Source organism: Halichoerus grypus, chromosome 6 (assembly GCF_964656455.1).
Source record: "Halichoerus grypus chromosome 6, mHalGry1.hap1.1, whole genome shotgun sequence".
NCBI classification, from domain to species: domain Eukaryota; kingdom Metazoa; phylum Chordata; class Mammalia; order Carnivora; family Phocidae; genus Halichoerus; species Halichoerus grypus.
This window is the reverse complement of record NC_135717.1, coordinates 84,527,117-84,671,295: the sequence shown is the minus strand read 5'-3', so window position 1 is coordinate 84,671,295 and position 144,179 is coordinate 84,527,117. Positions and strand designations below refer to the sequence as shown.

At 38.5% G+C, this 144,179-nt stretch overlaps 2 protein-coding genes and 2 long non-coding RNA genes across 4 annotated transcripts in view; 2 read left to right on the top strand and 2 right to left on the bottom strand.

The window, feature by feature from the left end:
* Nucleotides 1-45,606, top strand: part of LOC118548818 (pregnancy zone protein-like) — a 49,192-nt gene extending 3,586 nt beyond the window's left edge. Inside the window, 36 exon segments of the mRNA XM_078074089.1 lie at nucleotides 648-831; nucleotides 1,621-1,780; nucleotides 1,958-2,010; nucleotides 3,250-3,270; nucleotides 3,539-3,707; nucleotides 4,141-4,225; nucleotides 11,129-11,240; nucleotides 11,572-11,686; nucleotides 11,834-11,943; nucleotides 13,206-13,367; nucleotides 14,744-14,971; nucleotides 15,224-15,287; nucleotides 19,454-19,641; nucleotides 20,221-20,370; nucleotides 24,866-25,030; nucleotides 25,435-25,537; nucleotides 29,526-29,670; nucleotides 30,285-30,446; nucleotides 30,448-30,511; nucleotides 31,900-32,026; nucleotides 32,415-32,536; nucleotides 33,028-33,079; nucleotides 34,163-34,246; nucleotides 34,718-34,894; nucleotides 35,173-35,260; nucleotides 36,252-36,408; nucleotides 36,749-36,823; nucleotides 37,241-37,421; nucleotides 38,119-38,342; nucleotides 40,060-40,278; nucleotides 40,435-40,562; nucleotides 42,478-42,568; nucleotides 43,249-43,317; nucleotides 44,263-44,365; nucleotides 44,846-44,883; nucleotides 45,450-45,606. Coding sequence (XP_077930215.1) covers nucleotides 648-831; nucleotides 1,621-1,780; nucleotides 1,958-2,010; nucleotides 3,250-3,270; nucleotides 3,539-3,707; nucleotides 4,141-4,225; nucleotides 11,129-11,240; nucleotides 11,572-11,686; nucleotides 11,834-11,943; nucleotides 13,206-13,367; nucleotides 14,744-14,971; nucleotides 15,224-15,287; nucleotides 19,454-19,641; nucleotides 20,221-20,370; nucleotides 24,866-25,030; nucleotides 25,435-25,537; nucleotides 29,526-29,670; nucleotides 30,285-30,446; nucleotides 30,448-30,511; nucleotides 31,900-32,026; nucleotides 32,415-32,536; nucleotides 33,028-33,079; nucleotides 34,163-34,246; nucleotides 34,718-34,894; nucleotides 35,173-35,260; nucleotides 36,252-36,408; nucleotides 36,749-36,823; nucleotides 37,241-37,421; nucleotides 38,119-38,342; nucleotides 40,060-40,278; nucleotides 40,435-40,562; nucleotides 42,478-42,568; nucleotides 43,249-43,317; nucleotides 44,263-44,365; nucleotides 44,846-44,883; nucleotides 45,450-45,485 — 4,411 coding nt within the window. The 3' untranslated portion in view covers nucleotides 45,486-45,606.
* On the bottom strand, nucleotides 32,252-39,180 carry LOC118548819 (uncharacterized). Its single transcript, XR_013448527.1, has 3 exons — nucleotides 39,105-39,180; nucleotides 38,235-38,400; nucleotides 32,252-32,489 (listed from the first exon to the last, which is right to left on the bottom strand). It is a non-coding gene; the product is annotated as an uncharacterized LOC118548819 (long non-coding RNA).
* Nucleotides 45,607-76,010: 30,404 nt separating the features above from the next.
* On the top strand, nucleotides 76,011-116,233 carry LOC118548820 (alpha-2-macroglobulin-like). The gene is made up of 36 exons (XM_036112937.2): nucleotides 76,011-76,175; nucleotides 78,365-78,548; nucleotides 79,379-79,538; nucleotides 79,693-79,745; nucleotides 81,800-81,820; nucleotides 82,094-82,262; nucleotides 82,887-82,971; nucleotides 84,300-84,420; nucleotides 85,170-85,284; nucleotides 85,437-85,546; nucleotides 87,516-87,677; nucleotides 89,117-89,344; nucleotides 89,594-89,657; nucleotides 90,816-90,958; nucleotides 91,571-91,720; nucleotides 93,920-94,087; nucleotides 94,758-94,866; nucleotides 96,229-96,349; nucleotides 97,465-97,693; nucleotides 98,438-98,558; nucleotides 98,966-99,087; nucleotides 99,475-99,526; nucleotides 103,620-103,703; nucleotides 103,982-104,158; nucleotides 104,474-104,561; nucleotides 105,734-105,890; nucleotides 106,415-106,489; nucleotides 106,921-107,101; nucleotides 108,944-109,167; nucleotides 110,919-111,137; nucleotides 111,294-111,421; nucleotides 112,339-112,429; nucleotides 113,886-113,954; nucleotides 114,939-115,041; nucleotides 115,718-115,759; nucleotides 116,100-116,233. Exons 1-36 carry the CDS (start codon nucleotides 76,090-76,092, stop codon nucleotides 116,114-116,116), a joined length of 4,428 nt encoding a protein of 1,475 aa, XP_035968830.1. The 5' UTR covers nucleotides 76,011-76,089; the 3' UTR covers nucleotides 116,117-116,233.
* A 9,215-nt stretch (nucleotides 116,234-125,448) lies between these two features.
* LOC144382113 (uncharacterized) lies at nucleotides 125,449-137,237 on the bottom strand. The gene is made up of 4 exons (XR_013448526.1): nucleotides 137,066-137,237; nucleotides 129,588-129,743; nucleotides 127,691-127,808; nucleotides 125,449-125,650 (listed from the first exon to the last, which is right to left on the bottom strand). It is a non-coding gene; the product is annotated as an uncharacterized LOC144382113 (long non-coding RNA).
* Between the last annotated feature and the right edge of the window lie 6,942 nt (nucleotides 137,238-144,179).

Here is a 144,179-nt window from a genome sequence, read left to right as displayed (position 1 = left end):
AAATGCACTGTGTACTTGTGTGTGCTTGCAAATTATTGACAGAAATAAAAACTTGTTGTTAAAAAAAATTATTGATTTTGGCTAAGGCATATCTGAGAAACCTTAGAGAAAGAGCAAATATATTGTTTTCAGTGTTGCTGTTATAAGGAAAATTATTTTACAATATAGATATGAGTTATTTTATGTAATGGATATATGTTCACTGAAGTTTTTTCAGTTGGATTTATATAAATTCAGTTGTGGTGTCCATGTACCAGTGATGTTTATTTAGACAGATTTTAATGTAAATCTTTTTATAAAGTGAATAGTCACCAGCAATTTATTATATATGTGCACTTTTATGGATATATATTCAGGAAGTCAGATATTAATGCTCTATAACACAAAGAATGCCTATAAAATTGTTAACAGCCTTGAAGCCAACTTCCGGCAGACTGACTGTGTGGGTGAGGCACTACTCAGAAGTAAAAAATATAATTCTTAGGCCGGGCAGTGATAGAACTTCCATCTTAATGTTCTTAGTCCATTGACATTTGCTGTAGAGCCAAATGTAGCAAGAAATACATATTGTTATGAAAAGCACATTTATGGTTGAAAATGCTTGCCATCCTCCATTTTTCTCTGATTTAGCCTCCTTCTCTTCCCAGGCAGTATGTGGTGCTTGTCCCCTCCCTGTTGTACACTGGGACCCCTGAGAAGGGCTGCCTCCTTCTGAGCTACCTGAATGAGACAGTGACTGTAAGTGCTTCCTTGGAGTCCCTTGGGGGAAACCAGAGCCTCTTCACTGACCTGGTGGTGCAGAAGGACTTATTTCACTGTGTCTCCTTCACTGTGAGTACTATCTGCCTGTCCTTGTTTGATACATTGTATTGAGTCATGGTGATGGGGAACTGGTGTTGAATCCCAAAGAATGACTTTAATGTTAGTGAGGACTTCATAAAGTACTAAAGAGAGTGGGTTTTCAGCTATGAAGGAACAAAGCATGGATTTTCCACCAACATAGGAGAGAAATATTTTACTATGTGCTAAAATCCAATTTAAGTTCTTTAAAAAAAATCCTATTAGCCATAGAAAACATATGAGCTAGATTTTCTAGCTTTGATATGTAACCATCTCTTTCAGGCCAGAGTAGGACAGGGCCTAGAAAGAGATTATACAAAAATCTCATGGAAGGACAGCATGTAGCAGAATTTTTCTCCTGTGGTGAGACGTTAGGCATCTTTGTCCTCTGAATGTGTAAATGGTGCAAGATACTCAAAGCAAACATCCAGTACCTCTTTGAGGTTGCCCAGCTTGGGATACTCAGCTATCATATTCTCCCACGTTTTTACAGATAGACTTCTTTCCATTCCTTCACAATATATATACTCTGTTAAAAGGAGAATGATTTAAGAACTAGAGTTCCAGGTAAGCTATATGGAGATTTGGGTCCCACTGATGGTTGCTCTCACTGATATATTTCTCCTATGTCTTACATTATTATCTTCACTCATATCTGGAGAAATATTTATACTTACATAGCTCTTTGTGAAGCTGAAAGAGAGATAGAAAACAGTAATGGATGAAAGATTGGGAGGGAGAAGATTGTGTGGCTCCTCAGCAGTGTTCTTTGTTCCTTAGCTCCCAAGGATCTCGTCCTCTTCAGAGGCGGCATTCCTTACTGTCCAGATAAAGGGACCAACACAAGACTTTAGGAAGAAGAACACAGTGCTGGTAAAGAATGCTCAAAGTCTGGTCTTTGTCCAGACAGACAAACCCATCTATAAACCAGAACAGACAGGTATGTCGGGAAATTCCTCTATTTCCCTCAGTGGGGGCAGCACTGAGAAGGAGAGGACACCCTTCAGCAGGTTTTGCAGAGTAAACTTGCAAAAGCCCCATCTCTTAGCTTCCTGACTTAGCACACACATTCCCTGCTTTATCATGTCTGAGTCTTACCAGGGAATCTCTTTTTCAGTAAAATTCCGTATTGTCTCTGTGGATGAGAATTTTCACCCCTTGAATGAACTGGTAGGTATCTCGAGAGTTATGATTTTGGTGGGGGGTGGGAGTACTCACCCTAGTGGGAGCAGGAAAGTCCAGGAAACGCAAGAAGATGAAAAACATTCCTTTTGGAACCTGGGCTCCAGCAGCACCACAGATCTAGAGTCTTATGTAAGGCATAATTGAAGGGTGAGAGATGAGGAAGCTATTTCTCTTATAATAGTAATTAATCATTCGACAATAGCTAGATTTATTGCTGTGAACACAATACATTAAACATGAAGAGACACAATAAAAAAGTTAGGAGCTATCCATAGCCATACTTCCAAGGAGTTTATGATTAATTAAACCACGAAGAGTTTCGTTGATTCTGAATATATCTATCCATCTATCTATATAGTAGAAAAATTGCAATATGGTAATAAATACATATATGTATATTTTATATACATATAATCTATAATATATATTAATATATAACATAGATGTAATATAGAATATATATTATATACAAAGATTTTGTTTTTGCTGATTGAGTGTCCCTTCCTCTAACTAGCGTTTAACAAGGCAAAGAAATAAAGCTACTTTAAAAATGCAATTTTTAAATTAGAAAAAATATTCTTGGTTAACTATTAACCAAATCATTCTGACAACTCTGTTGCTATTTGGTCTAAATTATAATAACATATCACTCTATTAATATCCATTTTCTGGGGCGCCAGGGTGGCTCAGTCGGTTAAGCGGCTGCCTTCGGCTCAGGTCATGATCCCCGAGTCCTGGGCTCAAGCCCTCCATCGGGCTCCCTGCTCAGTGGGGGGCCTGCTTCTCCCTCTCCCTCTGCTGTTCCCTCTGCTTGTGCTCTCTCTCTCTGTCAAATAAATAAATAAATAAATCTTTTTTAAAAATATCCATTTCCTAATATATGCAAGTAAAGAGTATAGTCATATTCTTTATTAAGAAGACTTCAGTACCTACATATTAGTGGTAAATAATATTAATAAATTAGTAAATATTAATAAAACTTATTCACCAATAATATTTCTCAGGGAAATGGCAACACAATGATTGTTGTGGAAATATTTATGCTTTTCTTAGAACTATTACCGGTTTCCCTAAGTAATTCTAGTTCTTTAATGTTTCAGGTTAAATTTTGTTATATCTTACTACAGATACTATTTTTCCTGAGTAAACTATTGGATTATAAGTCTGAAATCACAGCCTTTGGTGAAATTCTAATCACATCTCTTCTTTCCTTTTTTCATATAGATTCCACTGGTATACCTTGAGGTAAGCAACAGAAAGAGCCTTACAGAAGGAAATCAGCACATTTAAGGTTAGAAGTTCTGATAGTCCTTACAGATGAATTACTATTAAAAAAAAAAAACTCTCAGATCTAAAATTTCCTACTCCCAGATATCAGGTTTATTCTGTTTTGTCTCTCTTCTGCATTTATCTCTTCTGAAGGCAAGAACCAGTTACCAACCCCAAAGTCATTTGTTTGGTTCAAGGACTATCATGGCTACATGATTCCCCCATGCTGCTTGTTTACCTCTAGGACCCAAAAAGAAATGGAGTTGGACAATGGCAGAGTCTCAGGTTGGAGAGTGGCCTCCAACAGCTGGCCTTTCCCCTCTCGTCTGAGCCCATTCAGGGTTCTTACAAGGTGGCGGTACAGAAGGAATTGGGCGAAAGGATAGAACACCCCTTCACCGTAGAAGAATTTGGTATGGCTTCTGAAAAATGAAAAGGACATAACTTTTTGTTTCACTCCGTGCACTCACTTAGGCTTTCTGAATCTCCCATTGGTATGTTGAACTTGGATTAGAATCAGTTTGAGCTGTTTGTAAAGTCATCACAATTCTGTGCTCCAGAAGCTCACAAGAGCTTGATTTTCAGTAGCAAGTTACACTTTGCCGAGTATCAAAATTCTTATTTCAGTGGAGCCATCATCCTTTGTTAGTGTCATTGAGATCTGCTGTGATCACAAAGGCAATTAAATTTTGCGTGAATTGTTAAAACTTATCATCTTAAAGCTGGCACTTGAAAAATGGATCTAGCTTTTCAGGGTATTATTTTGGGAAAAGTTATAAACATGAAATATTTGTATTTCCATTAAATGTTCACCAGCCTCCCTATTTCCATTATCTCTATCAACAGTGCTTCCCAAGTTTGAGGTCAAAGTTCAGGTGCCAAAGATAATCAGTATCCTGGATGAAAAAGTGAACGTATCAGTATGTGGGATGTGAGTTAAATTGTTTTTGTCTGAAATTTCATATTTTGCCTCAATTTTGAGTCATTATTTGGCTAGGTACATAATCATAAATTAATTTTCCACAGAATTAAAAAATTACTTCAATGACTTATTTCAATCACTTATTATTAAAATTTTCAAATACAAAAAAGAATAGAGGACACCCATAATCATGATTTTAACAATTGACATCTTTCTATATTTGCTACATCATTTTTTTTTTTTTTGCTTTAACATTTCAGGATAAATTACAAAGATCATGACATTTTACCCTAGATGCAGTACTATGTACCTCTAAAAATTACTGACATTTTCCTACATAGTCATGATGCCATTATGACACTTTACAAAATTAAAAGTAATTTTCCAATACTAATTCTTATTTTACGCTCAAATTCCCTCGATTTTTCTAAAAATGCTGTTTACTCATTGCTTTTGATTATTATGACTCACATGTACCCTTTTTTTCCAACTCTCTACAATGGAAATTTTCAATTGAATGCAAAAGTTAACAAAATAGTAAAGTGAAAATCCATGTACCCATCAACCATGACAAAAATTTTGAAATTTTGCCCATTTTGTTCCATTTATTCTCCCCCCTTCCAATTTTTTTCTCCAATATTTTTTAACAAGCCATGGGAATCCATAAATATCTTAAAGTTTTAAAAGTCTTTAGCCTCCTTTTCTCCCCCTGATGTTAACTTATTAAAGAGCATAGGTCAGTTGGCCTGCAAATGTCCCATTTGCTGGATTTGCCTGATTACTTCCTAATGGTACATTGAATTGATTAATTTTAATTTCTCCTCTGGCCAATTTTAAGAGGATACCTGGAGTATTTTGCATAGATAGATCATAGATCCTCTTGGTGCAGTGTAAGAACAGATTTTTAAAACCTGAAATAATCTCTATTTTTAATTTTTTGAGAAACCTCCATGCTGTTTTTCATAGTGTCTGCACCATTTTACATTTCCATCAACAACATGCATAATGACCAGTATCATAAAGCTTTCCCCCTACATTTTTGATAGAAATTTTATAATTTCAGGTCTTACATTTAAGTCTTTAATCTATTTTGAGTCAATTTTTGTGTATGGTGTAATATAAAGGTTCAATTTCATTCTTTTGCATATAGATATCCAGTTTTCCCAACACTTTTGTTGAAGATACTATCTTTTCCTCACAGTGTATTCTTGGCACCCTTGTCAAAGACAATATATATAAATGAATTTATTTCTGGGCTTTGTTCCATTGATCTACATATCCATCTTCATGCCAAGGCCATATTGTATAAACCAGGGAGTGTGATGGCTCCAGCTTTTCCTTTTTTCTCAAGATTGTTTTGAGTATTTAGTGTCCTTTGTTGTTCCATATGAATTTTAAGATTATTTTTTCTATTCCTGTAAAGAATGCCATTAGGATTTTGATAAGGATTGCACTGAATCTGGAGATTGCTTTGGGTAGTATGGATATCTTAATATTGTCTTCCAATCCATGAACATAGGGTGTCTTTCCATTTATTTGTGACTACTTTCTTTCATTGATGTTTTGTAGTTTTCAGCGTACAAGTCTTTCACCTCCTTGGCTAAGTGTATTACTAAGTCTTTTATTCTTTTTGTTGTTATTGTACATAGGATTGTTTTCTTCATTTATTTTTCATATAGTTCATTGTTAGTGTACAGAAACACAGCTGGGTTTGTATGTTGATTTTTTATCCTGCAACTTTATGGGATTGGTTTATTAGTTCTAATAGATTTGTGTGTGTGTGTGAAGTCATTAGAGGGGTTTCTATATATAATATTATGTCCTATGCAAATAGTGATAGTTTTACTTCTTTTCTGACTTGGGTGACTTATTTTTTGGTATGCGTTCCTTTTTTTATTTAAGTATAGGTGACACATAATGTGACATTAGTTTCAGGTGTACAACATAGGGATTCAACAAGTTTATATGTTATGCTGTGCTCAGTCCAAGTGTAGCTACCATCTGTCGCCATATAACACAATTACAATGTCTTTGACTATATTCCTTATGCTGTACCTTTTATTCCCATGACTTATTCATTCCATAACTGGAAGCCTGTGTCTCCCATTTCCTTTCACCCATTTTATCCATCCCCTCTGAAAATCATCACTTTGTTCTCTGCATTTATAAGTCTGATTCTGCCTTTTGTTTGTTTATTCATTTTTTGTTTTTCAGATTCCATATATAAGTGAAATTATACAGTATCTGTCTTTCTCTGTCTGATTTATTTCATTTAGCATAATACCCTCTAGGTTCAACCATGTTGTTGCAAATGGCAAGACCTCATCTTTTTTATGGTTCAGTCATATTCCACTGTATATATATATGCCACATCTTCTTTATTCATCTATCGATGGACACTTGGGTTGCTTCCATACCTTGGTTATTGTAAAAAATGCTGCAATAAACATGGTGGTGCATATATCTTTTCAAATTAGTATTATCATTTTCTTTGGATAAATATTCAGTAGTGGAATTATTGGGTCATATGGTAATTCCATTTTTAATTTTTTGAAAAACCTCCATAGTTTTCCACAGTGGCTGTACCAATTTACATTCCCACCAACAGTGCACAAGGATTCCTTTTCCTCCACATCTTTGCTGACACTGGGGTATAATATTCTATATATGCCTCTTAAGTCCATGCAGTCTCTAAGGTTGTTCAGTCTGTTTCCTTATTGAATTTCTCTCTGGATATTCTATCTATTATTGACAGTGGGGTACTGAAATCTCCTGCTATTATTGTGTTGTTGTCTGTTTCTCCTTTCTGTTCCATCAGTGTTTGTTTCATATATTTAGGTGCTTTGATGCTAGGTGCATATGTATTTATAATTGCTATATCTTCTTGGTGAATTGACCCTTTTATCATTATATAATTTCTTCTTTGCCTCTTGTGACAGTTCTTGACTTAAAGTCAATTTTGTGTGATGTTAGTATAACCACCCCTGATCTTTTTTGGTAACCATTTTTATTTTTTCTATCTCTTCACTTTCGGCCTACATGTGTCTTTATTTTTTTTAATTTTGTTTTATTATATTGTGTTTGTCACCATAAAATGCATCATTAATTTTTGATGTGGTGATCCATGATTCATTGTTTTCATATAACACCCAGTGGTCCATGCAGGACGTGCCCTCCTTAATACCCATCACCAGGTTAAGCCATCCCCCAACCACCTTCCCCTCTAAAACTCTTAGTTTGTTTCTTTATTTTTTTAATTATGTTATGTTAATCACCATACATTACATCATTAGTTTTTGATGTGATGATCCATGATTCATTGTTTGTGTATAACACCCAGTGCTCCATGCAGTACGTGCCCTCTTTAATACCCATCACCAGGCTAACCCATCCCCCCACCCCCCTCCCCTCTGGAACCCTCAGTTTGTTTCTCAGAGTCCATAGTCTCTCATGGTTCGTCTCCCCCTCTGATTTCCCCCCCTTCATTTTTCCCTTCCTGCTATCTTCTTCTTTTTTTTTTTTTAACATGTAATGTATTATTTGTTTCAGAGGTACAGGTCTGTGATTCAACAGTCTTACACAATTCACAGCACTCACCATAACACATACCCTCCCCAATGTCTATCACCCAGCCACCCCACCCCTCCCAACCCATCTTAGTTTGTTTCTCAGAGTCCATAGTCTCTCATGGTTCATCTCTCCCTCCGATTCCCGCCCCCTTCATTTTGCCCTTCCTTCCCCTAATCTATTCCTTATGTTCCACAAATAAGTGAAACCATAATTGACTTTCTCTGCTTGACTTATTTCACTTAGCATAATCTCCTCCAGTCCCATCCATGTTGATGTAAAAGTTGGGTATTCATCCTTTCTGATGGCTGAGTAATACTCCATTGCATATATGGACCACATCGTCTTTATCCATTCATCTGTTGTAGGGCATCTCGGCTCTTTCCACAGTTTGGTTATTGCGGACATTGCTGCTATGAACATTGGGGTGCATATGGCCCTTCTTTTCACTTAATCTGTGTCTTTGGAGTAAATACCCAGTAGTGCAATTGCTGGGTCATAGGGTAGCTCTATTTTTAATTTTTTGAGGCACCTCCACACTGTTTTCCAAAGTGGCTGTACCAACTTGCATTCCCACCAACAGTGTAAGAGGGTTCCCCTTTCTCCACCACCTCTCCAAAATTTGTTGTTTCTTGCCCTGTCCATTTTTGCCATTCTAACTGGTGTAAGGTGGTATCTCAATGTGTTTTTGATTTGAATTTCCCTGATGGCTAATGATGATGAACATTTTTTCATGTGTCTGTTAGCCATTTCTGTCTTCTTCAGAGAAGTGTCTGTTCATGTCTTCTGCCCATTCTTTGACTTGATTATTTGTTTTTGGGGTGTTGAATTTGAGAAATTCTTTATAGATCTTGGATACCAGCCCTTTATCTGTAGTGTCATTTGCAAATATCTTCTCCCATTCTGTGGGTTGCCTCTTTGTTTTGTTGACTGTTTCCTTTGCTGTGCAGAAACTTTTTATGTTAATAAGAGGAGAGAGAAGAAACGTATGGTCCTCTCAATTGATGCAGAAAAAGCATCTGACAAAATACAACATCCTTTCCCGATTAAAACTCTTCAGCGTATAGGGATAGAAGGAACATTCCTCAAGTTCATAAAATCCATCTATGAAAAACCCACAGCGAATACCATCCTCAATGGGGAAAAGCTGAGAGTCTTTCCCTTAAGATCAGGAACACGTCAGGGATGCCCACTCTCACCACTATTGTTCAACATAGTACTAGAAGTCCTAGCAACAGCAATCAGACAACAAAAAGAAATAAAAGGTATTGAAATTGGGAAAGAAGAAGTCAAACTCTTTTTGCAGATGACATGATACTTTATGTGGAAAACCCAAAAGACTCCACCCCCAAATTACTAGAATTCATACAGCAATTCAGTAATGTGGCAGGATACAAAATCAATGCCCAGAAATCAGTTGCTTTCTTATACACTAACAATGCAACAGTAGAAAGAGAAATTAGAGAAATGATTCCATTTACAATAGCACCCAAAACCATAAGATACCTCAGAATAAACCTAACCAAAGAGGTAAAGATCTATACTCTAGGAACTACAGAACACTCATGAAAGAAATTGAAGAAGACACAAAAAGATGGAAAAATATTCCATGCTCATGGATCAGAAGAATAAACATTGTTAAATTGTCTATCCTATCCAGAGCAATCTATACCTTCAATGCCATCCTGATCAAAATTCCAATGACATTTTTCAAAGTGCTGGACAAACAATCCTAAAATTTGTATGGAATCAGAAAAGACCCTGAATCACCAAGGGAGTGTTGAAAAAGAAAAACAAAGCTGGGGCATCATGTTGCCCGATTTCAAGCTATATTACAAAGCAGTGATCACCAAGACAGCATGGTACTGGCACAAAAACAGACATATAGACCAATGGAACTGAATAGAGAGCCCAGATATGGACCCTCAACTCTATGGTCAAATAATCTTCGACAAAGCAGGAAAGAATAGCCAATGGAAAAAAGACAGTCTCTTCAATAAATGGTGCTGGGAAAATTGGACAGCCACATGCAGAAGAATGAAACTCAAACATTCTCTAACACCATACACAAAGATAAACTCAAAATGGATGAAAGACCTCAGTGTGAGACAGGAATCCATCAAAATCCTAGAGGAGAACATAGGCAATAACCTCTTTGACATCAGCCACAGCAACTTCTTTCAAGATACATCTCCAAAAGCTAGTGAAACAAAAGCAAAAATGAACTTTTGGGACTTCGTCAAGATAAAAACTATATGTGTCTTTAAATATAAAGTGTGTCTCTTGTATATAGCATATAGTTGGATCTTGTATTTTTATCCATTTGTCCCCTTTGTTTTTATTGGATAATTTAATCTGTTTACATTTAAAGTAATTATTGATAGTGAAGGACTTAATAATGTTATTTTTGAAATTTTTTTCTGTCTTGTAGGGTTCCTTTCTTCTTTAATCTTTTGCAATTACAAACAACTCTTACAGTTCATTTCAACCTTGAGAATTAAAACTCATTTCCTACAAATCTTCAGTAGCAGAGGGAACATGCATGGTAAAAGAAAAAAAACAAACAAACATATGCCTATCTGAATATTGTATACTGGAAGCATCAAAGCATCTGGACCTCTGCCTCAATTCTGTCTTGGAGTCATGACCAAGGAATTTTCGTTTAATTTAACGGCATCTTGGACTGATATCTGTATCTTGAAAAGGGGTTTCAGAATAAGTTGCTCTGATTACATTTTTTATTTGAAGTGATATTTGAGACATTTACAAATAGGAAAGAAAACTAATGCCCAAAGCAAACCGATTACTAATTATTCCATTTTTATTAAGGGAAAACTAATAGAAATATAGAGTGCACACACAATTTTTTTTTATAAGCCTCATGTTTGTTAGGTTTTATCAGGGCTCTTTCTCCCTCTCCAACTGTGTGTGTGTGTGTGTGTGTGTGTGTGTGTATGCATGTTATGTTGGGTTTATTATTTCTATTATTTATTTATTTATTTGTGTTCTATTAATTACCTAAGTTTTCTCATTTGGTATAAACAACAAGTTTTGATTTTACAACGACAGAATAAAAAGAATGATAAAAAAAATAAATAGGCTAAAAGGAAGAAATTTTTTAAATCCTGAAGGAAACTTGATTGTACATTGCAGCAAAATTTCAAATGTTTTAATGAGTAGTACCTCTTGATAAAGATGTTTTCCAGGCATATTTCAATTGCTATGAGCCCAAAATGATAAAGAAGTGCAAGGAACTACAGAGAGTAATTGTTTGACCTGTGATGGGTTGGTGGTGGAAAATGTAGAAACCTTTCTTCAGTTCCTGATGTATTTCTTATGTGACAGATACACCTACGGGAAACCTGTCCCAGGACTTGCAACTGTAAGCATGTGCAGAAAATTATTTCATCCCACTTATTGTCAGAAGCCAGAGTTCTGTGAGAAATTCACTCAACAGGTTAGTTTACAGTTTTCTCTCTAGAGGCTATCATTTTTGACAACCATTGAGCTACCCCATTTTACTCACTGGAAAGAGGACATTGGAGTAAGCTTATCCCAAAATATTTACCACCAAAAAGGAAAAATAATTTCTATTCCTGGTCAATAAAATTCTCATTTTGATGTCTAACCCTTAGAGAATATAAAACACATGTGAATATTAAATTCCTGAAGGTCAGTTAACATGTTTAACCCAAAGAAGTTGTGTTGGCATCGGAAGGAAAATAATAGATTTAGTGACTATTGTCTTAATCAGTATGGCATTTATCAATTTTTTTTATTTCTCTCAGCTCAACAGCAATGGCTGCATCACCCAAGAAGTAAAATCAAATGTACTCCAGATTAAAAATATGGGTTATAAAATGCAACTTAAAGTGGAAGCCAAGATCAGAGAAGAGGGAACAGGTTTGCACTCTAAGTTAATACAGGGGGTGAAACAATAAAAATTGGTTTGTTTTCCATAACAAAGTAAGGGTCATAGGAAAGTGGAAGGAAATGAATTTTGGTACTAGTAACTTCCAAGAGTACTTACTCTTCTCTACATATTTTTAGACCTAGTATTTACTGGAAATGGGACCAGTGAAATCACAAACATTGTAACCAGACTCAAGTTTGTGAAAGTGGATTCACACTTTAGACGAGGAATCCCCTTCTTTGGATAGGTAGAGTATATTGCAATTCACAAGTAATGAAGTATCCAGTTGTACTTATCTTCAGGGCACAATGATGTAGCCTATAACTAGTTAATGATATCAGTTAATTAATATGACCCAAACCATGAAGCCAAGCAAAACTACTTTCCTTTGTAAATATCACTGTTAAAATGTGCAATCACATACTATAGTATTTTGAGAATCAGAGGTATTTTTTTTTAGAACATACAGCTAATGAAGATGCTTAATGTGATATGAGTTAATTATTATGTCAAATCTTTCTACCACCCATTTGACAATAAATATATTTCTACCAATATCCAGCCAGCTTCAGAATTTTAAGAGCATTTCTCACAAATGATTCTCAATTTATGGCTACCAGTATCCTCCTTTATACCTGCTGTTCTATTTAGAAATAAATAAGTGGTTTTGTTTTTATTTTTTTCTTTTTCAAATTTTTGTTTAAATTTTAGTTAATTAACATATAGTGTAATATTGGTTTCAGGAATAGAATTTTGTTCATATAACTCTCAGTGCTCATCACAAGTGCCCTCCATAACCCATCACCCATCTAGCCCATCCCCCACCCACTACCCTCCATCAACCCTCAGTTTGTTCTCTATCGTTAAGACTTGTCTTATGGTTTGTTTCCCTCTCTCTCTTTTTTCTTTTTCTTCCCATATATTTAGACTGGATATGTGTAATTTTATTTCTAGACATAGGAACTATAATTGTGTACATTTTATGGCCATTATTATTAAATTATTTTCATACTTGGGCTCGTATTGCATGGAGCACTGGATGTTATACGCAAACAATGAATCATGGAACACTACATCCAAAACTAATGATGTACTGTATGGTAACTAACATAACATAATAAAATTTTTTTAAAAGGTATACATTTTAATTTTAACTAATAATTTTACCCCTTTTATAAGTATTTATAATTATTTATCCATTGCATAATTATTTCTTTAAAATTACTTATAATTTTTCTCAAAAAGAAACACTTTTTGTGGGAGAGGTTATGTGGTTTGTTTCAGGAGATGCAAAAGACCTGAGGATCCAAAAAAAAAAAAGGAGAAAAGGTGAAAGACATGAGGATACAAATAGGAAAAAAAATAAATTTTGTAGTAAATATAGAAGGGTTGTTTTCTGGATTTGCTTTTGCTTTTCTTTCAGTTATGGTAGCAAAGGAATTTGTTTCCATGAGTTCTGTCTTCTCTGAATATTATCCACATAACTTATCAAATTATTTTCTTCTTTAGGTGTACCAGCCACCTGGGAAAGATGTGCCCATCCCCAATAAACTTGTCTTTATCTCTGCAAATGAAGCAAATTATCTTTACAATGCAACTACCAATGACCAGGGTCTTGTTCAGTTTTCAATCAATACTACTAATATTTTGGCTAACAAAATTTCTGTCATGGTAAGTATGAAAGGAAAAAAAAAAACTGAGGACAAAGAGAAACCTTAGTATAACAATCATTTATTCAGAAGTGAAGAAGCACACATATTGTATTTGAGAGAGAGAAATAAGAAGCTGTCTAACTTAGGGATAAACTTAGGAATTAAAAATTTAATTAAAAACAACAAAAATGGTAGAAGAGATACTGTCAGAGTGTCTGATCAATTCATTAGCATTATCTTTAAAATTTTATGTATTATGCAAAAAAAAAATCTTATAGGATTTGGTTCTGAACCATATCAGTTCTTCAACGGGTAAGTAATTCATGTAATTTGTTTAATGTTGTTTTTTTCTATGTCCACTCAGATAATTTGAAGAGTGATCAGAACCCCCACACACACTTAATATATATTGCCTAATGATGATGATCAAAAGATTTCTACAACCAAAAAGATTTTATGCTTGTAATTTCAAACAAAGAATTGGTGAAAGACAATGATTTATTGATTCCACCTTAGATAAACAACATTTAAATTATTTCCATTTCCCAAAGTTCAAATGTTAATTCAATTTAAAATATGGAATGATGCTTAATGTTTTCTATGTAATAGATACCTGCTCTTCCCTAAGATTAAAAAGATAAGTGGAGTGTCCTTATATTTGAAACTCTATAATGATAGAGTTAACAGAGCTGTAAATTATTAGTATTATATACTTAAAAGCAATAATAAAAAAAAAAAACAGGAACTTTATCATGAGAGCAAATAGAAAGGTCCCCAAAATAAACCTAGTAAATCCAGAAAAAGAAAATAAGTGTATCCATAAAATAGCTAAAGAGCAACCACTGCAGGGGAAATAAATGGAATTATCTGCTAAACAACATCGGTAAGGCTTAAAGGTCCAGAAACTACAAGGCCTTGAAAATCAAGTCATAATAATGATAAGAAGCATAGATGATAATTTGCTGGGATTATTTATAAACAATTTTGAAGCCCTTATAGTTCAAAATATTACATTAATATATATAACATAATTTTAATTAAACCAACTTACATGGGACTTCTATTATCTAAAGATTTCCTTTTCTGCTTACTATGATTATTTCCCACTCTCACTGGGACATCATTGTTCCTCTGGCCTTGAGCCACAGAAGAAAAGATAAATCAGTGATGATTTAGCAGAATCAGGGCAAAGGAGATTAATGGGTAGATTATTTCCCTTTAATCACTGCAATTTGGGAAGGTGATCATTTGTTTCTTTGGTGGTCAACAAGGGTGAGGACGATGCATAGTATATGTTAGAAGGGAAGACACAAAATTTTAACTCTTCATTTTGATGGGAAGCTAAAGTGAAGAATTTCAAGATGATATTGATTCTTTGTTTTTCTGTTTTACCAGGCCTACCACACACAACCTGACTTGTGTTTTAACTCTGTATGGCTACGAGAGGAACACCAGGCAGCTCAGCACATTGCAAAGCATGCTTTCTGCTTACATGGGAATTATGTTCACCTGGAACGTGTGGCTGGTACACTGCCCTGTGGCCAAACTCAGATTATCAAGGCATACTATGTACTCAATGGGAAGGCCACTGGGGAGCCAAAGGAGCTCATTTTTTATTACCTGGTAAGAATAAGGACACGAAATATATTTGGATTTTATCAGTAGACAAAAGTGGTTAACGGACCAGGAAAAGTGGTTCGCCAGTGCCCCACCATCTTCCTTTCTCATCCATGTTCCCCTTGATTCTTTCATTTTTAGGCAGTTCATTCTCTCTAGCAGAGATTCAAGAACCCAAAGCAGGTCATGTGGGGAGTAAGAGGTTGAGAAGTGTGTTAGGCTCAAAAAGGTTGCTTTTTTGTTGATTTTTCATTTCAGATCATGGCTAAGGGGAACATCGTCAGATCAGGGACACGTGCTGTGCCTATACAGCTAAGAGACAGTGAGTATCCTTAAGTGTGCTCCCCCATATCCTTCCCAACACAACTAGCTTCACATGTCGGTGACAGCTCACAAATGGGATATTATTCCCATTATCCCTTTATAATAAGGACACAAAAGATGCTCTCCTTATGAACTCTAACTTTTTTTTATTCAACACAGTCAACAGATAAATTGGATTGCCTCCTAAGGCACACTTTTTTTTCACTTCAGTGTGTTTCTTCTATCTGACATTTAAATTAGAAACTTCTGAAAATCTAAGCTTCGTTCTGTTTTTTAACCCTAACAATAAATGTGAAGTGGTCGTCTTTAATCTTAGTATTGCAGAGAAGAGAGTTAAGTATCATGGAGAACAGCGAGGAAAAAGATGATGGACTGGTTTTTTTTCCTATGCCGGACTCTGCGCTAGGCTTTCTTCCCTCAGGAAAGGCTCTCTCCCTTCAACACTTAATGAGGATGCTTACTGTGTGTGCTGCAGGCATGAAACTGTGAACTCACACATGATTTTGAGTGCACTTCATGAATAAGTTGGGGGAAGGGAAACAGGATTATTTTCTATCTTAATTAAATCATGTCAGGATTTAAATCACTGGAAAAAGAACCCATGAGCATTCTTGTAATTAACTGAAATTAAGGCAAATACTTCACCAAACTCCACCTCGACCCAGAGCTAAACTTAACAATGGTTGGGATTTGCTCCATAACTGTGATTTTTTTAAAAGATTTTATATATTTACTTGAGAGAGAGAGAAATTGACAGAATGAGTTGGAGGAGGGGCAGAGGAAGAAGCAGACTCCCTGCAGAGCAAGGAGCCCTAAGCAGAACTTGATCGCAGGACCATGGGATCATGACCTGAGCCAAAGGCAGACGCTTAACTGAGCCACCCAGGCACCCCATGATTTTTTTTTAATAGTTACTTTCTCTATCAGGCTGGAAAAGTAAAACATCAATTATATTTTTGTTTTTCCATATTGAAACTATACTGGAAGAGGTTTAATTAATTTATTTTTTATTAACATATAATGTATTATTTGTTTCAGGGATACAGGTCTGTAATTCATCAGTCTTACACAATTCACAGGGCTCACCATAGCACATACCCTCCCCAATGTCTATCACCCAGCTACCCCATCCCTCCCACCCCCCTCCACTCCAGCAACCCTCAGTTTGTTTCCCGAGATTAAGAGTCTCTCATAGTTTGTCTCCCTCTCTGGCTTTGTCTTGTTTCATTTTTCCCTCCCTTCCCCTATGATCCTCTGTCTTGTTTCTCAAATTCCTCATATCAGTGAGATCATATGATATTTGTCTTTCTCTGATTGACTTATTTCGCTTAGCATAATACTCCCTGGTTCCATCCACGTCATTGCAAATGGCAATATTTCAATTTTTGATGGCTGCATAATATTCCATTGTATATATATACCACATCTTCTTTATCCATTCATCTGTTGATGGACATCTGGGCTCTTTCCATAGTTTGGCTATTGTGGACATTGCTGCTATAAACATTGGGGTGCATGTGCCCCTTCAGATCACTACATTTGTATCTTTGGGGTAAATACCCAGTAGTGCAATTGCTGGGTCAAAGGGTAGCTCTATTTTCAACTTTTTGAGGAAGCTCCATACTGATTTATTCATTTGAGAGAGAGAGAGAGCACGAGTAGGGGGGAGAGGCAGAGGGAGAAGCAGACTCCCCGCTGAGCTGGAAGCCAGAAGTGGGGCTTGATCCCAGGACCTGGAGATCATGACCTGAGCCGAAGGCAGACACTTACCTGCCTGCACCAGCTTGCATTCCCACCAACAGTGTAGGAGGGTTCCCCTTTCTGGAGGAGGTTTAATTTGAAAGAAGGTACTAATTAGTACTCTCAACAATTAACTATTGTGGGGGCTCCGGGGTGGCTCATTTGGTTAAGCGTCTGCCTTCAGCTCAGGTCATGATCTCCAGGTCCTGGGATTGAGCCCCACTTCTGGCTTCCAGTTCAACAGAGAATCTGCTTCTCCCTCTGCCTCTCCCCCCTGCTTGTGCTCTCTCTTTCTCTCTCTCAAATGAATACACAGAATCTTTATAAAAAATTAACAATTGTTTGAATTAAATGTTAAAGAGTGCTGCCAACTTCGAATATCATTTATCCCAATATTTATATAGGGATAGTTTGATATAGAGAATGGACCCACGTGTGCATTATTTCCCTTCAATGCATCATATAGCATGTTTTTCTATTTTCTCACAATAATGGAACATATAACACCTTTATAGAAATGGATGAGTGTCTTAAAACATTATATGTTTATCTGATTTTTCTTTCCTGATATTTTAATTTGTGCATCATTCGGAAAAGGATCTCTATATAATAATATAAGGAAGAGTTTACTCATTATTTACTTCATGAAGACATCACAAAAAAGGTAATGCAAGTAACTCAGCCAATAATTGAAAAGAATTTCTTTATATACTCAATGAATTCACAAGTATTTAAAATAAAACTATTTTAACCACACATTGTAGTTATGTTATTAATTACCAGTTTGTTCTTCATAAAGATGTATGGAAAATCCTTAACTCTATTAGTTAAAAGAACCAACTCTGTTCACAGTTTGTCTAAATTCAACCTTTTTCATAGCTTGCTCATCTTGTTCTTTTCTTATACCATCCTGCAGTTTTAACCTCATGGTGCAAATTACTAATTTCAGAAGTATTTCTGAGTCTGTTTTAAATTCAGAATTCAGATTTTAAATGACAAAGCCTTCACAAATTTCATTACTAAAAGGTTAGTTTCCTTCCAATATTCTCTGGGAAAAAAAAATCTGCCATGACTTCTCTATTTTTATGATGCTTCAATCTATTCTGAACTACTATTGCTCACTCCCAGACATGGCAATACAAGGATTTAAACTACCCTCCTATTAGAGAGAAACTTATTTCCTTTTAGGGGTCTAAGTTGAACTTGATCCCTCCAATGGGACAAAAATATGAATGCCCTGACACTGCCTTAGTCATTCCCAAGGGCGGGGGAGGAAGGAGAGTTGTTTTTAAATGAGCATAGTTTCAGATTTGCAACATGAGAAAGTTCTGGAGATCTGTTTCACAACAATGTGAATATACTTAACACTACTGAACTATACACTTTAAAATGGTTAAGATGGTGAATTTTATGTGTTTTTTCACCACAATAAAAAAGACATATATTTGAAAAAAAAAGTGTACTCTATGATTATATCTTATAAATTATAGTTCTGAATTTAAATTGAGGATCACCTCTGGCCTGCAGTCTAAGTGAAATGGTTTTCATTCATCATGTAGATATATGAGATATATACTCATTATATATATGACATATATAAGAAGTTCCTTATTCTATAATTTTTTTTTAATTTTATTATGTTATGTTAGTCACCATATAATACATCATTGGTTTTTGATGTGGTGATCCACGATCCATTGTTTTCATATAACACCCAGTGCTCCATGCAGTACGTGCCCTCCTTAATACCCATCACCAGGCTAACCAATCCCCCCTCCCCCCTCCCCTCTAAAACCCTGTTTGTTTCTCAGAGTCCATAGTCTCTCATGGTTCATCTCTCCCTCCAATTCCCTCCCCCCTCATTTTTCCCTTCCTTCTCCTAATGTCCTCCATGCTATTCCTAATGTTCCACAAATAAGTGAAACCATATGATAATTGACTTTCTCTGCTTGACTTATTTCACTTAGCATAATCTCCACCAGTCCCATCTATGTTGATGTAAAAGTTGGGTATTCATCTTTTCTGATGGCTGAGTAATATTCCATTGTATATATGGACCACATCTTCTTTATCCATTCAACTGTTGAAGGGCATCTCGGCTCTTTCCACAGTTTGGCTATTGTGGACATTGTGGCCTTATTCTATAATTTTTAACTGAGTCTGGCAGACTTTATAAAATATTTTGTATATACATACATATGTAGAATAATTTTGAGCTATTCTGATGTAAGTTGGTTACCATCTTAGTTAAGTGGAAAATCAGACACAGACTTGCGTGTAAGGAATTTTTACTTATTCTGCAATTGAAGTTGTAAAGGGACACATTAGCTGATTAATTTCACCAAATAATTAGAATGACATTAAAGAGCCTATGCCATTGAATGAGTAGGCACAGTTCTAAACTGGGTTAAGATCTAACAACAGTGTTCTGACCCATGACCGTCTTGTCTCATTTTCTCCATGTCCCCGGAAAAGGCAGTTTTTCCTTATCCTTCCCTGTGGAGTCGGACATTGCTCCCATTGCTTGACTGTTCATCTTTACCGTTTTACCAGATGGAGAAGTTATTGGAGATTCAGAGAGCTTTGAGATTGAAAAGTGCCTAGCCAACAAGGTGAGGGTCTTCAACATAAAATCACAAAAACACAAATAAATGGTACTATACTCACCCATTTACCTCAGAGAAAACGGGTCCAGAAAATTAAATGAGTTGCCCAAGGGTTCCCAGCAAGTTAATGGCAGAGCCAAATCTCCAGGCACCTAGCAGAGTACTTTTTCAACTATGTCATATTGCTACCACATAAAACATAATTCAATCTTGTGTCCATGATGCCCAACTCCACTGATTCAATGGCATGACGTATGTATGATGCTAGGACTCAGAAGTTCCAAAAACCTTAAGGACAAATACAAATACCTAGAATTACCTTATAATGGATCAGAGGTAAAGACAGGCTTCTAAAAATCAAACAAGCTATTTGTCCCTTATGAGGTATCAGTTGTTCCTGGAGGATAAGACTGAGCTATTGAATAAACCTTTTCAACAGTAAAGGCAAGATGGGAAAAGACGTTCTTGACCTGACACGTCGGCAGTCCTATAAGGTTAAGGTAAAGATGATTCGGGACATGTGGGTGACTGCAGGATCGCAAAGATAGAGGATGTGCTGGCTGACTTTTCCTTCTATTCTCACAGGTGGACTTGAGCTTCCGCCCAGCACGAAGTCTCCAGGCCTCACACGCCCACCTGAGCGTTTCAGCTTCTCCTCAGTCCCTGTGCGCCCTCCGTGCGGTGGACCAAAGTGTGCTGCTTGCGAGGCCCGAGGCTGAGTTGTCCACGGATTCGGTGAGTTCCCGGCAGCCTCGGGGTCAGGAGGGGCCACTGGAGGGCGGGAGGTGACAGGAGGCAGGAGAAGCCCCTCTTGAGAGTAAAATATAAAAATAGTCACCATTGTCTAATTTTTTACAATTTCTGGAGTTTTCTCACATACATTTTCTCATGTGATCCTCCCAGGGAGTAACAGACACATTTTAAGATGTGGAAACTAAGAGAATGTTTGAGAGATTTGTGCAAGATTACCAGAAGTAAATGACATAGCTGAGCTTCTGAAACTGCCCACAAGCTTTGATCTCTTCCCTGACATAACTTCTTTTTCTCTAGAGAATCAAATCTAAATCTCAGTTACTCATGCTTTACGATGATATTAATGAAAGCTACATGTTTTAAGATTCACCACTTATGTGATGCTCTTATTTAAAAAAGAATTAAAAATGGGGCACCTGGGGGCTCAGTCAGTTAAGCGTCTGCCTTCGGCTCAGATCATGATCCCAGGTCCTGGGATTGAGCCCAGAATCCGGCTCCTTGCTCAGCAGGGAGCCTGCTTCTCCCTCTCCCTTTGGCCTACCCCCTGTTTGGGCTCTCTTTCGCTCTCTCTCTCTCTCAACTAGATAAAGAAAATCTTTTAAAAATAAATAAAAAAGAAAAAAGAATAAGTTCCCAAAGTATTAGATAATATGGATCATACCTAAAAAAATCATTTTTGGTCAATTCAGTAAGTTAGCTTTTTATAAAATTGATATTTACAAGCATAAGTCATGTACCTCCCAGCAGATCTAACTATTTTTATTTCTAGAGTTCTTGTGGTCTATGAAATTGAAAGTGATTCACAAATTATTTTCAACTTAAAAAAAAAATGACCTACTACATCTCTGTCAGCTTTGATGAATCACAGACTAACTAAAATTTTAAGTCTCTTCTTTTTTTTTTCTAGAATTGTATTAATTCATAGTGGTAATATTTGGTGTATCATGTTGATCTTTATTTTCTTCATCATCATCATCATCTTGCAGGCACACCATGTGCTGGGTCTGTTTTAGGAGCTGGGGAAATAGTGGTAAACAATCATAGTCCTTGTCCTTAGAGAGCTGTCATTTTAGAGGGACTATAATAAGAGATTACATGTGGCTCAGAAAAATAAAAGGTGAAAAATTGGTTAACAATTAGCATTAGGAGAAAGTACTTTCAAACATGGGGTTTTTGAAGAGAAAACTGTAGGAAGGAAGGGAAACTTCAGAAACAACTTTTCTAACCTATTTAAAACTAGATTACTAATATTTTGAAAATGTTCAGTATGATGCAAGAAAAAATTAAAATTTGATCATTGTCAAAAAGTTATCACTGGCAAATTTTATAGCTTTCATTGCCTTATGCATCAATGTTCAAGCAGATCAACTAATTAACTTGCCTATTTGGGAGTTATCATTACTTATCAATATTGGAGGATAAATCAGTAATATTGAAGTTCCTTCTGGTTTTGTTCTAGTATCTACTTCTCAAAATTCATTTATATGTATTATATTTTTTTTAAAGATTTGTTTATTCATCTTGAGAGAAAGAGAGAGAGAGAGAGAACATGCTCACACACAACTGGGAGGGGCAGAGGGAGAAGGAGAGAGAGAATCTCAAGCAGACTCCCTGCTGAGCATTGAGCCCAACACGGGGCTCTATCTCACAATCCTGAGATCATGACCTGAGCCAAAACCAAGAGAAGGATGTTTAACCAACCGCACCACCCAGGAGCCCGATATGTATTAAATTTTAAAACTGTAAGATAAATATATCAAGAATCACTATCCTGTTTCCAATCATCAAAATTAACAGTCTTCAGAATGGAGGGTATAATCAAAATTTTTCTCAAACTTGTCTTTTATGACAGGTCAAAATATCTCCTCTTGGCATAATAATTATTACATAAAAGACATATTTCTCTGACTAGAGTTCTCTATTTGAATTAGAAGATGGCATGAGGAAGTTAACCTGAAAAGTAGGGAATTTTCTCCTGGGTGCTTTCTTTGGATTATTTATTTGAGAGAGGGAACAGGGGGAGGAGCAGAGGGAGAGAATTTCAAGTAGACTTAGCACTGAGCACAGAGCCCCACACAGGGCTTGATCTCAGGACTCTGAAATCATGACCTGAGATGAAATCAGGAGTTGGACACTTAAATCAACTGAGCCACCCAGGCACCCGGAAGAATGGCTTATTTTTTTCCTATACTCTGTATTTATGGTAGTCTATTCTAAGCTGTTTTTCAGCTTGTGTTGAAGGAATTCAGTCTACTTTTCAATATTTTTATGTCTATCCTATTTTGTGTCATTATATAAATTTAATAGTTGCTTCAGTTGCATTACACAGCTTTGAATATTATAGAGGTAAGAAAGGATTATGAACATAACGAGATTTGGGTTCTTAAAATTTTTTAAATCTTTAAATCACTTGCTTTGACAATAACCTGAAAACTAGTCATTCACCCAATATAGAGGATGCATGCTCATTTATGTGACCATTTGGTTCTTCTACTCAAGAACAAAGTAAATAGATAAAGTTTGAAGGGTGTTTGTGGTTAGTTACCTACTGCTGTGTAACAATCTTCCCCAAACTTAGTGGTTTAAAACAATAAACAATTATCATCATATGCACTTTCTGTGGATTAGGAATCCTGAAGTGACTTATCTGGGTGGTACTGGCTTGTGATCTCTCATGTCAGTCCACATGTCAACATGTTAGCTAGGGCTTCCGTCATCTGAAGACTTGACTGAGGTTGGAAGTCTACTTCTGAGATGTGTTACTCATATAGTTATTGTCAGGAGGCCTTAATTCCTCACCACACTGACTCTTCCATAGGGCTGCCTGGGTGTCCCCACAGGGAGCAGGTGATTTCCTCCAGAGCAAGTGATCTGAGAGAGAAGCTAAAGCTGCAGTACATTTTATGACCTGGGCTTGGACTTTATACACTATCACTTCCACAAAATCTTATTAGTTATAGATGTCAACCCTATTCATTATAGGAGAAACTACACAAGAGCATGAATACCAGGAAGTAGAGATTATTGGGGGCAATTTTGGAGGTTGTCTTCACAGTCTGTCCTCTAACTCCCAATGATTTATGACCCTCCCACAGGTAAAATACACTCACTTTCCTTCCAAACTCCTAAATGTCTCATTCCCCAATAGCAATAGCTCAAAGGCTGAACTTCATCATTTAAATTAGGTCCAGGGGCAGATGATGTTTCTTGGGTGTAGTTCCTCAAGTACAATTCCTCTAGATATGAAGACCTTGAACTAAAGTGTACTTAAGTTATTTACCTCCACACATCCAGCATACAATGGTGGAACTAGCATACTAACACTCCTGTTCAAAAGGGGAAACAAAGTCACATGGGAGTTATTGGTCCATGGCAATTCTGAAATCCAGCCAAAGGTTCAAAGTCCTTTGATTAGGACTTGTCTTACTCCAGCTTAGGAAATAAATACCCAGGCCTCTTGGCTCCACTCTATGGATTCTTGGTTCTTTCATTTAAGTCATCCTTGTTCAAAAAAAAGTGACCTGTGTTTGCAATCGTGTAGACATTGTTCTATTGAATATAGATGATATATATTCATTTACGTACCTATGTGGTTCTTCTATACAAGAACAAAGCCGGGGCGCCTGAGTGGCTCAGTCGGTTAAACGTCTGCCTTCAGCTCAGGTCATGATCCCAGGGCCCTGGGATGGAGCCCTGCATCGGGCTCCCTGCTCAGTGGAGGCCTGCTTCTCCCTCTGCCTGCCACTCTGCCTATCTGTGCTATCTCTCTATCTCTCTGTCAAAGAAAGAAAGAAAGAAAGAAAGAAAGAAAGAAAGAAAGAAAGAAAGAAAGAAAGAAAAAGAAAGAAAGAACGAACAAAGCCATATAGAAATAGAAGGTTAATAGATTGCAATAATCCTACCTAAATTTGTCGGAGTATTAAGTATTCATCAAACACAGAGATAATTTAGATCTCCTTCCTATATTTGGTCTAGTTTTACCTCTAGAGTGAAATTTTCATTAATCCTTGGTAATTTCAGTTTTATTATTCCTTGGAAACATTTTCCCAGATAGGTTTTATATCATTAGAACAAAAAAAAACACTGTTAAAAATAAACAAACAACAATTTTAACTTTTCTCTAAGGTACCAACTACTTGAAGGTACTCAAGAAAGGATTGGTGATGGGGGCGCCCGGGTGGCACAGTCAGTTAAGGATCCAACTCTTGGTTTTGGCTCAGGTCATGCTCTCAGGGTCGTAAGATCCAGCCCCACATTGGGCTCTGCACTTAACATGGAGTCTGCTTGGGATTCTCTCTCCCTCTCCCTCTGCCTTTCCCGCTCCTGTGTGCACTCTCTCTCTCTCAAATAAATAAATCTTAAAAAAAAAAAAAGAAAAGAAAGGATTGATGATGATTATCATATTTCTCTCAGTTCCCTGGATATTTCAAAAGAAAAACAGGTTAAAGTTCTGTCTTTAATCTCTCCACTGTTACAGGTATATAATCTGCTAACTATGAAGGATCTTACTGATTTCCCTGAAAATATGGACCAGCAGGAAGAAGAACAAGCAAGTTGTAGCCCTCCTTATGTCATTCATAAAGGAGCCATCTATATACCCTTACCAACTTATGATGAAGACGATATGTATCACTTCCTAAAGGTAAAGTCCTTATTACTTATTAATGTACCAGCTTATGAATGTTTTAATGTTAGTAAAACTGTATATAGTTTTATATTATATTTTATATATATATATATATATAGTTTAGAATTGTTTAGCCTAACAGTTGATAAGTCAGAGCCAGGGCTAGACCTAACCTCTGCCATTTCATTGAAATAATTTTGTTATATTTGGTTTATTTGCAAAAGGCCATAAGTAATAAAATCTTAATAAGCCATAAAGTTATAATTTTACCACTCTATTTATATTTATTGAGTTTGGGTATCTCCGTGAAACTAATATAACATTAAGGCTATTGGGGTTACTTAGGGACATTACTAAGGAAAATATATTTCATATAGTCTATTCAAGTTTACAAACCTATTGAGTCACCATTTTTACAGGGTATGGGATTAAAGGTGCTCACCAACTCTAAAATCCGAAAACCACAGTCATGTTCAATGATCCACCCACCTGTAGGAAGAGAAGGGCAACCATTGATGGCAGGTAAAATAACAAGTTATTTTCAATTTTCTATTACATCCAACAATATCACTTTGCAAAAAAAAAGGTAAAATGAGATAGATAGTGTAACCATTTTATACATAGAAAAACCAAGATTCAGATAAGATGTTTCTTGCTGAGATCATTTAGCTGGTAAATGGCATAGCCAGAACTGACCAGAGTGTTTTAAATTTGAGTCGGATACTTTAAGTTACAAAGGAAGAAGTTCAAGTTTAAACTATGAAAATTTGGGGGAGAAGGAAATTTTCTGGAATTTAATAAGGATAGAATTGTAGGCATATGATATAACTCAAAAAAAACTTATAAAAATGTATAGATATAAATAGCTGAAAATTGAAATAAATAGATATAATGAATAATAAATGGGTAGATATAACTGAATCAAGTATATGATACAATGAAAGAGCTACAAAAACTAGAATGTTTTGTGAAAGTTCTTGAAAGTAATTTAAATAACATAAAACCCATTCCCATGTCTGTTTGGGAAGCCATCATACAACCTCAAAGGGTTTGATGACATAGAACAATATACATGGAGAATAAAACTTTAATAATGTCCCTAGCATGAGAGAGAGAGAGAATGGTTCATCTAAAAAAGGGATTAAAATCATGTTAGACAATGATAGAAATGATTAGGGCCTGAAACTGCAAAAATCAAGAAGTCATAAAAATTGGAGTTATTATTCATGCATGTGTTCCATGAATATTCACTGAACACTTACTTACCTATGTTCTGGACATAACGAATATTGAAAACAAAAATCTTCACCTTAGGTTATGTCCTAATATGGACACAGAAAGAATGTAAACAAAATAAGCAAGTATATTAAATAGTCTATTAAAAGATGACAAAAGCTATGGGAAAAATTAAAAGAGAGAATGGAATATCGAGACTAAAGGAGTTACAAGTTTCAATAAGGTGTTCAGTGAATATCCTACCAAGAGAGTGAAATTTGAGCAAAGACTTGAAGGAAGAGAACAAAATAAGAGACTATCTGGAAGAAGAGTATTTCATTCATAGAAAGCAACACCAATAATAGAAAATACCTGTAGAGTGCTTACTCTGTTTTAGAAGACCGATGAGAGGGAGATAGAATATAGATGGCTTTATTGAGATGTAACTGACGTATAATATTATATATAAGTTTAAGGTGTACAGTGTGCTTATCTGATGCTCTTATTTTTTAGAGGGGTGGGGCAGAGAGAGAGGGAGAGAGAGAATCTCAAGCAGACTCCCTCCTGAGCACTGAGCCCCAAGCAGGGCTCAATCTCATGACCCTGAGGTCATGGCCTGAGCCAAAACCAAGAGTCAGACACTTAACCACTGAGCCACTTAGGCACCCCTTGATGCACTTATATATTGTAAAATGATTATCACCACAGCATTAACTAAAATTTCCATGACCTCATAATTTCCATTTCTTTCTTTTAAGTTTTTATTTTAATTTGTTACTTAACATACAGTGTTATATTAGTTTCAGGTGTAGAATTTAGTGATTTCCTCACTTCCATACATCATCTGGTGCTCATCATAACAAGTGCCTTCCTTACTCCCCATCACTTATTTCACCCATCTCCCAACCACCTCCCCTCTGGTAACCATCAGTTTGTTCTCTATAGTTAAGAGTCTGTTTCTTGGTTTGTCTGTCTCTCTCTTTATTTTTTTCCCTTTGCTTGTTTGTTTTGTTTCTTAAATTCCACATATGAGTGAAATCATATAGTATTTGTCTTTCTCTGACTGCCTTAGGAATATTATTCATCCATTTTAAAAAATGAAACCTTGGGATGCCTGGGTGGCTCAGTCGGTTAAGCATCTGCCTTCGGCTCAGGTCATGATGCCAGGGTCCTGGGATCAAGTCCCACATTGGGCTCCCTGCTCAGCAGGAGGCCTGCTTCTCCCTCTGCCTGCCGCTTCCCCCTGCTGGTACTCTCACACTCTCTCACTTTCTCTCTCTCTCTCTCTCTGGCAAATAAATAAATAAAATATTTTTTTAAAATGAAATCTTGCCATTTGCAACAACATGGATGGAGCTAGAGAGTATAGTGCTAAGTGAAATAAGTCGGTCCATTTCTTTCTTATGGTTTTCACCAATTTTTAAATGGAAAAGCTGAACCTAGAAAGACTAAGTAACTCAACCCATTAAGATGCCACAGCCAGTTTAGATATGGAATGGGGATGGATTCAAATCTGGCTGTTTGACTCCAGATCCATGTTTTTTAACCTCTACACTATTCTGTCTATCAAAGGCTCTAAGGTGAGAGCTTGTCTGGAACATTCTAAAAGTAAGGAAACCATTGTGGTCAGAACAGAGTGAATCAAGGGAGAGTGAGATCAGTGGAATAATTGAGGCCAAATTGTATAGGGCCTTGTAGGTCCTTGTAAGAATTTGACATTTTACTCTGCATAAGATGGAAAGATTTTCAGAAGGGGTGGGTGAAATGATCTAATATGTTTCTTATATAGATCACCTAAATACTACATTTAGGAGAAAATTAAGTTTTGAGTTTTTATACCTTTTTGCTTGAAAGTAGCAAAGGTGAAAAATGAATACAAGTATTACTAAGCTAGATTGAGTGGCCCTTTAACAGCTATGAACAGAATGTCCAGGAGAAAGTATTTTGTGATCAGCAGTGAAATAAAATATAAGTGGGTGTGTCCAGGGATCAACACATTTTGATGAAATCAGATGGGAAAAAGAAGCAAAATAATAATAATAATATTTTGTCTTGGGAAATTAATCTAAAGGCATTTCAGTAGAGTTTATGAGTTGTGACATAAGGAAGAATAGAATTTTAATGTAAACACTGTGAAAGAATCAGTAGAGAGTCAAGTTGACCTTGAGAATGAGACCATAAGGAAAATATCGTCATCATCCAGTAAATAGAGTTAAAATAACACATTAAGCCATTGTTCGTTAACTGCAACAGCTGGAGAAGTTGAAGGGTCTTTGACATCTGGAGCAGGAAAGAGAAGATAGTTTATTTAGATTCATCATCCATTTAGATAAACTTGAATACTAATAATCCATTTACATATTCAATGTAAGAGTAAAGATAAAGACAACAGAGCAACATCAGTGAGAAACCAAAGGCAGAGATAGAGATGGCTACCACTTGGAAGGACATGAGGGAAAGAAGATGTATGATATTTATTTAAAGAAATTACTATTGATGCTTTTTACAGTTGAGAGAGATATTGAGGGGAAATGTCTGGGCAGTGTTTTTCCTCATAAATATTCTTTCACAAAGGCAATTCTGAAATATCAGATGGAGTACTTGAATGGAGAGCCTCACTCAAATTCAATTAAGCATGATTTCAGGTACAACATAGAACCAGAAAGGCTTCATGTTTAGTTCTCTACCCCCACTCACTTTTGTAAATAATTTCTGTCTCCATTATAGCGCTATACCAAATGGAACTGTCTCTCTTTGGCATCTTGAATTTTTCATTTCTCCTTCCCAAGAGATAAAGAGAATAAAATCTAATGCTCTAGCCTTGTTATCAAGAGAACAATGAGTTTACAAGCTTCAATATAGTATAAAGAGTTGATATTATTAAATTCTGTTCACCCCATTGGTAATTCAAACAATTGAACACATTTTGTCTAAAGAGAGTTTGGCATATTCTGCTCAACCCTTCTTATGGAGGAAACAATACTCTGTGACCCTGAGAACTCACTATTTCTCCCACAAACCATAAATGCATCTCCAAGTTATCTTGTCCTACAAGCCTCCACTCAATATAGAATTATGCTATCTCTAAGATACATGGAATTTCTACCTTTAATGAAGACTCCTGCATGCTCAAAGAATAAGGGCTCAACAAGTTATTTCCAAAGTTCTACAACTCTTAGGAGACAATCTGAGCAGGAATATTAAGACTTTGCTCTTCTAAGTCTCACACTTGTACCATGAAATGAATGGATGCTTTTTCTTTAACTAGATTGTAATTTTCCCTTATTTTTGATAGCAGGTATAAGAGCAAGTCCATATAGTCCTCAATTTCACTCATATAATATCATGTCTGCAAATAATATGCAAAGTCCAGAGCCAATCTCTGAAACAGTACGGACTTATTTCCCTGAGACCTGGATCTGGGATTTGGTAGTGGTGGAGTAAGTACCTTCATTCTCCTCCATTTGCTGTGGGTGAGGGAACATGGGTCCTCCAGCATTTTCAACTCTATGATAATCTTTCTGAGAAGTTCTAAATAATCATCTTAACCTCTCATCCATTCAGGATGGGCCTAAGAAAATGCTTTTATTATTTGGATTCATTAGTAAAATTGTCTCAGAGATGAGCAATTCTAAAAGAATTATTCCTGAGACTGCCAGAAAACAGACATGGGTACTAAAAGTATCCAAATGCTAGATTGCCTAATGCCATTGGGGGAGCCTTCCATAAACAAGATTTGAACATGCACATAAACACATCAAGCTATGTAAATGTAATGGTTTGCTTTTTGGATCATGATTCTTAAGTATGCTGGTTTATGAGATCACACAACAGTGAGGGGAGTTTAAGGACCAAACTGAATTACATTCAAATATTTTTCTTTAAGGTACAGACATGTTGATAAGGGAAAGAGGCAGCATTTAGTACCTTTTGTTTTCCCAACTCAGTTTCCCAATACATAACCTAGTGTACACATGTGCACATATTGATTCTCACTTAAGAAGAGATGTTTCACCTGCTCACTTTCTGTCCTTCACATCTCTATCTTCCCCAGCTCCTCAGGGGTGGCCAAAGTGGGAGTAACAGTTCCTGATACCATCACGGAGTGGAAGGCAGGGGCCCTCTGCCTGTCCAATGACACTGGACTTGGTCTCTCTCTTCCCGCCTCCCTCCAAGCCTTCCAGCCCTTCTTTGTGGAATTCACAATGCCCTACTCTGATCCGAGGAGAGGCCTTCACACTCAAGGCCACCGTCCTCAACTACCTTCCCAAATGTATCCGGGTAAGGAAAATGAAGGTGGATTGAAAGCGTGGATAGAATCAAAGACTTCTTCGGTCCCTCAGCTCCTGATTCTGTTCCCAAGACTGTGGATAATTCTGGGAATTATGCACTAGCATTGTTTGTGCTAAGCAAGCAGGACATGATCGGAAAGGTAACACAATGACATTTGAGCTACAGGTACTGAAATCATGGATCTCCAAATCACATGCATTTTTTTTAATTTTTATTGGTATGTTAATCACCATACATTACATCATTAGTTTTTGATGTAGTGTTCCATGATTCATTGTTTGCGTATAACACCCAGTGCTCCATGCAGAACGTGCCCTCTTTAATACCCATCACCAGGCTAACCCATCCTCCCATCCCCCTCCCCTCTAGAACCCTCAGTTTGTTTTTCAGAGTCCATCATCTCTCATGGTTCATCTCCCCCTCCGATTCCCCCCCCTTCATTCTTCCCCTCCTGCTATCTTCTTCTTCTTCTTTTTTTTTTTTTAACATATATTGTATTATTTGGGTGGCTCAGTGGGTTAAGTGTCTGCCTTCAGCTCAGGTCATGATCCCAGGGCCCTGGGATTGAGCCCCATGTGGGGCTCTCTGCTCAGGGGAGAACCTGCTTCTCCCTCTCTCTCTGCCGCTCCCCCTGCTTGTGCTCTCTCTCTCTCTGTCAAATGAATAAATAAAATCACATGCATTTTTTAAAAATTTCCTGACTCTTACAGCATCCTCTACCATGGGATAGGCTTTTTGCCAAGAAAATTCTTGATGCTGACACAAAACTCAGTTTTATTAATCCCATGAGTGTCATTCTTCAAGGACTCCCATCTCTAAACTCCCACAATATGCTTGTAACTTCTCTTACAGCACATACTTCTTTGTAAACTTTGTCACAGTTGTGCATATAGATTATCCCCTTCATAACACAATATCTTCGAGGTCAGGAACTTCTTACATACTCTTCATAATTTGCTATGCCTTGTACATAGTAGACATGTGATGAATGTTGCAGGAAGTGGGAAAAGGTAAGAAAGAAGGGAGTCAGGGAAAAAATCTACATGAGAGGTAGGAACCAACAAGCAGAAACCAGTAGGTAGTGCTCCCATGGGCAATATACCACTGCTGCTTTTCCCTCCTACCCACTGCTTCCACATCTGTAGATTTCTCCAATTTACCCTAATGCAAAGGCCAGATCCTCCTAGTAAGTAATCATCCTTGAGTTATATAATTGCCATTCCCATACTTCTCAAAGCATGAATGAGCTTACATGACATCATTTTTTCCAAGTCACAATTTAGAGCAACATCTCATATGTGGCCCCAATTCTGTGCATTCATTGTCTCTCCATATTCTGATAATTTCTCTCCCTCTGCCTCCCTTGCAAATGATAGGTCAGTGTGGAACTGAAAGCTTCTCCAGCCTTCCTACAATCCCAAAATGAGAAGGGAAAAGAATCCTATTGCATCTGTGCAAATGAGCGGCAAACCCTGTCTTGGACAATAACTCCTAAAACTCTGGGTGAGTGACATTCCCCCAAAAGGTTCTCCAATCAACAGGGGTGGTGGGTATCTGAACACTACTTACATCACATTCGCTTTTTTGTTTCACACAAATATAATTCCATAAGGTTAGTTTTTTTTCTTCTTTTGATTTCTAGCCACAATGGTCTCCTCCCAGTACTCCCACAGCACTTGGGCCCCACAGTCACTGTACTTGGGCACTGATTGCTCAGTGTCTGCTAGCTTTGAGTTTTTTCCAGCTTTATTTCCTATTCCAGCCAGTAGTAAGGTTAAAGTGCAGCCCTTCAAGGTGATCACAGAGCACAAAGTCATTTTCAGCTATTAGGGATGGCTTGGACTGCTATCAAGATGGATGCACATTTTTTTTTCTACATTCTTTGTTTCAGGGAACGTGAACTTCTCAGTGAGTGCAGAGGCGGTGCAGTCCCCAGAGCTGTGTGGAAATGAGGTTGCTGAGGTCCCTGAGATTGGGAGAAAAGAAACAGTCGTCAAAATCCTGTTGGTGGAGGCAAGTCGGTCTGGACCACTTCAGTATTTTTCTGAGACCCTAACAATAGTAACAGTGAGAAACAGTATGGCCATATTCTTGAGCTAACAAAGAATAATTAATACCGTACCCACACAATCCACCTGATAAGACTAATGGAATTTCCTGTCCTAAAAGTATTATAGTAAAATTTTTAGCTAACCTTGTTAGCTTATCATAAATACTTCTCATGAATGATTTCAGAGCTAGTCCCTTTTCCTGACTTCTTCATCTCTTCTAAGATTCATTTATTTCTCACACTTTGTACCTTTGATTCTCTTTCCTTATTATCCCTCATTTTCTCCTCTGCTGGTCTCCATGGTTCTTCAGAGTTTTATGGATTTATAGTAATTTGATAATAAGTAGGATGTTAAGATTGTTTAGTGTAAACCCCACCCTTCAAAGCAATGAATCTGCGGTTGTCCTTCAAAAACCTGGACGTTTATCCCTTTTCTTTTTTTTTTTCACTTGAGCCTGAAGGTATTGAACAAGAAAAGACTTTCAACTCTATGACTTGCACTTCTGGTAAGAGTCCATCTTCATAATCATAGTGAGAATAATGCCCCACAGGGATATGTATGTCAAGTTACAATGCATGTCCCTACATTTTATCTCCCTTTATCTTTAGAATGTTCCCTTAAATTTGGCATAGCAATAAGTATTTCTTTACATGCATTTTACACAAGAGGACACTGAGCCCAAGAGTGTGGGTAAACGTGGCTTAGGGGTGCAGACAAGACTAATACTTGCTCAGTTCACATTTAGCCTTTACCTCCATAGCCCAGGGGCTGCTCATGAACCAATAAGGATATAGTAGCTTAGAGTGTCATAATCTAGGTAGAAAGACAGCAAAGTCATAATAAGATTGAATGACAGTGATATTCTCTAAAATAGTTGATGATGAAACGGGGGTCACTTTGTATTCATCTTACTGAAAAAATGTTTCATGGCAAAAAAAAAAAACTTTACATTAGGGCTTTATCATATCATTAAGAAACAACTGTAGCTTTTAAGTTACATTGCCACATTAGTATTAGTTCTACATTTGTAGTGTATATGACACTGTTCTTGTCTTTCGAGAAGGACCAATTTAAAGTATAAAATCAGAGAACAATAAAATCAGAGAATTAGACAATCAGATCAAAGAACTATATGCCCCACCAGTTCCCAAGCTTCTTTTAGAGAGAGCCACTATGCACAGCTACCCAGAACATAGTAAAGTGAGAGGGGAAAGGACTCTGGAAGTCATTCTGTGTCAAGAAGAGCTGGACAATTAAAGGTGATCTCATCATAAGCCAAAGTCCTTATTCCTCGGACCCAGGGTTCCTGAAGGAGACATAATAATACCGCTAAATATAATAATAACCATAATAATAACTGCTCACATGTATGGAGGCTTCACATGTTGCAGAGGCTATTCTAATGCACACATGTTTTACATGCATTCTTCTACTGAATCAGCACATGAGCAAGTTAGACTATGAGGAGGTTAAGTAATGTGTCCAAGGTACAGAGCTAGTAAGTGTGGCTCTGAAGCCCCCTCCCAACCACTACACTGTATTGCTATAAGAGATGTCATACTTTGATATGGGTTGTCTGTTTCCAAAGGTACTGAAATATCTGAGCAGTTATCCCTGAAGCTCCCACCAAATGTGGTCAAAGAATCTGCCAGAGCCTCTTTCTCAGTTTTGGGTGAGTCATCTTGCACCCGGGAAACTCGGGACAAAAGAGCAGCCGTCATACATCTGAATCTATATACATATATCTATGTATTTGTGCGGTTTTTTTAAGATTTATTTATCTATTTGAGAGAGAGAGTAGGGGGAGGGGCAGAGGGAGAGAATCTTCAAGCAGACTCCCCACTGAGCATGGAGCCTGATGCGTGGCTTACAACCCTGAGATCATGACCTGAGCTGAAACCAAGAGTCAGATGCTCAACTCACTGAGCCACCCAGGTGCCCCAATATTTGTGTTTTAAATCTCAATTTATTAATAGCATCTATTTCTATTAGAATTCTGGAAGTCTCACTCTCTAAATATAAATTTCCTCTTGCCTAAATGATGGTGTCCATGACTCTAAATATGAAAATAATTTGTCTTTAATAATGTTGGTCTACTTAGGGGCTGAAATTACTCTGACATTTAATCTTTCACATCCCCTAGGTGACATACTAGGTTCCGCTGTGCACAATATACAGAATCTCCTCCAGACGCCCTATGGCTGTGGAGAACAAAACATGGTCCTGTTTGCTCCTAACATCTATGTCTTGAACTATCTGAATGAAACCCAACAGTTGACTCCAGAGATCAAGTCCAAGGCCCTTGGCTATCTTACCAGTGGTGAGTCAAAGAAAAGTTTAGTTTGTTACTCTGAGACTTTCCCGATTAAACCTGAATTATATTACCAGATGTTAAGCTAATGATGGTGATTTTTGTGAAAATGACAATTTTCCCACCATTTAATAGGATGTTGTGTTGTGACATATCCATAGTGTTCCTAAAACTATGTCAGATAAGAGACCATATGATGTCTGTGGCTTTTGGATGCATCAGCCTGCACCTATGGGTGGCCTGCCTTTTTCTAACACTTCTTGAACTACTTGAACCTTTCATTCCAGGTTACCAGAGACAGCTCAACTACAAACACCAAGATGATTCCTATAGCACCTTTGGGGAACAATATGGAAGGAACCAAGGTAACACTTGGTAAGAAAAGAAAATCTATTCTGACTTTCAACTATGAGTTCACAGCACGTACATATATTAGCCTATTTAATTCTTAAAACAATCCTGTCAAGTGAGAGCTATTCACTTCTTTTTACAAAGGAGGAAATGACATTCAGCATGGATAAATAAATGTCTCTGGTATAAACAACTAATAAATGGCAGAACTGAGAACACTTGGAAGTTGAATCTTTTTACATCTAATACACCAAGCATCTTTTCTTTCTCATGTTCCTAAGGGACCAAGTTAGTGATTTTCCCTCTTAAGTTTTTTCTCAGCACTGAGAGATGCTAGAAATGGGCTAGAAAAACTAAGTGTACTTTACTACCTTCTACTAGATGACTCTGTGTGTGTGTGTCTGTCTCTCTCTCTCTCTGTTTATCCATCCATCTGTCTGTCTTCTGTCTCTCCATCTGTCTATCCATCCATCCACCCCATCTATCTACCTGTCTGTCCATCTGCTCATCTATCTCTCTATGTATCTATCTGTCTTGAATAAGTCTGACCACACAGGAAAACAAGTGTAAATCAATGACCCAGAAAGTGGTGGAGGGGCTGGGTGATGTGGAGGGAAATATTTACTGAAGCAAGACATTCAAAGTAGTTAGTTCATTAGAGTATTAGCTGCAGAAGAGAAGATAAGAAATCTGTGAAAAAGAAATAAATACAGAAAGCCCAGAATGTGAGAGCAAATATCATAACAACCCAAGAACACTAGGAGACACCTGAATCTCTAAAGTGACACAGAAATGCTTTAGGAAGCAGGGACCGATTGGTAATGCATTTAACAACATGTTGTAGCTAAGCAAAAAGAATATGGAAGCTGCCAGGTTAACAGAAAAAGTCTCCAAACTCTTAGTGATAGCTCACTGACTCTCATGAGGGTGCACTGGGGGGAAAGGAGTCTATGTGTGCGAAACAGTGTTAGGGTGCTGTATGGAAAACAGCACCCCACTCTTCCTCACCCTTCAGGCTCACGGCCTTTGTACTGGAGACTTTTTCCCAGGCTCGAACCTACATCTTTATCGATGAAGCACACATCACCCAAGCCCTCATGTGGCTCTCCCAAAGGCAGAAGGACAATGGCTGTTTCAGGAGCTCTGGGTCACTGCTCAACAATGCCATTAAGGTGAGGTGTTCTGAGTACTTATCCTGAACCTCATGATACACCAATACTAACATTCCTCCAAAGGTGAGGGGAGAAGGAAGGCACAGAGAAATTGCAAAGATGAAATCCAGCAGTGTGAGAGGGCATCAGGGAAGGAATATAATATTAAACCTGAAAATTATAGAGGAGAAAGAAACGGTGCTTTGCATGAGGATGTTATTTTGCTTAATAGAGACAGACCCTGAGAAGGGTCCCCATGAAACAGCAGTAGAGAATATACTAAAATTTGAGAGTAGAATTAATAAAAATTCCCTGTCTCTCTCTGTCTCTCTCTCTCTCTCCCCCCTCCCCCACCCCACAGGGAGGAGTAGAAGATGAAGTGACCCTCTCAGCCTACATTACTATTGCTCTTCTGGAGATTCCTCTTCCAGTCACTGTAAGGTTCACCTCAATCCCATTTCCTACCATGGAACCTACAGGCCTGATGTCTGGAACACCGCCTACTACAAGCCAAGTCTCAACTTTCCTTTTGCTCAATGCTGAGGCATTTCTCAGCTAGATAAGCTCTTCGGTTAATCCACTAAAGGGAACTTATACTTGCTTAGCCATGCCCTCGGACTATGTACCAAAACTAATCCAAAAACCACAGGCTCACTAGCCTTATTCTTTTAAGACTTAACGATAAAGCTAAGAGATTTAAAATATTTTTTTCAATTTCAATATCGTGGCTATCTGGCTGTCTACCTGGCTGGCTGACAACCACGAATGACTTCTGTCGAACAATATCCAACTCAGGGTTTCCTCCATCCTCTACTTACCCTAATCTGACATCATTACCTCTTTGTCCTTGCAGCACCCTGTTATTCGCAATGCCCTGCTCTGCCTGGAGACTGCCTGGAACACAGCAAAGGAGGGGACACGTGGGAGCCATAGCTACACCAAGGCATTGTGGGCCTATGCTTTTGCTCTAGTGGGAAACCAGGATAAGAAGAGAGCAATACTGAACTCTCTTGATGAGGAAGCTGTGAAAGAAGGTGAGAGAAAATGGTAAAAAATTTCCCCTTTCATTTACACTGATACTACAAAAAGAGGAGGGTTATATTTCCAACGAAAGTAACAAGCTTCATCTGGAATTCCTTAGCCAACGCGTATATTGTGAAATCAGAGCACCTCTTGTAAAAATGTCTTCTTGAGTGTCTGGGTGGCTCAGTCAGTTAAGCTTCTGACTCTTGATTTCGGCTCAGGTTTGTGGGATCGAGCCCCATGTCAGGCACCCACTCAGCAGGGAGTCGGCTTGAGAACAACCAAAAACCATACTAAAGGAAGTGAAATAACATTTCCAAAGTGTTTTTATCTCTATTTGCCAGAGATTATCACAAAAGTCCTCTGAGATCAATAGGTAGGTTTTATATTCCAATTTATTCTTCAGTTTCCAGGAAATATCTCTCCAGAGAACTCTCTCTGTCACTTTTCCCTTCCCCTGACTCAATTAAAATAATATTTGAGAAACTGATAAAGATGCTCTATGCTTCCTCCTTCAACAACATTCTTCAACTTATCCCCACAGGACTAAACCAACTTTAGCATGGAAATGTGAGTTAGTGAATTTGCAGGGCTTATGACAGAGAGGACATTACTTCTCTGTACTATCTTCAGCTCCATATGATACAAATGTGTATTCACGTATCATCTACTGGTAATTAGGATTCTCTCCTTTTTCTCACCCGTAAGATAACTCAGTCCACTGGGAGCGACCTCAGAAACCCAGGGCACCAGTAGGGCATTTTTACCAACCCCCGGCTCCCTCAGCTGAGGTGGAAATAACATCCTATGTGCTCCTGGCTTACCTCACGGCCCAGCCTGCCCCGACCTCAGAGGAGCTGACTTCCGCCTCGCGCATCGTGGAGTGGATCACAAAGCAACAGAATTCCCAGGGGGGCTTCTCCTCCACTCAGGTCTGTGTTTCCCAAATAGTCTTCTCAAGACTCTAGATTCACATGGCACATGGGAAAGCTTGAAAAACACAACAGTTAACAAGGAAAAGAGAAGAGACCATTATATCTTGGGAGAGTTATTTAGGGATATTTGAAGACAGTGGGAATATGAAGTAAAGAGATCTAAGACATTCCCCAAAAACACTTTTCCCTAAGCACTATGTTAACATTCTATCGATTTGGCTACTTACCATAAACATCATTCCTCTCTAAAGCTTATACACATTGGTTATTGGCCACACTCTAGGGTTTTTGAATATCACTGCTCTTGACATTTGGGGTCAGATAATTACTGTTGTGAGGGGCTGTCCTGGATCCTTAAGATGTTTAGCAGCACCCCTGTTCTCTCTCCACTAGATGCCAGTAACACCCTGCTCCCAGTTGAGACAAGGTAAAATAGCTCTTGGTTAAGAATCAGTGTTCTAGGGGCGCCTGGGTGGCCTAGTCACCTGAGCCTCTGACACTTGATTTCAGCTCAGGTCATGATCTCAGGGTCATAAGATCGAGCCCCATATCGGGCTCTGCACTTAGCCAGAAGTCTGCTTAGGATTATCTCTCCCTCTCCCTATGCCCCTCCCCCACCTCAAATAAATAACATAAATCTTAAAAAAAAAAAAAAAAAAGAATCAGTGTTCTAGGCTCCAGACTACATCTGTAGGATTCTTCCAACAAGAAATCCTCTAAGGTGAGCCAGAAAACTGTACGATTAAAAGGAAAGTGTACCAAGTAGAGTTCACGTTGATCTTCATAGAATGATTGAGAAGTCCTGTTCAGGCTCTCCAATCCTTTCTGGTGCCCGGTGAACTCCCTTCTGACTTCCGGTGAACTCCCTTCTGACTTCCCCTTTAAACTGATTTTTTTTTCAAAGCTGAGTTCTTGGAATTTTCCTTTTGTGCTAAACATCCAGAGAGTCTGGGTTTTTGCTCCTACAATCCTCTTTCAATATTTAGGATGGACATAGTAAAACTTCTCTTTTTCAGAGAAATTAGGTGCAGGGAATGAAAATAAGCTGTATAAAAGAGGAAAAGAGAGTTGGGAAAGTTCAACTGTCTCATATCACCACTCATCACCAATGTCTCTCACTCTTCTATCGACATTAACACCAGTCACTCTTTTTCCTAACTTGCTAATTTTCAACCCAATTTTTTTTTTTTTAGATTTTATTTATTTGACAGAGAGAGACAGCTAGAGCAGGAACACAAGCAGGGGGAGTGGGAAAGGGAGAAGCAGGCTTCCCGCTGAGCAGGGAGCCCGATGCGGGGCTCGATCCCAGGACCTTGGGATCATGACCTGAGCCGAAGGCAGACGCTTAACGACTGAGCTGCCCAGGCGCCCCTCAACCCAATTTTTAAAAGATACAGCCAAGAGGACTCTTGATAAGAAAGAGCAGGCTGCAACTTCCAGATAGAGAGAATAATCCCTTAGGACAAAATCAATATAAGGGAAAATAAATGGCAAGGCTAATTGGCATCAATAATCTTGTATTTCATTTGCAGAAACAATAGCATAACTTTGATGATGCCTGAAGGTAGAGAAGAAGGAAAGACAATGAGTAGGTGTATACTTCAGGGGGAAAAAGCCAGCCTCCCCTTGTGGTAACCAACACAGACTTTGGGGGAAAATCCCTGCTACCAAAAACTTACTCTGTGGGGGTAGGTTCTCCACTTGTCTTTTCCAGGACACAGTGGTGGCTCTCCAGGCTTTAACCAGATATGGAACAGCCACCTTCACCAGGACTGAGAAAGCTGCCCAGGTGACCATCCAGAATTCACAGGCATTTGTCACAAATTTCCAAGTGGACGACAGCAACCTCCTGTTGCTGCATCAGGTCTCATTGCGAGAGCTGCCTGGGGAATATTCCATAACAGTGACTGGAGACAGATGTGTGTATCTTCAGGTGAGACTCTTGAAATTTTAACCTTATCAAATGAAAAGGGAGCTCTGATCTCTCTTTCTTGGACAAATGTAGGGCAAATCGGGAGAAGTTGAATGATGGAAAAGTGAGGAGTCCCAGGTAAGGAGAGAGACTGCTGCTGTGCTTGCTGTTCCACAGACATCCATGAAATACAATATTCTTCCAGAGAAAGAGGACTCCCCATTTGCCTCGAAGGTACAGACTGTACCCCATACTTGGGATGGACCCAAATTTCACACCAGCTTCCAGATCTCACTGAATGTCAGGTAAGACTTCCGACTGAACCACCTAATGCTGAGTCTAAAAGCTACCTGGAACCTTCAGTAATTAAGAATATATTTGGAACCTATGCTGTTAGGTGAATGAATTTAAAATTGATATATCTACTAATGAAGTTAGCCTTGTATCATTACAGAGTGATCCTTTTCTCTAGTAATTTTTTTGTCTTAAAGTTTCAGTAATACTTTATTTTTTTAAGATTATTTTATTTATTTTTTGACAGAGAGGGAGACAGCAAGAGAGAGAACACAAGCAGGGGGAGTAGGAGAAGCAGGCTTCCCGCGGAGCAGGGAGCTCGATGCCCGGCTTGATCCCAGGATCCTGGGATCATGACCTGAGCCGAAGGCTGATGCTTAACGACTGAGCCATCCAGGCACCCCTCAGTAATACTTTAAAAGTATTTAAAAGCAAAGTTTGGTCTTAAACTTTCAAATAAAAAAATATAGACTCTTCAAATGTTCTAATAAATTCCTACTTTTACACTAATTTTTGTTCAACTCAATGCTGAAGAATAAATTACTTTCCACAAAGATTTTTATTTTAGGTTGAATTAAGTCTTCCTTACCTTTTCTGAATAATTAAATTCTATTTTATTATTTTTCTAATCAAATATATAAATAGCAAATGCTAATATTAAATAGAGGTATAAATTAAATATAAAATATAGAAATTACCTTATAATAACCCATCAAAAACTTATAGGAATTTGGGGCACCTGGGTGGCTCAGTCAGATGAGCATCCGACTCTTGGTTCAGGTCATTATCTTGAGGTTGTGAGATCTAGCCTTGTGTCAGGCTCCGTGCTCAGCACAGAGTCTGCTTCAGATTCTCTCTCCCTCTGCACCCCTGCCCCCTGCTCGTGCGTGCTCTCTCTCTAAAATAAATAAATAAATTTTCATTAAAAAAAAAAAAAACAACTTATAGGAATCCTAAGAAAACATAGCAGCATATAATACTATGTATCTACAATTAATGATATTGATATTGTAAAACAAATCATGTTTCAGACAACCAACCTAATTAGTAAACATCAATTTATTCAAAGTATAAAGTATAAGTCTATCTGATCTCACAATACTTTGGAGCCTCTCTGGAAACATGCTGCATTCAAGTTAACTAAAAATAGAAAAGTAGGGCGCCTGGCCTGGGTGGCTCAGTTGTTAAGCGTCTGCCTTCGGCTCAGGTCATGATCCCAGGGTCCTGGGATCGAGCCCCGCATCGGGCTCCCTGCTCAGCGGGAAGCCTGCTTCCCCCTCTCCCACTCCCCCTGCTTGTGTTCCCTCTCTCGCTGTGTCTCTCTCTGTCAAATAAATAAATAAAATCTTTAAAAAAAAAAAAGAAAGAAAGAAAAGTAGGGTGCCTGGGTGGCTCAGTTGGTTAAGTGACTGCCTTCAGCTCAGGTCATGATCCTGGAGTCTCTGGATCGAGTCCCGCATCGGGCTCCCTGCTCAGCGAGGAGCCTGCTTCTCCCTCTAACCCTCCCCCCTCTCATGTACTCTCTCTCTCTCTCATTCTAGCTCTCTCAAATAAATAAATAAATCTTAAAAAAAAAAATAAAAAAGTAATACCTACTAAATAACAAATATATAGTATAAATGGAGTGTCCAAAAATTGGCAATGTGTTAATGAATGCAGATTACCAAGCTCCATTCTCAGAGACTCTGATTTGATAGTTTTGGATTGGGACCTAAACATCTATGATTTTAGTAAGCCATAGATTTGATGTACATTCAGGGTTCCAAACATCAATGTCATACATGTCCAAGGAACAGAGATTTCTAGGAGTTATAATGTTATAGAAAACTTCATGACGATAGGCACATTTATGGTAGGTCTTAAAAGACGGACTCTGGCTTTCTTTCACATACAAAGCCCTTACTCCCTTTTCCTTTGACACTACAGTTACACAGGGAGCCGTTCTGTCTCCAATATGGTGATTGTGGATGTGAAGATGGTGTCTGGTTTTATCCCCTTGAAACCAACAGTAAAAATGGTAGGTGTATTTTAAGCCTAATAGATCTCATACAAAAGGACGCTCTGTATCTTCAAACTAAGACCATACCAATATCAAAGCCTTATCAATAGCAACCTGCCTCACGAAATATTTTTCCCAAACCCAGAAAATTCAATTCAATAATTGCTTATTTGTCTCTAAGCTGAGGGACTTGTATGATACTAGAGAAACACGAGAGGAGTCCCTGTCCTTGAGCCATCCACAGTCTAGTTAGGGATTTAAAACACATAGGCATGAAACGTTATTTTACCATCACAATGCTAGAAAGACAGACTATGATTAAGTACCAAATTGGCTGATATGCTCTAAAAAATTTGGCAATGATAAAGTCAATATGAACTAGAATCATCACAGATGTCAGAGGGTCTAATGTGTTACCTGGATACTGAAGCATGGTGGAAAGCCTGATCTGAAAATACCTGGCTGCCGTCTCTTCATAGAAAGCCAGAAGATTTTTTCAGTCAAGACATGACAATGTTGACGCCTGTAGCCAAATCTGATTCTTCCCCCTCACCCATCTTTTATATCTTTAATGTACCCTGGCTATTTAACCATGAAAATGATTTATAGGAATCCTACTCCTGACATCATTTGGACATTGTCCCTTACTACAATCTGCTCTCATTTTCTAACTTTTTAAATTTTCTAATTTTCCTCAGCTTGAAAGATCCAGCCATGTGAGCAGGATGGAAGTAAGCAATAACCATGTCCTCATTTATGTGGAACAGGTAAGAGCTCTGACATTTTGGCTGACACTATACATACTGGTGATCTTTTTAAGTGAATCTCTTCACTAGAAAATAAGTAGTATGAGGAAAGCGGTAATTAATAGCACTCTTCCAGAAAGTTCCTTTATTCTAAGAGAATAAAAATCTCCTTTTAGACCCATGGAGTCTTTTGTTCTCTTTTATTATGTTAAAATTGGAAAATGAGTATTTCTATGAACTAGAACAAAAGGTTTATTGTGTCTGTTATTTTAAAGACCTCCCACAAAAGAATAAATATACCACATGGTGGTTGATCAATGATACTGTAAACATTCTAATATATCACTATATAAGAGAATATAAAATGTAGACCTCATGAATATCTTCAAATCTGACTATAAAGCAAAGGGAGTGATTTATCTAAGCACACAAAAAGACTAGTTTAATAATTACAAATGGTACAAAGCCAAGTCTCTGCATCTTAGAAACCATTCCCATGGGCCCAGAGAGTTAATCTCATACAGAAGACTACAAGAGAATATGGATTGTCTCAGTTGTTTAAGAGAAAATCAGGGGAATTTTGTTCATGGTAAAGTATTTCCAAAGTTTTGTTTAAAGCAGATCTTGGGAGCACCTGGGTGGCTCAGGTCGTGATCTCAGGGTCATGAGATCCAGCCCCGCACTGCGCTTCAGGCTCAGTGGGGAGTCTGCTTGGGACTCTCCCTCTCCCTCTGCCCCTCCCCCTGCTCACACGCACTCTCTCTTTCTCTCTCTCTCTCTCTCTAAAATAACTGAATAAATATTTTTAAAAATAAAAAAATAAAACCCATCTTGTCATCCATAAATGTTTGCTCACCTAAAAGACACTAGTGCATAAGAATTTGAGAACCATAAAGAATATAATTTACTCAAGGAAGAGGGAAGGAGGCTTTCTAGCCTGTTCATTACTCCCACTTTTCCTTTTAGGTAACAAATCAGACACTCAGCTTTTCCTTCATGGTTCTGCAAGACATCCCAGTAAGAGACCTCAAGCCAGCGACTGTTAAAGTCTATGATTACTATGAGACAGGTAAGTCAAAGGAAACTGAAGCAACTAAAGAATCTCAACCCAGAGCCAAGAAATGGATTCTGTTGTTACAGTAGATCCTAGTTTTAGTCCATTCAGTCAGTAGTACATCTATTTGTCTCTTTGCTCTGAGATACATAGTGTAGAAACTATGAACGGAACAAATTTATCAGTATCTATGGAGTCAGAAACTTAGAAATTTAAAAAGAAAGATAACATTTGGTCCCTGCTCTCAAATAGTTTAGAGACATAGAGAATGTAATACACATAAAAAGATAATGTAACAAGAAAAAGCAGTTTATGACAAATGAGTGTTAGAATATAGATATTTTAACTAACTTGTTCAACACTTGTGTATTTATGCAGTTTTGACAATCCTGATATGATGTACTTTTCTTCAAAAGTAAAGTGAACAAACTTAATATGGGCTCCAGTTTATAGATATCTTTTTTTTTCTCTCCTTTTATCCAACAATTCTTTCAGATGAGTCGGCCATTGCTGAGTACATCGCCCCCTGCAGCGTACGTAAGAGGTCACACGCCAGGACCACCACCATTCCACATTAACTACACTCCCTAAACTTTCTTCTAAATTTAAAATTCTCTACAAGTCTCCTTCTAGACCCAAGACAGTCCATAGGGCACATTCTCACACAAAGAGAAAACTGTGGAGAAGAGCACTTACTCTGTAGGTAGACTCCAATAGCAGATATTCACACCATTATCAGTAAAGTCAATAAGTGTTGTTTGCTTGTTTGTTAGTAAGATAGCTATCGTTAAGAGGCAACATTTTCCATCACAGCTAATTTGTTTCCTTCAGACAAAGTCTAGCCCAACATCTATTTTTGTAAATGAAGTTTTTATTGGAACAGAGCCATGCTCATTACATTATTTTCAATAGCTGCTTTCAAAAGTTGAGTAGCTATGATGTAAGCCACATGGCCTGCAATGTCCAAAATATTTACCATGTGGCCTCACAGCAAAAGTGTGCCAACCTCTGTTCTAGCCCACTCTGCTGCCCAGGCTCAACTGAGGGACTATTCCTGAGGAAACCCTACAACCTTCCTATGTTTCTCTTTTTTCCATAGATGCAGAGCACAGCAATGTTTGTGGACCTTATTTAAGCTACATATTTTGCTGGATTCCCTGTCTTGTACTTCTATTTAAAAGAAATGGAGTTGTTTGTCTCTGTGAAACAGACTTCAAAAAAGCTTGTTGAATAAACATGTGTTTCTGGTCAAGCTATCATTTGTTCAATCATTTACTTATCAAATATTAATTACATGTTCACATAAAGAGTTATATTATTTTAAATAATGTGAAGACTACAGATGTGTAACAAATCTACTTATAGTTCAGCTGTGGATATTAGATATAAAGTCAAACAGAAAAACTTACAATAGTTTTGAGAGACCTCAAGAAAAAACTCATCCATTGGTCTAGGAAACCTTTGCTTAGAGAGAGATAAGTAAGTTGTATTGATTAGTAACTAGGAAGGCATAAATATTTTTTGAGAGGAAACCGGAAATATTAGTCTTTGTCCCTAAGCTAAGACATCAAAAATGGACTTCACAAGAGACTAAAATGATTGGAGTAAAAGAATGTGTTGGAGACAGGCAGTATTGTGCAGTGATTAAAGTCTAGACGCAGGGGCCAGATTGCCTAGAAACAAATTCAGACTCTATCCATGCCTCACCAACTGAGTAAGGAGGGCAGTTACTTAACCTCTCTGCTTCAGATTCCTCACAATGAAATGGGAATAACAGACCCTCCCTCAAAGTATTGTATGAGGATAAACTATTCTCATGGGAGAGGGGAAAGAGAAATAGCTGAATCAAGCAAGGGCTCTTAAAGCTTTGGCTAAAATAAAAAGTATATAACTTCCATTTGTATTCTATTGGCTAAAGCAAATCACATGACCAAACCAAACTTTAATGGGGCACTCATTCAGTATGTTCTCACTTCCCTTCATGGGAAAAATCACAGGCCATGGGGGTCTCTCCTGGCACCAAACTGTGCCACCTTGGGGGAAGGTGATGAAGGCAAAGTAAAAATATTCCTCTTACCCTCTTCAATGCATCTATTCTTGGATTTCCCCCACACACACACACAGTGTGTTGGGACTTCCCCACTGGACTTTCCAACTCCCCCAGGGTACTCTCATCCATAACTGCTAAAATCAATGTTCTGTGGGGGGTGATGGTGCAGAACTCTTATCTGATGATGTCCCCTCTCATTTTCAGCCCTACCGTGGGTTTCTTCCTGTCTTCAACATTCTTTAAATGGGTGATTGGGAAGAGAAAAGGAGGGAAATGGACCTACATTTGATTCAGAAGCCAAATTATCTTTCAGTTGCTGTCCCCTTAAAGAAAGAATTCTCAACTCACAAATATTTTTGAGGAGGAATTTTGTCTATTTACTTTTTATTTTTAACTTATGTGGGTCTTCTCCTCTCCCTCCTCCTCCTTCTCCCCCACCTCCACTTCCCTTTGCTCCTCCTTCTCCCCCTTCTTCTCTTCTCCGTTCTCCTCCTCTACCCCCTTCCCCTCCTCCTCCCCTTCCTCTTCCTCCACCTCCTCCTCCTTCTTCTTCAGAAAATCAAATATTGATGTAATTTTATATTAGCATAGTATTTTAAACATCTCAGAGACTTTTCTAAATATCTCATTTTATCTAAACCATTTTACAACTCATAATGAAATAATGTATCTAGGTCTTGAACACCAACAATTGCTAACATCACAAAGAGAAATAATTAGACATTCTGTGCATCCTGGTGGATGAATATAATATTTCCTATGAAGTAGCATTGCAAAAAAATTAAACCTAATTCTCTGTTCCTGAGAAAAAGCTAAGAAACAGTATGAAACCATTCTGCTTGGCCTTCCTCAGAATCAAAGGCACAGTGTTTCAAAAGGGAAAATTTAGAAGTCTTTAAAGATGACCCAAAAGATCTGAGCCCAAATGAATGTGAGAATTTTGTGAGAAACAAGAGGTTTCTCAATCACAAGGATTAGATGGGACAACGAGAGGGAGGACAGAAGGGCAGGTCAGCCAGGAATCTAAGAAATCCTCTCCTTAATCCAGACCACTTTTTGATTTCACCTTAGGTTTTCCAAAGAGAAAAGAGTAAACTGTGCACTAATCCCTTCATTCAAATGATTCAGATAGTGCTATTTTATCACTATGAATTTTGATCCCTTTCTTATGAGGTCAAGTATTGCTGATCCATTTTCACATAAGGAATGGGAGAAGTAATAAATAGAGATTAACACATTTTTCCAACATTTCACTACTCCCAGAAAAAGAGGTAAGTCTCTTAATGCTAGTGCTCTTTATTAAATCCTGGGATTAAAATTCCATATTTCTAGGATCATAATTTTGCTTACACAAGCAGGAAGAATATATGTGTGGGCAGTAATGGCATTATCAAATAGAGACCAAAGAAGAAATTGAGGGGGAGGGTAATTTTATCCACTCCTGTATAAGAAAATCATAATGTGGGAGCCTAGCACCAGAAGTCTTTGCATGTTTTTATCCAATAATGTGAGGTATGGAGATGTATATGTAAAAATGGAAATTACCAAAATTATAAATAGACTGTTTTCCCTTCCTTCATCTTTTCCTTTCTCTTTTTTCAGAAAGAATATATATATATATGTGCACATACCTGAATTGAAACTATACATGCTCATTTTTCTTTCAAAATATGTGAAATATTTCTCAGTTTCCCAGCTTCCTTCCCTGAATAACATGGAAGGATAACTTATTGAAACATCAACTGGTGTTTTGTTTTCACTTCTAAAAAAAGGATTTGGGAAGAATGTGGTCTGTGCTGATCCTAATCCCTTGTTTTTCCCTTCCCTATTTCAAAAGTGTAGCCAAGCCTTAGGAATTTTCAAGGTTAGAAGCAGAGGTTACTTAAAGATCTTTGTGAAAGCCCTGACTACTGAGCAAATTACTTACTCTAGGTGCTCCTGAAGAAAAGGGGAAAGAAGTTTTTTGCAGGGAGGGAAGAGTAGAAACCCAGTTGGCAGGGAGAATCCAAAACCAGGAGTTGGGTGGAGGTTTGTGTGACCCAAGATAGTGGACATCTGCGGTCCCCTCCCTCATTGCACTCAAGAGAAAAGACAAGGCCTCTGAGTTAAATGGCTATATGAGGCCCACTCTGAGCCACAGAGCTCTCAGTGTCAGCAAACATTCTCACGCCCAAATCTAGCATAGAAGCAGCCAAGCAGTCAGCCTTCCAAGGTGGCTAAGGGGTTGGACAATGACATGGTCATATCAGGAGTAGCCATTTCAAGCAAACACTAAAGCAATCTTCCCATTTTGCTTTACAAATCCCGGTGTGAGAAAAGCTCTCATAAAAACTAAGATGAATTCTCACCCAGCAATTTGGAAGAATGGAAGTAAAATTGGATTTAATTCAACATAAAAAAAAGAATGTTATATTTCTTGAATGCCACAGTTTGTGGTTCCTAATTCACATCTGCTACAGCAATAAGTATTCTTAAAACTATGCCAACACTTCTATTTTCTTACCCCTGAAAGTTGAAAATTCTTATTCTTATTTACCATTATTGTGAAACCACTGTGACTAATTTAGGGTATAGCAAAAAGTAGTCAGTTCCCTTCCTTCCTTCCTTCTTGCCTTCCTTCCTTCCCTCCCTCCCTCCCTCTCTCCCTCCCTCCTTCCTTCCTTCCTTCCCTTTATTTCTAAGTAGTTATTTTTCTTGAGGTATGACTGACATACAAAAAAGCCACACTTATTTCATGTCTACATCTTGATGAGTTTGAAGATAAGTATATACTTATGAAACCATCACCATATACAATGCCATAAATGTAACCATCATCAGTTTCTTCCCTCTTTTTTGATAAGAACATTTAACATAAGATGTACTCTTTTAAGAAACTTTTTATGGACAGCCACATGTAGAAGAATGAAACTGGACCATTTTCTTACACCCAGCACAAAGATAAACTCAAAATGGATGAAAGACCTAAATGTGAGACAGAATCCATCAAAATCCTAGAGGAAAACACAGGCAGCAATCCCTTTGACCTCAGTCACAGCAACTTCTTGCTAAACACATCTCCAAAGGCAAGGGAAACAAAGGCAAAAATGAACTACTAGGACTTCATCAAGATAAAAAGCTTTTGCACAGCAAAAGAAATAGTCGGCAAAACCAAAGACAACTGACAGAATGGGAAAAGATATCAGATAAAGGGCTAGTATCCAAAATTTATAAAGAACTTATTAAACTCAACACCCGAAGAACAAATAATCCCTCAAGAAATGGGCAGAAGACATGAACAGACATTTCTGCAAAGAAGACATCCAAATGGCCAGCAGACACATGAAAAGTGCTCAACATCACTTGGCATCAGGGAAATACAAATCAATAACACAATGAGATACCACCTCACACCAGTCAGAATGGCTAAAATTAACAAGTCAGAAAACGACAGATGTTGGTGAGGATTCAGAGAAAGGGAAACCCTCTTGCACTGTTGGTAGGAATGCAAGTTGGTGCAGTTACTCTGGAAAACAGCATGGAGGTTCCTCAAAAAATTAAAAGCAGAGCTACTATTATACTACTAGGAATTTACCTCAAAGATACAAATGGAGTGATCCGAAGGGTCACCCACACCCCAATGTTTATAACAGCAATGTCCACGATAGCCAAACTATGGAAAGAGCCCAGATGTCCATCAACAGAACAGATGAATGGATAAAGATGTGATATATATATATAAGTATATATACACAATGGAATATTACTCAGCCATCAAAAAAATGAAATCTTACCATTTGCAATGATGTGGATGGAACTAGAGGGTGTTATGCTAAGAGAGATAACTCAATCAGAGAAAGGCAATTATCTTATGATCTCACTGATATGTGGAATTTAAGAAACAAAACAGGATCATAGGGGAAGGGAGGGAAAAATAAAATAAGATGAAATCAGAGAGAGATAAAACAATAAGAGACTCTTAATTATAGGAAACAAACTGAGAGTTGCTGAAGGGGAGGTTGGTGGGGGGATGGGGTAACTGGGTGATGGGCATTAAGGAGGGCAGGTGATGTAATGAGCACTGGGTGTTATATGCAACTGATGAAGCACCGAACTCTACCTCAGAAACTAATAATGCACTATATGTTAATTTATTGAATTTAAATAAAATAAAATAAAACTTTTAAGCGTACAATACAATGTTGTTAACTATATGCGCTATGCAGATTTCTAAAGCTTATTCACCATGCGTAAGTAAAACTATATACCCTTTAACCAACATCTCCCTGATTCTTCTTGCCCCCAGGCCTTGGTAACCACCATTCTACCCTCTGCCTCTATGAGTTTCACTGTTTTTAATTTCTGAAATAAGACAATAGATTATTTGTTCTGTGTCTGGTTTATTTCCTTCAGTATAATGTCTTTAAAATTCGTCCATGTAGAGCAAATGGGAGAATTTCCTTCTTTTTTAAAGCTGAGTATATTCCACTACACGTATATACCACATTTTCTTTATCTATTCTGTTGTCCATAGACATTTAAGTTGTTTCCATGTCTTTGGTATTATAAATAATGCTTCAATAAACATGAAAGGGCAAATATGTCTTTGAGATCCTGATTCCAATTCTTTTGGGTAAACACCCAGAAGTGGGACTACTGTATCCTAACGTAGTTCTATTTTGAATTATTTGAGGAGCCTCCATACTGTTTTCCATAATGGCTTTACCAGTTTACTTTTCCACTGACGCTGACAGTGTACAAGGAGTCCCTTTTCTCCACACCCTTCTAAACACTTGTTATCTTCTGACTTTTTGATAATGGCTATCCTAACACTTGTGAGGTACTATCTCATTATGGTTTTATTTGCATTTCCCTGATGATTACTGATGTTGAACACCTTTTCACATACCGATAGGCCATTTGTATGTCTTCTCTGGACAAATGTCTATTTGGAGAAATGGCTTTTTTGCCCTTTTTAAATCTTTGTTTTTTTTTTTTTTGGTGTTGTCTTAGGGGTTTTGGTGGGGGAGGGGTTTTTTTGTTATTGTGCTATTGAGTCATGTGAGTTCCTTATATATTTTGGATACTAACCTTTTATCAGATACAGATTTGCAAATTATTCTCTCCCATTCTGTAGGTTACTTCTTCACTTTGCTAATGATTTCCTTTGCTGTGCAGAAGCATTTTAGTTTGATAGAGTCCATTTGTCTATTTTTGCTTTTGTTGCCTATGCTTTTAGTGTCATATCCAAGGAAACATTGCCAAGCCATTTGTTCTCTATGTTTTCTCCTAGGAGTTTTACAGGTTTATGCTTAAGTCTTAATCCATTTTGAGTTGATTTTTGTGTATGGTGTAAGATAAGGGCACAATTTCTTTTGTATGTAGATATCCAATTTTCCCAAAAACATTCACTGAAGAGACTGTTCTTTCCCCATTGTGATTCTTGTCCCCCTTGTCAAAGATCAATTTACTATAAATGTGTGGGTTTATTTCTGGAACTTCTCTTTTGTTCCGTTGGCCTATGTGTCTGCTTTTATGTCTGTACTGTACTTCTTTGATTGCTACAGCTTTGTAATACAGTTTGAAATCAGGAAGTGTGATGCCTCCTGCTTTGTTCTTTTTGCTCCAGATTGCTTTGGCCATTCAGGCTCTGCAGTAGTTGGAGACGTTAACAACCCTCTATCAGAACTGGAGTTACGACAGGCAGAAAATCAGTAAGGATGTAGTTGAACTCAACAGCACCATCAGTCAACTGGATATAATTGACATCTGTAGACTACTTGATCCAAAATCAGCAGAATACACATTCTTCTCAAGCTCACATGAAATATTCATCAAAACAGACCACATTCTGGGCCATAAAATAACACCTTAACAAATTTAAAAGAATAGAAGTCATACAATGTTTGCTCATAGACCTCAATAGAATTAAACGAAAAATCAGTAATAGAAGGATACCTTGGAAATAAAATACTTGGAGATTTAAGAACATATTTCTAAATATTACATGAGTCAAAGAAGAAATCTCAAGAAAATTTTAAAATATTATGAACTGATATTATGAAATGATAATAAAAATACAACTTATCAAAATTTCTGGGACATAGTGAAAACAGTGCTTAGAGGGAAATTCATTGTATTGAATGCATATATTAGAAAAAAATAAACACTTAACATCAATAGCCTAAGCTTCCATCTCAAGAAATTAGAAAAAGAAAAGCAAATTAAATCCAAAGTAATTATAAGAAAAATTCAACAATTAGAGCAGAAATCAATGAAACTAAAAAGAGAAAATCAATAGAGAAAATCAATGAAACCAAAAGCTGCTTCTTTTTTTTTATTTAAAGATTTTATTTACTTATTTGAGAGAGAGAGAATGAGAGAGAGAAAGAGAGCACGTGGCAGGGGAGGGTCAGAGGGAGAAGCAGACTCCCTGCTGAGCAGGGAGCCTGATGCAGGACTTGATCTTGGGACTCCAGGATCATGACCTGAGCCAAAGACAGTCACTTAACCAACTGAGCCACCCAGGCGCCCCCAAAAGCTGCTTCTTTGAAAAGATCAATAAAATTAATAATCCTCTTTAGGCTAACTAAGAAACAAAGAAAGATGACCCAAATTACTAATATCAGAAATCAGGCCCAGACAGGATGACTGGTGAATTCTACCAAACATTTAAGGAAGGAATCATACTAATTCTCTATAATTTCTTCCAGAAGATAGAAGCTGGGGAACTACTTCCTAATTCATTCTATGAGCCCAGTATTAATTTAACCAAAATAAGACAAAGACATTATAGGAACAATATGACCAATATGTCTATAAGCATAGGTGCAAAAATCCTCAACAAAATATTAGTAAATCAAGTCCAACAATGTATAAAAGAATTATACACGATGACCAAATGGGATTAATCCCAGGTATGCAAGGCCAGTTCAATATTTGAAAATCAGTTAATCATCACATGAACAGGCTAAAGAAGAAAACGCCTATGATCATATCAATAGATGCAGAAAAACCATTTGAAAAAATCCAACACCCATTCACGATAAAAACTCAACAAATTAAGAATAGAGGGGAACTTCCTCAACTTGATAAAGAATATTTACTAAAAACTTAGAGCTAACATTACACTTACTGGTGAGAAACTAGAACTTTCCCACCAAGATCAGAAGAAAGGGAAAGATATCCCTCTCACCACTCCTTCCCAATATCATCCTGGAAGTCCTAGCTAATACAATAGGGGGAAAAAGGAAATAAAATTTATATGGAGTGGGAAAGAAGAAAATAAAACTGTCTTTGTTCAAAGAGAACATAATTGCTTGTGTAGATGTCTGAAAGAATAAACAACAAAAAAACCCTCCTAGAACTAATAAATGGTTACAACAAGGTCACAGTATACAAGGTTAATATAAAAAAGTCAATTGCTTTCTTATATACCCAGCAATGAAGAAGTGGAATTTGAAATTAAAAACACAATACCATTTATATTAGCACCCACACAAAAGTGAAATACTTAGGTATATATCTAACAAAATATATATATAATCCATATGAGGAAAACTATAAAACTCTGATGAAAGAAATCAAAGTACTAAATAAATGGAGAGATATTCCATATTCATGGATAGAAAGACTCAATATTGTCAAGTTGTCAGTCTTTCCAACTTGATCTACACACTTAATGCAATCCCAGTCAGTTCCAGCAAGTTATTTTGTGGATACCAACAAATTAATTCTAAAGTTTATATAAGGTGGTAAAAGACCCAACACAATATTCAAGGAAAAGAACAAATTTGGAGGATACCCGCTACCCAACTTTGAGCCTTAGTAATTAAGATGGTATGGTATTGGTGAAAGAAAAGACAAACAGATCAATGGAACAGAATACAGAGCCCAGAAACTGACCCACATGATCTTTGATAAAGGAACAAAGACAGTATAATAGAGTGGACAAACTTTTCAACTAATGGTAAAGAAAGAAAAAAGAGAAGAAAAAGAAAGAGAAAGAAAGAAGAAAGAAAAAAGAAAAGAAAAGAAAGAGGGAGGGGGAAGGAAGGAAAGAGGAAGGAAGGAAGGAAGGAAGGGAGGGAGGGAGGGAGGGAGGGAGGGAGAGGGGAAGGAAGGGGGGGTCTGGGTCTGAGCGGGGGAGGGTAGAAAGGAAAGGATCTAGACACAGACTTATACTCTTCACAAAAATTAACTGAAAGTGTATCATGGACCTAAATGTAAAACACAAAACTATAAAAACCTAGAAGATAACATAGGAGAAAATCTGGGTGACCTTGGGCATGGCGATGACTTTAGATACACAACAAAGACACAATCTATGAAAGAAACAATTCATAAGCTGGACTTAATTAAAATTAAAAATTTGCTCTGTAAAAGATGCTGTCAGTAGAATGAGAAGACAAGCCAAAGACTGGGAGAAAATATGTATAAAAGACGTATCTGATAAAGCACTGTTATCCAAAAACAAACAACTTCATTAAAAAATGGTCAAAAACCTGAACATATATCTCACCAAACAAGATATATAGATAGCAAATAAACATATGAAAACATGCTCCACATCATATGTCATTAGAGAAATGTAAATTAAAACAATAAGATACCACTACACACCTATTAGAATGACAAAAATTTAAAACACTGAAAAACATCAAGTGCTGGTGAAACTATGTAACAGGAATTCTCATTCACTGCTGGTGGGCATGCAAAATGATACATGGAAGACAGTTTGACAGAGACTTACAAAACTAAATTTACTCTTGCCATACAATCCAGGTGGTATTTACCCAAATGAGATGGAAAATTATGTCTACACGAAAACCCGAACACAGATGTTTCTAGAAGCTTTATTCATCATTGCCAAACTTGGAAGCAACCAAGATGTCCTTCGGTAGGTGAATAGATCAATAAACTGTGATACATCCAAACAACAGAATATTATCTAGTACGAAAAAGAAAAGAGCTATCAAGCCATGAAAAGACATAGAGGAACCTTAAACATATACTACCAAGTGAAAGGAACTAATGTGAAAAGGCTACATATTGTATGACTCCAACTATTATGACATTCTGGAGAAGGCAAAAACTGGAGAGAGAGCAAAAGATCCGTGACTACTAGTGGTTAAGGGAGAGGGCTGGATGTGTAGGCAGAGCACAGAGAATTTCTGTGGCAGCAGAACTATTCTGTATGATACTATAATGGTGGGTACATGTCATTATACATTAGTCAAAACCCCTAGAATGCACGACACGAAGAATAAGCCCTAATGTAAACTATGGACTTTGGGTGATAATGATGTGTCATCAGAGGTTCATAATTTGCATTCATTATTTGCGTACCACTCTGGGGCAGGATGTTCTTTGTGGGGGAGGCTGAATGGGTGGGGGCAGGGGTAAATAGGAACTTTTTGTGCTTTTGATTTTGCTGTGAATCTAAAACTACTCTTAAAAAGTCTATTTTATTTTTTAAAAGAAAAACTATATATAGCTTTCAACTCCATGTAGATCTTAAAGGCCTCCATGTTCTTAGGTACATCTCTTTCTTTGGACTTCAGCAAATAGTCCAAACACCCATTCCAACTTCCAAACCCTTTTGGCCACTATTCCTTTCTTACTCTCAATATATGACCTTGCCCTATATTTTACTAAAAACAGATAGAGTCTATCAGCTGAGAGTCCCAGAACTTTCCTTTCTACCATCCCAAGCAGATCAGAACCTATACTAATCAGGTCTTCCGTCCTTTCTGGGTCAGAGAAGATGTGTCCTACTCCTCTCTGAAGATAATCCCACCCATTGTGTTTGGGACACCAGGCTTTTTTAAATTTATTAAGTAAATAATTTAATTTATTAAATAAATTTATTTAACTTCTCTCTTTATCGGATCTCTTACCGCAACTAATAAATATGTTGAAATTGACCCCATTTTATGGGAAAAAAAGAGCAAATTTAAAAAAATAAACTTTCCTGTCTCTCAATTCACCATACCTACCATCCTGTTTCTCTCTTTTCTTTTGCAACTATTTCTTTTTCTATTTTAACTAGATACTAATTAAGCAATCCCTGAAGAAACTAACCTTACATTCTTGCCCCTACAGAATAAGTAACATTTTACCAAGATAATCCTATATATATATCTGTCTAGGCCTATGTCTGTTTGGCAGTTTATTTATTCCTTTTTTTATTTTGTAAGCAGCACACATCTACTAAAGTAAATTTGGAAAATGCAGTTAAGTCACAAAAGAAGTAAAAATTAGCTACCTCTTCCCTTCATTTCCTGAACAATTCAGTCTAGTGCCACTAGATGGAGCCAGGCAAGTTGGCTACCCCACTGAATTGAAAAGAAGTAAGATAGAGCGGGGTGTACAACCCTGACAAGGGTGAGAATGTTCACCAAGGAGGGTGGTCTGGTTCAAGCCATCGGAGCCAGAATAAGATGAGGAAGGTGTTCTTATAGATGGGGTAGTCTATCTGTGGGATACAGAAGGTATCAGGGTATGAAGCCAATCAGAGTATGTATGTATGTATGTATGTATGTATGTATGTCTAAACATACATACTTGCCCTAGCTCTGTTTGCTGAGAGAGCCTGGCATACCTACAGTCCAGTTTTTTAATTTTAATATTATCCTCTAAAAACAGCAAGAAAGTGTAAGTCCTTAGCGAAATAGTGATTCCAGTTTTGGAGAAGGGAAATTATAAGATGAGCCTGAAATATTCTAGACCTGAAAATAAAGAATTGTTCAAAGAATGATGAGGACATGTCAAAAGGACTCAGGAGCCAGCTTAAAAATCGGCCAAATGGGAAACAATTTAGCATCCAAATAATGATAATAAGAGATTATAACCCATTAAATAAAACAGGAAGCCATGACTCCATATTGGCATAAACAAATAAAAGAATGCATGAAATTTTGATGAGAAGCAAGACATTTACATAGTCTGATAGCACATAAAATATTTACTAATTATAAAGGAAAAAAATAACTTTATAGGCCAGAAGCCTGGCACATATCACCTTAATCAAGTGATCAAATTTACTATTGCTAAAAATGGGAGAAATAGAAACGTATGCCACCTACAGTAAGAACAGAGTCTGGGATATTCCTACTAAGGATGTAAATGTCTTCTACACATTTCTACTTGAATGTCTTACATACTCATCAACTCTTGCCCCTTTCTCCTCACTTTTCCTCTCCTCCTATGTGAATTGTCTTGATAATGACGGGATCATGACTTAATCAGCTAAATTTACTCTCTCTACCTCCGTTCTAGATTCTAACCTGAAACACCACCATCTCTTACCCTGTAAGAACTTCCTTTCTGATCTCTTTACTCATCTTCTTACTCTCTTAAAGCCATTCTCTACATAGCAATCATGGTTTTTTTAATGTCTATAAGAGTACACCACTCTTTTGCTTAAATGCTTTTAGGGGCTACTCATTACAATTGGAGTAACAGCCAATGCCCTTGCATGATCCAGACCTTTCTCTTCAAACTCATGTCACTATCCTCCTTACGCACTGTGCTCCATTCACTCTGGCTTTCTTCAGTGTCTTAAATGCTCCAAGGCCTTTTGTCATTCAGAGGTACTAACGCATTTGCCTGGACACCTCCTTTTCTCTAATCTTTTCCTGGCTAGTTCTTACTCAGGGATCAACCAAATGTCCCTTCTTTTTCTGGATACCCGTCAATCTGTGTTCCACATGGCTACCAGGATGATAGTTCTGGAGCACAAAATTGATCGTGTCACTTCTCTGTTTTAGAATCTTTTGGTGAAGACCTTTAGCCTAGCCCCAGATCCCTACGTTCTGGCCCCCCTGCCTCCTTCTCTGCTCCCAGTTCCCCCACTTGTGCTCCTCACATGTGGCCTTGACTGTGTGCAGGGCATCAAGGAGACCATGCCCTTCACACCCTCATGTGTTGTGTCCTCTTCTTACTCTATCATCTGAAGAACTTCTGCTCTTCCTTCTAAATTCAGATCCATGAGTATTATCCCCAGGAGCTTTTTCTCTGTGAGATTCAGGTGTCCCCCTACCACTTCCCCAACACGCTAGATTTAAGTCTTTCAAGGCACTTGCTGCACAATGGTGTCATCATTTATTTATTCATCTGTCAATCAATAGGCGAAGTTCTCTCAGAGCTTTTCAGCTTCAGGAATCAAAGAGCTCTCCATAGAGAGTAAGTGGGCAACAAATGATGGTGAAATGAGGTGGGAGGATGGGTTAGCCTGGTGATGGGTATTAAAGAGGGCACGTTCTGCATGGAGCACTGGGTGTTATACGCAAACAATGAATCGTGGAACACTACATCAAAAACTAATGATGTAATGTATGGTGATTAACATAACAATAAAAAAATTTTTTTAAAAATGATGGTGAAATGAGTGACTTGTTTACACAAAGTGCCATCGTGAATTAGTTTTTGTTGTAGGTCTATGAATTGTGCAGCTAAAGATATTTTTCAGATAATTTGAATGAAAATTTTCAAGTTTCAGCCAACTTTTCAAAAGTCACTTTGTTTTCTTAAAATGTTTACTGTATGGTTTGTTTGTTTTTTAAATGGGTAGCAGTCACATGGCTCAAACACTAGAACACATAAAAAACTATACAGAGGAGGCGCCTGAATGGCTCAGTTGGTTGAGCTTCCAACTCTTGATTTCAGCTCAGGTCATGATCTCAGGGTTGTGGGATCCCGTGTTGTGGGATGGAGCCCTGCATCAGGCTGCATGCTCAGCAGGGAACATGTTTGAGATTCTCTCTCTCCCTCTCCCTCTGCCCCTCCCCCCACTTGTGCATACTCTCTTTCTAAAATAAAGAAATAAATCTTAAAAAAAAAAAAAGCTATACAGTGAAAAGCTGGCTTCTCACCCTTGCTCCAGATTTGCCTACATTTCACTCACTCCCCACTTCAGGCAACCCTTTTTCTTAGTGTTTTATGTAACTTACCAAAATGTCAATACCCAAATATGATTATTCACTCCTATTTCCTCCTTGTTAACATAAAAGGTAACATAAACTCACTTTTTATTTTCACATATTATATCTTAAACATGTTTCCATATCAGTGGAGATTTTTTTCACAGCTTCACAACATTACATTATATGCATGTCCCATATCTTATTAACCTGCTGCTTACTGATGTAAATTTGGGCTGTTTCCAGTCTTTTACTACCACAAACAATACAGCAATGAATAATCCTGAACTTACATCACTTTGCAAGAGTGCTAATAAAACAACAGACTGATTTCTTAGAAATACAACCGCTGAGTCAAGTAATTTGTGCAATTACAGGGTTTTTTGTGATTTAGTTTTGATAGATGTTTTCTATATTGACAAATATTGCTGCATATTAATTTTATGTCCAGCTAACTTACTGATTCTCCTATTGTTTGATGTAGTTTCTTAGTTGGTTCTTTTATATTTTCCAGGTATAAATTATCTCATATTCAGATAATCATCATTTCATCTTTTCCTTTTATATTTAATACCTCTATTTTACTTTATTTGTATTTGCTGAAATGTGTAGAACAAACTTAGAATAGCAAAGATAGCCTTTTTGTCGTCTTTCTTCCGTATTGTAAATACTTTAATGTTTTCATATTAAGCATGATCCTGGCTTTGAGGAAAAGATAATATATATGTATAATTATGGAGTTAACCATTCATTACTCTTTTACTGAGTTTTTATAAAGAGTGGCTATTTTTCAAATCTCTTCCTACATCGACAGAAATGAAATCAACTTGGTCGTGATGTAGAATCAGTACTTCTTTGATGTGTTGCTGGATCATGTTCACTAACTTTTCACTTAAGACATGTTACCAATATTCCTGAGTGAGATTAGTTTGTATGTCATCTTTGCCAGGTCTGTGCATCAATGTTATACCCAGTTCATAAAAAGAAGTTTGAGTTTCTTGTCTTTCCATACTCAGAAACAATTCACAAATTTTTTAGCACATTAAGTGAAATAATTAAAGTAAGATGCTCAACACAATGCCTGGCACAAGTACTTTCAAATATTAGCTATTACCAACTTCCAGTGATTCTAAGATATGCATCTTTCCACATCTCTGAAATCAGAATGTGTTTTACAAACAGTAGTGTATCATAATTTAATTAGATGATGTTCTTTTCTTTAAACAGCACCTTAGATAATGGTGTCCTTTATATTAATGATGTCTTAGAGGTGATAAAATGCAGTAATATAGCTTTTCTCCACCATGCCCGTTGATATTAAGCTAGTAATTAAGTCATGTTCAGTATACTTCAAATCCATATTTTTCCCCCCTCTCCCCACTGTCTCAACCTTACTTTAGGATCTTATTTTCTCTCACTGCAACACTGAAATCGCCTCCTAATTGGTCTTTCTGTCTCCTACATGGCTCAACTCCAACTTGTGTGCCACCTTCCTATCAGAGTGATCATGCTTCTCCCACGTCTAATTGATTTCTACACAGTTGCCTACAGAATGAAATCCAAATTCTTCCCTATGGCACAAAAGGCTCTCTCTCTCTGGTCTTATCCCTAAGTCCCAGCCAAGCTGAACTCCTTTCTGTACTTGCAGATTACCTAATACCCCGTGTTGTTTCAAAACCCATGTTTTTCATCACACCGACCTATCTACTTAGAATATATTTTGCATTTGTCTCTGTTTCAGCTAGGAATCCCTCTGGCAATAAATAACAGAAAAGCAACTAGTAGTTGTTTAAACAAATAAGAAAGAAGTCCATAGGTTGACATTTCAAGGTTGATACAATTGCCCAATAATGCTGGCAGAGACCAAGGCCCTTTCTGTCTTTTGAACTTAGCAGGCAGACCTTCATCCTCCTGCTGTTGCTTCATCATCTCAAGATGGTCACTGAATTTTCAAGCATCACATCCATTTTCCATACAGGAAGAATGAGGAAAGACATTCATTGTGTGACTACTGAAACTTTCTCTTTTTATTAAGAAAGCAAAAGTTTTCCATAAGCCCACCCTCCAGCAGTTTTCCACTTATATGTCATTGGTCAGACTAGATCAAGCTAGACCCATAGCTTGAACATGGTTAGGGAGAAGGATATTGCATGAGTAGTTAAGCCAATGAGCTGTGTCTGCAATGGTCTGCTTGGCAAATATCTTCTCAATTTTTGAGACTGAGCTCAAGAATTACATCTTAGGTGGGGTGCCTGGGTGGCTCAGTCCTTAAGCGTCTGCCTTCGGCTCAGGTCATGAACCCAGAGTCCTGGGATCGAGCCCCACATTGGGCTCCCTGCTCAGCAAGAGGCCTGCTTCTCCTTCTCCCACTCGCCCTGCTTGTGTTCCCTCTCTCGCTGTCTCTCTCCATCAAATAAATAAAATCTTTAAAAAAAAAGAATTATATCTTAGGAATTTAGGATATATATAATCATTAAATGAATATTTATTAAATACCTAGTACATACCAGGTACTGTTCTATTCTAGGAACTGGGGATATAGCAATGAACAAAATCCTTCCCCTTGTGAAACTTCTATCCTAGCTTAACCCTTTCATCCAGTATGTCTACTTTTAGTAATTTACCTTTCAGACTACTCTTCGAAAACATAGATGCTCCAAAAACAGACACATAGATCAACGGGACAGAATAGAGAACCCAGAAATAGACACTCAACTCTATGGTCAATCTTCGACAAAGCAGGAAAGAATGTCCAGTGGAAAAAAAGACAGTCTCTCCAACAAAGGGTGTTGGGGAAATTGGACAGCCACATGCAGAAGAATGAAACTGGACCACTTCCTTACACTATACACAAAAAAATAGACTCAAAATGGATGGAAGACCTAAATGTGAGACAAGAATCCATCAGATTCCTTGAGGACAACACAGGCAGCAACCTCTTCAACCTTGGCCACAGCAAATTCTTCCTGACACATCGTCAAAGTCAAGGGAAACAAAGGCAAAAATGAACTATTGGGACTTCATCAAGATAAAAAGCTTTTGCACAGCAAAGGAAACAGTCAACAAAACCAAAAGACAACTGATAAAATGGGAGAAGATATTTGCAAATGACATATCAGATAAAGGGCTAGTATCCAAAATCTATAAAGAACTTATCAAACTCAACACCTAAAGAACAAATAATCTAATCAAGAAATGGGCAGAAGACATGACAGACATTTCTGCAAAGAAGACATCCAAATGGCCAGCAGACACATGAAAAAGTGCTCAACATCACTTGGCATCAGGGAAATACAAATCAATAGCATAATGAGATACCACCTCACACCAGTCAAGAGTGGCTAAAATTAACATGTCGGGAAATGACAAATGTTGGCGAGGATGCAGAGAAAGGGGAGCCCTCTTACACAGTTGGTGGGAATGCAAGCTGGTGCAGCCACTCTGGAAAACAGTATGGAGGTTCCTCAAAAAGTTGAAAATAGAGCTACTCTACGACCCAGCAATTGCACTACTGGGTATTTACCCTAAAGATACAAATGTAGTGATCCAAATGGGCACCTGCACCCCAATGTTTATAGCAGCAATGTCCACAATAGCCAAACTATGGAAAGAGCCCAGATGTCCATCAACAGATGAATGGATAAAGACAATGTGGTGTATATATATACAATAGAATATTACACAGCCATCAAAAAAATGATATCTTGCCATTTGCAATGACATGGATGGAACTAGGGGATATCATGCTAAGTGAAGTAAGTCAATCAGAGAAAGACAATTATCACATGATCTCACTGATATGTGGAATTTAAGAAACAAGACAGAGGATCATAGGGGAAGGGAAGGAAAAATGAAACAAGACGAAACCAGAGAGGGAGATAAACCATAAGAGACTCTTAATCATAGGAAACAAACTGAGGGTTGCTGGAGGGGAGGGGTGGTGGGGGGATGGGGTAACTGGGTGATGGACATTGGGGAGGGTATATTGGGGTTAATGTAGAGCACGAAATCAGCCATAATACCTGGCTTGCTAAAATGTAACGCAGAGGCTGCTGAGGGCAATGGAAGATTTTGGAGAAGGCCGTGGGCCTTTGGAATGCCGAGGCCTGCATGACCACTCTGCATAGGAATGCCACGGGGAGTTGCCTTCCCTGAAGCTTTCTTAGCCCAGACAGCTGCCCTGTGATCTAAGAGATGTATGCATTATCCCTTAGGCTATGTTTAGTAGAGTACGCAGATTAGCATATCGTATCTTTCCCATAAACAGATCCTCTTAGTTTCAGTAAGACCCCTTGTCACATATCATGTGCTTGAGAAATAGTGATAAGGATTTGTGATGATCCTGAAGGACCAATAAAAGCGGGAGCAAAGGAGAGCAAAGGGTCTTCATCTCTGAGCATTGACCCCCTTGCCTTCTCCTCTCTTTCACAGCAGTTTGGAGTAATCTTTCATCCGCCGGTACAGGGATTGCTGGCCATTCCCGGCAAGGGTTTGTGTTATAATGGGCACTGGGTATTATATAAGACATGAATCACAGACCTGTACCCCTGAAACAAATAATATATTATATGTTAAGTAATTGAATTTAAATTAAAAAAACAAAAACAAAAACACAGATGCTCATTAATGCAATAACTAGAATAACAAAAAAACATTGAATATCGATATGGCATTGATTAATTACAATATAAATGTAATAAATCAAATATCTCAAATGAATATATCTCTCTTAATATAGACATTTATGTTGACATGGATAGTTACCTTCAATATATATTTTAATGGAAAAAATGTAAAGCAAAATGTATAGTATAGTAAAACCACACTTTTAAAAGAAAATCCATAACAAAATTCATGTGGAATCTCAAAAGACCCTGAATAGCCAAAACGGTTTTGAAAAGAAGAATAAATTTGGAGGATTCACACTTCTTGATTTCGAAATATTACAAAACTACAATAATCAAAAACAGTGTGGTATTGGCATAAAGATAGATAAAGAGATCAATGAAAGAGAATAGAGAGCCCAAAAACAAATCCTCACATAGATGATCAAATGGTCTTCAACAACAGTGCCAAGACCACTCAAGAGGGAAAATACAGTCTCTTCAACAAATGATGTTGGGAAAACTGGATATCCACATGCAAAAGAATAAAGATGGACCCTTATCTTATATAATATACAAAAATTGGGTTAAAGAAATAAATGTAGGACCTAAAACTAGAAAACTCCTAGAAAAAAACAGACGGGAAAAGCTTTATGACATTGGACATGGCAATGATTTTTTTTTGGCTATGACACCAAAAGCACAGGCAACAAAAGCAAAAATAGGTAATTGGGACTACATCAAACTTAAAAACTTTTGTACATCAAAGGACATGATCAACAGAGTGAAAACACAATTTATGGAATGACAAAAAATACTTGCAAATCATATATTTGATTAAGGGTTAATATCTATAATATATAAAGAAGTCCTACAACTCAACAATAAAAAATCAAATAACCAGATTTGTTAAACGAGCAAAAAGCTTGCAAAACATTTCTTCAAAGATGATGTACAAATGGTTAATAAACACACAAAAAGATGTCAGCATCACTAATCATCAGAGAAATGCAAATCAAAACCATAGTGATATATTATCTCACACCCATTAGGATGGCTACTATCAAAAACAAATAAACAAACAAAAATGAGGATGTGGAGAAACTGGAACTCTGACCACTGTTGGTGGCACTGTAAAACAGTGCAACTGCTATGGTGAAGAGCATGGTGGTTCCTCAAACAACTAAACATGGAACTACCATATGATCCAGCAATCTCACTTTTGAGTATATATCCAAAACAAAAACAAAAACAAAAAAGAAAAGAAAAGAAAATTGCAAAATAAACAATTACCAAAAAATTAAAATGTTAGCAGTCTACACCATACTTTTTAATTATGTGGGAAAATTACATCATTATGTCTAACTAGTTAGTAGAGTTATTTGTTATTATTGCTCTTTTTGGGCTCCTGGACCCAATTTTAATGGGGACGGGGTGATCCCCCCCCCCGCCCACATACAAGCAAGTCTCCAGGTACCTGCTGGGTGTTGTACAATTCAACACAATTCTGACACTATCTACCTGGAAATAGCATCAGGTTCCACAGGTTAAGGTTTCAGTCCTACAAGACTGCTCCATCACCACCACCTCAAACACCAGTTGTAAGCGCAGGCTGTTACCTATGCTTCTGACTACAGTTTGGAGGTTCCAAAGGCGCCCTTATTGGGTTAGATTAATTTGCCTGAGCAGCTCACAGAATTCAGGGAAACATTTTACTTACTAGATTACCAGTTTATTATAAAAGGATGTAACTCAGGAACAGCCAAATGGAAAAGATGCCTGGGGCAAGGTATGTGGAAAGGGGCGTGGAGCTTCCATGCCTTCTCTGAGTACAGTATCCTCTTGGCTCTTCCAGCCCAGCCAAGAAGCTCTCCAAATCCAATCCTCCTGGGTTTTTATGGAGACTTCATTACATAGTCATGATTGATTAAAGCATTGGCCACGGGTGATTGATTCAACCTTCAGCCCCTCTCCCCTCCCCAAGCATCAGGGTATGGGAGTAGAGGACTGAAAGTTCCAATGTTCTAATCACATGATTAGTTCTCCTGGCAATCAGCCCCCCACCCTTAGATGGGGTTTAAAAGTCATCTCATAAACATAAAAAGAAACATTTGTCACTCTCAACATTAGGAAATTCCAAGGGTTGGGAGTTGTGAGTCAGGAACCATAGACAAAGACCAAATATAAATGGGAAATATATATTTGGTCATCTGAATGACCAAATACATATTTTTCTTATAAATCACAATATTGCAGTTACCAAAACCTGAAAACCAGAATTTTATACACACACATTTATTAAAAGAACACCATTTTTTCATACTCTTTGCTTTGTAAACAACATGATTTTACCTCCAAATTATACTGCATTATTTCAAATTAAGTGATAAGAGACTAAATATTTGTAACTTGCCATGAAAACACATGAATTATAAGAACAATGACTTTTAAAACTTAACAGCTTTTAATAATATCTTACAAAATATATCCCATTATTTATTTCTTAAACATTGCTATAGTACTACTAGAAATTTTGGGTTATTTAAATAACCCACAATTCAACTGATGGTTAAATAACCTTTGGGCATGACAAAAAAACAAATAAATTAGAACATTTAAAGCTCTTAGAACATTACTCAGTTCATCCATATAGTATGTACTATGTAATTACTAGCTATCACCTCTATTGTTGTTGTTAGTATTGTCTTTAACATCTAAGTAATTAAAGCTTGACATATAATTTCACCTTTTTCCTATTCTTAAAATTTGACTCCACTGTTTCCTCCTAGACTAAATATAACTCTCTAAAATGAAGGTTCTGGGGTGCCTGGGTGGCTCTCAGTCGGTTAAGCATCTAACTCTTGATTTCAGCTCAGGTCATGATTTCAGGGTCATGAGATCAATCCCTACATCAGGCTCTGCACTAGGCGTGGCGCCTGCTTAAGATTCTCTCTCTCCCTCTCCCCCTGCCCTTCCCCCCATCCCTCTGCCTCTTTCCCTTTCTCTCTCTCTTTCTCAAATAAATAAATAAAATGAAGTATCTGACACTAAAAAGTACCACAGTGAACATGAGAGCCTCAGAGAACAAAGTAGATTCATACAGCGAAGTGATGAAACAATCCTGTGTGTGTCAGTGCACATGTGTGCACACACACACACAATTTTTCATTCACTAAAGGAAAATCCACCCTGCAACATATCCCCTACCTTCCTTCATATTCAAAAATAAACTGCATATAGTTAAAGATAAAAATATAAAATGCAAATACTTAAATGAGGAAAACAATATAGCAGAATATTTTTTACAATTTGGGGATGCAAAAGGACTTCCTAATCGGAAAGTAAAACCCCTAGACAAAGTTAATGTACAAGCAACAGATTTCCTACAAGTGACAATGGTGCAGTCCATCACTAGTAATCATATCCTTACAAAAGAAAAGAAATATATAATGCACCCCTCCCTATCAGATTGGGAAAATCCTAAAAGATGTGGAAAAGCAGTCTTGGGCATTGCTGGTAGAAGACAATTGGCAAGGGGCACCTGGGTGGCTCAGTCATTAAGCATCTGCCTTTGGCTCAGGTCATGATCCCAGGGTCCTGGGATCGAGCCCCGCATCGGGCTCCTCCCCCGCTCATGCGTGCGCGCGCGCTCTCTCTCTCTCTCTCTCTCTCTCTCTGCTAACTCTTTCTCTCAAATAAGTAAATAAATAAATCTTTAAAAAAAGAAGATAATTGGCAAAGTCATTTTAGAAAGTTGACGTGGCAATACTCCTACAAAGTTTTAAAGGTGTACACTCGGGGTGCCTGGGTGGCTCAGTGGGTTAAGCATCTGCCTTCAGTTCAGGTCATGGTCCCGGTGTCCTGGAATCGAGTCCCACATGGGGCTCCCTGCTTGGTGGGCAGTCTGCTTCTCCCTCTCCCTCTGCTGCTCCCCCTGCTTGTGCTCTCTTGCTCTGTCAAATAAATAAATAAAATCTTTTAAAAAATAAAAAATAAAGGTGTACACTCTTTGACCTAGCAAATTCACTACGGACTCATCATACAAAAATACTTCTATGTGCCCAAAAGTATTGTAAGGACAGTCACTGAGTTCTATTGTTTATAAGTTGCTTTAACTCAGGCAGTGATTCCTCTGTATCTCAATGTAGAATCCCATAAAATAGATTATTTGCAGATATCAGTACTCTTTAGAAACAAAGGAACAAATGGACTTTAACTTAAAAGATAAAACACTGAGCTTTTTGATAATTTTGAGAAACTATGCAAGCATATTGTTTGAATAGAAGCAATCTGAGGGTTTGTTATGCTTTTTATCTTTGTACATTCAAATATTTTTCCCAACAAAAATTAAGGAAGGTTAATGAGATAGCACAAAGGAGAAACACTCTGATATTTGAGACCATCTCTGGAGATACCTAGTGTCCGAACTCCCAAGTTTTCCTCACGGTACTCGTGCCAAGACAAAGCAAATGCGCTCTCTGATAGAGTGAATACAGTAGGCCATTCATTAAGCTTTCTGGCTTTGAAGGTGGTTAACATGTAAGCAGCTGAAATGTCCTTGATTTCACTATCAGGAGCTACACTATTCTGAATGTTCTCTTCACCTCCACGAAGTCAACCAAGTGTAACAGTTGTTACCACCAGAGGGGCTGTATTCAGTCCCTGGCAAGCACTGTACCAATACAATGGAAACATTTTTTCTATGTATTTCTGTTAAGACCCATATACCTCCTAATCCTATTTTTTCTCAATTCCCAAATAATCCTCCCTTGTTTGTTTGTTTTTTTAAGATTTTATTTATTTATTTGACAGAGAGAGACACAGCGAGAGAGGGAACACAAGCAGGGCGAGTGGGAGAGGGAGAAGCAGGCTTCCCGCCGAGCAGGGAGCCCGATGCGGGGCTCGATCCCAGGACCCTGGGATCATGACCTGAGCCGAAGGCAGACGCTTAACGACTGAGCCACCCAGGCTCCCCCTTTTTTTTTTTTAAGATTTTATTTATTTATTTGACAGAGAGATAGCGAGAGCAGGAACACAAGCAGGGAGAGTGGGAGAGGGAGAAGCAGGCTCCCCGCTGAGGAAGGAGCCTGATGCAGGGCTCGATCCCAGGACCCTGGGATCATGACCTGAGCCGAAGGCAGACGCTTAACGACTGAGCCACCCAGGTGCCCCAATCCTCCCTTGTTTTTAATGGCATGAATTTTCCTGCATTTTGCTACCTTGCTTTCTTTTCCAGGAACTGCCTTTCTTCTTTCCCCTACTTTCTTTCCTATCTTATCCTTTTACCTCAGTTTTTTAACAGTAAGTATTTGCGAAATACTTCAAAATTGTATAAAACTTGTTCTCTTTTCTGTCAAGGACTTGCCACTCAGGTACCCTAACTTTCCTTATTTGGATGCCATTCTAGACCAAAGCCCAGAGCCCTTCTTCAGTCGTTAAGTTTCAAAAGATAAATATTCATTTTCACAGGTTCACTAAGGTTAATAGTTTTAAAAACTCTGTTCCACATAGCATCGTGTGTAAAACTATCCCTTGAAGTTGATAGCACAGACATTACCATCCCCATATTTTTTGAGGAGGAAGCTGAGGCTCAGGGCAGTCAACTGAGTTATCCAGGGCCTTATAGCTGGGTCAGAACTAGGACTCAGTGTCCTGACAACTGATCCAGTCACTTTTTCCCCTAAGCTCAATTTTCCTCTTCTCAAGAAGAGTAAGCTCCATCTTGGGTGAAGGGAGCATTTTCAATAAAACTTACCTCTTTGGGCGCCTGGGTGGCTCAGTCGGTTAAGTGGCTGCCTTCGGCTCAGGTCATGATCCCAGGGTCCTGGGATCGAGTCCTGCATCGGGCTCCCTGCTCTGCGGGGAGCCTGCTTCTCCCTCTCCCTCTGCCTACTTGTGTTCTCTCTCTATCTCTCTGTCAAATAAATAAATAAAATCTTTAAAAAAAAAAAAAAACTTACCTCTTTATCTATGATTATATTCAAGTGATACCATTTCTTCTGCCTGTCGTTCTGCCTGTCTTCTCCCTCTTCTTCTCTGTCCACTCACTTACATCCGCCTCACACATCCTCAGCCTTCCTTTGGGACTATCACTTCTCACTCCACAATATTCAACCTCTCCCCTTTCATTTGACCCTTTCACTCAGCATTTATAGAAGTAACATTTCATTTAAACTTGTTCAAGTCTCTTTCCTCTTAAAGAAACTCCCTGTCACCCTACATGTCTCCAAGGACTGCCCTATCATTCCCCTTCCCTTCAGACGAACTCAGCAAAATTGACTCCAGTTCCTTGTTTTCCTCTCACTCGATAAACTGCCATCAGGTTTCTGCCCAACATAGACACTGAAACTGCTAGGTCCCAGTGTTCTCCTTGTGCCTAAATCTAGGAAAAAAAAAAAAAAAAAAAAGAAGATCATTTAATCTATTATTTGATTTCACCGTGGCATCTGACATGGATAGCTAGGGATTTAACAATAACAAACTTTACAGATCATCTTTGTAATTTATAAGGCAGCAAATTAATGCTTTTAATATTATTGATCCCTCCTCCTTTAAGCAATTAATCTTGAAAGTATTTCATTATTTCTAGTTTCTTAAAAACAACTTAAGTTCTGTTGTATTTTGAATCAACACATTATAAAATCATGCAAACTGCTGAAATGATTTTTTCTAATTCTGTATGCCATTAATAGATGCCTTGGCATCAAGCCCTAATAACTCCAACTAGTAAAAATCTTGACTCTTCTTTTCTTAAAAATGTCTTTTTGCGAGGGAGGGCTTAGAGATCCCACACACTGCCGTGTTTCTCTCTCTGTTGGGCCCTTCTTGTTCCGTTGGGTGCCCCCGCCCATCATATAGACCCTGGGGTTCCTTGGGGCTCTGTCCTGGGCTCTTTTCTCTTTTCACCAACATATCCTACCTGGGTATTTGCATCCATTTCCATGGCATCAGGTTTCCCAACAAGCTGAGAAATCTCTAATCTGTATAAGTAGGCCAGATCTCAGTAAACTGGCAATGTTCCGATCACTTCAACTTTAACCTACGGTAACAAATTTTGTACATTCTCATTGGACAGCTCGCAATGGAACACTATAATCACATTTTCACAATGTATGAGGACACTCACAGTTAAGAATAGAGATGATGAGAGACAGAGAGAGTGACAAAGAAATGATTTAGTTAGGATACAAGCTTTGCTGCCCCAGTGAGGAGATCTTAAATGCAATGACTTAAATTAAGAGAAAGCATTTTTCAATTACATGGAAGTCTCCCATCCAAGTACTAACCAGGCCTGACCCTGCTTAGCTTCCAGTCTAGGCTACAGCAGCCTTTGGATGATTCAGGAACTCAGACTACGTCTTGCTTATTGCTCTGCCTTCTTTGACACATGGCTTCCATCTGAAGGTCTACTATAAGAAGATAGCAGGAGGGGAAGAATGAAGGGGGGGATATCGGAGGGGGAGATGAACCATGAGAGACGATGGACTCTGAAAAACAAACTGAGGGTTCTAGAGGGGAGGGGGGTGGGAGGATGGGTTAGCCTGGTGATGGGTATTAAAGAGGGCACGTTCTGCATGGAGCACTGGGTGTTATAAGCAAACAATGACTCATGGAACACTACATCAAAAACTAATGATGTATGGTGATTAACATAACATAATTAAAAAAATAAATAAAATTAAATAAATAAATAAATAAATAAATAAATAAATAAAATGAAGGTCTACTATAGAAGCTCTGAGTATTGTCATCATGTCCACATTCCAGCCAGTGGTAAGGAAGGAAGGGGGAGTACAAAACCCAACTCTTCCTTTTGAAGTCATGAAACGCTGCTACCATCACTTCCACTCATACTCCAATCACCTGAACATAGTCATATGTCACACTCAGCTTCAAGGGAGAAGGCTAGAAAATGAAAGTTTTGAGCTAGGCAGTTTGTGCTCCACTAAAACTCAGGAGTTCTATTATTTTTTTAAAACTTTTGTTTAGTTATTTGAGAGAGAGAGAGATCACGAGCCAGGGGGAGGGGCAAGGGGAGAGGGAGAAGCAGGCTCCCCACTGAGCAGGGAGCACAATACCGGGCTCAATCCCAGGACCCTGGGGTCATGACCTGAGCCGAGGTCAGACGCTTAACTGACTGAGCCACCCAGACGCCCCCTCAGGAGTTCTATTATTTAAGCTATAAAGATAGAATTGGAGAAGGGGTAATAAGATACAACCAACAGTTTCTGCTGCATGGATGTGAAATGGATGTTTTAGAAATCGATAAATTTACTTATTCTGTTCATTACAATATTTTCTATTTTGCTATGTTCTATCTCATGTTTTTTAAATCTTGGTCATAACTCACTGATCATATCATAGCTCATTATAGATGATGACCCATAATTTGAAAAACATTGCTCTAAGCCTACTGTGTCAAACATGGTAACCAGTAGCCACATGGGCCATTGAGCACTCAAAATGTGGCTAGTCTAAACTGACATGTGTTTTAAGTATAGAATCCCATACCAGATTTCAAAGACTTAGTTACAAAAAAAGAACGTGAAGTATCTTAGCTATTTTTATATTGATTAAATGTTGAAATGATAATATTTTGGATATATTAAGTAAAATATATAATCAAAATTAATTTAATCTGCTTATTTTTGCTTTTTATTGTGGCTACTAGAAAATGTAAAATTACATAGGAGGCTCACGTTATATTTTTATTAAGCCATACTACTCTAAATTCTAGATGCAAATGTTAAACTCCCTTTGAATATTAATACTTGAATATTCCATAAGCACTTTATTTTTTATTTTTTTTATTTTTTTTTAGAGAGAGTGTGCGCACAAGCAGGCAGAGGGGCAGAGGGAGAGGGAGAGAGAATTCCAAGCAGACTCCACGCCCAGTGCAGAGCCCGACGTGGGGCTCTATCTCACGACCCTGAGATCATGACCTGAGCTGAAATTAAGAGTGGGACACTTAACTGGCTGAGCCACCCAGGTGCCCCTACAAGCACTTTCTAACACCAGACTCTTTATCTTCCCAGTCCTCAGCCCTTCTTCTGTCCTTCGTTCCCATTCTGTATTTCCTCTGTTTCAATCAATTAAAGACAACACAATTCACTCCATGACCAGCCAGGAAAATTGAAAGGTACATTCCATCACATTCATATATTCACTGTGTACTATAATTTTACCTCTTAAATATGATATAAATCTATCAATCTTTTTCTAATGTGATCATGAATGCCCTAGTTCAAAAATACCATCATCTCTCACTTATATAATTAAATTAATTCCCAAACTGGACTCTCTGCCTTCTGGATTGTCTCCTTTCAGTCAGTCTTCCAAATTTCAGTAAAAGCAATCTTTCCGAGAAACAAAGCCAGAGAAGTGACTCCACTGATCATTCCCCAAGCACCTTAATAGTGCCAACAAGTTTTTTTTTGATTTGAGGACAGCTTGCTTCACCACTTTCTTGAACACATGGGCATTTTTTTCTAAACCAAGTACTTTTCATTTCACTGAATGTGTCATGATTATTCTCACCTCCTGAGCCTTTGTATAAGTCATTCCTTAGGTGTTTAGAATACATTTTCCATCTCCTTCTTTCCTCTGGCTAAACACTACTCATACTTCAGAGCTTAATTAAAATTTGGCTGTAGGGGCACCTGGGTGGCTCAGTTGGTTAAGTGACTGCCTTCGGCCCTCTGACCCTCCCCCCCTCATGCTCTCTCTCTCTATCTCATTCTCTCTCTCAAATAAAGAAATAAAATCTTAAAAAATAAAATAAAATAAAATAAAATAAAATAAAATAAAATAAATTAAAATTTGGCTGTAGGGGTGCCTGGGCAGCTCAGTCGTTAAGCATGTGCTTTTGGCTCAGGTCATGATCCCAGGGTCCTGGGATCAAGCCCCGCATCGGGCTCTCTGCTCTGCAGGAAGCCTGCTTCTCCCTCTCCCACTCCCCCTGTTTGTGTTCCCTCTCTCGCTGTGTCTCTCTGTCAAATAAATAAATAAAATGTTTTTTAAAAATTGGCCTTGCCATAGATTTCCTTTCCAAGCCCAAGAATGGATTATGTGCCCCTCTTATGTGGTCTCACAGCATCCTGAACTTCAATAATAATGTTTGGCTACCAAAAGGATGAGATCATGCCATTTGAGACAGCATGAATGGACCTCGAGGGTATTACCCTAAGTGAGGGTATTATGCTCAGTCTCTCAGACTGAGAAAGACAAATACCATATGATTTCACTCATAAGTGGAATCTTTAAAAAATGTATGAAAAATAAAAGAAGAATGGGACCTATAAATACAGAGAACAAACTGTATTCCCCTCTCCAGTGGGAGTTGGGGAGGGCATGATGGGCAAAATAGGTGAAGGGGAGAGGGAGGTACAGGCTTCCTGTTATGGAAGGAATAAGTCACAGGAATAAAAGGCACAGCATAAGGAATATCGTCGATGATACTGTATAGCAATATATAGGGACAGATGGCTGACACTTGTGGACATAGCATAATGTCTAATGTATAAATTTGTCACTATGTTGTACACCTGAAACCAATGTAATAGGGTATGTCAACTATACTCAAAAAGTAAATAGATAGGTAACATTTCATAAAAGCCCATGCACAAAAGATATTTCTAAGAGTGCTAGATGCTTGAAAGAATCAGTAGAGTGCTATCTCAGTGTACACATTGCTCAGCAGTATGTGCCGTGTGTAACACACTCCTAAAAGAAACATGCACAACAGTTGTTAGTAATAGTGATATCTGAGTGAATTAAACCATACCATTGATTTTAGTAAAGCACCATATTTAGCGCTTTGTGCTGCATGTTACACACTCCATATAGGAACATGTCCAAAAGGTGATCCTGGCAATGCTGGATTCATGAATGACTCAGTGCACTGCTATTCCCAAATAAAAAGATACAAAATATAAAAAAGAACCTATCACAGTTGAAGAACACAATAACCAATAAAAATACACTAGAGGAAATCAAGAGTAGACTAGGAGATGCAGAAAAATATATCAGAGATCTGGAAGACAAGGTAATAATAGAAAACACCCAAGCTGAAGAGCAAAAAAGAAAAGAATTTTTAAAATGAGGAAAAGTTAAGGAATCTTTTGGACAAGTAAATAAACATTCGTATTTCAGGGGTCCAAATAAATAATAATGTTTGCCCACTGTATTTTTATTCCTTGCTTATTTGTCTGCTTTCACACTCATAGAACATAAGACCTTTTAGTGCATATCTGTTTCTACATATTTGACCACTCCATCTCCATAATTTTGCATGATACCTAGCCCTACTAGGCTCAATAATTACTTATAAAACAACCAGAAGAATGGATGGATGAAATAGTTTATTTGATTAGGGATTGTTGAGGAGTTGCATATTTAGAAGACTGTAACAAAATTTGTTTGTATAGTAGATGATAAATTGGGTTCTTTGTTATGCACAGTAGGTCAAAGCTTTTTTTTTTTTTTTTTTTTTTGAGGTCCTGCTACTTCTCTTTTCATCTTTTCACTTTCTTAATACAGGAAAATACTTTCTATTATCATTCTTCCAGGGTCTGGCTCTTCATCCACAATCAGGTAATATCCCTAAGGTCAAAAAACTATTACTGTAATCTAATACCATTTCCATAGGGAACTATTGAATTCTGAAAGTGCTTCAACATTTGAGTAGGCATATTTAATGGAGGACTTGCAGGCATGCTGACTTGACGTGAAATAGCTATTTTGAGCCTGTCCAGTGTTGCTTAAATTGTAGCTTCCCTTGCCAACTATTCAGGCAAGAGATGTGAGGAAAGCCATAAAAGGAGCAGTGGGGAAGTGGACCGAGGGAGTAAGAGAGAGAAGGGGTTGAAAAGCCGATTAGCTGCTTCACAGTAAAACCCAGAGAAAGTGAGCACTAACGGGAATGTGGATTTTATCCCTCCAGGAATTCTATTCAGCCCATCCGGAAATAACCTTGACTGTAATTAGGCCCCTGAGAGCAATGACCCTTTCAGAGAACGTTCAGAAACCTCTACTTTGTTTAGACACCATGTGTGGGTGGAACTTCCTGTTTGCACCAGGAGCAGTATAAAGCCTAGTTGCTCTGAGGAATGTTTGGGACCAGACCAGTTGCAGGGAGCAGGGTACAATACAGTCTGGTCTCCTCAGGGCCCTTTTCCCTGCAGCATGGGGAAGAACAAACTCGTTCATCCAAATCTTTTTCTCCTCCTTCTGGTCTTCCTGCCTGCAGATGCCTCAGTCTCTGGAAAACCGTGAGTTTCACAGAGAACATGAAGAATCCTTTCCTTAAAAGAGATTCCTTTGATTCTCATTTAGACGATTCATTTGTCTTTCCCACAAAACTGTCACCTTCTTATCTCTAAGGTCTCTTCCAATGATGAAATTTCATAAATCTGGTTTATTCATTCTTTACTTATTCTTAACTATTTTTCTCCAACTCTGAATCCCTGACTTTCTAAATTTTCTAGGGATATACAAAGACTTTCAAAGGGGCATTGGCAATTGATACTTTTAAAGGAAACAATTTTCAGATCCTCACATTCAGATTGATTTGCTCGAGACCATGCTATTTATCCTTTCTTACTTCTCCTTTCTTAATTGCCCATCTTCCACTTTATAAAAGAAAGACAAACCTCTCCCTCAATCAGATGTTACCATGAAGCATTGTCCTGGAGTATAAAAATCTGTAGGGTGGAATAATTTGAAATACTAATAAGGAACAATTTGAAATACTGATGCTGATGTTGAGAAAGCAAAGGATTCTAACAATGAGGGAGAAAATTCTTTTGCAGATTACGTGGTGATGATTTGTTTCAACAAAGTTGAAGGGGGATCTAAAGGAAATACCCACTGATAGATGATTAGAAATAATTCTTGATAATAGGTACTGGGTGATTTTTGGTACCTAATGCAGAAGGAGTTCCAAGAACTGGTAACAATGATATAATTGTTTTATCTGTATTTTATTTACTTTATGTAAACAATTTTTCATGGCACTCATGTCCCTACAACTAAAAATAGCAACAGAACTAATGTTAAGCCTCCTTCAATTCTTGCAATTAAAGAATATCCATCCATGGATACATAAAAACAGCTCATTTTTCCTATTAAAGATGTGTTTCAAAAATATTTTTATTTTATATCTAATATGTGTGAATATTATAATACATTTATTTTGTTTTGATAAGTTATATACTAGTAAGACTTGAAAATAATTCAATCCAGAAGAAAATGTTTAACAGCTTTATGGTCACATAAAGAATTAATGTTAAATTAAGCACCCATATATAATATTACATATATATGAGTATATGTCTATATATACACACATATATAGTTAATAAAGAAGCAAGAGTTATCCATAAAAATATTTCGAAGCATAAAAAATCATAGGATAAACTTCTATGTTGTAAGCGGCATGGTAATTCAAGTTTAAGGAGGAAAAAAGGAAAGATATTAAATTTCTGATCATACAAAAAGAACCTTTTGATGTATTTTTTAAGTTGGTCATACTGGGTATCTTATCACCATGATATTTAAGAATCCATTGAAAACTTATAGAAGACTAAGTTTTAACTTAAAATGTCATCAAAAATAATATCTTTTGCTATTATTTGTGATAAAAATATAGATGTTTACTTGAAAATATGTAAGGAATGCATAGTGTCTAAAAATGATTTTAGGAATTCCGTGAGCAAAAATGTTTGAAAACTACATAGTCAATAAAATTATATATGAGGATATTGGCAAAGTTTCTGTTCTGCTCATTGAGTTACCAGGACCCATAATTCCATCACTAGAAGGCCATTTTTGGGTGGAACCATTGTCTAGCCATGAGTTGAAAGGCAAATATTTAAAATGCAAACAGCCAGGGTTAGGTAACATGAAGATTTCATTAGTTACTTACCACAACTGAGACTTTAAACTAATGACTCACTTTCTTTGAGCCTCAGATTCCATATCTGTAAAGTAGAAGCAAGTATTTGCCATACCATTTTCACAGCGTTGTTGAATATATATAACCAATGAAAATACTGTTTATTGATTGATTTTTATAGTGCCTCTCTTGAGATTTGCTTGCTTTTTACAGCAATCCTAGTGTAAAATAGATTTACAGCATGAATAAACATCATTAGCATATATTTTATTTGAATTCAGATGCTCACATATTGTGTTCCTTAAAGTGAGGTATCCTAGCAAGTTTTAATCTATTTAAAGCTCACTTCCAGCAAAATGTTCATTGCCATGGCACTGATGGTGGAACAGGGAATAATTCTCATGCATGCCATTCAACAGCACAGATCAATGTCATGTTCATCAATATATCCTCTCTTGGTATCAAACTAATGATAGTAACAATCATTGTGATGGAAAATAGTGCTGGTGATAACAATACCTCTCCTTTTACACTCTCCTCTAACTGGACTTCCCCCATTCCCAGGCAGTACATGGTCCTGGTCCCCTCCCTGCTCCACTCTGAAACCCCTGAGAAGGGCTGCCTCCTTCTGAGCTACCTGAATGAGACAGTGACTGTAAGTGCTTCCTTGGAGTCTCTCAGGGAGAACAGGAGCCTCTTCACTGACCTGGTGGTGGAGAAGGACTTATTCCACTGTGTCTCCTTCATTGTAAGTATGCCTATTTGACTTCATATACTTGAGTCTACCGGTTAGGATCATAGGCATCTAGAATTCAGTCAAGATAAAGATTTGAGAGCCTGGCAAAGACTTCAGAAAGAAATCTAAATATAGCAACTGTGCATAGAATGTAAGAAGCAATGCATGAATTTCCAACCATGCGAGACAAATACTTATAGGCATATTAAAAATCAACTTAATGATCAAAGAAAATTTCTATTAGCCAGGAGGGGAAAAGTAGTATCCACTAGACAAAAGGAAAATGTGACTTCTTAAAATTAAAATGGAAAAAATGTTAATAAGGCAAACTAGACCAACACATGACATAAGCCTCCAGTGGTGGTCTGACAGGAGCACATCAGCCCATATTAAGAGGGAAAATTGTAGAAATTACTATAAGCAAATATCCACTATCTCTTCAGAGTTGCCCATATATAAAATGCTTACAGCCTACCGCCAATAAGATATGGTAGCTTCATTTCCCATAGCCTTAAATATGCTTCTACCATGCCCCTTTAGCACAGAACATCAACTTGGTAAAGTCCATTATATAAATGAATCAAGACTGTATTGGCTGATCTATAAGGAGATGTGAGTCTCACTTATGACCTCTTTTACTGATGTATTTTCCTCCATCTTCTGTTCTGTCTCCCCATTTGTAAAATGATGGAAGTAATTCCTGTCCGTGCCAACTTCCCCTGATGAAAATGAGGGGGTGCAGTGAAGTAAAGGGGCCAGGTCTCCAGGGAAGAGAGGAACAGAGAGTGTAGGAGGAAACTTGGAAGACTGAATGGGTTCTCGGGGTCTGTCCTATATTTCAGGTCCCAAGATCTCCGTCCAATGAGGAGATCATGTTCCTCACTATCCAAGTGAAAGGACCAACCCAAGAATTCAAGAAGCGGACCACAGTGGTGGTTAAAAACCAAGAGAGTCTGGTCTTTGTCCAGACAGACAAACCCATCTACAAACCGGAGCAGACAGGTACGAAGAGGCTCTACAGTGAGAACAACTCCTTCCTCCCCTACATTTTCCCCAGTCAAAGGCTCTATAGTCCTGGTTCTTTAACAGTTTTTTTGGCCGGCTGCTAAGCCTGATTTAAGGTTTCTGGGACTCATGGAAAATATTTCTGTTTCAGTGAAGTTTCGTGTTGTCTCGTTGGATGAAAATTTTCACCCCCTGAATGAGTTGGTGAGTCTCCAAATACTATCTAGAATCATTATTATCTGTGTAAACAATCTGGGAGCCTGGTTTTGGTGCTGGGGGAGGACCACGGTGAGGAAGAATCTGGTATCACTAGCAGTGATTTCTGGCATTACAATAGTGCAAGATCCTCATTTAAACCAGAATCCCAGGTCAAGGAAGTAGCTAATTCTTTCCATCGTGGTACTGGTACTTAGTCAGTTGTCACACAATTAAACTTACTCTTTAAAAGTTCTCCATTAGGCAAATTAGAAAGATATGTTAAATAATAGCTGTGCCTACACCATGAAATAATTTAAATTCAAATAACTTCTCAAATATTTAGAATTTTTCTAAACACACCTACCAGAACCTCTTCTATCAAGGAAGAGTGTAATCAGTGTTTGTTCTTTGAGACTAACACCTGATATTTATAAGAAATAACTCTTTCAACTTTAATGCAGACATCAAACCAGAAAGTCTTAATTTTTCTCTCCCAAATCTACTGCTCCACCACATCTTCTTATCTCACAGGCAATTCTTTTCTTCTAACTCCTAAAACAAAAGCTTATCGTGGGGCACCTGGGTAGCTCAGTTGGTTAAGCAACCGACTCTTGATTTTGGCTCAGGTCATCATCTCAGGGTCCTGGGATCGAGCCCAGTTTCGGGCTCTGTGCTCAGCGGGGAGTTGGCTTGAGGATTCTCCATCTCCCTCTGCCCCTCCTTCCACTCCCACTCTCTCCCTCTAAAATAAATAAATAAATCTTAAAAAAAAAAAAGATTATCGCATAATCCCTGTTTTCTCTTTTTCTCTCATATCTACATCCACTTTATCAGAAAATCATGTTAGCTTGAAATATATCCAGACTATTTCTATTTTCTCACAACCTGAATTGCCACAATCTCATCCTGGCCAATATCACCTCTAAACAAGGCTGTTGCAGTAACCCTGAAGCTGATCTTCTATTTTCTACTTCCATTCCTCTATCTAAAATAAACACCTCATCCGTCACTCTAGCAGTCTTACCCTGCTTCATTTTTTCTTCTCAGCATTTCACTACCTAATGTAAATCAGGTGTATACATATATATATATACACATATATATATATGTTTATCATATGTATTTTATCTTTGAGATCTATATCATTGATATAGATCTCAAATACTGAACATCAAGTAAATATCAATATCAAATTATAAATATAAAATATTAAGTATATATAAAATATGTATCTCCTAAATATATGTGTGTGTGTGTATGTGTTTCTTATATATCCATCCCTATTAGAATACAAGCTCCATGAGAGCAGATATATTGTTCTTTTGTGCTTTGCTGTGCTCCCAGCACCTAGAATGATGCACAGCACATGGTAAGCACTTAATAAATATTAGTTTTTTAAAAATGACTAACCAGGGGCGCCTGGGTGGCTCAGTCATTAAGGGACTGCCTTCAGCTCAGGTCATGATCCCAGGGTCCTGGGATCGAGCCCCGCATTGGGCTCCCTGCTCAGCGGGAAGCCTGCTTCTCCCTCTCCCACTCCCCCTGCTTGTGTTCCCTCTCTCACTGTGTCTCTCTCTGTCAAATAAATAAATAAAATCTTTAAAAAAAATAAAAATAAAAATGACTAACCATTGATAGTGGAGGAGCTATTCTTCCTCTTTATTCTTAGTACTAAGAATTCTGTGACCATTTCAATATTTGGGTCTGAGTATGGTTCTTATAGTTCTGTTAGTGTTTATTTCTTAATCTATAAAATTTCCTAACAAAGGAGTATTCCTCACTAGGATGCCCATAAGTACTTAAGTAATGTTAGTAATCTCATTCTTAATGAATGGCTGTGCACATGGATATTTGTTGCTGATGGCCTAATAAGTTCTTAATATTATTTATTAATTGCTTAAAATAGATTAATTAAAAGTTTTGTAAAATTTAACTTGGATTCTTTTTTTCTGTTTTACTACAGATAGAGTTACTCTACGTAAAGCTGTCTTGCTTATAAATCAGAATTGAGACTATTTGAGAATAATTCTACATTCCTTTATTTCTCTTTTGTCTTTCAGATTCCACTAGTATACATTCAGGTAAGCAACATGAAACATTCCATAAACTGAATTAAATAAATTTAGAGAAAATGTTCATATTTGAGAGGTTCTTACAATATACCAGGAACTTGTCATTGAGGGAGAAACCTTTGAGCTCATATCGCACTAGATGGTTCTAACTCATCTGTCCTCCCCACCCCTCACCACCACCCCATTGGTTTATTTGTGGCTAACATAGGAGTTTCCATAGATTTCTTTTATTGTCTCTAATGTTCTAAGCTCTTTTATAAGTTACAATTACTGTATCCATAGGACCCAAAAGGAAATCGCATCACACAATGGCAGAAACTCAAATTAGAGAATGGTCTCAAGCAATTGAGCTTTCCCCTCTCGTCCGAGCCCTTTCAGGGCTCCTATAAGGTGGTGGTGCGGAAGGAATCAGGTGCAATGACAGAGCATGCCTTCACCGTGGAGGAATTTGGTATGGATTATGAGAAGTCATGGAGCATTTTTCTTCATATCTAAACTTCTAGGGCCTAGAATTTGAGCTTATTTAGAGTCCTTCTACTTCCTATGTGTGAGGTTGAGCTTTGAGTGGAATCAATTATATCTAATTCCAATGAGACTATCAGTGATTTGTGAATAGAACTTCATATAGCTTGGTTAATTTTGTAATAATTTTTAATCTCAAAAAATATGTAAAACATTCTTGTTTTAGACAAGTCTTCCATAATTCATTAAGGTTACAGTGATCTGTCACAGTCCTTCAATCAGAATATCCATTTGAGGGGCGCCTGGGTGGCTCAGTCAGTTAAGCATCTGCCTTGGGCTCAGGTCATGATCCCAGGGGTCGCTGCCCAGCGAGGAGTCTGCTTATCCTTCTCCCTCTCCCTCTGTCCCTCCCCCTGTTCATGCTCTCCCTCTCTTTCAAATAATTAAATAAAATCTTAAAAAAAAAAATATCCATTGGTAGTAAGGTGGTTGTACTGAAGAGTATAGCTACATATTCAGAGCCTTAAAATATTATTAGGGAATTGTTACTGAAAATACTAATTCCCCAAAAGTTGAAAAACAATCACTGACTTCCTTTATCTCCAATGAACAGTGCTTCCCAAGTTTGAAGTGCAAATAACAATGCCAAAGATAATCACTATCCTGGAAGAAGACGTGAATGTGTCAGTATGTGGCCTGTGAGTTTATATATTTTTTAATCTTTTAAGAGAATTATTTAAAGGAGACTCATCATTTGGGATATTTTGACTTATTTCTTCAGGAGCAGTGAGAGCACGAATACCTTAAATGCATGGGATCATCCCATCTCTGGAACCTTCCTCACCTGTTGCTTTTGCATTTTTCCTTCTTATTTTCTTTCATGGTCTTACCAGTATTATTTTAACTATCATGGGGCAAGCAACTGTTCCTAGAGAAGCTATCTACGAGGATTGATTCTGAAAGTGACAAAGCTACACACACACACACACACACACACACACACACACACACACACGGGATAGTGTTGAAGGGTATACTGACTTTCCCTTCCCCAGGTTGTAGAGGAAATTCTATCATCAACAGATCATTTACTTGACCTTGCATGCCTAGTGGAAAAACAGCTTAAATGCAGAATTTGTAGAGATAGGCATATTACCAAAATCTCAGCTGAGTCATTGGTCTACCTAAGGCATGTCACCTACCTCTCAGCACCACCATTGTTACTGATGAGACTGGACATGATCTCTCAGTTTGGTCCTTCTCAACCTTGAAAATTCATGTTTCTAAAATCTATGCTCCCATCTCCAGTAGTCCAAGGGTAGCACTAGCAGAAAGAGCACAGAGGGAAGAAACCAGCCCTGCCTAAAGACCACACATGTAATGCACCATGATTCAGCTGGGTCCCTGAACTGTCTCAGAATAATCACCCCCAAGTTCCTGATCCCACATAACTGGTGAGCCAATACTCTTACAAATAAAGATACAGAGGATATTTCAGGTAGGGAAGGAAACAAATGCCCTTGAAAACACATCAACCATCAATGACATATAAGTATATATGGCACAACCCCATTTTTGTAAAAAGTAGACAAGTTAAATTCCATATAAATAGAGAGAGCTACACATCGGAAGAAGGTAATGGAAGGGAACACCATTGTACTAATGGTTTGTATTCCTAAGTAGAATTGAGAGCATTTTCTCTCTCTAATTTTCATTTTGTTGGTACTTTTTTTTTCTTTTAAGAACAGGTGTAGCTTTGGTAATAAGAAATATATCTTTTTAAAGATGAAATTAAAAATAAAAAATAAAGGGAAAAAAAGATATGATCAAAGAAGACTGTGGCACTGGAGATTTTTTAAAAAGGGTCATAACTTAGTTTACTTGCTGTCAAAACTGTGAGAGCCCAGCAGAGATTAGAGAGAAGAACAGAGGGTAAACATACTATCACTAAGGGGGGAATAGAAATAGGTAGAAAATGGGGATGTTCGATGTCTGCTTGATTCATTTGGCAATGTTCTCATGACAGATACACATATGGGAAGCCCGTCCCAGGACATATGACGATGAGAGTGTGCAGAAAGTACAGTAACCCTTCTAGCTGCTATAGTGGGGAGTCACAGGCCGTCTGTGAGAAATTCAGTCACCAGGTAGGTGAAAAACCATTCCTTCTAGGGACTAACAATGGAGACATTGTTGATAAGCAGTGAATTACAACATGGTGCTAACTCAGGAAGAGAGCAATCTATAGGAGAATTCTGTGTTAGCTACACTGATTTTTAAATATCAGCGATTTAACACAATGGGAATTATTTATTTCTTGTAATTGTCCACTGTGGGTGTTCTTGGTTCACCAATCTCCCAGAATAATGAAAGTTGAGCAATCTCCAATACTTGGCATCCAAAGCTGCCTTGGGCATCTACCTGTAAGAAGGAAGAAGAAAAGGCATTATACCTGTTACAATTTGGATGGAAAGGGTATAGGTTTTGCCTTCTTTCCAAGAGCAAGATCTTGTCACATGGCCCCTCCTAGGTGTCAGGGAGGTAGGAGACATGGTCTCCAGATGGGCAGCCCCTTCCCAGCAACACCTGTATACTATGGAAGGGGAGCTCGACTTTGGTGAAAAGTTAGCTCCCTGCTACAGTAGGATTACTCACAAATTTTTAAGGCATTTCTATCTCATTAACTCTAGGGACTATCAGATACTAAGAAATATATCTATTATAAACCAGATACTATTATGAAAATGCAATCATAATTAATCCATAGAGAATATTTATTGTGTTCTTATCATAGAAAACCCCTAGTTTATATTGTCCCCAAAAAAATCTCACTGGATTATTCGACCACTGATCTGTCCAGTATTATGTTTTTGTATTTTATTTTATCCCCTACTAGCTAAACAGCCAGGGCTGCTTCTCTCAGCAAATAAAAACCAAGATCTTCCAGATGAAGAGACAAGGGTATGAAATGAAACTTGAAGTGGAGGCCAAGATCCAAGAAGAAGGAACAGGTTTGCATACAACTTGGGTATGGGAGAAAAAACAATGAACATAGATTTAGTTCCTTTGCCAAACTATGAACTGAAAGGGAAGTAGTAGTGTAAGAAGTTCAGGGAGATCATCCTTTCAAGAAAACTTATTTTTTTCTTTTTCTTTTTTCCAGAGATAGAATTAACTGGAAAAGGATCCATTGAAATAACAAGAACCATAACCAAACTCTCATTCGTGAAAGTGGACCCATACTTTAGACAAGGGATCCCCTTCTTTGGGCAGGTGAAGTATTTTCTAAGTCACAAATCAAATTTGGTACTATCACTTAATAAGTACACCATATTCTGCTAAAACCAGATCTGGTTTATTATCTATTGACTAATGTAACCAAAAGTATAAAACCACATAAAAATAAATCTGTCCCTCTATAAATTGATATATGAAATCTACAAAATTACTCGAAAGCACCATCATAATTAGAAGTTTGTGGTTTTTTTTTTCACCTTTGGCACAATCTTTTGTGTGTGATATCACTCAATCTTTTCTTGGTTTACCAGTAGTCTCGGATTTTTATATTTCTCACAAAAATCTCAAAATTTATGGTGGCCACTTACATTATCCTGCTAACACTAACTTTGTATGGAAATGAGTGGGTAGATGGCTTTAATTTTTATTTTGAAGTATAAAAGATTCCACTGTACCTGGTGTTTCTTTCATGGATATTATATTTACATTATTTTCTCTATAATAGCAAGAATATATTTTTAAAAAAACAGTGCACATAAAGGCAAAATACTGTTATTTAAGGCTTCCAGATTTTAAAAATATAAATTTTCTCATGTATCTACAAAATATCTTGTATTGTTATTTTTTGTATTATAAGCAGACGTACAGATGGATCTTTCTGACTCCAGAGGTCTGAATGGCAGTTTTATGTCCACCAATGTGTAATTATTGTGTATCATATTCTTATAAGACAGAGAGGGACTAGACCCCACTAAGGTGGGGTGGAGTATGTTTTAGAATATTTTGATTATGTTATGACAGCAAAAGATTTGAGAAACTTTAGTCACTTCCTAAAATGAATAGCCATTTATTTTTAACTTCTCAGAGGTATATTGTACTTTTTTGATATTTCATTCCTGCTAAGTAACAACCCCATTAGTCATAAGACTCTTTCATCAAAAGAGAATCAGAATTTTGTACCTATCCTTGTCTTTGTATGTGCAGCCAATAGTTCATTGGCAAACTCAGATTTTATTAATCAATTACAAATATGGATCCAAGTCTTCCAATTGTGCTTCCTTCTCCCAAATTGTGCTTCTTTCCTTGGTAGAAGGAAGAATCATCATCTTTGCAATCTGAATCGGACTACTCATCTACTACTGAGTTCAATATTAGCAGTAATTTGACTTTAGGCCCTTATGAAACACTGTATGATTCTCCTCAACTGTGCATTTTTCACATGGGAAGTGCCTCATAATATCTGCCTACCTTTCAAAAGTTTGAAAGTCTAGATTGAGAAGCAGATGCATAAAAAACAACTAGAAAAGTACACAGGGTAATGCATTAGCAATTGTTAACTTGTGCACTTATTATACTTTAGAACACTAACCCATAGAAAGTTAAGGGTTGGTCACAAAATAAGTGTTTGGGGCTCAATTAAATTTGGCTAAAGAGTTAAAAATTTTCATTACTATCTAACACTTGTGCTCTGTGACTCTCCAAGAGTTCTATATAGTACATGGCATTTCCAAGATATCCACAGAATACTTTTTTTCAGGTCACCCCTATCATCAGCTCCATGATTCTCTATATTTTCAGACTGTTTTATTTTATTTTGTTTTATTTGGGGGGGAAGGGGCAGAGCAAGTGGGAGAGAGAGAATCCTAAGTAGGCCCCTCACCCAGTACAGAGCCCGATGCAGAGCTCAATCCCACAACCCTGAGATCAACCCGAGCTGAAATCAAGAATCAGATGCTTAACCGACTGAGCCACCCAGGCACCCCCACAATGCTTTATTTTTCGTCTTAGGGCTGATTACTACTAAATAAATATATAATATCTATGCATTTATTTAACATCTATCTCTTTTCTATGATGGCAGGAACTTTGTTTTGTTCACCGCTGTAGCCTCAATGCCTGGAACCATGTCCAACATAGAGGACATAATAAATATTTGTGATAAAATGAATGTTTGGTGACTGCTGGGTATTAACCATATAACTGATCCACAGAGTTTAATCTTCAGGTTCAGCTAGTGGATGGGAAAGGTGTCCCCATGCCAAATGAACTCGTCTTCATCACAGCAAATGAAGCTAACTATAACTCCAATGCTACCACTGATGAGCATGGCCTGGTTCAGTTCTCTATCAACACCACCAACACCATGGGTACCTCTCTCACTGTCAGGGTAAGTTTGAAAAGAAGTTACCAGTGACATGAAGGAGCCTTGGAAATAAGGTTGCAACCTAAAAGTGATGAAATTTCCAAGTTGTATTTAGTCCTATGGAAACGGAAAATAAATAAATAAATAAATAAATAAATAAACGTAACGCCCTTCAGTTTGCAGGGTGGTGGGAGTAAATGTGATATTTAGTTTCTTTTTTAACAGTTGATACGTTATTTTGAAATAAAAATAAATAAAAATTTACTTATAAAAAATGATAATATATATTAAAGTAAGCCCCCTTTACCTTGAATATTATTATTGTAAAAGTCCAGTTTAACATCACTAGCATTTACTTTCAAGTATATATACTCTATAAATTATTGTTCTTACTTTATTTTTGTCCTGCTATTCTAATTTTCTCCAAGTTTTTGTTATACCCATATAACTTGCTTTGTATAGCATAGAGTTCTCTATTCATCAATGAAGATGTAGATATACAGTAAGAGATATAGGGATACACAATAGATATTACATAATAATGATGATAAATAAACAGGATAAATAATATGTTTTATTGACTCCACTTGAAATAGATGGCATGAAAGCCCATACCTCCTAATAATTAAAAAATGAGTATTCATTCATTTATTCAATCAAGAAGTGTCTTGAATGTTTTCTATGTGCTAGGCAATGTTCTCATCCTGAAAATAAAAATATTATTTTTAAATACTCCCTCTTTTTGGTAATCATTTACCTATTATCATTAGAAAATATATTAAAATATAAATAAACTGTTCTACTGATACAAGGATTCGTTCACACCACTTGGGAGGTGAGGATGAGGGTAGAGGAAGCCTGAAAAGAACAAGGAAAAACTTGGAGAAAAGTTAAACTGCAACTCAAATAGGGCCTATGAACCTTATGAGTCCAGAACCACAAAAAGCATTAAAAATAACCAGCTTAGGACAGCCCAGGAGAGATTGACTTCAACTAATTCACCAACTCAACTCATGAACCAAAGCCATTGACAGAAAGAGTTCTCAGACCTCTATGGCTGCAATATCACATTTATTCATAATACGTATTTAAAACCCACCATAAATAGGTTTCTGAAATGTAGTTCTTCAGTTTCTGAAGAGTATTTAGTCTCTTCAAGGAGCTTTTATAGCTCCAACGTCTCTGTCTGCATAGGCAAAGTGGCCCAAAAAATGTCGAGCAAATTAAACAGAGCAAAAGATGCCTCCATGTATGCTCTTCAGAAATTTAAGTACCAATCCAAGGAGCCTCTGCAGTGTAAAGATCTGCAATACAGATAAACACTATTCTCACTTTTTACTGTGGAGCAAAAGCTTTCTAGGAACTAGTTAAGGTAGGACAGTGAACTAATGCAGTTTTGTGAGAACACTGATTCGCTATGACATCTGATCTAGAAAATAATATCATTTTTTTAAATTCATTAGGTCAAACACAAGGATCCTAATCCCTGTTATGGCTACCAGTGGCTGTCGGCAGAGCACGAAGAAGCTGATCACACCGCTAATCTTGTATTCTCCCTAAGCAAGAGTTTTGTCCACCTAGAACCTATGCCTCGTGAACTGCCCTGCAGCCAAACTCAGACAGTCCAAGCATATTATATTCTGAATGGACAGGTCCTGCAGAAGCTGAAGGAGCTCGTGTTCTATTATCTGGTGAGAAGGAAGACCACTTCATTGACTCATCCATAGACAAAAGCCCTCTGTGGGGCAAGGAATTAAGAAATTCTTCAGCCATCACTATTTTGACTTATTATCCATGTTCCTGTTGAAAGTTTGACTTCTCTTAGGGCTAAATATTGCCAGCTGGAGCTCAATAAAACAAGCATAAACATGAAGGGCAGGACATGGGGTATAAGATTTCTGTCAAGCAAATCAAATTCCTTTTCCTTTCCTTTTTTGCAGATAATGGCAAAGGGAGGCATTGTCCGAACTGGGACGCACGTGCTGCCTGTGGAACAGGGAGATAGTGAGTACTTCCACAATTCTACATTTCTGCCCCACTCCGACATATTCAGCCTTACGTTGCAGAAATATCAGAAAAAGTTTCAAATAAATAGCAGTGATTTCCATCAAACTTCAATAAATGAGAAGTTGAGAGGGGAAAGAAAGAATGGGTGTTTATTTGTCCGTTTTGCTCTTTATCAAATATTTCTTTTCTTTTCCTTCAGCATCTTCTGTTCAGATTACTTAAAATGTTGAGGTTGTTGTTTTAGAATCTATGCTTATTCCAAATTTTCAAACCATAAATATTCATGGAGCTTCTTCTCAAAATGACATTTTAGAATTGTTTCAGGAAATGGAGAGAAGGTAAAATCTTGGAATACTTCCTATATACTAGGTCTTTTGCTGAATCATTTATATCTATCATATTTCCTTTTTGAAGATAGTTCTGACTTATGGAAAGTTAAACTGGGTACTTCCACCATTGAAATGGACTCTCTCCATGAACAAATATGGAGCAATATAAACCTCTGAAGCTTTCTGCTCTTCTTACAAGAAAACTATCAGGGAGCTACTCTTTTGATGTTAGCATAACATCACAGAAGCACCATTGTAAAGTTACTTATTGAAGCTTGATGAGACTTCTAAAAAAATCTACATAGGTTTCAAAAAACAACTATCAAAGGAGCATAGTAGTCCTCTTAAGAAAAAAAATAGAATATTTGGTTGATAGAAAGTTAAAGAAGATATGAGGATAAATGCAATGTGTTAAACTTTTACTATTACATCACACAACTTCAGGTTCTATTTCCCTTCTCTAGTGTGAAGTCTAGATCAAATACTAGCCAAGTGGATGTCTCCATACCCTCAGATAGCATCAGAACTTTATAGAGATGAGCTAAAGCTGAAAATTGGTGTGAAATCATTATATGATTTATAAGTGAAGAGAACCCTTTAATAAAGTTTTTTTCCTAAAGCTAGAGTTCTTAGAGGTATAGAATTCTTAGAGGTAAACATTCATTTATTACATCTACTTTTTCTGATATCTGTTATACCAACTAATAGAAACAGTAATTCACCAGACCAGGCTCCTAAAAATGGCTCTGTGCAACAGAAAAATTTCATTTCAGCCCTGGGGTGTTGTCTAAGCCATAATTGCTTCCTCGTTCTCTCTGTGCTCCAGTGAATGGCCATTTTTCCGTGTCAGTCCCTGTGGAGTCAGACATTGCTCCCGTTGCTCGATTGCTAATCTACACCATTTTACCTGATGGGGAAGTGGTTGGGGATTCTGCAAAATACGAGGTTGAAAACTGTCTAGCCAACAAGGTGGGTTTTTTTATCATAAAATTTTCAACATTTAAAACCAAAAGTTGCTATTATTATCAATTACATTCTACATGTGAACATTGGGGCCAACGGGGTTAAATGAATTTTCCAGAGATTTTCAGCAAGGTAATGGCAGAGTCAGACTAAGAAGCCATGTCATTTGATTCCTACTCCAAAATTCTCATGCATTGTCTCTTACTATATGATACAGTTCAGAGTACCTTGCTCCCTTCTATGATGAAGTGCTGGAAAATATGTAAGCAAGTTTTTAAGGCTACCAAAGAGCCAAAAGAAAAATACAAGAGCATCTAGAACCATTTGCAGTCCAGCCGCACTTGGTAAACACCTTACCATGTGCCAAAGGTAAAAAAAATGGCATCTCAAATTTAATAATTTATAAGAATAATTAGATATCATTATAATGGCTCAACTGATTCTTGAGAATGAGTGAAGTGTACGGGACAAAAAGCCCTAAGACTCACATGGTGCCAACCACCACCAAGTCAAACAAAGTGAACATGCATTGAATATGAGGAACACTCAAGAAGTGCTTGTGAATGCACAGTTAAATCAGGACATTTGTTTTCTCAACCATTCTCCCCAATTCAACAGGTAGACTTGAGCTTCCGCCCAACACAAAGTCTCCCAGCCTCACACGCCCACCTGAGAATTTCAGCTTCTCCTCAGTCCCTCTGTGCCCTCCGTGCCGTGGACCAAAGTGTGCTGCTCATGAAGCCCGAAGCAGAGCTGTCCGCAGCCTCGGTGAGTTCCCGGCAGCCTCGGGGGTCAGGAAGGGCTACACAAGGGGCTCAGAGCAAGGAGAAATGCCTATCTCAGTAAGATCGGATCTATTAAAATTTTATTTATCTAAGAGTTTATAGCTTTGATCTCCTTCATGGGCACTTTTTTGATAAGAAATATATTAGATTTGAATACATAGATATATGTTTATTTACATAAATTTATATACATACATACACAAATATATATATATGTATTTGTGTGTGTTTTTATATATATATATATATATATCAATAAAATCATACACCATTCGAAGTCCCTGAGATCCTAGAGCTCTATGAAACTAGTAACAGGCGTTTTCAAGCTAGTTGTAATGTTTGAAAAAGTCTAACAAAAGTGGTGCATTGACCTGCACTACAACTGATATGAAATATCAAATTTCTGTTTTTATAAGAATTATATCAAACACTGTATGCCCCAAGACAAACATAATTTCTGAAGGAAGATATACATTGTCTCTGATGAATAAAAATTTGGAAAAATGAATTATATGGTAAATGACATTGATAAATGAAATCCTTTAAAATGTTGGGTGAATAGAAGAAATAGCAGAAGGGTATGGCTGGAGTAGAACAATGAGAAACAACAACACGTGCTAATAGTAATCTGCTTATATTTTCAAATTTTCAATATGAGGCCAATTGAAATAACCTTTTTTTTTTACTATCAAAATTTTACAAAGGGAAATTTATATTTTACTCCCTAAAAAAGAAAGTTTTAAGAAAAGACATTTAACATTTTGATCCTTACAAATGGAATTTAACTAAAAATACTAGAATTCTTCTAAAGGAAGTATTAAGTACATTTCAATAAGAACAAGGGGATACATGGAAAAATAATGATGTTTTATGTTTATATAACATAATTTTATAGCTCTCAGGGTTTTTTCTAAATTATAACAATGCTGGTGGATAGATAAGGCAGAATGTCCTATTAGTTTGTTAATAAAAAAGCAGAAGCTTTCAGGTAGTTAGTAGTAGACCTGGGTTAGAACACTAGCCCAGTCCTCTCCAGCCTTGATAGTATTTTACTAATGAAACACTTTGCTCCCAGTAGCATAAGCCATCCATTCAACACATATTTATTTCATGTCTGCTGTGTTCTAGATATGCCCACTGTTTGTTGAAATGCCGGGGTGGGGATCTAGTAGTGAAAAAGACAAAAAGCCATGCTCTCATGGAACTTATGTTTCCACAGATGAGATAGACAATAACACATAATATGCTTTGGAGAAAAAGCAGAGAGGGGAGATGGAGAATAGTAAGAGGGAGCTACCTTCGAGAAAGCATGTAACTTCATTACCCTGCTTACTTGCCCAAGCAGTTTTAAACTCCTTTGAACATAATACAATGCACTATCAGCATTTTTCTTCTCCTTCCCCTTCAAATGAATTTGAAAGCATCATTTCCAATATTATATGTACTGTGTGAAGATTTGTTCCCATGAATAATACCTAAGAAAATACTATCCTGGGGGCGCCTGGGTGGCTCAGTCGTTAAGCGTCTGCCTTCGGCTCAGGTCATGATCCCAGGGTCCTGGGATCGAGCCCCGCATCGGGCTCCTTGCTCAGCAGGAGGCCTGCTTCTCCCTCTCCCACTCCCCCTGCTTGTAATCCTGCTCTCGCTGTGTCTCTCTCTGTCAAATAAATAAATAAAATCTTTAAAAAAAAAAAAAGAAAATACTATCCTGTCCTATATAGAGAGTATATACTTACTCATGTGCCAGTTTAGAACATGAGACAAACACAAGAACATGAGACATTAACTTTGTTAAACACTGAGTCAGCTGCTAACCACAAGGAGAGACAAAGCTATCACTTCATTCTATCATCCTGAAATTTTATAGCACATCTGAAATACAGCAGACTCAATTTATCTCAATAAAGTTTTATTCCATTCTAACATGGAATCTAGTGTTTGCCTCTGAACTGTGTAACAAATTATTGTGGTCTTTGAGGACTCAGATGAGAATGTTTTGTTTTGTTTTCCCCCTAAAACTGTTTAAAAAAAAAAAACAGCTTCGAAATCATTCCTATAAATTACCGAAGCAACAGTGGTGCTCAAACAAAGACTGATGGTGATTATTCTTTTCTTTTCTCTTTGCGCTTAAGAAGAATAAGCCACAAACAAGTTTGTCCTTTTGTCGTTTGCATTTGTACAGGTTTATAACCTACTACCAGTGAAGGACCTCACTGGTTTCCCTGCAAGCTTGAATCAACAGGAGGAAGATGATAGAGACTGTGTCAGTCACCATAATGTCTATATCAATGGGGTCATGTATTCCCCTGTATCAAATACAAATGAAAAAGATATGTATAGCTTCCTACAGGTAAGTTCCTTATATTGTAGATGATCCATTCTAAAGATTTACAAAATATTATATATGAAAAAATTATTTATTGTAATGCCTTCATATCATAACTGAAGCTAATGGGACACAGAGAGGTCAAGTGACTTCTCCAAGGTCACTAATAGTCACAGATCTGTTACTAGCAACAGAGCCAGGGCTAAAACTTTCTGGACTAGTAATCAAGTTTTTTTTTTAACTTTTCCTGAAATTCGTTGCCTTGTGTTATTTAGAAAAATCACATATATAAAATATTACTCTTAAAAGAGTTTTAGGGGTGCCTGGGTGGCTCAGTCGTTAAGCATCTGCCTTCGGCTCAGGTCGTGATCCCAGGGTCCTGGGATCGAGCCCCGCATCGGGCTCCCTGCTCTGGGGAAGCCTGCTTCTCCCTCTCCCACTCCCCCTGCTTATGTTCCCTCTCTTTCTGTGTCTCTCTCTGTCAAATAAATAAATAAAATCTTTAAAAAAAAAAAAGAGTTTTAACAACAAAATAAAATTAACCTCCATAAGTATACCAATATCCCTTCTACAGATGTGAACATTAAAAGTTTAGTATTAAGCTAATTGGATTATTTGTGAAATTCAATGAAGTATGTGCCTATATATATTTTATAATACTTATGTACTGATTAGATGATAATCTCCTTCACAGGATATGGGCTTAAAGGTATTCACCAACGCAAAGATTCATAAAACCAAAGTATGTTCACAGCCTCAACACAATGCAGTGTACTCATCTCGAAGACTATTCGCTTCTCCAGGTAAAAAACTAATAAAAATTAATATATTGAGTCAAATAAAAGAATATTTTTAAAGATAAAATGTGATAACATGAATAAAAATGGCCTTGTGATTCAGACATATTAAGGTTCTCGCTCAAGATCACATAGCAATACAAACCCCAAAATTCTGATTGTGTCAAGCCCCCACATGCTGAAGAGAATACAAGGCAGACTGAAAAGTTTTCTGAGAGGTACAGTAATGTTGTGTGTCAACTATACTTCCATTTAAAAAAAAGAGAGAGAGGTGCAGATATGCAGAATAAAAGAAAGTATTAATTCTTATTGAGCACTCAAGAAAGTCATTCATAAGGAATCTGCCGCTAGTGAATGGAGATGTGTGAATGTATGAGGTTGAGAAGGAAAGATAATTTCCAGAGGATCAGTATAAACTGAAACAGAAATGTTCACAAGTTGGGACTACATTCTCGCCAGTTAGATAAGGAAGCTCTTTAACTTACCTGAATTATCAGCCAATATTCATGTCGAAGTCACATTCATTTGTCAATGAAATGGGCTACTTTACTGGTAAATCAGATAGTAACCAAACATTTATTTCTAGTCTGATATTTTCAAATCATGGTGGAATATAGGTTGAGTACAAACTAAAGAATTTGTCAAAGATCAAGGAAAACGTTTGTTCAGTGAAAATTAACTGGTTATATGGAATTTAAATAAATATTATTATATATTTTTTATTATTTATAAATTAAAGTTGACCATCCTTTACAGTAGAATTTATAGTAAACTTATGTATGTACAAGTATATATATGCACAAACTTTTTCAGAGAGCTGATTGTTAAATATTTACCAGAACACCATTAACAGAGAAGGTAAATAGGTGAGAGAACCTGACTGACCTTCTGGCACATGTAGAAATAAAGAACTTTTTAATCCTTGATCCCTCACTCCTATAAACTTTCTCAGAGCCACTGTCATCATGTCTGGGTATGATGTTTCTTTGATCCCACAGAGGAACACACCAAATGGAAACTGACTCCTGCCCTCCTCCCAACCCACGTCCTATCACTCTCCTCTTGAGACAAAGCGCAGTAACCACAGAGGACTACTTTTCTGATCCATAGGCCATCCCAAGTTCTTTCTGCCTCTAGGTCTCTGCTCTCTGCTTGTGATTCTCTTCCCCCAGCTCACTTAGAACTTATTCTAAGACTCCAGGATTCAGCGAAAATATCACCTCCTCAAAGAAGCTTTCCCTTAGCACCCAAGCATCCTCTCCTGGTTCTTGTCTATTCCATCACCCTGTTTCTTTCTTTTGTAGCATGTATCACAATCTCTTTATCTGTATATTTATTATTTCTGTCTCCCCCCCTCACCCACCATAGTTGTATCTGAATTGCAAAGAGGCCATGAACTTACAAAGATGGTCCACGTTTCCGAGCCTCTCACTGAGACTGTGCGGAAGTACTTCCCTGAGACGTGGATCTGGAGCTTGGTGGCGGTAGAGTAAGTAACGTTCTTTATATATAAAAGACAACAGGGGCGCCTGGGTGGCTCAGTTGGTTAAGCGTCTGCCTTCAGCTCAGGTCATGATCCCAGGGTCTCTGGATCGAGCCCCGCATCAGGCTCCCTGCTCTGCGGGGAGTCTGCTTCTCCCTCTGCTGCTCTCGTGCTCTCCCTCACTCTCTTTCCCTCTCAAATAAATAAATAAAATCTTTAAAAAAAAAAAAGCAACAATATAGACTTCTCAAGATTTTCCATTTTTAGGCAATTTTTCAATATCCAAGTATTTCTTTTAGACACATCGCTATTTTCAGGAGAGGTTTAACATAAATACTTCTGCTATAAAAGTCTCACTATTCTAATTATATCAGAGCTAAGAAATTTTGTACACATTTGATTCTAAGACTTCCAGAAAATGGGAATAAAGACTAACTATGACCAGGCACGGCATAGACTAACACATATAAGAGCTCCTTCACTGGCCAACAATCTTGAGTTAAACACAGAATCAGTCCGGCCAACTACACACCCTAGTAGTAGAATTAAAACTTAAAAAAAAAAAAAAAAAAAAGCCCGCCCTCATTGGAACAGTATTTTATTTTATTTTATTTTTTTAAAGATTTTATTTATTTATTTGAGAGCGAGATTGAGAGACAGAGAGCACGAGCGGGAAGAGGGTCAGAGGGAGAAGCAGACCCCCCGCTGAGCAGGGAGCCCGATGTGGGACTCGATCCCGGGACTCCAGGATCATGACCTGAGCCGAAGGCAGTCGCTTAACCAACTGAGCCACCCAGGCGCCCTGGAACAGTATTTTAAAGAGTAAAATTTAAGAGCAATCTCAGATTACATACTTAGTTCATAACGATATTGTCTATAATAGATAATGCTATAATTCTGTGTCTACAGGAGATTCTAATATAGACTAGAATTGAAAACAGAATTGGAAGGAAAGGACTTCTTATATTTTCCCACTTTAAGTCTTGACTATACTCTCCTATATTGATATTTCTACTGAGTGCTTTCAAGTCATGACAATAGAATTATTTATAGGGGTTCTCTCCTAGAAAGGATTTATTTAACTGCTTACTTTCTGTTCTTCACATTTCTATCTTCCCCAGCTCCTCAGGGGTGGCCGAAGTGGGAGTAACAGTCCCTGATACCATCACAGAGTGGAAGGCAGGAGCCCTCTGCCTGTCCAGTGACACTGGACTTGGTCTCTCTCTTCCCGCCTCCCTCCGAGCCTTCCAGCCCTTCTTTGTGGAGCTCACAATGCCCTACTCTGTGATCCGAGGAGAGGCCTTCACACTCAAGGCCACCGTCCTCAACTACCTTCCCAAATGCATCCGGGTAAAGACCTCTCTTACCTAAATTGAACACAAGGTGTAACTGTCAAGTAAATTAAAAATTGCATTTTTCGAAATACTGACAAACTCCTGTGTGTAAGATGTGCTCACCCACAGAGGAATACTCTCAGAGATATTCATATGTTATAGAAGTTGTGGTTGCTGATATTCCCATATACTTGCAACTTCAAACAAGCTTCTGACCCTTACCCCAACCCCATAAGGTTAGGAAGTTCATGCAGTATGAAGATTTCTGACACAGTGAACAAAAATCAGTACACTTCATTCTCATGTCTTAGATCCCCCAAGTTTTCGACTTCTACATTCCATATATTTAACTTTCAAATATCATCATATAGCATTAATTAGATTAAACCTTACTTTAAAAGTTATTTGTGAGCATCTTACCTCCGTTGAAACCATAACCATTTATAAATCTTGAATACTCTGCTTGGAGAGCCAAGGGAATGGTCGAGATCCCAGGCCAAAGAAGTAGAGCTCCCACAGGCAACATACCATCGTGAGTTTTCCTCACCTCTTGTCCCACCCCATAAAAGAGCAGATTATCCAAAAATACAAAGATTTCAATGTCAGATCCACTGTAAGGTAGTCGATCGGCATTTAGATCATCTTCAGTATTAGGCAACCTAAAATCTAACTAATCCCCCAATATACTTTATTTCAAACCATTCTCCCTTTGGTCTCCTTCTCCCTCTGATCTGTCTCTTTTTCTCATGTGTGGTTTCAGGTTAGCGTGCAGCTAGACCTGAATCCTGCATTCTTAGTCCAGGAGAAGGAACAAAAGTCTCACTGCATCTGTGGGAATGGCCGACAAACCATGTCCTGGGCAGTAACACCAAAGGCATTAGGTGAGGAACAGTGTCCTAGAGACAATTCTCTACTCAAGGATTGTATATATCAGTAGGATCCTTATATCTAGTGCTACTTCCTTCTGGCAAAGACCACGCCCCACCCCCACCCCCACACCCCCATCCTCCCCCACACCCACCCACCCCTGCCACCGCCATTGTAGGATATTTCTTCCTTTGTCTTCTATTCTAGCATGTCTAGAAGACTCCCCACTTCCTTTACCTCCATCTATCTCTGCCTTAAATTCTTAGGATCACGAGCCTCTAGTTGATGCTGCTTCCATTCCTGTTCCTGTGTTTTTATAAAACAAAAAGAGGTTACAAAGCATTAAACACTTATAAATCTTGGGGTTTGGAGGCACGGAGAAAGAAGGAGATGGTGCTCATCTGTATTGCCCCTTTCTTAGGAAATGTGAATTTCACCGTGAGTGCAGAGGCACTGGAGTCTCAAGAGCTATGTGGGACTGAGGTGGCGGTGGTCCCTGAATATGGAAAGAAAGACACCATCATTAAGTCCCTGCTGGTTGAAGTAAGTAAGCCTACCCATTTGAAGGGTCACAGTGAGCCAATAAAAACAGTGTTGAGTTGAAGGTTCCAAGTTTTAGGTGAGAAGGGCTAAATAATACATCATCACAGAATATTTCACAATATTCTCTCCTCTGTCTCTCTCTTTTTCTCCATCTCTCTATCTGTATCTCTATCTTTCTGTCTGTCTCTCTTGATATTTACATAATTTTTCCTCACTTTCTCATCTATCAACCTGTCTTCTTCATATTGCTTATACTTATAGATTCGTTTATGTAATACATTTGGAAGTCAGCTCCAATTCTTCTCTTCACCATCAAGAAATTTGTGGTTCCACTATCAACATACGTGTCCATTTTCACCTCTGCCTTTTCTTTCTTTCCACCTACAGCCTGAAGGACTAGAGAAGGAAGCAACATTCAATTCCCTGCTCTGTCCATCAGGTAAGAGTTATTCATCGTAATTAGATAGCATTGACTAAAGTTTCTGTAACATTTAATGTTCAAAGAATCTTATATCTTATTCCTACACTTTCCTACAAGGTAAGACCCAAAGAACCATCAACCCATTTGATAAATGAGGCACCTGGTTCTTACAGAAGCCATATAATTTGATCAGGAAACTGTCCTTAACCCATGCTTTCCCGAGTTTTTAATCTGTTATAGCATCTATACAAACATGCAAATGTCTTTCTGACCAGTGTATGATGTGGTTACATAGAAAGTGAGTAGAGGGGTGCCTGGGTGGCTCAGTCGTTAAGCATCTGCCTTTGGCTTGGGTCATGGTCCCAGGGTCCTGGGATTGAGCCCCGCATTGGAATCCCTGCTCCTTGGGAAGCCTGCTTCTCCCTCTCCCACTCCCCCTGCTTGTGTTCCCTCTCATGCTGTCTCTCTCTCTCTCTGTCAAATAAATAAATAAAATCTTAAAAAAGAAAGTGAGTAGAATCAAATGAATATTGCCAAAGGGAATGTTTCCTTGAATGTTTAGTAATACAACATATGGGTAGCTGAATTCAAGCCACCCCAACATTGAATTTTGCATAGCCAATAGCATTTGATAATGGGACCATGCTATGTCCTGGAAGAAAGAATTGTCTTCACCTGTACCATTATTGTCATGTCAATATCTGTTTGATGCCAATCTTGTACCTGATGCTCTATCAGTCATTTGAGAAGATACTAAAGAAACTCACAGCAGAATATATAAATTTATCTTGGTGGAGAATTTTCTAGTCTAAACAAAAACACAGAAACTTAGTACACTAAGAAATTTATCAACACAATGTGTTCTTACCTCAAACAATGTCAAATCAACATCATACATGTGTTTCTTGCCTTTCTCTGTCTACCTCCTAAGTTCTGTTTATAATGTTTATTATACTGCCAAGACTTCAAATATATAAAATGTGTTCTAAAAACATAATTGCCTGGTTGTTTAGCCTTATTTCTACATTTAAGTGAACTTGTCACCAAATCCTTTTATTATGGCGTGTCTTCCATTACTGAGTTCTTCATTTTTATTTATTTCTTATGTATCGAGGGCTAATCATCAAGTAGTTCTATTAAAATTAATTTAATTGCCCATGTAATACAAAAATACATTCTCCTTTACAAAACATAACAAAACTTCATACTAAAGGCAATCTTTTTCAATACTTTAATGATCATCCATGTATGTTTAGAAATAATATGCACATGATTTATATAAATCATGTAAGTTTCATTCTATAACTTCTATAAGTAACATTTTATAACTTTTTACTCAACAACCTGTTTTAGAAATCTAACCATGTTAAATTATAGAACTAGGTAATCCTTTTTAGTCCCTTTTAATTCCATACTATTAATATATCACAGTTCTGTTGTTTTTTAGCTATTCTTCAATTTGTTTAACTATTTGCCAGAATGAATGAATGAATGAATGAATGAATACTTATGTACAGATGCAAATATATTTAAGGTAGATACCAAAATGTGAAATTCCTAATTAAGAGGGAACATCTATATTCTTAACTTTTAATAGAACTTCAAAAAACTTTTCTTTATTACCTATGTTAATAGTCCCATTAGTTTATATTTCCTTGCATGATCACCACCATCTTTAGCCATCAAAGTTTTCAATTTTCCTGAAAAATCTATTGCTGTTGTTTCAATCTAAATTTCTATAATCACAAGTGAGGATGAGCTTTTTTTTACATATTTATGAATGCTTTCATATCCTTTGACTATTCAGGTTCTAGTGGTTTGTCTTTTTTCTGATTCATCTGTATGACACTGACTCTTTATTGAATAAGTTGCAATTATTTTTGCTTGGTAATTTGTCTTTTACCTTTGTTTATGGCATCTGTTTTCTTACAAAATTTTTTTAGGAAACGTAAGAGAGGTTTTTTTTAACACACAAATAATACATACATAATTATATTATATACTTAATTACAAAATTAAATTTAAATAAATACAGAGCTGTGTATATTAACATAATAACATAATTAATGTATACAACTTGATGAGTTTGGAAATAAGTATACACCTGTAAGACTGTCACCACAATCCATACCATAAGCCTACCCATCACCTCCAAAGGTTTCCTCCTACTCTCTTACTATATTTTTTGGGTGATAAGAACACTTATTATGAGATCTATCTTGTTAGCAAGTTTTTAAGTATACAGTATGATATTCTTAATAGTAGGCAGTTCTAGAATGCAAGCTGGTACAACCACTCTGGAAAACAACATGGAGGTTCCTCAAAAAATTAAAAATAGAGCTACCCTATGACCCAGCAATTGCACTACTAGGTATTTACCCAAAAGATACAAACAGAGTGATCCAAAGGGGCACCTGCACCCCAATGTTTATAGCAGCAATGTCCACAAAAGCCAAACTAAGGAAAGAGCCCAGATGTCCTTCGACAGATGAATGGATAAAAAAGATGTGGTATATATATAATGGAATATTACTCAGCCATCAAAAAAATGAAATTTTACCATTTGCAACTATGTGGATGGAACTAGAGGGTATTATGTTAAGCTGAATAAGTCAATCAGAGAAAGACAATAATTGTATCATTTCACTTGTATGTGGAATTTAAGAAACAAAGCAGAGGATCATAGGGGAAGGGAGGGACAAATAAAATAAGATGAAATCAGAGAGGAAGACAAACCATAAGAGGCTCTTAACTATAGGAAACAGGAGTGCCTGGGTGGCTCAGTGGGCTAAGCATCTGCCTTCAGCTCAGGTCATGGTTCCAGGGTCCCATCGGGATCCCTGCTCAGTGGGGAGTCTGCTTCTCCCTCTCCCTCTGCCCCTCTCCCCCGCTTGTGCTCTCTCTCGCTTGCTCTCTCTCTCTCTCTTTAAAGCAAATAAATAAAATCTTTAAAAAAAAATTTTGGGGGGCGCCTGGGTGGCTCAGTCGTTGAGCGTCTGGCTTCGGCTCAGGTCATGATCCCAGGGTCCTGGGATCGAGACCCGCATCGGGCTCCCTGCTCAGCAGGAAGCCTGCTTCCCCCCTCCCACTCCCCCTGCTTGTGTTCCCTCTCTCGCTGTGTCTCTCTCTGTCAAATAAATAAATAAATAAAATCTTTAAAAAAAAAAATTTTTTTGGAAACAAACTGAGGGTTCCTGGAGGGGAGGGAGGTGGGGGAGGGGGTAGGGGAGAGGGGTAACTGGGTGATGGGCATTAATGAGGGCACGTGATGTAATGAGCACTGGGTGTTATATACAACTGATTAATCACTGAACTCTCCCTCTGAAACTAATAATACATTTTATGTTAATTAATTGAATTTCAATTTAAAAAATAGTAGGCACTGTTCTGTACAAAATAATCCTCTTGCAAAACTGAAATTTTGTACCCTTTAACAAAAGTTTCAGTATTTTATTTCATGAGGAAGGGGATGCAGCATGAAGATAAATACTACGATTCTCTTTCATCATCCTGAAATTTACCAATACTCAAATGGCAGTAAATGTATGCCTATCAGCAGCAATTATTTTATTTTCAGTGAGTCAAACACTGCTCATCTTCATCCCCACTCCCATGTCTAGGGTTTTCATAAAAATACTATTTTCATATCTGGCGAAATTTGATGGCAATAAGGACAGAGCATTACTGTAGAATTCAGGAAATTTCGGAGATTTTTCCTTTGCTTATGTATTCATTAAGGGTTTTTTTCATTAAACTTTTGAGTAATGAGTTGAGGGATGAACATTAAACAGATCGTCTTGTGCTAACCATCTCATGCTAGCCACAGGATGACTACAACAGAGTCACAACATCATGGGCACTTCTCAATCTGTAGCCTTCTTTTGGAACACACTCTACATACAGAGGGAAAAGAGAGATGAGGAAGGAGAATTTCTGGAAATCTCAGAATCCCGTTCATACACATTTAAGATATATATATCTACTTTGAAAACAGAAGTATTAAAAGAGTGACAACTTTTCAGAACTTTAAGTGTAAGGCACAGTTCTGGCTTCTGGATTTGGAGGTCTTCAAGAAGATATATGGCAGACATAATTCCCATTATTTCTCTAGGTGCTGAGGTGTCTGAACGATTATCTTTGAAGTTGCCAGAGAATGTAGTAGAAGAATCTGCCCGAGCCTCCATCTCAGTATTGGGTAAGCTCCAGCCCTAGTGACTTATTCTACTATATTAATAGTTTTTACCATATTTCTTTTCCATAAATACTCAAAATCACAACTATAATATTAACGTGATTCTTCCCTCCTTCTTTGGGCTTGTATACTGCTCCCAATCATACTTCTGTCCCTGGACAACTCACCCTTCCTAAAAATCTTCATTTTTTGATCTTCCTAAAATTATTCATTTCTTCCTAATGATTCGGACAGATTAAAATCTATAAGCTTTCTGATGTCCCATCTCTCCCATTCCCTAGGAGACATACTGGGCTCTGCCATGCAAAACACACAAAATCTCCTCCGGATGCCCTATGGCTGTGGAGAACAGAATATGGTCCTCTTTGCTCCCAACATCTATGTTCTGAATTATCTAAATAAAACACACCAACTGACTCCAGAAGTTATGTCCAAGGCCATTGGCTACCTCAATACTGGTGAGTGATTAAATGAGTGAAGACTTTACGGTGTTATTTTAACAATAGATTGGATTTCCCAATAGGTTGAGTTACTTAGCAATTCTATGATATGTTAGCATATCATAGAATCATAGTTACTGTGATAAAAATGACAGTTAATTTTATGGTTATTATCCAGTGTCCAACCTCTAATAAATGCTTAGAATGCAGAACCTTGTAACATATGACAGCAAAATTTAAGAAATATCGCAAGAGAAACCAAGGCATTTTAGTAATTTCTCTGGCCACAACATATACAATCTGTCATATTGTTTCATGAACCTTCCATTTCAGGTTACCAGAGACAGCTGAACTACAAACACCACGATGGCTCCTATAGCACCTTTGGGGAGAAATATGGTAATAATGAGGGCAATACCTGGTAAGGAATAGACAGTTTTTCGAGGTCCTATTTTTGTACTAGCTCTTTTACATATATTATCACAATTATATTCACAGTAACCTTATCAGATATGTATTATTAAACCTATAGTTGGTTATACTCAACAAATATACCAAGGGTAGCAAGGTAACAAATAGAAAAGCTGACATTCAAATACACGAATGTTAGATTTGTCCCCCAAATTCATCCTGTTAATAATAACCAGGGTATTCTTTCTAAAATAGCTAGTTTTTTGAGAGAGAGAGCGCACACGAGCAGGGGAAGGGGCAGAGGGAGAGAGAGAATCTTAAGCAGGCTCCTTGCTCAGCACAGAGCCTGACGTGGGGCTCAATCTCATGACTTGAGCCAAAAATCAGGAGTCAGACATTTAATTTCAGGTGCTTAACTGACTGAGCCACCCATATGCCAAGAAATAGCTATTTTTTTAAAAGGTTATTTTTTTTTCTAGAATAGTTCCCATAGCCATGAGTTTTTTAATATATGGCCAGTGAACATATCATCTAACTTCTAGATAAACCATGTTAACTTCAGCTTTTTTTTTAACTTCAGTTTTTAATATGTTTTTAGATCATACTCATCTTGACTGTGAATAAATAGGAAGAAAGAAATGAGGAGGACCCAGGGACATGCTACATTGTTTTAAAATCCCTAAAGCATGGGGCACCTGGGTGGCTCAGTCAGTTAAGCACCTGACTCTTGATCTCAGCTCAGGTCTTGATCTCAGGGTCACAAGTTCAAGCCCTGTGTTGGGCTCCACGGTGGGTGTGGAGCCTACTTAAAAAAATGAATAAATAAAATCCCTAAGGCAAAGCAAAGCAGTTTGAAGTTATTCAGTCTTCTAAATGAGAAGATTCTGCCATCTACAGAAGGAAATCTCTAAAGAGAAGAAAGCCTTACTCAAATAAGTAAAAACAAGTAATATCAGAAGTACTTCGACTCTCTGTAGCAATGAGAAAATGAGTCAGCAAGGAAATACTAGATCTAGCAGATTAATCAAGCAGTCTAAAGGCAATGGGCATTCTAAATACACAGGAATACCTGTCAGGTGACTCACGTCAATGTAAACAACATCATAAAAAGCCTTTACTGTGCCACAGTTATAAAACGATTATAACAACATAAATATCATCATCCCCTCCCCCGCTGCTCAGGCTCACCGCCTTTGTACTGAAGACTTTTGCCCAGGCTCGAACGTATATCTTCATTGATGAAGAACACATCACCCAAGCCCTCATCTGGCTCTCCCAAAAGCAGAAGGACAACGGCTGCTTCAGGAGTTCCGGGTCTCTGCTCAACAATGCCATTAAGGTGAGGTGTTCTTGGAGCTAGTTTTGGTTTTTGTTTTGTTTTTTTAATAAGATTTTATTTATATATTTGAGAAAGAAAGCGAGAGCGCACAAGCAGGGGGAGCAGCAGAGGGAGAGGGAGAAGCAGGCTCCTCACCGTCCCCTGAGCAGGGAGCCCGATGCGGAATTCGATCCCAGGACTCTGGGATCATGACCTGAGCTAAAGGCAGACACTTAACCGACTGAGCCACCCAGGGGCCCTCAGAGTTAGTTTTGATTTGTCCATTTATGATGTCTACAAGGATGAGAGGAAGTAATAATGTAGGAATTAGCAAAGGTAACTAGCTAACTAAATAAATAAATAAATAAAACCTGGATCGTACCAAGAAAGAGGGGATGGAACTTAGGTTGATTGTGATAACTGGCCCCATGGGGATGAATAGGAGTGAGGATAAATTCCATGACACAGCAGAAGGCAAAGAGTTAAGGAAGAGCTTTCTCTGAAGTTAAATTACTCATATCTCTCTCTGTGACTCACAATTACAGGGCGGAGTGGAAGACGAAGTGACCCTCTCTGCCTATGTCACCATTGCCCTTCTGGAGATTCCTCTCCCCGCCACTGTAGGTACCACCTCATCTCCCTGCTGAGGCATAGTTCTGGAGGCAAATGAAATTGTTGCCATGCTGTCAGAACCATCATCCTACTAAAAGTCAAGTGTCAGCTTTCCTTTTATGCCATGATGGCGCTTCCCAGATCAACAGAAAATTGGGTCAATCCGCTAAGAAAGATTTACACTGTCCCAGTGATGCCCCTAAGCTATTTCTCCCCTAGAGACCTCCCGCTGCTGCCATATACACACCCAAAATGAATTCTAAAAACATGGCCCGCGTTCCTGCCTTATGAATGTAATAATAACATAAAGATCCTATTCTCTCTTTCCACAAGAATGAGAATAGATGGACACATGCATTTGAAAAATGATCTGTGCTTACCTGGGAATGCTAGCATCCCTGGTCACATAGCTTGGTTCCCGTCTTGTCTCCCTCCCCAGCACCCCGTTGTCCGCAATGCCCTGTTCTGCCTGGAGTTAGCCTGGAGGTCAGCAAAGGAAGGAGCCCATGGAAAGCATGTCTACACCAAGGCACTGTTGGCCTATGCTTTTGCCCTGGCAGGTAACCAGGACAAGAGGATAGAGACACTCAACTTACTTCATGAGGAAGCTGTGAAGGAAGGTGAGAGCACATCTGAGATCTTCTCCTATCCCCCATTCTCTGTATCAAGAACTGTACTGCAAAACCCCCACACCTACATCCTGTGATCCCTTTCCCCTCTCTTCTCTTGTCTATATCACTATAAAGTCTGAGATTTCTTTAGCAAGTCACACATCAAAAGGTAAGAGGCAGTATACTGTAGTAGTGAGAAGCTCAGCCTCTGGAGACTGGCTCCAAAACATTTCACATATGAGGCCTTGGCCAAGTCACTTACCTTGTCTGTGTTTCAGTTCCTTCATCAGTAAAATGGGGATAATAATAGTATTTACCTCATAGGGTTGTGTCAATATTAAATGAATTAATACAAGCAAAGCACTTAGTAGACTATATGGTACATAGTACGTGCTATAAAAGTATTACCTATTATGATTACAATAGCCATTCTTAATATATACTCAATCCTTACTTGCTGCATCATATCATCTTAAACATAAGAAAGGACTGGAGGAAATAACCCTACGAATAAATTCTGGTATTTTATGCTCATATCACAAGTCTGATAATGTTGATAAATCTATTCATATTCACACAATATTCCTATGTATACAGTGGTCTATATGAGGGGTCAAAGAAATAGAAAATAAAAATGCAAATAATATTTTATCTCCTAAAACATATTCTACCTTTCTCCTTTGACCGTGCCATTAATTGCTTATCCTTAAAATGTATTGGGAATATTTCAGATATACAAAAATACATAAAGAATAATTAGCAACCCACTATGTACTTTCCTCCCAGCTTAAGAAATACAAAATTACCAGGCAGGAAAAATTCCACTCCAAAAATATCACTCCCACCTCCAAAGGTAACCTTTATCCTGAATTTGTCATTACAATTTCCGTGGGTTTCTTTATTTTTTCCTGCATACCTATTTCTAAACAATATTGAGAATTTTTACGTGTTCTTCATCTTTGGATAGACAGTATCACACTTTTGAGTATTTCTGCATCTTGTTTTCTTGCCTGTTTGTCTGCCTTTTGTTTTTTGCATTCAACCTTGTGCTAATGGAGTCCCCTATATGAGCGCCTGTGGCTCTAGTTCATTATTTTCACTGCCACATAATATATTGCAATGCACACATAGGTCATAATTTATATTAAGGAGTCTCTCCTCATGGATCCTTTCTTGTGTCTTATTTGTGGCTATTGCAAACCATGCTGCAGTGAACCCTCATATACATGCCTCCTTGTACCCGTGTGTGAGTTTCTCTCAGTTACACTTCAAGAAGTGAATTGCTGATTAGTAAGCTAGACACGTCTTCCCCCTTGCTGGATATTCCCAAATGGCTCTCCAAAGAGCAGTTTCCTTCCCACAGCAGTGTAAATCAGTACCCATTATTTCACATTCTTGTCAGCCTTTGGTATTTAAAGGCTTATGTATTTTTTCTGGCCTCATGAGTACAAACTCCACTATCTCACGTCATCTGTGATCCTCACAAGAAACCTCTATAGAAAAATTTATAGAAAATTTAACAAAGCCCAGATAAGGTCTGGATAACATCAGAAAGAGGAAATCCCCACAGTCGGTAAGGGAACTTGCTCTTGCTCTTTTTCCCCGACAACCCAACCATGGCAACCATTTGAAAACTTCGATGGCCGTGGGCTTCTGACGCCAGCAACATCATCTGCCTTCGGCTAGCCGAAACAAACCAAGTTCAGGTTTACACAGAAGGAAAAGTATCTAGATAAGGTTCAAGAGAATAGAATGGGAATGTACTCCTTAACTTCAGCTCTGGCTTAGGTACTTTCACCTTAAATTAAATAAGAATATGTAGTCACTCATAAATCTTTTTCTCATCTCCAGATAGTTCCATCCATTGGGAGAGACCTCAGAAACCCAGGGCACCAGTGGGGCATTTTTACCAACCCCCGGCTCCCTCAGCTGAGGTGGAAATGACATCCTATGTGCTCCTGGCTTACCTCACGGCCCAGCCTGCCCCGACCTCAGAGGAGCTGACTTCCGCCTCGCGCATCGTGGAGTGGATCACAAAGCAACAGAATTCCCAGGGGGGCTTCTCCTCCACCCAGGTCTGTGTTTCCCAGAAGTTTTCACTTCACCTTTAGGTATCAAAAGTTTTGAACAAACTATAAAGACACGCAAGAAGAAAAACTGAAGTTGAGAATAACTTGGAATGAGGAAAATATTACTAGTATTCAGGGATAGTGAGAAATAAGGAAAAATGAAAGTCAAAGAGGGCTAAAAAGAAAACACCTGCAATCCTGGGACCCCATCCTTGTTATCATCACAGCCCCCTCTTCCCGATAAAAACTCTACCTCCCTAAGGAAATGGGACCCGGTATGCAATGGCCACAGCAGAATGAATAAAAAAAAAAAATCTACCTTCTGGAATCTTCTGGAAGTTCTAAGAGTGCCTTTCCCAGGAATGCTACTCAAAACCCAATAATCTGTCCTTGCAAATCTCTCCATTCGTAGGTCCCCTTTAACTGACTTATTTTAAAGCTAACACATTTTATGGTTCCACTATTCACCTCTTATTATACAAACATCTGTTCACCAGGAGCATGAAGAATTTTCTTTACTGCACCAACATCCTGAGCCTAACTATGTAATCTTATATCTTAAAAATTCATCAATATATACAGAGCAGGACATTTCATCTTCAGAGAAGTTAGAGGTTAGCCCACAGGCTAAACCTAAAAGAGAAAGAGAATGTGACAAAATGGCATTCCATCTTTTTTCATTGTATTTAATTTCTCACTTTTCCATATGAATGGAAAAAACTGAACACTTTTATTAAAACAGTTATTCTTTCTTAGAAATCTATTATTTAAAGACTGTCATTCAGGTTCAATGCTAATGAGAATGGAGAATATGACATGTGGGGGTGGGAGGAATCCAGACTTCCAATAAAAAAGGGAGACCCAGGACGCCAGGGTGGCTCAGTCAGTTGGACGGCTGCCTTCGGCTCAGGTCATGATCCCAGGTTCCTGGGATCGAGCCCCGCATCGGGCTCCTTGCTCAGTGGGGAGCCCGCTTCTCCCTCTCCCACTCCCCTGCTTGTGCTCTCTCTCCCTCTGACAAATAAATAAAATAAAATCTTTTTAAAAAAAAAAGGAGAGAGAGCCAAAAAATGTCAATAAATCAAGAAAAGAATTATAATTAAGCATGACCTTCATCATGGCTGCAAACGACCTTAGGCTTTCTCAGGGCACAGACCTCAGCAGCAGAGCAGAGTTTAATCTGGGGTGAGAGCCAGACTGAACTTTGGTTGAGCGGTGGCAGGAATGACCACAGTTATCAAATAAGACCTCTTAGGCAAATAGCCAAATCAAGTAAATGATTCCCATTCATGGATATTTTCCACATTCCATATCCCACGGTTATTTATAGATAAAAAAAAGGTCGGTTTTCTGAGAAATAAAATAAGCTTCTTTTTTTTTAAAGATTTTATTTATTTATTCGTGAGAGACAGAGAGAGAGAGAGGCAGAGAGAGAAGCAGGCTCCCCACCATCCCCCGAGCAGGGAGCCCGACTCGGGACTCGATCCCAGGACCCCAGGATCATGACCTGAGCAGAAGACAGATGCTTAACTGACTGAATCATCCAGGCGCCCCATAAAATAAGCTTCTAAAGCAGATATGTGAATGTTATGGTTCTATCTAAGGCTTATAATCAATCTTGAAATTAGAACTCCAATATTTTAGCGAGCGAAGCAGGAAAAGAGGAAATCAAAGCCCCAGTTGTGGCAGCTGACATGGGCCTTTGGGCCCTGGGGAGGTTCCAGGCCTACGCAGGTTCTCTCGCTCGTCTCTTCCAGGACACAGTGGTGGCTCTCCAGGCCCTGTCCAGATATGGAGCAGCCACCTTCACCAGGACTGGGAAGCCCGCACAGGTGGCCGTCCAATATTCAGGGACACTTGTCACCAAATTCCAAGTGGACGACGACAACCGCCTGTTACTACAGCAGACCTCATTGCCGAAGGTGCCCGAGGAATACACCATGACGGTTACAGGAGAAGGGTGTGTCTACCTCCAGGTGAGACTCTCCGGCCCCATCGGGGCAGAGGGTCCACGGTAGCCGTTCCCGCGGAAAACCCCTGACTCAGCAACGGAGAGGGCGAATCAGAGAACCAGTGGAGGAAGTTGGGAGGAGAAGGGAGAAACACAGATTTTTGTCTTTGTTGTTTTACAGACATCCTTGAGATACAATATTCTGCCAGAAAAGGCAGAGTTCCCATTTGCTTTGGAGGTACAGACTCTGCCCCAAACTTGTGACAGACCCAAAGCCTACACCAGCTTCCACATCTCACTGAACGTCAGGTAAGACCTCTGACTGAATCATCTAATTCTGGGCATAACAACCAGTCCTTTTACTGGAACTCCTCATTAAGCTGAGTAGTGTGTCAGTTAATGTTTGCACTACATTTATTGAAAAAGCAGTGTGTCTGTCCTCATCCTCATATTATAGAATGTCTCCGTGGTGGGGTACCTATACGTTGTACAACTCCTGCCTCCAGGATCTATGATTGTCAAACCTCATTATTTACAGGTTAATTCCCCTCAGTAATAGCTAAAGAAAGAACGTTAGCCCTTGCATCTGACCTGAATTTCTGATTTAACTCTAATGTCATTGAGTAATTCTCTGATTTCATTCTCTTGTAATGAACGTCTATATCATCCTTGCTCTCTCCAGGGCAGAGATGGAGAATTCCTGAAAAGCATGAAAAGAAGGAAGTAATGACTCTCTAGTTAGGATTCCTACTGGCAATAAATAAATCTCAGATTATATACAAAATAATCAATTTGGGGGAAAAAATAGATATATATGCAGCAGTATTCAAATGGCTCTAGGGCTTATAAAAAATGTATCTGTCCACAAGAATATTCTAACCTGGGTGGGGATACTATACAGGAAAAAAAGTTAAAGTATGTGTAAAAATAACTGGCAGAGATTAGAGGTCTCAGACCAAGCTTTGCATCACGTGCTTTCTTAAACTGCACAACCTCGAGTCCACACACATGAAGTCCCAATTCATCCGGTCTAGGGTACAACCTGGTCTTTGTGGCTTTAACAAATTCCCTGGAGATTCTAATGCACAACCGTCTTCCACTTGGGTAGGATATTTAGGAAGACTTCCATGTACCTTTGAGGGCTGTGAGGGTTTGCTCTGGGCATAGGAAAAGAGAATATTTAATAACACAGAAAACCCTTATTCCTTTCTTCCCTGAATCTTCAGTTACACCGGGAGTCGTCCCACCTCTAACATGGTGATTATTGATGTGAAGATGGTATCCGGCTTCATTCCCCTGAAACCAACAGTGAAAATGGTAGGTCTAGTATACGTCCAGGAGGCTCTATTTTATTTAGTGTTTTAGGTATCTGTAGACTAAGAAAATATTAAAATATTTTAAATCACTTCTATCAAAGACTAATATTTTCTCCAAAGTCAGAAATATAATTTAACATGCTTGTATACGGGTTTTTTGGTGTGTTTTTTTTCCTTCGCTAAACTTTGTTTTAATGGGTCTCAAAATTCTGTGACAGATTTTTGGTCAAGTTGTTCCCACTAAAGAGTACTTATTTCAAAAACTAATTAGTTAAAACACACACACGCGTATACACAAACGAATGGTCCACAAAACATCCTCTCTTCCCTCTGAAGGTTTTCCGAGGCATTTTTATCATTAACCAGTCTTCCTTTTAAACTTAAATGGCCAACTGAAACAAGCAGTTCTGTGATCATTCTTCCACAACTGGTTAAGACTGGGGTGGCCGGTATTAGGGATAATATTCATTTAGCCTCTTGAGGTTTCTGGGCAGACGTGGTAACCTTGCCAGCTCCAGCAGCCTTTTCGTCCACTGCTTTGATACACCCACGGGGACTGTCTGTTTCATGTTACAAACAGCTCTCTTCTAGGAGCCACATCTACTAAAAGAAGAATGTCAGCAAGTTCCTTCTTTCATGGAGCTTAGACTCTTAAGAACATAAAGCTTAGGGGCGCCTGGTTGGCTCAGTAGGAAGAGCATGAGACTCTTGATCTCAGGGTCATGAGCTTGAGCCCCACGTTGGATGTAGAAATTACATAACTAATAAGACTTAAAAAAAAAAAAAGAAGATAAAGCTTATGCACCAGTGGAAAAAAATATGAAAGTGACCTGTAGACATGAACTATAATTATTATAGAAGTTCAGAGAAAAATGAGATTGCTATAAGTTAAGGCAAGCAAAAAAGTTAAAAAAAAAACAACTCTCTTTCATGAAGGAATAGAATATACATTGAACATCAAAATATGGAAAATTCCCAAATTTAGGATACTTATTTCACTTTTCTTCAGATATATCAACTTTACACATAGGTCATGTGTCATACTAATATCAAACCCTGCATCCAAATTCTCTCTCATTTTTAATTTAAAAACATTATCATCGGGCGCCTGGGTGGCTCAGATGGTTAAGCATCTGCCTTCGGCTCAGGTCCTGATCCCAGGGTCCTGGGATCGAGTCCCACATCAGGCTCCCTGCTCGGAAGGGGGCCTGCTTCTTCCTCTCCCTCTGCTGCTCCCCCTGCTTGTGCTCTTTCGTTCTCTCTGTCAAATAAATAAATAAAATCTTAAAAAAAATAAAATAAAAAAATAATAAAAACATTATCATCTTCACTTACAAAAATCACTTGAAGAAACTTTACCCTCAGGCTTAATTTGGTAATAAAAATTCTTCATTTCTCTGGTTTTCCCAGAGTCTTCATCTGTTTATTAACATTTGTGATGTATTGATTTTCTTCAGCTTGAAAGATCTAACCATGTGAGCCGAACAGAAGTCAGCAACAACCATGTTTTGATTTATCTGGATAAGGTGAGAGCCCTGCCAATCTAGTTGCAAAAAATATATAGATAATAATCTCTCTAAGGGAGCTATACGAATCCTATCCTAAGGGAAGTGAAAGAAGGCATTTTGGAGACATCGCCTCCATGGCAAAAATTTGAGCATTCTAATATTAATTCCATTAAATATTCTCGTCTCCTTTATTCACATTTCATGCGAGACTATGGGAAGAAATGGCTTATTATAATACTGGGATATGAATACTTCTTGGACCTCATAAGCAAAAAATTCTGTGCACAATGTGTTTGCATCCATAAGTTATTTTGAAGATATTGAGTAATGTAAGGAAGAAACCACTGGGTTTCTTCTTCCTTACATTATTACATCAACATCAACATAATAATTGATGTTATATATTATATATTATATATATTATATCTCAATATATCAATTATATAATTCACATCTCAATTATTATATCAACAGTATAAAAGAGGAAAATACTGTCCATTTCAGCAAGGAAGTACCATAAAATGATAAGATCAGTCGACCAATAAACCAATCTCATTTTATAGTTATGTGTTCTAACATAATTTATTCATTCATATATTAATGGTCATTATATTTTACAAGTTTTGTAAAATTTTAATAAGGCTGTAATGATAGACCTTTTATATGACTTTTTAAGTCAACACAGTATTTCTACAAGACAGAGAAGTAAAACTATGCCAAATCTCTTGATGTGTAAAAATGGACATCGCCATTCAACCAACAAAATCATATATCATTCACCCCCTACAAACAGAGCCCATGTACCAGTATTGATAGGAGTATATGAATTGTTCGGGTTATTTAAGAAAAATTTAAGGACGTTTTCATTCACTCTGGAAGCTTTCTGTACAACTTAAGGACACTGTTAGTTGATAAAAAGGTTTTTCCCTCCAAAAGTAGATGAATAATTAAACTCATCCAAAGAAGAGAGAAGAAAGCTTGTACTTCCCTTTTGCTTTCTAGGTGACAAATCAGACACTCAGCTTGTCCTTCATGGTTTTGCAAGATGTCCCAGTGAGAGAATTGAAGCCAGCCATAGTGAAAGTCTATGATTACTATGAGACAGGTGAGTGTGAACAACTTTGACTTAGAAATTAAATTTCTTTTTTTTTTTTAAAGATTTTTTATTTATTTATCTGAGAGAGAGAATGGGAGACCGAGAGCATGAGAGGGGGAGGATCAGAGGGAGAAGCAGACTCCCCGCTGAGCAGGGAGTCCGATGCGGGACTCGATCCCGGGACTCCAGGATCATGACCCGAGCCGAAGGCAGTTGCTTAACCAACTGAGCCACCCAGGCGCCCCAGAAATTAAATTTCTGATCACAAAAATTTAGATCTGAGAAATGTGTGGGGGCAACTTATTACACTGTTCTTTCATTTTTGTCTCCATCAAGTCTGATTCTTCTCTGTCTTCTATACCTACATTGTAGAAACTACCTATTGTATAAATCCATCAACTACTAATACAGACCACCTGTAGGATATTTAGTTCCCTTTTCTTCAGATAAGACAACATGAGACTTAAATAAGCATAACATTTGAACTGTCTTTCAGAAGTTTAGGGGAAAGAAATATACTATATTTGAAGAGTTAACATTATAAAACAGCAAGCAATGCATCGAGTGGATAATGCTGATGTTTCTGATACAATTCTTCCCATAATAAAAGTTTTTTTAACTGACCTGTATCCCATAAATGTTTGCTCTCCCTCTCACTTCACCTAATGGTTTTGTTTTTATTCAGATGAGTTTGCAATTGCTGAGTACAATGCTCCTTGCAGCAAAGGTAAGTAATGCACACTCCTTCCAAATGCAGTCAGACCCCCTGGGCTTGTCTCTTAACATCTCCTCCAGAAAATTCTGGCTAACTATTTTTCATAGACATCATCTTGCTCACAGTGCAATTTATAGTAGAAAAATGAATTTACTGGGAAAGGGCCACTGATGGTCAAACTGCAGATAGTTCATAGGATTATTTATTGGATACTTAGAAGTAGTAAATCTCATTTCCAACTATACTAATCAGGCTTCCTTAGACAGTATGCTACCCAGATCTGAGAGATGGACTATTCACTGCTCAGGAAGCCCGAGTCCATCTTGATTCTCTCTTCTTTCCACTATCACAGATCATGGAAATGCTTAAAGTCCACGACAATGAAAACCGCTTTGCTGGGGTCCCTGTTCCTCAGACTGAGGTCTCTGTGGAAAAAAAGAATTTTTGTATCTTTGAGGATTTGAAATAAACCTTTTTTTCTGGTCAGTCTTTATCACTGTTTCTTCATTCATTCAATAAACATTTATTACATTTCCATATAATTCCCAATAGAATCCTGAGATTAAAAATTCATAGCTATCAAGGGTTGAGAGACTTCAGAAAATGAGAAATATTACAGCGATATTGGTCTGAGTAGGCTTCATTAGGGGTTGCAGGGAAAGTATTGGATTATGTACTAGGAGAGTGGGAAGGGTGTTTGGTTACAGGAATACCCTAAGAAAAAGCCAGAGTGCATTTTAGGAAAAAACAAGGCTGTCTCGAGTAGAAAAGAATTTCCACATTAAAGGGAAATAATGAAATACAACGTTGGATAGGTTACACTGGGAGGCAGCATAATTAGCTGGAACTTCACCTCAACTGGGGTTATGTGTCCTCAGAACCAAATCTGCCATTTGACTGATATGAGTGATAAGTCAATTAACTGTGGGTCTCAGATTCAATAAAGGATGACAAATGGAAAATGCTGAAGGGGTGACACATTAGAAGCGAGCTCTCTTAGGGGCGCCTGGGTGGCTCAGTCAGTTGAGTGTTGGACTCTTGATTTCGGCTCAGGTCATCATCTTGGGGTCGTGGGATCAAGCCCCATAACTGGGCATGGAGCCTGCTTGGGATTCTCTCTCCCTCTGTCCCTCCCCCCAACTTTCTTTCTCAAAAAATGTGATCTCTCTTAGAAGAAAGAGACTCAAAAGCCCACATAGGAGTGTTAGAGTGGAGTATTTTTTTTCCCAGAACTTCAAGCCAGGATCAAAGGATAAGTGTAAACTTAAGGAGGAATTCAGAAGCAGAAATCAGTGTCCCCACAATACCCAGTCTCTACATTTTCTTTGTTCTAAGTATTGAAATCATTTACTGTATGGATCGAGGGGCAGAAACCTCAGGAGTTCAAAGAGATCTCTGGAGTTGTCCTAGGAGTCCATGTCTTCATTTGGGTTAGCTTGACTGAAGCTTGGATGGTATCAGCTAAGAACTCTAAAGGACCTTGAAGTTCAAGTGTTCTTAGCTCTATCCCTAGACTGGACAAAAGTAGAAGATAAAAGCTATCACTGAATTCCACACAGTCAAGCATCCCCCACCCCAACCCTACTTGAATCCCAGATCACTTGCAAAGCTGCAATAGCACTGCAGAGGCCCCACACAGAAAAACTCACAGGGATAATGAAGCACAAGATTTATTCAGCACAAACTCGAGAACCAGGGCCAAGCTAAAAATCCTTCCAAAAACACAGGGAAGAAATGATTATCCTAATGGTGACATGGTCGGGGACCAGGTTTCCCCTCTTCCAAGAATCATCTTCCTTCCACATTTTACATAATTTCAGTGTGATGTGGTGGGAAAAGCACGTGTTTTCAAAGATGTGGAAAATAGAATGGACTCAAAATTCGACTCTGCTACTTAGCACCTGTGGAATCTTACCCAGCACTTTAACTCCTCTCTAAACTCAATTTTTTCACCTGTAAAGAAGGAGAATATTATCACCTTCCACAAGTGTGTGTAAGATGAAAAAACAAAGGGCCTGCACCTTGTGGGCCTCACTGGACCCAGCAGTGCTGACTGGAGCCAGCGGCCACCTCGGTTCCATCTGTGAAATGGGAAGAGAAACAGACAACTCTCCCAGGAGACAGCTGTGAAGAGTGTGCTGAATCTAGTTCTTGACATGCAGAAACACTCAATAACTAAATGGTAGCCATTTATTAAATGATCTTTTATTTTTTTTTAAAGATTTTATTTATGGGGCGCCTGGGTCTGCCTTCAGCTCGGGTCATGATCCCAGGGTCCTGGGATCGAGCCCCACATCGGGGTCCTGGCTCAGCGAGGAGCCTGCTTCTCCCTCTCCCTCTGCCTCTCTCCCTGCTCATGCTTTCTCTCTCTTTCTCTCTGTATCTCTGTGTCTCAAATGAATAAATAAAATCTTAAAAAAAAAAAAGATTTTATTTATTTATTTGAAAGAGAGAGAGAGAGTGCAAGCGAGAGCACAAGCAGCAAGGAGAGGGAGAAGCAGGCTCCCCGTGAGCAGGGAGCCCAACGTGGGGCTCGATCCCAGGACCCCGGGATCATGACCTGAGCCGAAGGCAGATGCCCAACCTACTGAGCCACCCAGGCGCCCCTACTAAATGATCTTTTAAAGCCTGCCAGTAATAACATGATCTGTTCAAGGGAAATCTGTCCAGAAGTGGGGAAGCTCAAGGTTGTGTGTGAACAATAATAACAATGCACTGGAGAGCAATTAACCACAAAAAAGCAAATCTGAAAATGGTAAGTCTACCATTTAAAAAATTACATCTTGAAGTCCAATCGTTTTTTCCAATTTCCTGAGTACAGAGTTGGTAGAAATCTGAGACTTTAAAAATATATTGGAAAAAGCAAGTAATTGGGTTAATGCCCTTATATTCACTCTGCTGGCAGAGAAGGGAGTGGGGAGATGATAGGGCAGGAGGAGGGGGCATCGGGCCTGAGCCTGGGGGGCTCCTGCAATGGTTTCTAAAATATGACACCAAAGACACAGGCAATAAAAGAAAAAATAAGTAAACTGAACTTCGTTAAAATGAGAAACTTTGTGCATCAAAGGACACTGTCAAAAAGAGTGAAAAACAACCTGCACAGTGGGAGAAAATATATGCAAATCACATATCTGATAGGGGTGTGACATCCAGAATATATAGAGAACTGTAAGTCAACAACAAAAACAGAAACAACCCAGTTTAAAAATGTCAAAGCACTTGAATAGGGATTTCTCCAAAGAAGATATAAAAATGGCAAATACGTACATGAAAGATGCTCAACACCATGAGTCATCCGGGAAATGAAAATCAAAACTACAATGGGATACCTCTTCATGCCCACTAGGATGAGTAATAAAAAAAAGGAAAATAACAATTGTTGCCCAGGATGTAGAGAAATTATAACCCTTGTTCCTGAGAATGTAAAATCCACAGCCACTGTGAAAACGCTTAGTGGTTCCTCAAAAGATTAAACAGCAAATTACCATATGATTCAACAACTCCACTCCTAAGGATATACCCCAAAGATTTGAAAACAGGAGCTCAAACAGAAACTTGTACACCATTGTTCATAGCAGCATTATTCACAATAAGGTAGAAATCAAGTGTCCATCAACAGATGAATGGATAAACAAAATGTGGTATATACTTGGGCTGGAACATTACTCATCCATAAAAAGAATGAAGTTCTTTTTTTTTTTTTAAGATTTTATTTATTTATTTGACAGAGAGAGACACAGAGAGAGAGGGAACACAAGCAGGGGGAGTGGAGAGGGAGAAGCAGGCTTCCCGTGGAGCAGGGAGCCCGATGTGGGGCTCGATCCCAGGACCCTGAGATCATGACCTGAGCCGAAGGCAGACGCTTCACGACTGAGACACCCAAGTGCCCCAAAAGGATGAAGTTCTGATACTTGCTACAACTGGATGAAACTTGAAAACATTATGCTGTGAAGTAAGCCAGACAGGAAAGGACAAACACTGTCTGATTCCACTTATATGAAGTTATCTAGAATAGGCAAATTCATAGAGACAAAAGGTAGATTAGAGGCCCCCGGAGACAGGTGGAAGACGGAGGGTGGGGGGTGGGTTATGCTTAGTGAGTACTTAAGAATGATGAAAAGGCTTCAGAACCAGTGGTGATGGTTGCACAACACTGCATATATAATTAATGCCACTGAATTGTACATGTAAATAATGGTTAAAATGGCAAATTTTATATTAATATTTTTTACCACAATTTTTGAAAAGCAAAAAATAAAAACAACAGTTTGGATATTGAAATGGCTAAATAAAATGTAGTATTGTGCAATATAACACTATAGAACAGCTAAAAAGAATTAACTGGCTCTTTATACATATCAACATGGCACATGAAACCAAACAACTGGGAGAACAAAGCAAATTTCAGACTGATTATATGCATAATGCTACATTTATAGAGAAAAAACACACAGCAGTAGTTTATCTTTTCTCTTGGGATACATACATGTATGTAAAATAGTGTTGTTGTTTTTTTTTAATTCTAAATATCTCTCTGGGGAGTATGGAAGACAGCAAATGGAGGGTAGCCACAGAGAACTTTCCCTTCACCTGTAATCATCTTTTTCTTTTAAGTATGCGTTAGTATATTGCTTCTATGCTTTTAAAAGAATGGAAAGAAAACTTTCTGGAGAGAGACTAAATAAATTAACAGTGGATACTTCTATAAAGGAAAATAGGAGAGTAGGGACTGATGAATGGAAGCCTTTCTATTTTTTCACTTTAATCTTCTGCATTTTTACCCAGTGTGTATTCATACATTACTTTTGTCATTTTGTAAATGCTGAGTTGCTTCACCACGTTATAAGCAAATATTTAAGGGCTGAGACATTGTTATTACTACACATGTGAAATGTGATTATGAATTTATCTATGATTTTTTATTAGAACATTCATAAACTCTTCTTCCATTAGATGAAATTCTTAATTCTTTACACATAAATGGCAAATTTTACCCAGCTGGGGCAAGGAAGGAGAGAATTCAGCAAAATCAATGGAGAGTTTATGTGATCCTTTAGACAAAAAGATAAATACAATTTATTTGCATTTAAAATGTCCAATGAGTCAGTCTGTTTAATGTGCCTTACAACTCAGTAAAAAGGATAAAGCAATAATAAAGCCTGGGTTTGGATTCCAGGCATTGTCTGTTTGTTTTTGTTTTTAGCCCTCTGTAACTGACCCAATGCTTGTGGACTATCACAATAGATGTCTTTCATGCATCCTTTAAAAAAAAAATGCAAGATGGCAGAGATATTAAAACTCCCATAATCAGAAATTTTGCAAGGGACTAAATGAACCATTATCTTCACTGGACAATAGGCTTGGGTCATTTTGGGAATAACATTAAAGAAGCAAGATCTTAATGTTCAGAGGTTGACATGATTACCTAAGTATTTTATTTTTTTATCACTTTTAGAAATGAATGAAATTGCCTAAATTATCAAATTCATTTTAAAAATAAACGAATTACGACCTGATGAATAACAATGGTCTGAAAAACGTTTATTAGGTTTTTCACATTGTGTATTCTGATTCGCTTCCAATTAAAAACAAGTACAAAGAGTTAACCTCATAGCAAAGTTGGGCTTGCATTCCGAGAAGAAAAAGTTGGCCATGTCCAGTTATTGGGCTTTTTGTATTTGAAAGCGCTTAATATTTAATCAGAAGAAATGTCCTTCAGCCACTGTGGACTCAGGCAAAGTGCAGCTAATGTACTCTTGTGTAATTTATTCCAGTAGAGTTCAAATACAAGACCGAGACTCATAGGATGCAAGAAGACAAGAGATTTAATCCAGCCACACAGTAATTGTTATGGGAAACAAACATTTCATGCAGTTAACTTGTGGCATCTAACCTCATAATCCCCATTTGTGTCCAGCCTCAAATATTCCTGCTTTCTGTTTCATGTTAATCAATCACGCATTCATTCAACAGTTATTCATTGAGCAACTACATTGTGGCCCAATAGGAAACAACACAGACAAAAATCTCCACCTTCAGAGAGTTTATATTCTAGAGGGTGGAGAAAGATTTAAAATATATATATACTATATATATATATAAACAAGAAATTTAAATTCCTGGTAAGAAACGTTTCCTGCTATGGGGTGGGGGGGCGGGAGGAAGATGGAAGTAGGGATGGGGCGTGGCTACAGCTCTGCGTAGAGGCTATGGAAAGACCTGTGTAAGAAGCAGTGTTATAAGAGGAGACTTGTGAAAGGTGAAAAAATACTGCATATTTTCCTGTCTCTGTTTCCTCATCTTTCTTGTTCTTGATCTCTCTTCCTTCTTTCCTTCCCCCTTTTCTCTCTAGGTGAAGAGAGAGAATCCCCAGTAATGGGATGAAGTAAGTATTCCAAAGCTGTAGTCGGCATCAAAGTTACAGTGGCTCTCTTTTCCCACAGAATGTTTACAAAGATTATCTAATATCTATATTCTCTAGAGGTTGGTAAATTCCTTCCCTATGCTTCCCTAGCAGACTTGCAACTAGTCCCCTTCTCACCCCTTGGGAACAGTGATATTAAGCAACTATTATTATAACGAAGGGTGGGAGAAAGAGAGGAGCTCTAACAGATGCTGCTTACCTCATGCTCTGCACTGTGATAAGCACATTACATGGCTTTCCTTGGCACGTTCACAGTGACCCCACGAGTGGATGGTATTATTATTTGCATTTCAAGGTTGAGAAAGTGACGCTTAGAGATGCCAAGTAAATGGAGAAGCCAGGATTTGATGATGACATTCTCAATCATTACACTAATCTTGCACTTTTGAATGTGCTTTCCAGTGAATGTGCTTCTCTTCTCATGAAATACCGGCTATCACTTAATACCCCAACATTAGAGTTGATATTAGTTTATGTTATTTCTCCTCCCCAGGAACATTTTCAAAGTCTCTGCAAAAACGAAGAATCCCTATCATCTAAAAGGAAAATGCTAATGCACTTCTCAACCAGTACATTAATGTGCTGCAAAAAGAATCAAAGTGTCTCCCAAATATTGATCCCCTCAGCCCTCAAAACAGTCACCTTTACCTGCACTAAATGCCTTTGACTTACTCCTATCCTGAGCAAATATTCTCATTTTCCATGTGTGCCGTGATGTGGGAAATTTTGGGGAACACTATTCTAATGAGGAAACTGCAGGCGATGACATGTCGTTGGTAATAGGCTCTGAATCTTCCCAGTGTCCACAAACTGGGAGAACTGAAAATCTCTCATCAGGACTTTATAAGCCAGTGGTTCTCAGCGGAGGAGAGAGGAGACATCTTTGGTTGTCACAACTGGGAAAATGCTACTGACATCTACTGGGTAAAGACAGGGATGCTGTCAAGCAGGCTACAGTCACTGCACAGCCCCCAGAATAAACACTTATCTGACCCCAAATGTCAACAGCGCTGAGGTTGAGAGACTCAGTTCTAAGATGAGGAGGTGGGTTCTGACTATAGGGTGGATTTCCATTCCCTGGGCCCTTTACTAACAGCATCTGCTGGGACACCACTTCAGGCCACTACTGAGAGCAATGACCCCTTTCAGGGAATTCTTGCCAAATTCCACACACTCTGCTTGGAAGTCTTGGGGTGGGACATTCTGTTTGCACAGAGCACTCTCATAAATTCCTGTGAATTGGGGGAGTTTCTGAGACGAGGCAGAGTGCAAGGAGGGAGACACCATATTGTCTGATCTCCGGCACCATGGGGACAGGGAGATATGCTCTGTCATGTCTAGTTCTAATTCTTCTTGCCTTCAATGCATGGAAGACCATGAGTACCACCCATGGTCCTATTTTATATTGTCCCCTTTTCTTCCAGTCTCTCTTCTCTTACGTCATTCCATCGCCATATTCCCCTCAAAATCTCCAACTGTGTTCTTGAATGCCACCTCCTACTTTAATATTGTATAATTCTATATAATCTTTTTTTCTAAAATAATTAATGTGACTAAGCTTATATGTGATTTTATTTAGGGGAGAATTCCCTTCCTATGAGTCTGTCGCTATTGGTTCATAACCTCCTCAGGAGCTTCCCAGGCGAAATCTGAAACCAGCCCCTGTACATAGAGGGCAGAAAGAGAACAAATAAGCAAAGAGAACTTACACAGGAGGCTGTGTTCAGCAGCTGCAAAATGAGTAGATCTCCACACCTACTTGCCAAATCTTAAAAGTTTATATAAAGGCCTGAACTGGGTTCAGTCACGTATACCATGCAGGTGTCCCTAGGGCAGCTTCCGGGAGTAGGAAAGGCAAGCAGAATTCCAAAGACCGGGGAATGGGTAAGGAGCCTCTGAGTGCCAAGGTCAAGCTCACAGGTCAACCTGCAACCTGTTTTATCCATTTCCCGGTCAATCCCATGACACCTCCTGTCCCTTCTCCTCACTTTCCCAGGGATCCCCTTTGCCACAGTGCACTGTGCGCAGTTCTCAAACAAGCACATCAAAGCCGCAAGCATATTCAGGGCGCCCCCATACTCACGCAGTGGTCCACGAGCATCTGACGTAGGGGCCACCCCTCCCCACATAGATGCCAACGGCCAATGTGGGATCCCACCCCACCCCACCCCCCGCCAGATGCCTCTCCCTCTAAGGCCCATTTCTCCAGTCTCCTGGCTGGCTGGCTGACCGATCGTTGGTTCAAAACCCTCTTGGGATCTTCCTGGGTGAAATCTGAAACTGACCCCCATACTCAGAGGGCAGAGAGAGACCTAAGAAAGAGGCAGACCACTCCAAATTGGCAGGTGGCAGGTTTAATAAACAAGGGAACTTACACACAAGGCTCGTCTTGGGCAGCTGCAGGAAGAGTAGATCTCGGCACCTGCCCACCAAATCTTACAAGTTTATATAGTGACCTTACTCAGGTTCACTTTTATGTGGTCCAGAGAGTCTCAACACCACATCACTATCTCAAGGCTATGTCCTTGGAGCAGCCTCTGGGAGCAGGGAAGGGCAAGCAGAACGTATATTCCAAGGACAGGGGAAGAGGGATAGAGCTCCCAACTGCCAGAGTTGAGCTCATGGGTCAATGGTGGGGGTGGTGTTGTCAAGTCCTTCTGCTGACCTCCCCCAACAGTCACTGAGACATAAAGTTCCAATAATGTTACAGAGCCATTCCTTTGTGTTGAAGCCAATTAAATGCAATGGTCTAAAACACAAATACTTAAATTGTGAACACTCATGATTAGATTAGATGAAACGTTAAGACTGGAGCCATAAACTTGGGCCCCAGGTGAGATGTGAACAAATCACCTCTTTGAGTCTAGATCAGTGTCTGTAAAATGACCCTAACTGCTATGCAGGGCTATTGTGAGGATCAAAATGCCTTGAAAATCATCAGGTGTGCTACCAATAGAAAGTATTAATAGAGTTTAAAAAATAAACACTTTATCAGGAGTCGTGTTGTCACATTGCTTTTCTCCTTTTTTATAATCACAAAAGCAAAGATATTTAGGGACACCTGGATGGCTCAGTCGGTTAAGTCTGCCTTCAGCTTAGGTCATGATCCCAGGGTCCTGGGATCGAATCTGCATCAAGCTCCCTGCTCAGCAGGAAGTCTGCTTCCCCCTCTCCTTCTGCCCCTCCCCCCACCGCTCATGCTCTCTCTCTCACAAATAAATAAATAAAATATTTTTTTAAAAAACTAAGATATTTAGCTTTAATAGGAGCAGAAAAAGAAAATAATTTGGTGATGTTTAGAATACTCAAGAAATAGCAGTAATGGGGTGGACTTCGGGGCAAAAACCCCTCAGATACCAAGAAGGGAGAGGTGAGCCATCACTGAAGACAAGCTTTGCCTATTTCACAGTTGTGACTTGGGTCAATTATGCAGTTCTGGATTCCACACTTAGTGGTATGAATCTAGAGATGTGGAGAAACTGAAAACAAAAAAGAGGGCACCTGGTTATTTTTCAAGAATTAAATATGGCGGGGTCCCTGGGCAGCTCAGTCGTTAAGCGTCTGCCTCCCGCTCAGGTCATGATCCCAGGGTCCTGGGATCGAGCCCCGCATCGGGCTCCCTGCTCCGTGGGGAGCCTGCTTCTCCCTCTCCCACTCCCCCTGCTTGTGTTCCCTCTCTCACTGTGTCTCTCTCTGTCAAATAAATTTAAAAAATCTTAAAAAAAAGAATTAAATATGACAATTGAGAATACTCCAAATTCAATACTTTTATGTAATAAATAATTAATTCTCTCATTTTTTTCCCTTAAAACAGTAAATTCAGGAACTGGAGCAAGCACATAACATTATCACATCTTTAGAACCTTGACTGAGATGTGACTGCCTAGGCTAAAGTACTACCATTATCAACAAAAAGAGGAAATACTTTTCTTGCCATTCAGCCATAATCTGTTGTCAACCTGCCTTCTCTGGGTGTAGAAGTAAGGGTGCTAATAATTACTGTGATAAAACTATTATCATGGATGATGATATCTTTCTTTAACATTTATTTATTTATTTATTTATTTTGGAGGGGCGTACAGAGGGAGACGGAGAGAGAGAACCTTAAGCAGGTTCCACACCCAGCACAGAACCCGACATGGCTCAATCTCACAACCCCAAGATCATCACCTGAACTGAAAACAAGAGTTGGAGGCTTAATCGACTGAGTCACTCAGGTACCCTAATGATATCTGTCTTCTACTGACTTGAACACTGTCCTTTCTAGGCTGTATATGGTGCTGGTCCCCTCCTAACTCCACAACTGAGATCCCTGAGAAAAGTTGTCTCAAATTCCTTAGAATCTGTCAAGGGAAAAAGGAGCCTCTTTTTTTTTTTTTTTTTTTAAGATTTTATTTATTTATTTGACAGAGAGAGACACAGGGAGAGAGGGAACATAAGCAGGGGGAGTGGGAGAGGGAGAAGCAGGTTCCCGCGGAGCAGAGAGCCCGATGCGGGGCTCGATCCCAGGACCCTGGGATCATGACCTGAGCAGAAGGCAGACGCTTAATGACTGAGCCACCCAGGCGCCCAAAAAAGGAGCCTCTTTAATGACCTTGTAGCTGACAAGGACTTATTCCACTCTGTCTCCTTCACCGTACTAGCTGCTATCCCCGTTTTGTTTGTTTTCTTCCTTTTTAATGTAATTCTAATGGTCAGAGATTGGTTTTCCATAACAGGGAATTAATTTAAAAGGACATTAGTAACTTCAGAGAGAAACCTAGGGGCGCCTGGGTGGCTCAGTCGGTTAATCATCTGCCTTCGGCTCAGGTCATGATCCCAGGGTCCTGGGATCGAGCCCCGCATTGAGCCCTGCATTGAGCCCCGCATCAAGCCTGCATCACACCCTGCATTGCATTGGGCTCCCTGCTCAGTGGGGAGTCTGCTTCTCCTTCTCCCTCTGCCCCTCCCCCTGTTTGTGCACTTGAGCTCTCTCTCTCTCTCAAATAAATAAAATCTTTAAAAAAGAGAGAAAAAGAAACCTAAAAAGAAAGTTTACCCCAACAAAGGAACAAAGTATGTATTTCCCACCCCAAAATGGGGAGAGGCATTACTTATAGACATGCAAATTTGCTATTTAATTCCTGCAAAAGTCCTACGATCCAGGGAAAGAATAAGTTAGACACTTTGGGGTATTTCTAATAGTAAGGTACAAGCTTTGAAATAATACGGGAACTAACAAGGGTCCCCACCTTCTACGTATAATTGATACCCTAAAGAAATTTCCAGGTTCTTCTTGGGGCAACCCACCCTCAAGACATACCTCCTATCATCATCACAATATTAATTTTTCCCTTTCCCATAGTTTTCAGAGTTGGATTTACTTTTTAATTTACATTATAATATTTACTCCATGAAGCTGACTATATTTTAATTGCTACTGTTGAGTCACATGGAAATTTGGGTTTTATTTGTTACCCTCTTTCTGAATTATTCTCCTCCACCTTAAGTTTCAGTAATAATTAATGTCTCCTACCTACCTTCTTGAAAGAGAAGGTAAGAAATAAAGGGCTCCAGAGAGGGGTTATGAAGGCTCTCATGTTCTTTCTTGTTCTCAGCTCCCAAGATCCTCATCTTTTGAGAATGTAGTATTCCTCTCTGTCCAGATAAAAAGACCAACACATGAATTCAGGACAAAGATCACACTGCTGGTAAGGAACCCAGAAAGTCTTGTCTTTGTCAAAACAGACAAATAAATCAAAGTACCAGGACAATACAGTATAAAACTCCATAGTGGGTAACTTTAGAAATTAGATGTCCTTCACATGTTACCCAAAAGATTTCATAGGAAAATTTCTCTTTTCCAGTCACGTTCAAGTTGTCTCGGTGGACAAAAATTTTCACCCACTAGAAGAGTTGATTTTGGCTCAGGTCATGGTTTCAGGGTTGTGAGATCAAGCCCAGCACAGGGCTCCTCGCTGAGCATACAGCCTGCTCAAGATTCTTTCTCCCTCTGCCCACACCGTTTCTCTCTCTCAAAAAATAAATAAATTTAAAAAGTCTTTAAAATTCTCCCATGATCCAGAGAACTAGGACACTATACCCCACTATGTTTCTATTTCTCTTCCCAAGGAAGAATACTAGAAATTTCCCAAATGATCTATGACTAATACAGCAGTCTTCCTAAATGTATTACTGCCTCTAATTCTTTATTTGATAAATTATAACCTGTTTCATATATTTAGGACCCCGGAATGAAACAAATTAGGCAACGGCAGAAAATCAAGTTAGAGAATGGTCTAAAACAATTGTCCTTCAGCTTGTCATCAGAGCCCTTTAGGGACTCCCACAAGGTAGTGATTCTAAAACAATCAGGAAGAAAGACAGAGCACTCCTTCACCGTGGAAGAATGTGGTATGAGTTTGGAAGTTTGGGAAGGGAAAATGGAGATGATAACCTTCTGCTTACTAGAGTATGAATCCACTTGAATAATTTCAATTCCCATGGGTGAGGCTAGGCTTCATCTGATTCTACCAGGACCATCACCTATGAACACAGAACTTCATAAAAGTTTTGTGATTTTTCAAAAGCAAGTTATTTTCCCCAATTTGGAAGTTTGCTGGGTTTTTTTTTTTTTATTTCAATGGAAGCTTCTTTCCTTTGCCAGGACTAATATGATCTATGACCACTCAATTTTATAGTTCTATTGGTATTATCTTAAGATTGTGAAGTTCTTGGGGCACCTGGGTGGCTCAGTCATTAAGTGTCTGCCTTCAGCTCAGGTCATGATCCCAGAGTCCTGGGATCAAGCCCTGCATCGGGCTCCCTGCTCTGCGGGAAGCCTGCTTCTCCCTCTCCCACTCCCCCTGCTTATGTTCCCTCTCTCGCTGTCTCTCTCTCTCTGTCAAATAAATAAATAAAATCTTTAAAAAAAAAAAAAAAGATTGTGAAGTTCTTTACAAGGAAAGTCACCATTTCAGAGCACTTAGGCATTTATCATTTAGGCAACCACAAAGATAATTGCCAACCTGCCACATTTCTCTTATCTCCTCAACTGTGCTTCCCAAATTTGACGTGCAAGTAAAGGTTCCAAAGGTAATCACTAAACTGGATGAAGAAGTGAATGTGTATGTGGAATGTGAGTTAAATTTTGTTTCTTTTTCTACACATTAAAATGCCCTCAAACACTGAGAATATTTTGTGTGGATTTTTTTAAAGATTGATTTATTTATTTGAGAGAGAGAGAGCAAAGGGAAGGTCAGAGGGTGAGAAACTCAAGCAGACTCCAATGAGGGGCTATATCTCACCACCCTGAGATCATGACCCGAGCTAAAATCAAGAGTTGGACACTCAGCCAACTCCACCACCCATGTGCCCCAAACTGAGAATATTTTGGATGATTTCTCATTACAGCACTGTGAAAATTTGTATAAATACCTGAGGCATCTCTCCTCTCTCCTTTAGAACTTTCTCTTCATGGCATTATTTTCTTTTCTTCTTTCTTTTCCTCATTACAATTATAGCTCTACTTTCACCACTGCTCAGATATCCATTGCATAACTTGGTGGTATGAAGAAACAAGTTGGATTCATTCTGATAATGACAGAGACTTTACAATGATGGTATGAATCCTCTTAGGCAGCAGTGAGTTCCCCATCTTTAGAAATATAAAAGCGCACGATCTCATCCCCTTGACAAGACACATAAAAAGATTTAGGCACCAGGGGCAACTGGGTGCTCACTTGGTTAAGCGTCTGCCTTCAGCTTAGATCATGATCTCAGGGTCCTGGGATGGAGCCGTGCTTCAGGCTCCCTGCTCAGAGGCAAGTCTACTTCTCCCTTTCCCTCTGTCCCCTCCCCACCACTTATGCACATTCTCTCTCAAATAAATAAATAAATAAATAGGGTGCCTGGGTGACTCAGTCAGTTGAGCGTCTGACTCTTGATTTCAGGTCAGGTCTTGATCTCAGGGTCATGAGTTCAAGTCCCACATTGGGCTCCAATCTGGGCCTGGAGCACTTAAGGAAAAAAATGAAAATTAATTCATTAGTTAATAATAAATAAATAAATTATGTGCTTCTCTTTTTTTTAAGATTTTAGTCATTTATTTGAGAGAGAGCATGAGAGGAAGAAGGGTCAGAGGGAAAAGCAGACTCCCATTGAGCAGGAAGCCTGATGTGGGGCTTGATTCCCAGACTCCTGGATCATGACGTGAGCTGAAGGCAGATGCTTACCTGACTAAGCCACTTCCGCGCCCCTATGCTTCTTTAAACATACTCAATGGCACTCCCTTTACGATACTCAACTTTGCTATGCTGAAGAGTATGAGGAACAATATTCAAAGAGTCTTCAAAGAGTAAAATACTATTATTCCATTGCTGCATCAACTATTCTGTAACTCTCCTTGGTTATGTAGTTATAATGTTGTGGATTAGATACTATAACTTTTACACAAAGTGGGGTTTTAATGTAATTTTTAAATATTTATGTTTTATTTGGTATTTATTTTCTTTTCAGAACATGGACTTAAAACTATTCACCAACTTGAAGCTCAAACTTTACCTTTTTGTCTCTTTTTGGTTCAGGGGTTTATATTTTCCCCTTTTTTGGCCTTTCTACAAACTAAAAACATGTAAGTCAAAACACTGGGTTTGATTCTATGGATCTATAGAAAGAAAAACATTGCAAGACTACTAATAATGTTGGCACTGTTCAGCTCTGCTAATTAGTTATACAAATGATTCTTATTACAGCCACATGGTATCTTGCCTACAGGGCCAATACATACCATCATTCTTGTTTCCCTCTGAGGCGAAAGTTCTGTTCTCTTTTTGGAAGTTCTCCTCAAATACCCTCCCCCCCAAAAATATACATCTTTCCTTCCGGTTCCACTTACACTAGGTTATGCTGTCTTCAGGACTTTATCATTTCTACTTTCACCAAAGAACTACCCATCCAGAAAAGGAGAGGCTCAACACATTGTTTCCAGTGCAATTGTTTTTAACATTTTAATTTTAACAGGAAAACTAAGTATTTAGCCACATTACTCATTTTCTTCCATTGTAATATTCATAGTGGCACTTCCTCATGTGGATTATAATGAGATGATTGAAAATCTCCACATAGAGCCATTTGCTGAGACTATAAGAAACTATTTCCCTGAAACTTGGATCTGGGACTGGTAGTGGTAAAGTGAGTAACTTGCATTTTTACCATTTGCTTGAGATGTGAAAACATGATTTCATTATTTCCAGCTATTTCTCTAATTAATTTCTGTCATTTCAAGACAAGAGTAGGCTAATTTATAAAACTCTGGTTTAATTACATCAACTCATCAATTAATGACATATTTGCACTCCTGGCACTTCCTAGAAAATGAACATGATAACTATTTATAATCTAGCTTTCTAATGTTTAACACCATTCAAGGACACGGTATTGAACAGAAACTTGAAGCAATCCTACATGGAATAAACCATTTTTAGAATTACAGTTTATAAAATTTTCAGATGGTGTTTTAGAGAGGGAAGTTCAATGACATTTTCAAACCCTTAGTCAGATTTGTAATGGTAGTACAGACTTTGGGGTGGTGTGGGAGGCATGGCCATTGTTAGTGAAATAGAACCATTGAAATGCCTTTTATTTTTCCATTGTGGGCCCTGATTACACTGCTAATTTCTATAATTCTTTCAAGAGGACTCAGAAGTATGGCACTGAGTCATGCTGATCAGTTACCATCCTAAAAATAACCAAAGCACTTGCTCACTTTCTGTTTTCTTCACATCTCTATCCTCACCAGCTCATCAAGGGTGGCTGAAGTGGGAATAACAGTCCCTGATACCACCACTGGGTGGAAGGCAGGGGCCTTCTGCCTGTCCAGTGACAGTGGACTTGGTCTCTCTCCCACTGCCTCTCTCCAGGCCTTTCAGCCCCTCTTTCTGGAGGTCACAATGCCCTACTCTGTGATCCTTTACACTGTGTTACACTACCTTCCCAAATGCACCCAGGTAAGGAGCTTTCCAAATTAAGCATGAACAAAAGATTAATTTGGCCCATAACACTTCTTCCAGATCGATGAACTATCCCCTAATTCCAATGACCTATAGTACCATATTGATAATTATCAAGTTCTAAGTAATAAGGGACAAAACTAGCAATTTTTTTCTCAAAAATATGTAAGACACTGACTGTGAAACTATACCTTACAAACCCCAGATCCCAATGTTCTTTCATTTCTGAAGTTTATAAAAATATTTTATCATAACCTAGACTGAGTGCCTTAAGACGGCATGAAAGTCAGTACTGTTCAATCTCATTATTTGGATTTTCTAAGTCTTCCTCTAAATTCCCATGACACTTTCTTTGTGCCTTTCTTCTAACGCATCACATTTAAGGATATGTAACATAATTCTTCTTTTTGGGCATTGTACATGGCCTGCCACAAAAACTTCTTGAGGATTATATAAGTGGCTCTTATATCCTAGAAGTGCCTTATATGCATAAAACTTTTCATGTATATTTTTAAATGAATGAATGGCTGAGTATGTGGATAAAAAAATGAAGGAAGGAACTCCACTGGACTATAGCCACAGAGTAAGCTAGCAGAATTCTCATGAATCTAAGCCAGTAGATAAATTTCCTCAGGACAACATGCTGTTGTTGACTTTCCTATCCTCCACTACTGGTACAAAAACTAAATAAATAAATATACGTATATAAAATTTCTGTGTGTATATATATACTTATAAATATATAAGTATATACATATTATATATTTTTATATATACTTATATATTAATATATATATGTTCTGCTTGAATTTTATACAACTTTCTATATAAATAATCTCAGCTTATGTCATTTTTAATCCCATGCTTTCCAAAAGTGCTTCTCCTAGTCCCTTTTTTTTTTTAAAGATTTTATTTAGGGGCGCCTAGGTGGCTCAGTCGTTGAGCGTCTGCCTTTGGCTCAGGTCATGATCCCGGGGTCCTGAGATCGAGCCCCGCGTCGGGTTCCCTGCTCAGCAAGAAGCCTGCTTCTCCCTCTCCCACTCCCCCCGCTTGTGTTCCCTCTCTCGCTGTCTCTCTCTCTCTGTCAAATAAATAAACAAGTAATCTTTTAAAATAAAATTAAAAATTTTTAAAAATAAAGATTTTATTTATCTGAGAAAAAGAGTGAGTGAGAGAGAGAGAGAGCACAAGAGGAGAGAGAGCACAGCGGGGAGAAGCAGGCTCCCCACTGAGCAGGGACCCTGATGCAGGGCTTTATTCAGAGCTCCATGTGGGGCTCAATCCCAGGACTCTGTGCTCATGACCTGAGCCGAAGGCAGATGCTTAACTGACTGAGGCAGATGCTTAACAACTGACTGAGCCACCCAGATGCCCCTCTCCTAGTCCCTTTTTAACACCCAAATTCACTCTGGGCTCTTTCACTTGCCCCTTGCCATACATCAACTTGCTGCCCTTGTAAACTCATCTCTTGTGTCTGTGTGGCTCATGTAAGGTTATAGGTGAGTGCGCAGCTGGAAGACTCTCCTGACTTCATGGCTACCCCAGTAGAGGAAGACCAAGATTCTGTGCAAATGGGAGGCAAATTGTGTTCTGGTTGATAACTCCCAAATCACTGGATGAGTGAAAATTCTCTGAAGGACCCTCTCTACTCAAAGCTGATGATATATAAAGGTTCCTTAAGGGGCGCCTGGGTGGCTCAGTCATTAAGCGTCTGCCTTCGGCTTGGGTCATGATCCCAGGGTCCTGGGTTCAAGCCCCGCATCGGGCTCCCTACTCGGCAGGAAGCCTGCTTCTCCCTCTCCCACTCCCACTGCTTGTGTTCCCTCTCTCTCTGTGTCTCTCTCTATCAAATAAATAAATAAAATCTTTTAAAAAAAAATAAAGGTTCCTTAAATTAGGTTCTCCTCTTTGAGTCCCACAAGCAGAAGACTCCAGTTGATGCTGTTTCTGTCCCTGTACTTGCCAACTCCTTAAATAAGGAGCAAATCTTTGAACTGCTCACAGAACATAGGACACCTTGCAGATCTTGAGGATTTATTTAGAGAGTATCCAGTCCCTGGGACATCCAAGGTCAGATCTATAGGCCCTTTGTTTCAGGGAATGTGAATTTCTTCGTGAGCGCAGAAACACTATAGTCCTCAGAGCTCTGGGGTGCCGAGGTGCTTACGGTTCTTAAAACTGGGAGGAAAGATTCAGTTGTCAAACTTCTACTAGTTGAAGTGAGTAAGCCTGACTTCTTTGATAGCCACACCGAGTCCAGAAAATGGTAGCAAAATTGACTATCTATAACCTTTGGGTAAAAAAGAATTAATAAGAATAATACATGAACTAAGTATATTTCACAGCATATGACAAGTCTCTGCATTAAAAGAGACTCTGTGTTTTGTTTTTCCAATCGCCTTTTAACTACTTTCCCATTAGCTAAAAATTGAGCTAGATATATTTTGGGGATTTTTGTTTGTTTGTTTTGTATTTTTTTTAAGATTTTATTTATTTATTTGAGAGAGAGAGAGTGCAAGCAGGGGGAGGGACAAAAGGAGAGGGAGAGAGAGAATCCTAAGCAGACTCTGCACTGAGCAGAGTCAAGGCCAGTCTCCATCCCAGGACCCTAAGATCATGACCTGAACTGAAATCAAGAGTCCGTTGCTTAACCAACCGAGCCACCCAGGCTCCCCAGAGCTAGATATATTCTGTACCTATTTCTTTTTTTTGTTTTTGGGGCACCTTGGCTCAGTCAGTTAAGCGTCAGACTCTTGATTTTGGCTCAGGTCATGATCTCAGTAGTGAGATCACGCCCTGCATTGGGCTCCACACTCAGTGAGGAGTCTGCTGTTCTCTCCCTCTGCTCCTCCCCCCACTTGTGCTCTCTCTCTCTCAAATAAATAAATAAATAAATAAATTTCTTTTAAAAAAATAAAATAAAGATGAATTTCACTTGTTTTTGATGATATTGGCCAGTGATAGTTGTCCTGACTTTTCATCTTTCATTTCCAGGTGACATTCTAGGTTCCACCATAAAAAAAACACAGAAAATCTTCTCCAGATGCCCTATGGCTGTGGAGAACAGAACACAATCCTGTTTGCTCCTAATATCTATGTATTGAAATATCTGGATGAAACCCAACAGCTGACTCAGGGGATCAAGTCCAAGGCCATTGGCTATCTCAATGCTGGTGAGTAAGGGACAGAAACTTCACTTCATCATCATAAATATTCTTTCCACAATTAGGCTTAACATTCACTGGACAAGAAGAACATGGCTATTGGTAGGTCCTGTGTGCCTGAGAGGCTTGGGCATGTCCTTGGTCTCTGGCTTCTCTGGCTTCCCTGGCCTCAGCTTGCACATTTGTGAATCCTCTCATTCTTGGATATGTCACCGCTACTTCATGGGCCATCTGAAACCTTGCATTCCAGGTTATCAGAGGCAGCTGAACTGCAAACACAGAGATGGTTCCTATAGCACCTTTGGGTGGTAAGGTAAGACATGGTAAGAAGCAAGGCATCACTTGATAAGAAGGGGGTCCTATGGGCCAGACTTTGTTCAAGCATTGCCACTCTTATTCCTCATGGAAACCCTACAATTAAATATTGTGAATCTCACTTTGGAGAGTTAGAAGCTTATACCTAGTGTTGTTAAATAAATGTCTCTAGATTGCACAAATAATAAGTGGCAAGGCTGAGACTTATCTCAAGGTTTGTCTACCTTGACTCCCAAATGCATTTTTGATTCAACACAGTAACCTGTTCTTTCTTTCTTTCTTTCTTTAAGATTTTATTTATTTATTTGACAGAGAGAGAGAGACAGCGAGAGAGGGAACACAAGCAGGGGGAGTGGGAGAGGGAGAAGCAGGCTTCCCGCCGAGCAGGGAGCCCGATGCGGGGCTTGATCCCAGGACCCTGGGATCATGACCTGAGCCAAAGGCAGACGCTTTACAACTGAGCCACCCAGGCGTCCCTGTAACCTGTTCTTTCTCCATGTCTAAGACCCATCATAAGAAAAAATATGGCCACTTTATTTTCCAGCATCCAGAGATGATAGAAACTGGAACTAGAAAAGCTGCAGCCATCCTTCACACTACCTTATATTAAATAACACTGTTCCTCTGAGGCAAAACACACAGGCAAATAAGAAGTAATAAAGAAAAAGGAGATTGGTGGAAGGAGAGGGGACGGTGTGGAAAGAAAGTACCTAACTTTTTTTTTAAGATTTTATTTATTTATTTGAGAGAGAAAGCATGAGTGGTGGGGGGAGAGTGAGTAGAGGGAGAGGGAGAAGCAGACTCCCCGCTGAGCAGGGCTCTGAGCAGGGAGCCCAAAGAGGGGCTCAATCCCAGGACCCTGAGATCATGACCTGAGCCAAAGGCAGATGCTTCACCGACTGAGCCACCCAGGCGCCCCAAAAGTACTTAACATTTTAAGGCAGAAAACCTTGCCAAGAGGTTAGCAGGAGCCACAGAGAAGAAGGGTTTTCTCTTCTCCGACAGAAAATCAGTGAAAGGGAGAAAACCTGGTCTGAGAGCACAAATGTCTTAATCAACCACCTGATTAAGGAAGTTGGAGCCTGAATCCTTGAAGCAATGAGAAAGTGAGCAAGGAAGTAAGGACCACTTGAAACCACTTGGTAGTAGGTTAAGAACAGATAGAGCCCAAAGAAACTGAACAGTGTCATGAGGTAACAAAGAGAGATTCCCTAGCTCTGAGCACCCCGAACCCCTCATATGACTCTCATGAGTGGTGACAGGGTCCCCATGAAGCCTGTGCATGTGACAGTGCTGCCTGAAAACAAATGGCCTCATCACCCCACTCTTCTTCTTCCAACAGGCTCATAGCCTTTGAGCTCATGACTCTCGCCCAGGCTCGAGCCTTCAGCTTCATCAATGAAACATGCATTACCCAAGCCCTTACCTGGCTGTCTGAGAAGCAGAAGAACAATGGTTGTTTCAGGAGTTCCGAGTTACGCTCAACAATGCCATTACAGTGCTGCTTTTTGTAGCCTAGTTCTGAACCCTGTGATCTCACCAGTCCATGGAAATCTGTTCAAGAGGGAAGGCACATAAGAAGGTAGCACACAAGAGGGCGCCTGGGTGGCTCAGTCGGTTAGGCGTCTGCCTTCGGCTCAGGTCATGATCCCAAGGTCCTGGGATCCAGCCTCGCATCAGGCTCCCTGCTCGGCGGGGAGTCTGCTTCTCCCTCTCCCTCTGCCTCTCCCCCTGTTTGTGCTCTCACTCGCTCTCTCTCTTTCTCTCTCTCTCTTGCTCTGACAAATAAATAAATAAAATCTTAAAAAAAAAAAAAAAGGTAGCACATAGGAATTCCTAAGGGAAAGGACTGGGAAGTATGGAAGGGCAATCGGATGGGAGAATATGCTAACATACCACTGAGGAAAAAGAAATGGAATCTCAGCTGGGAGTGAGGAGACGTTGTACAGTGAAGATAGATGTAACTGAGAATTTCCGAGGAACCAGGCAAAAAGTAGCAGGGAGTCTGCTTCTCCCTGTCCCTCTGCCTACTGCCTCCACTACTTGTGCTCTCTCTCTCTCTCTCTCAATTAAATAAATAAAATCTTTAAAAAAAAAAAAAAAGAAAGATACGAAGTTAACAAATAGAAATTGGTTGCATTTTTATACACTAATAACAAAGCTATCAGAAAGAGAAATTAAGAAGACAATCTCACTTACAACTGCATCAAAAAGAATAAAATACCTAGGAACAAATTTAACCGAGGAGAAGAAAGAACTGTACACTGAAAACACTGATGAAAGACACTGAAGAGGACACAAATAAATAGAAAGATATATTGTGCTTGTGGATTGGAAGAATTAATATTGTTAAAATGTCTATACTATCCAAAGCAATCTACAGAATTCAGTGCAATCCCCCATCAAAATACCAATGTCAGTTTTCACAGAACCAAAACAAAGACTCCTCAAATTTGTATTGAAGCATGAAAGACCCTGAATAGCGAAAGCAAAGTGGAAAAAGAACATAGCTGGAGATATCACACTATCTGATTTCAATTATACTACAAGCTAGAGTGATCAAAACAGTGTGGTACTGGCATGAAAACAGAGGATCAATGGAATAAAAGAGAGAGCCCAGAAATAAACCCATGCATAAATGCATGTCAATTAATCTATGACAAAGGAGGCAAGAACATACAACGGGGAAAAGACAGTGTCTTCAATAAATGGTGTTGGGAAAACAAGATAGTGACATGCAAAAGAAGGAAACTGGATTACTATCTGACACCATACACAAGAATAAATTGAAATGGATTAATTGCTTAAGCGTCTGCCTTCAGCTTAGATCATGATGATCTCAGTGTCCTGGGATTGAGCCCTGCTTTGGGCTCCCTGCTCAGCAGGGAGTCTGCTTCTCCCTCCCCCTCTGCCCCTCCACCTGCTTGTGTTCTCTCTCTCTCTTTCTCAAATAAATAAATAAATTTTTTTTTAAAAAATGAAATGGATTAAAGACTTGAATATAATCCATGAAACCATAAAACTCCTAGAAGAAAACATAGGCAGTATGCCCTTGACATCAGTCTTCCTAATATATTTTTGAACCAGTCTCCTCAGGCCAAGGCAACAAAAGCTAAAATAAACAAATAAAATAATCAAACTAAAAAGGCTTTGGCACAGCGAAGAAAACCATTAACAAAATGAAAAGGCAACCTACTGAATAGGACTTTTCCTGTATTTCCTATACTATGATATTTGCAAATCATCCATCTGATAAGGGGTTAATATTCAAAATACATTTAAAAAACTTAAACAATTTAATATTAAAAACAAAACAAAATAAAACAACCCAATTAAAAAAATGGGCAGAGAATTTGAACAGATATTTCTCCAAAGAAGACAGACAGATGGTCAATAGACACATGGACACATGTAAAGATGCTAAACATCACTCATCATCAGGGAAATACAAATGAAAACCACCATGAGATATCACCTCACACATGTCACATTGGCTAGTAACAAAAAATAAAATAAAATAACAAGTGTTGGTAAGGATGTGGAGAACTATGTACATAGAGTGACAACATGGATGGACCTAGAAGGTATTATGTTAAGTAAAATAAGTCAGCCAGAGAAAGACAAATACTGTATGATTTCACTTACATGTGGAATCTAAAAAAATAAAATAAGTGAATAATCAAAACAAACCAAAAACGACGCAGAGATACATACAGGAAACAAACTGCTGGTTACCAGAGTGAGGAGATATTGGGGGGTGATGAAGCAGGTGAAGTAGACGAAGGGGATTAAGAGGGATAAATTTGGGGGCGCCTAGGTGGCTCAGTCGTTAAGCGTCTGCCTTCGGCTTGGGTAATGATCCCAGGGTCCTGGGACTTAGTCCCACATCGGGCTCCCTGCTCCGCGGGAAGCCTGCCTCTCCCTCTCCCGCTCCCCCTGCTTGTGTTCCCTCTCTCGCTGTGTCTCTCTGTCAAATAAATAAATAAAATCTTTAAAAAAAAAAAAAAAGAGGGATAAATTTGCAGTTACAAAATAATTAAGTCATGAGAATATAATGTACAGCATGGGAAATATAGTTAATAATATTATAACAACTTTGTGTGGCTACAGATGGTAAATGGACTTATTGTGGAGACAATTTAATAAATATAAAAAAATATCAAATCACTATGATGTACACCTCAAACTAATAGTGATAAAGGACAAGCAAGGCTAGATAGGGAGACATAGGCAGGGGGCCACGGGATCAGGCTCACAAAAATTCCAAAAATGCTGAGGTGTAAGGAAACCAGAGATAAGGGAACAAACCAGGCCATCCTGTCCTAGGTGTCAGAGCTGGGGTCTTATTAGAACTTGTGGCTAACAAAGAATTACTGGCCCCTAAAAAGGAAGTAAGCCATTGAAGGTGTTATCACTAATCCTTGCTCAATGGTGATATCAATAGAGATGTTAAAAGGATTAAGTTCCCTGGTTAGCTTTCAATAAAAGACCAACCCTAAAAGTCCCCAGTGACAGCCCTGTCGGGACCCCTCTCACTCCTGAGAGCTTTTTCTCGATCCTCACTTAATAGAACTCCATCGCTTTACTCACTCTCCCTTGTCCTCGAGATTCATTCTTCAACTCCATGAGACAGGAGTCTCCTGCTTCAATAGGATATTATACTTTGATTAAAAAAAAAAAGAAGAATTATATTAACTCTTTAGCAAGTACTAAACCATCCTATTTTCTTCCCTCTTCTCTCCAAAGACACAGCGCAACGAAATACTTGAGGCCCATATCCATAAACAGGGCTTTGCTGAAGCCCCCAGAACCAGGACTCTACGAGAATTGTTTTGTCTCTAAAATATACAGCTAAACAAGCTTGGTGAACAAATATATATTTGTAGAGAGTATCTATCACTGATTCCTTCTTCATTCAATGCGAATTTACCCCAAGATCACTTTATTCTGCAGAACCTCAGAATATTCAAAGTAATCTAATGGCTGTTTGAGAAACTTTACCCTCCCCCCCCAATTTTTTGACGGATAGATTAGTGACAAGAAGAGTATAAAGTATATCTGGGGGGAAGCACTTTTTAAAAAGGCATAGAGTGTACCTAATGCCAGGTAGCATGACTGATCCGACTAGATGGGAATTCCATACTGCAGAATGCTAAAAGTTAATTAATAAATACATTATGTTAAGGTGGCAGACAGAAAAGTCTTATGGCAATTTCACTGAATTAGAAATTAGTTTGCTTGACTTCTAGTTTAAAATAACCATCTGCATGACTTTGGATAAACTAACCTCTGGATATCAATTTCATGCATCAGAGAGAATCTGATGTTATTTAAGAAGTAATAAGTTACTACAGTAGCAAGGTTCTGAGGAGATAAGAAAGTGCAGAAGAAGAAAAAAAATAGATATAGGGTTAACTTAATTTTTTTAAAAGCCAGTGCTGAGTGTCTACTATCTGCTAGGTACTGTTCTCAGCATTTTGTTTGTTATGTAATTCCATCCTCACAGTCACTCTTTGATGTACCTAGTATGGTTAATTTTTTTTAATTTTTTAAATGAGGAGACAGAGGTATAGAGAAGTTCAGAAGCTTCCCAAGGTCCAACTGACGAGGAGGCAAAATCTGAAGCCGGGCATTCTAGCATCAGAGTCCATACCTTAACCACTTCCCTCTGTTACTGAGCTGTGGGAAAGGAAGGTCGTGTCTTCTTTTGAGATTTTAGATGATGGTGAGAGGCTGGATGCAGAAAGAGAGATGTGTTTAAAGGAAGAACAATGTATGTGAGAGCAGAGAACAGGTGAGAAAAATGGGTCAGGGAAAGCAGGAAAGGCAGAAATTAGGGGTTCCGGGGAGACCCTCAGGCAAGTTCACCTCTGAGACCTGTGGGCATCACCAGGTAGCAATTGTCCCTTTCTTGAGGGAAGCTATGGGATTGACAGACTCTGGCCAGTGCTGCTGACACGAGAATAGGCCTTCCCCAAAAAGTCAAACTACACTGGGGAAGGAGGAAAGGTAACATCTACAAAATCTCTTGTTTAAAGCCTTTTTATTTGAAGATTATGTTGGCTTATTTCCTGTCTAAAGTACAGAAAGAAAAGAGCCCTTCAGTATTCCAAAAGAGCTAATAAACTTATGATTTGATGATATCATGGGATCTAAGATTCCTTCTCTAAATGATCACAATGAGGGGCGCCTGGGTTACTCAGTCGTTAAGCATCTGCCTTTGGCTCAGGTCATGATCCCTGGGTCCTGGGATCGAGCCCTGCATCGGGCTCCCTGCTCGGCGGGAAGCCTGTTTCTCCCTCTCCCACTCCCCCTGCTTGTGCCCTCTCTCTCGCTGTGTCTTTCTCTGTCAAATAAATAAATAAAATCTTAAAAAAATAAAAAAATAAAAAATAAATGATCACAATGAAAGGGTCAGAGAACCTCTACCCTCAGACTGGATCTGGCCATGTGCCCAGACACTCATACAAGGCACGTGCTCTCACTCTGTTAGATGCCCCAATCACAAAAGAGCTACAGGAGCTTAGAGCCCAGGTTTGTGGAGCTCCTCCCACAAATGGTCACAATGGAGAATCTCAACTTCATGCAATGAGTTAGAAGCATTGCAAGTCAATAACCAAATACTATTAGCATTGTACTTGGTGAGAAAGAACCAGGGAAATCCTGCTGACGAGCCTCGGATCCTTGACACTCTGATATTTTTGTCTAATTGCAATGAAAGAAATATAAGACCAAGGACAGAAAGTGGAAGCCGCTTTCAGTTTTAGTCTGTGTTAGGAGAGTCAGACCAGGTTGAATGTTGAGAAGGTGTGACAGTGTTTACGGGAGTGATAAAAGCTGAAGCCACAGGGTAGCCTGGGTGGTTCAGTGGGTTAAGTGTCTGCCTTTGGCTCGGGTCATGATCCTGGGGTCCTGTGATCCTGCCCTGCATGGGGCTTCCTGCTCAGCGGGGGGCCTGCTTCTCCCTCTTCCTCTGCCCTTCCCCCACCCCCGCTTGTGCTCTCGTTCTCTCTCTCAAATAAATAGAATCTAAAAAAAAAAAAAAAAAACCTGAAGCTACAGAGATCAGGTGAGACTGATTTATCAAGCATCTTCATAGAAGTCTGCATTTTATCCTACAATAGGGAGCCAATGGGATCTCTTAAAAACAGGTTAGTGGCATGAGAGGTTTTGGTTTAGGATGGTAACAAGTGATAGAAAGGGGCTAGGTGGCAAGGAGATTATTACAATAGTACTTACTTCTCGTGAAAAATGTGCCTGGAAAATAGGCTGTGAGTATATTCTACTTCTTAAAACTGTATTCCTTAATTTTTACAGTTTAGGGAAAGCCAGAATGCTGTGCACCAATATGACAAGTTCTAGACCAAAATAAAAGTCTACAAAAAAAAATTTAAGACACGGGGCCAACTGTAGATAGGTTCAGCTTCCTAGGCAGTTTTTTTCCTGGACTTATTAAAAGCCATAACTGTTACTACGTGGCAAATCAAGATCAACAATTAATGTGTTCCCAGAGTAATTATGCACCTGGGTTAGAGGATGAGGAATGGGGGACTACTAAAACAAGCTTAGACTCAAACCAACAAGATTTTAAAGGACAAATACTATAAGAGACACAGATAGCATCTATGAGTTTCATGCCGAAGACCCTCAGCATTCTGGTAAAAGACCATCTTGGATGTTCCGCAATTTTTTTTTTCTTTAATGTGCTCCTCTTCTGATGGCTGAGCAGCAGCGCTGTGATGCCCACTTTTCATTTACAATAATGACAATTAGCCACAGGGTGGCAGCAAAGTTTAAAAAGTGAGTACTGCTTCTTTATTAATTACCAAAAAAACCATGTAAAAAATAAAAAAGTTAGAGCTACCATATGATCCAGCAATTGCACTCCTGGGTATTTACCCCAAAGATACAAAAGTAGGGACCCGAAAGGGTACGTGCACCCCGATGTTTATAGCAGCAATGTCCACAATAGCCAAACTGTGGAAAGAGCGAAGATGTCCATCAACAGATGAATGGATAAAGAAGATGTGGTATATATATACAATGGAATATTATGCAGCCATCAAAAGGAATGAGATCTTGCCATTTGCAACGACGTGGATGGAACTGGAGGGTATTATGCTGAGCGAAATAAGTCAAACAGAGAAAGACATGTATCATATGACCTCACCGATATGAGGAATTCTTAATCTCAGGAAACAAACTGAGGGTTGCTGGAGTGGGGGGTGGGGTGGGAGGGATGGGGTGACTGGGTGATGGACACTGGGGAGGGTATGTGCTCTGGTAAGTGCTGTGAATTGTGCAAGACTGTTGAATCTCAGATCTGTACCTCTGAAACAAATAATGCAATATATGTTAAGAAAGAAAAAAAGAAGAAGAATGTAGCAGGAGGGGAAGAATGAAGGGGGGGAAATCGGAGGGGGAGAAGAACCATGAGAGACGATGGACTCTGAAAGACAAACTGAGGGTTCTAGAGGGGAGGGGGGTGGGAGGATGGGTTAGCCTGGTGATGGGTATTGAGGAGGGCACGTTCTGCATGG

Coding starts and splice junctions, on each gene's coding strand:
- LOC118548820 (XM_036112937.2), top strand. CDS start 76,090: ATGGGGAAGAACAAACTCGTTCATCCAAATCTTTTTCTCCTCCTTCTG. Junction 89,345..89,593: donor AGCTCGTGTTCTATTATCTG/GTGAGAAGGAAG, acceptor CCTTTTTTGCAG/ATAATGGCAAAGGGAGGCAT. Junction 104,159..104,473: donor CATTGGCTACCTCAATACTG/GTGAGTGATTAA, acceptor CTTCCATTTCAG/GTTACCAGAGACAGCTGAAC.